This window comes from Pezoporus flaviventris, unplaced genomic scaffold, assembly GCF_033815535.1.
Source record: "Pezoporus flaviventris isolate CSIRO_AGI_PZ_B2104156 unplaced genomic scaffold, CSIRO_AGI_Pfla_v1 ptg000002l, whole genome shotgun sequence".
Lineage (NCBI taxonomy): Eukaryota > Metazoa > Chordata > Aves > Psittaciformes > Psittacidae > Pezoporus > Pezoporus flaviventris.
In genome coordinates, this window is record NW_026892550.1 from 11,555,391 (window position 1) to 11,699,569 (window position 144,179).

At 39.2% G+C, this 144,179-nt stretch overlaps 3 long non-coding RNA genes across 3 annotated transcripts; all 3 read right to left on the reverse strand.

Annotated features, from left to right (window-relative positions):
- Positions 1–17,885: 17,885 nt before the first annotated feature.
- On the reverse strand, positions 17,886–69,017 carry LOC133275123 (uncharacterized). Its single transcript, XR_009745404.1, has 4 exons — positions 68,632–69,017; positions 53,797–53,987; positions 21,144–21,393; positions 17,886–18,786 (listed from the first exon to the last, which is right to left on the reverse strand). It is a non-coding gene; the product is annotated as an uncharacterized LOC133275123 (long non-coding RNA).
- Positions 69,018–71,414: 2,397 nt separating this feature from the next.
- LOC133275127 (uncharacterized) lies at positions 71,415–73,188 on the reverse strand. Its single transcript, XR_009745406.1, has 3 exons — positions 72,520–73,188; positions 72,331–72,419; positions 71,415–71,496 (listed from the first exon to the last, which is right to left on the reverse strand). It is a non-coding gene; the product is annotated as an uncharacterized LOC133275127 (long non-coding RNA).
- A 7,314-nt stretch (positions 73,189–80,502) lies between these two features.
- LOC133275133 (uncharacterized) lies at positions 80,503–116,778 on the reverse strand. Its single transcript, XR_009745407.1, has 3 exons — positions 116,698–116,778; positions 115,189–115,290; positions 80,503–81,104 (listed from the first exon to the last, which is right to left on the reverse strand). It is a non-coding gene; the product is annotated as an uncharacterized LOC133275133 (long non-coding RNA).
- Between the last annotated feature and the right edge of the window lie 27,401 nt (positions 116,779–144,179).

The following is a 144,179-nucleotide window of genomic DNA, read 5'->3' on the forward strand; positions in this document are numbered from 1 at the left end:
GTGCCCACAACATCTCATGGAATACCTTGTACAGGTCTTCAAGGGAGATGTCACACACACACAGAAATTATCCTTACTACTTTTGGACTGAACCAAGCTCAGAAAAGCAAAGGTATAATGTTGCTTTCTTTCAAAAGGTACCTCTCAGCTTCCATGGGATGACATTTAAATTCTCTTGCCATTGTAGCAAAAGTAGCTAAACCAATTTTTACAACCTACTAAATGGCAGCATTAATTCCAGTGACCACTTGCTGCTTTGTATTCCCATGATAGTTTGCTCTAAGGTGGCTGTGCAACACAATGAGGAATGGGTAATGCAGGGTGTCTCAGAGAAGACGTAGACTGGAGACCCTACATTGTCATTTGATCTCAAGGAATGCAGAGTAGTCCAGGAGAGATGCTCATGAACGCTCCATGAAATGGTGCCATTAATGGCCAAAATGCTGGATATCTCTAAAACAGCCTCTTTCATGTCACTGTGTTAGCACTATCTCTTGAAAACAGCCATACGCTGTCAGCAATAAGATCTGTTGTATGTTTCAAATCAAAACATTTAACTGTCGCGGAAAAGCAAGATGCAGACATTTGACTATCAGCTCAGACAAACAAAGCAGCACTTCAGTGGCCTACTGAGCTGTCTTGATTAGTAGTAAATCTTTTTTTCAACTTTTCAAATCATTCTTCCACAAACTACTGTGAGCTTCCTCTCAAATCACACTTTCAATGTCATTCTAATTGCATTCATCCATATGAATAATATTATCTTCTCTGCAGTAACTAGGGATATTAAGGATTAAGAAAAGAGAGAAAAATGCAAGAACTAGACAGATACATATGGGGGAAAAAGCTTTTATCCACAGAGTTTTTCAACAAGGAACGAAGATATTTACTTTGAGTGAAATCTCGCTGAGGACCAGCAAACTCCCACATACACCTACCCCTTGCTACTGCTACTCTGCCAGAAAATGCCTCAGTGCCATGAGACACACAACAGCACAGCCAGTGGTGCTTAGTGTTAAACAGGTTACTGGGACTAAAGTTAAGTACAGGAGACCATATTGTCATTCTGTATGATTAATGTGCTCTAGCCTCAATTTTCAGTGGAAATGCAATGCAGAAAAGGAAATTGAGGCATGACCTGCTGTATTTTAAAACTTGATCTTTCTAGTAACTGACGCTACGCAAAATGTGCCCCAAAAGAACAGAGATCTGGAAAACAATACCTGAATGTGGTCATATCACTAAATGGCAGCTTTCATCCGCCTGCCTGGAATCCATATCAGAAATATAGGGGGCTATAGGGATGCTGGAGAGGGACTCTTCATTAGGGACTGTAGGGATAGGACAAGGGGTAACGGGTTAAAACATAAACAGGGGAAGTTTAGATTGGATACAAGGAGGAAATTCTTTCCTGTTAGGGTGGTGAGGCACTGGAATGGGTTGCCCAGGGAGGTTGTGAATGCTCCATCGCTGACAGTGCTCAAGACCAGGTTGGACGAGGCCTTGGGTGACATGGTTTAGTGTGAGGTGTCCCTGCCCATGGCAGGGGGGTTGGAACTAGATGATCTTAAGGTCCTTTCCAACCCTAACTATTCTAGGATTCTATGATTCTATATGCTGTAGATGACGTTTTTTGCCATGCTTTTAAACATACAGGGTGTTCTGCAAAAATAAAAAACACCATAAGAAGATTCATCCTAAAAGTATGAATCTTTGTTTCCACTGGGGAACCTGACCAACCTCCAAATTCTCCTGTACAGTATCTCAGAACCTTGAATGGATGTGATCCACATTCTTTTAGTGCATATTTTCTTTCTATTTAAGTCTGCAGTTCTGCAAATTATTAAGTATGCAGTTCAAGCATGTTGCTGGCTCTATGCAGGCCAACGGGCTACACAGTTACACTGAATTAGATGTAACTTGTTAACCAGGCTGCTGAATGGGATGAAGACATGATTAATAACCAGTGTTTCAGAGCCATTTTGGTGCAGCAGTTAGCCTGAGCATAAGCCATGGCCCCCAGTTCTACAGCAATATAAGCAGACACAGTGAACAAAATGAGTCCCAGACATCTGGATCGTTAACTAATAGTGAAGTTTCAGATACTCTGACAGGGACTTTCACTTTCATTATTACTGTCATTTTCTGTGATATTATTTTGGTTTCCTAAACAAATAAGGCATATGTGGCATTGCTGCTGCTAGGATCCTAACAACATTTGAATGCAGTAGCCATACAAATTCATCAGAGGGCTTCTTTTCTCTAAGCTTTCCAGTTCCTGAAAGTTTTGTGAAAATAAGCTTCTGTGTAGAAGAAAGAGACCATATTGGTCCCACTCACACAACCCAATGTTATCCTCAGCATTTGCTAGACAACAGTGAATCCGCACGGGATCTCAGCCTTCAGCATTAACTATACAGGAAACCAGGCTTCATTGCCCCTGCCACTCACGCAACTATTTATACTTCAGCTCTTTCATTCACACATAGCGATAAACAGTTTTGCCACGACTCCTTCTTTCACATGGCTGTACTTGACCCTGTTCAGACATGTGCATGCATAAACACACACACAGTTTGTGTGTAGAGTCCAGATCCCTTTATCAGTAAAAAAATAGCTATATACATGGATAGATGAAAACAACAAAAGAATCGGTTATACAGGACTTAAGTTGAAGACTTGCATCATGGATTGGATATCTCAGCACACACCTGGAGTTGAACTGTGTTGAAAACTAACTTCTTGTAAGGTTTTTCCACACAAGCTTCTGAGATTTAAATCCCAGTCTGATATGGGTTACTGTACTTGTGTTTATTTGTGCAATGGGAAGTCTACAGAGGTGGTATAAAGCTTCACAGAATGCTTTAAGTTGCAACCCCCTTAAAAAGCACATTCCTACCTGGACTGCAGCTCAGCAGCCAGCATCCCTGGAGGCCCCTTCTATTGTTGCAGTGTTAGTGTCATCACTCCATTAGGAGCCCGCCAGAGTCTGCGTGCCTAATTCAGAAAGTGCACCTGTACAAGCATAAGAAGAATGATAATTCCTGGCTGTGCTTTGGTGTGAAGTGCTTTTTTTGTAAAACAAAACAAACTATTCATGCCACGATGAAAAATAACTTCTCCTGTACCTGTCAGAGGATAAGCGGGTCTTTTAGAGTGAATGAAAGAGCAGTGGCTGGTCTTTTTTAAGCCACTGAAAAGAAAGAAAACATTTCATGCAAGTAAATATATGTAACACAGGGAAAGATTTTGCTGTCTTTATGCCAGATAAACATCATTTTACAAGAGCCATGATAATTCTATGGGATATTCAGAAAGTACATGCTGAAGGACATCACAAAATTGTGTGTCCACAGAGAGCTGAACACTCTTTTGCACCCTTGCCATCTCCATGGAGCTTAGTGCTTAAGTGTACAGCTGCTCAGTGCTTACAACTTTTGCAGCAGCCTTTCATGGCTTAGCTGACACACACGTGTCATACTGCTGCTGTCTTTTAGAAAAGGCAGCCTGATTGTGACCGTCTGAATTACAGCTTGGTTCCTGATGTCTCATAGAGCACGGCAGCTCCACACTCCCTTGTGGATGCTGAATAGGAAGGCAATGCTACTGAGAGAAGAGTCCAGGCTAGTGAGTCCACTGGGGCTGTCTGTCAATAGGGCTGATAACATTTCCAGTCTTTGTGCTCAGTCAAGTGCACAAGGTGATTCAAGTTATTAGGAAAAGTTATAGGAAAAGAAATAGGAGGTAATGAAGTAAAGCATTTTTTTAAATTTAATCTTATTTACAGAGATGTTAAATCCTTCCTTCTCCAGGCTTTTTGCTCTGTGTACTTTGTGCTGGAAACACACGGTGTTCTCCTTATGCCCTCTTCAGCTTCTTCCATGAGTTTGGCTTACAGATTCACAAAGGAAAAAATCCAAAACAGTAAAATCCCATTCACCTGCATATGTGTTTCATGAGTTTCTATTCTGGGAAGCAGGGTGTTGTGAATAGAAATTGTTAGCTCAACAGTGTTAGAAGTCTTTATTTCAAGAAAGTACAACTTTTTATAGCTATAATCAGTTATGCAGTTACCCATAGTTTCAAGGAGAATTTGCACAACAGGGAACAAACTGTTTAGACCCTTGAATTAACACTGAGCAGATAAAAAATCCGAGTTTCCTTCTTATGGGGATATCTAGAGTGTTATTTCATTTATTGTGACATATTTCTTATGAAAACAAGACATTGTTAGCAAAAGCCCTCCTCTAGTAATTAGGATAACTTGTCTGATACTGTAATTTAGTTGCAGTGCTGTATAATCTCCTTATTTCCATACAGTAGGAAACAAAAGTAAAATGTTGAAATTGTAACTTATGATCGAAGATCTTACAGCAGCTTCTCAAATGATGCAAATATTTGCCTCGATTATTGTATTTACAATTCCAAAAATATTTCTTCTGTTGAAGGGCTGTGTACAAGACACTACTCCAAACCATTTTTGAGGGAGTTTTGACATAAATGAAACTTTATGCTGGCATGGCAAGTGAAGTACTTGATTAATAAAGAGTTTCACTGTTTTCAAACACATATTCCATGCAGGCTCATTTGAAGAAAACCGCAAGTGGAGAATGCTTTACTGCTTCCAGTCACAAGGGGGTTGTGTATTTCAATCCTGCTTACACAGTTAGCTTACTTTGGAGCTCTGGTAGGAAAGAAACATGACCAGGAGAAATAATGCTACATTCAGTGACCCTGCCCTTAGAATCAATTGGCCTGATGGGAGAACTTTTTTCTCTCTCTTTGCTACTGTTTTCTTAGGTTTTAACCTTTTAATACTTAATATTTTTTGAAACACCATCTTTAGAGAAAAGTCTACTGTCCACAGACCTGAACTATTAATTGATATGGCCTTCTGACACTTTGAATGGGAAATTAGAGACTTATATCAACAGTTGACACATAAAGCAATGTACATGTTCATACCCTTTTAAGACATGTTTTAGTGTAAATTAATATTTTCTGATTTAAATATCAGGCTTTGAATACACAGCTGAGAATCTCTTACACTACAAAGAAATTGTGACATAATTCAACCACATTGACAGGTGAAAGAAGGGGACGATTTGGACAAATGCAGTCTTCAGAGAATTCCAAAAAGAAAGCCTTGAAAATCTAGAAGATACAAAAATTTAGCAATTTCTGATAGACTGAGGGGTAGCCACGCACTAGTAGGCTTGGATTTTTGGTTGTAGACCTATCTCTAGAGTATTTTAAAATCTGATTGAGCAAAAAGCACTAGAAAGCATTCCGTGGTTGAAGTGAACTGCAAACTAAAGATCACTACTTATTTTCTCTCTTTCCCATAAACCCTTACAGGCAGGCAAGGAAGGAATAAAACTGCTTCAGTTATGGGTGCTGCTTACTGGTTGGTTGGCAGGCAGACGCGGTGGACTAGCCGGTGGTGATCAGTGACCATTTGTGAGGGTGCCATTACTTATATGCTACATTTAAAACTGGTGTTTGAAAAACCAGCTTCTAACTTTGTACACACACAGTAGCACTCAGAACCGTTTGTCCAAACACAACCATATGAGAGTAGTTTGGCAAGGTAAGCAACCCACTGTCTGCCCAAGCTCCATGTATGAAGCCAGTCTGTCTTTACAAATGCTTCTGCCTCCCAGCCATGCACTGACAGCTGAGCACCTGTGACCTTCACTTACATACGTGCAAACAGGACAGATGAACGCAATCGTGTCTTACCCTCTCATAATGGTACTTTATTCCATATTTTTTTCAGCAACTGCTAAATTTCTTAACCAATAGATATGTCTAAATCACAGAAGGGATACTGAAGCTAACTGGTTACAAACACTGACTGATTTTTCTACTTCCTCTCTTAGTGTTCTTAACTATTTACTGCCTCCTGCAGTGATAACTTGTTTCTTTAGAAATTAATCGTTAGCACTGAATTTGTCTCAAAAGACCATAGTTATAATGTACATTCTTTCTATCTTCAGGTGCTGTTCTGAACCACAGTGCTCCAGAGACAGATCCATAAATAAAAAATAATTAAAAAAAATAAAATAAAATAAAGCAAAAGAAAATAAGATAAGATATAAATATAAATAAATATTTATGAGTTTTGTCCCTAAATATAGAGGTGTATTTTCACTCTTTCTATGACTGTTAACTTCTAAAATAAAATTGTCTGGCTACGTGTAGGCTGAACTTTTCCTATTTCAGTTTTGATGGGTTAATTTACTAGAGCTTTAACTGACTGGCTCTTAGGAATGGATACAGGACTTCTAGGTAAGTTATGTGACAGTAATTAACACCACTTTTGTCTTGTAAAAGTCCTAACCTTCTCCGTGCAGTAATACTCCAGAGAACAAGGTATTAGGAGCATCATTAAAATATACCAGCTAAATAAAAGATTCTGTCTGTACCCAGTATGTCAAATAGCAAAGCAAAACTACAGTGGGATGCTTCTCTAACCTTATTTTGCTTGAACAAATACCATCACTGTGCCTAGTCAGTGGCAGGTGCTTTGTTTCAATGGCAAAGTGTTTTTCTACCTGTCACAGCTACTGGGTTTACCCTGCTAAAACCCTTTTCATTCAGCACTCACTGGGTTGCATCTGAATGCTGCTAACAGTTTTGGGCATCCCAGTGCAAGGCAGATAGCCTAAGAAACATCCAGCAGAAGATAACATGATGGTGAACACTTGCCCTGGGAGGAGAGACAACTGAGCTGGGAAGCTGGGCTTATTCAGGCTGGAGAAGAGGCAGTTTTGGGGGGAGCCAACAGCAGCCCCTACCCACACATGCAGGAAGGGCTTTAAGGTGGTGGAGCCAGGCTCTTTATGGAGGTGTATAGCTGAGGAACAGCAAAAACACATCATAAACTGGAATAGGACAGGTTCAGACTTGATGAAAGGAAAGATTTCCACACAAGGGCAGCTAAACAGTGGAGGAGCAGGTTGCTCAGACAGGCTGCATAGTCCCTGTCTTCAGAGGTTTTCAAGACCCATCTGACAGAGCCCTGAGCAGTCTGCCTGAGTGTGAGCTGACTGCTTTGAGAAGGAGTTGGACTGGAGACCTGGCAAGTAGAGACCTTGCAAGGTCCCTTCCTGTGTTACCCTTTCACTATGTGAGTCTTATTCAGCCCTGCAAATTTAACTCTCTGATTTGAGGCTGGACTCCCAGAGTTATCTGCCAAACTAAACTGAACACATTAGATAGAGAAAGCATGAGAATACAATAAACATCGAACCTCGTAATGCTTTTTTTACTGGGATACTTTTCAGACTGCTATCATTCTTGAAATGTGGACTTTGGAAGATCTGAACAGTTCTGAAATAATATGCATTAAGTCATATGTATTCTTATTTAAGGGACAGCTCTTTCTTGGAAGTTTTCCCATGAAAATAACTCTTCATTCCAGTGTTTTACATCATTGAAATTCCCTCTTTCTAAGAAACAATATTCTTTAGAGACCAGAAAAATGTTTATTTTCCTTTTCTTTTTAGTGTCATCAAAATACTTCACAATCACTCTCTCTTCTGGATATCAAGAAAATTAAAGTAAATCTTCTCCAGAAGATTAGAGATCTTAGGGTCATAATCAGTTTGCATGACTTCGCATGGTCTGAGATAAATCGTTATGTGGCCACTTTGTTTTTCATGAGTACATTAAAACCAGATGTGAGTTGCTGAGTCAGCTTTGATATAGTAGCAGAATTATGCTTTCCAGGAAACAAATGATTACCATCCATAATTATATTTTCTAAAACCTAAGATAAGCAACTGAAACCAGAAGAAGAAAACTGTGGAGTTCTACAGTTTCCGCTAGACGTAGGACATCAGCCTCGTGCCTTATGAAAGAACATAGCTGTCAACTAAGCAAAGCACTGGTCTTACAAAAGCTAAAATATCAGTAAAGATCATATAACAAATACTAACTGTATAATGTGAAATCTTCTGAAAGATCTGGAAGAGATTTTAGGAGGGAATATCAACTCTGCCTGTGTCATTTTCTGACAGATGTTTATCGACCCTTTCAGAAAAAAATTTATTAGTCATAGAATCATAGAATCATAGAATAGTTAGGATTGGAAAGGACCCCAAGATCATCCACCTCCAACCCCTCTGCCGTGGGCAGGGACACCTTACGCTAAATCATATCACCCAAGGCTTCGTCCAACCTGGTCTTGAACACCGCCAGGGATGGAGCATTCACAGCCTCCCTGGGCAGCCTATTCCAGTGCCTCATCACTCTAACAGGAAAGAATTTCCTCCTTATATCCAACCTAAACTTCCCCTGTTTAAGTTTTAACCCATTACCCATTATCCTGTCACTACAGTCTCTAATGAAGAGCCCCTCCCCAGCATCCCTATAGGCCCCCTTCAGATACTGGAAGGCTGCTATGAGGTCTCCATGCAGCCTTCTCTTCTCCAGGCTGAACAGCCCCAACTTCCTCAGCCTGTCTTCATACAGGAGGTGCTCCAGTCCCCTGATCATCCTCCTGGCCCTTCTCTGGACTTGTTCCAACAGTTCCATGTCCTTTTTATGGTGAGGACACCAGAACTGCACACAATACTCCAGGTGAGGTCTCACAAGAGCAGAGTAGAGGGGCAGGATCACCTCCTTCGACCTGCTGGTCACGCTCCTTTTGATGCAGCCCAGGACACAGTTGGCTTTCCGGGCTGCAAGCACACACTGAAGCTGGCTCATGTTCATTTTCTCTTCAACCAACACCCCCAAGTCCTTCTCTGCAGGGCTGCTCTGAATCTCTTCTCTGCCCAACCTGTAGCTGTGCCTGGGATTGCTCCAACCCAGGTGTAGGACCTTGCACTTGGCATGGTTAAACTTCATGAGGTTGGCATCAGCCCACCTCACAAGTGTGTCAAGGTCCCTCTGGATGGCATTCCTTCCCTCCAGTGCATCAGCCGAACCACACAGCTTGGTGTCATCAGCAAACTTGCTGAGGGCGCACTCAATCCCACTGTCCATGTCAGCGACGAAGATGTTGAACAAGAGCGGTCCCAACACCGATCCCTGAGGGACACCACTCATTACTGGTCTCCAGCAGGACATTGAACCATTGACCACAACTCTTTGCGTGCGGCCATCCAGCCAGTTCTTTATCCACCATGTAGTCCATCCATCAAATTGATGTCTCTCCAATTTAGAGACAAGGATGTCGTGTGGGACAGTATCGAACTCTTTACACAAGTCCAGGTAGATGACATCAACTGCTCTACCCCTGTCCATCAGTTCTGTAGCCCCATCATAGAAAGCCACCAAATTGGGCAGGCAGGATTTCCCCTTAGTGAAGCCATGCTGGCTGTCACCAAGCACCTTGTTGTTTTTCATGGGTCATCCATTTTCCCCTTCTTGAAAATGGGGGTTATATTTCCTTTTTTCCAGTCATCGGGAACTTCACCTGACTGCCATGATTTCTCAAATATGATGGCCAGCGGCTTCTCAACTTCATTCGCCAGCTCCTTCAGGACCCGCGGATGGATTTCATCAGGACCCACGGACTTGTGCACATTCAGATTTTTAAGATGGTCTCGAACCAGTTCCTCTTCTACAGTGGGCGCAAGGTCTTCATTCTCACAGTCCCTGCGTCTGCCTTCCAAGACTTGGGTGATGTGGTCAGAGCCTTTGCCAGTAAAGACCGAGGCAAAGAAGTCATTCAGAACCTCAGCCTTCTCCAAATCCCGTGTAGCCAGTTCTCCTGAGAGCTTCCTGAGGGGGCCTACATTCTCCCTAGTCTGTTTTTTATTTGCTATGTACTTGTAGAATCCCTTCCTGTTATCTTTAATACCTCTAGCTAAGTTTAATTCTAACTGGGCCTTAGCTTTCCTAACCTGGTCCATAGCTTCCTCGACAACATCCCTGTACTCTTCCCAGGCCACCTGTCCTTGCTTCCACTTATTATAAGCTTCCTTTTTCATTTGAATTTTCCTCAGGAGCTCCTTATCCATCCAAGGAGGTCTCCTGGCCCTCCTGCTGCACTTCCTTCTAGTTGGGATGCAACACTCCTGAGCTTGTAGCAGGTGATACTTGAATACCAACCAACAGCCTTGGGCCCACCTGCCCTTTAGGTCTGTATCCCATGGAACCTTCCTAAGCAGGTTCCTGAAGAGGCCAAAGTCTGCTCTCTTGAAGCCCAGGGCAGTGACCTTGCTGCACGCTCTTCTCACTGTCCTGAGGATCTCAAATTCAACCATCTCGTGATCACTGCATCCAAGGCTGCCCTGGAGCGTCACATTTCCAACGAGCCCTTCCCTGTTGGTGAGCGCGAGGTCAAGCATGGCACCTCTCCTTGTCGGCTCTTCTGTTACTTGCAGAAGGAAGTTGTCTTCTACACAATTGAGGAACCTCCTGGATTGCTTGTGCCAGGCCGTACCATCCTTCCAACAGATGTCAGGGTGGTTGAAGTCACCCATGAGAAAAAGGGCCTGTGAGCGTGAGGCTTTTCCTATCTGTCTATGGCGTGCTTTATCCGCAGGTTCTCCTTGATCAGGCGGTCTGTAACAGATCCCCACTGTAATGCCTCCCATAGCTATTTTCCCTTTAACCCTGACCCACAAACTCTCTGTGGACTGCTCAGCTGTCCCCAGACAGAGTTCCATACTCTCCAGCCTATCCCTAACATAAAGGGCAACTCCCCCTCCCCACCTGCCAGGCTTGTCTTTTCTAAAGAGCCTGTAACCTTCCCTTCCAACACTCCAGTCATAGAAGCCATCCCGCCATGTTTCTGTGATACTTATTATATCATATCCCCGTAGACGTGCACACATCTCTAATTCCTCTTGTTTGCTCCCCATGCTACGGGCATTTGTATAGAGGCATCTGAGCCGAGCTCCAGCTGAAGCCGGCTCATTGGCTGGAGCGGCTGGGATATCTCTACAGTGCTCCAAGCATTTATTATAGGTTCTGGCAACTGACTGGGTGTGTTGGGATGGAATGATGCCCCCCTCCCCCAACACAGCTAGTTTAAAGCCTCCTTGACCAGTCTGGCAAGCCTCCTACCAAAAATAGGTATTGTTTCATCTCTTCAGACAGCCTCTTTCAGTATTTCAATGCCTTTACTATTCAAAAGTTTCCCTTGATATACCTCTTAAGCTTCCTGTGCTGTAATTTAAGTGTATTGGTTTTTGCCCTACCCACCCCAAATATGCAATAGAGCTTAAACACATCCTCTTGATAGTTGTCGTTTATATTCAAACACCCCTCTTATATCTACCCTCAGCTTTATCTCCCCATTGGTCAAGAAATCCTAATTCTTTCTAACTTTCCTAGTACCAAGTTTCTTCTTGTTGTTATTTGTGTTTTCCTAATGGGTCTGCATCCTTCTTGAATTGTAGTGCTAAAGCCAAACCACCATACTCCAGCTCAGGACACAACAGTTCCAGTAGCACAAGCTCTGTATCACGGATTTTGCATGCAACACTTTTGGTCACCTGTCCCAGTGTGGACTTGTCTTTTCCACAACTGGATGATTCTGCAGACTCATTTTCAGCTTCTTTGAAGTCCTCACCTGTCTTGCATTCTTTCTGTCAACACAGCTGTCTTGTTTTAAACCCAGTCAGCCACGTAGCTCTCTCTTTCATTCCCCCCTCCTCCTTCCTCTCCCCAGATCCCAGAAGGATGAGGAAGAGAATCAAAAGAATGTAACTCACACGGGCTGAGATAAGAACAGTCCAGTAACTAAAGTATAACAAAAAACACTACTGCTACCATCAATAGCAATAATGATAACAGAAATAACAAGGGAAGAGAATACAACCACTCACCACCTGCCAACTGATACCCAGCCTGACCGAGCAGTAATCTCACCCTTCTGGCTAACTGTCCCCAGTTTACATACTGGGCATGACGTGCTGTGGTATGAAATACCTCTTTGGCTAGTTTGGGTCAGGTGTCTTGTCTCTGCTCCCTCCCGGCTTCTCATGGCTCTCCTCATTGGCAGAGTATGATACTGAAAACTCCTTGATTTAGAGTAAGCAACAACTAAAATATTAGCATGTTATCAGCGCTGTTCCCAGGCCAAAAGTCAAAACCACAGAACTGCATCAGCTACTAAGAAGGAGAAAAATGACTGCTACTGCTGAACCCAGGTCAACAGTCCATCCCTATCCTATATTTCTCAAGCTAGTTTTTCCTGTATTTTTTACTGCCCTTAATGAATTTCATCATACATTTCAGACCATTTTTCAAATGTGCCTAGCAGTTTTTTAATTCTAATCCTATGATTATCTGTTTTTTCCTCTAATTCATTAAGGAAAATGATGAACACCATGGACCCTAAATAGGCATGTGCAGAAATCCAATTGATACCTAAATCAGTTTTGACAGGGAATTGAGAATAAGCATATTCCAATAACAGTTTTCTTAGTAGATATGTGTTTTCATAGGTTTTATCAATCTGAAGAACATATGACACTGTCTTAATATTATATTTTGTGATCATTTCTGCTATTTGTTTCAACAAAATAGGGCTTGTGAGGACTTCTAATGAAGGATGATGTTAAAAGAGCTTGAATGAAAAGACATCTTTATTGAAAATTCATTCAAAACTCTAATGGAAAGGATAAAGAGTCACACAACTGCAAAAGAAAAATTACAGAGTTTGTTATTTTGTTTCTTTTCTGATATTACAGGAGTACTTATGTGATTCTGAACTTTCTCTGATTTTAAGGGAAGTGTTTGCTGAGGAATATAATCTGGTAACAAAATTGGTTTTACAGACATATGATGTGACAAAACCTGGTGGAAGACTTACAATGTGCTGTTTTTCTCATGGCAGAGAATTAAGACATAACTCTGGTTTCTTATAGGTGACTCTTAAAGTTGACTCTTGCTAGTCTTAATTTTCATTCAAGAGAAACTTAGGCATGGCAATTATTTTTTTTTATGTTCAGTAACAAATAAAACATATACATATATATAAAAAATGAATAGGGACTGTTGAGGAAGGGCAGAAAAGAAGGCTGAGGAAAACAAAATGGGTGAATTGAAAATGTGAGAGTCTGCGAAGTGGATTCTACCTCTTAGGATTTCATTGTCTCACAGATCAGGTGTCAGCTCAGACCAGAACTTATCCAAAAATAATTTCCAAGCATAAAGCTGCCTCTTCAGAAGCAAAGCTATGCAAATAACTACTACTGGCCATCAACTGCCATTTCAGCTTTTGGAATTACAACTAAAATTTTTACTTAAAAAAAATGAAATACTAAATCAATATCCAAATGACATTTTTTATACCTTCCTCCAGACCACCCAAGTATAGCTGGAATGATGAATAAAGCATGCATGGAAAACAGAAACAACCACCTTCTGCTTTTAAAATATGGCATTTTAAATGAGTGCATAGAGTCTTGCTCTTAAGGCATTCATTCTTTTATGGGTTCCACTCACAGGTCCAAGAAGGCAATAGTTTGCTGACAGACCTGAAGGAATAACTGGAGGCAGAGGTTTCTCAGGCAGGAAAACAACCACCACTCATGAAGATTCATTTTCCACCAGAAACAAAGAGAAATAGAACCACCACCATGTCACTTCCTTGAGCCTGACAGACATTATTAATGAGGGTAAATATGAATGCACAAAATAAATCATTAATTCCTAAATTTATGGCAAGATCTGACCATGAAGCAGTGGGACAATTGCTAGGTTGATCAAAAGATTTTCTTCATCTTGGAAAGCTTTTTACAAGAGCTAATACCTTCTCCAAGCAGACTGTATTTCCTCCTCTCTCCTTCTGATTCTCTGCTTTTAATTGTCAGTAGAAAGATGATAAGTTGAATCAGGTTTTCTGAATGACTACAGTTGTACAGATGGTGAACAAACAGATGTTCTCAAACAGAACATCCTTCTCTAACAACTTGGAAACAACCACTGCTGCTTAAACTATGCCACATACAATAAAAATCTCTTAAACCATACATACCTCAAGTATTCAGTAAATATTAAGTAGAAAAACAAAAACAAGAGAAGGTCTACCATATGTGGACTATCCATCATTTATTGGTAGAGAAACTTGTAGCAGGATTTTAAAGTCATTTATAAAAGCAAGAGCAAAAGTAAAACATTAGGTTGAGAGCAGGGATTTAGGCAGAGGAATACTGAGGTTAGTAACAAAACTTCAGGTAGCCTGTCACCTAATAGACTGGTTCAGACTCCCTTGTACAATACATGCAGAAACAAAGTGTCTCAACAGCCATCAAGCTGAGAGGAGCTACTCCAATATACCTATTAAATTGGGGACCATGGAAGGCAAGGTGAGAGAATGACTATTCATCCTGGCAGAGTACATGCTTAAAATGGACACTGAGCAGCTCTTGGTTCTCCAGTGTGATTGCGCAGAAGTCCTTCAGAAATGCAGGAATGGGGGCTCTTTATTAGCAGGTATTTCAGGTTCTGTAAAGTAAGAGGGCAGCTGCATGGGGGGGGGAGGGCAGGATTCTTTATGGGGATGATACCTGAAAGTTGGATGGTAGTGTTTAAATAAACTGTCTCCTAAACATAGTCTACAAGGTTCACTTGCGGTCTTAGTCCTTAATTTATAAATTCTTTGTTCAAGTGTTAAATTTTCACTTGATTTGAGCTACGAACTGTTATTTTTAGCTGATTGTTTTACACAAGATATTCTTTTTCCATATTCTGTGACTAACATTTTGAATAACATAGTGCAGTTCAGTTCCCTGATTGCACATAGCTGTAATAAACTGGCCTGATATAAATGTGATTAAAATTAAACCCATTCTGTATTCAGTGTGATTTTAAGTGTTGCTTAAAATTTCCTTCCCAATGCACCTAACCCGACTTCTGCTGTTGCCCAAAGTTTGACTGAGTTCAAATAATCTAAATAAAAATCTGGTTGATAATTCAGCAAGTTAATTATGAACAGACTTCTACATGCTCCCACTGGCTCAAATCTTGGTTTGACCCAGGGTTTTAAAAAGTAAGACAACTATAGGAGTATGTAGTGGATAAAGCGAAACAAAAGAAAAAATATGCAACTGGGGAGAAGAAGTCAAAAACTCCAGTAATATCCTGTGCCTAGGAAGTAATCTTGAGTATTACTAAAAAGACAACACCGTAATTTAATTCAACAGGAAAAAAAGAATAAGTGAAAGAAAAAGCTTACTTTATTTCTTATCACAACAAAATTAGTCCCAGCACTGGTTGTCAGATTATTCAGAGTGAGAGTCAAGCACTGTAGCCTAATGTAACTTGAACTAATCTTATACAGTGCTGTGGAATAACCATAAATTACTGAGAGCCTGCGAATGGTCACCTCATGAACTGCAAAGGGGTTTCTTAATTTCATTCTGGTTTTGTGTCTGAACTCCATTCCTTTCACATCCTGTTTTTCTAATCTGTGGAAAACGACATGAGAATTATACCTTGTGTATTTCACAAAGCCTGTTACTCTGTCATACCTGGCCTGCAGAATAATAACCCAGCATCACATGAGGGGGGCTGCCAGATACAGCAACACTTTATTGCCGTTTGAAAAGATAGTTTATGACAGACCTAGAAGATTTAGGTGAATGCTGTATCCTGAAAGTAAGAAGACTTTTCATCTCAGAAGTTAACTTTGTTTATTGTAATACTTGTGCCTGAAAAAGGACACAATCAGTATATCTGAGTCCCACTGAATGTGAGTTTTTGGAAGCTTGTCACATCAAGCCTAATTTCACATAATTTCAGTACATTATGTTGCTTTTGTGGACATGTTTTCTTAAAAAGATCTTTAAAAAATAATTACCTGGTTCCAGCCTCTAAATTGCTGTGGGAGCAGTGTTCTCTGCCTTCTCCCCTTGCTGAATACCAGTGTCGATGAATAGGAGGAGACTGAACATGTCCTTCAACACCACCAGACAGAGGTGGAGGGGAGCAGGCGATGTTCAGAGGACCCAGCAAGGCTGGAGGAACAGGCTGACAGGAACTGCATAAAATTCAACCAGGACATGCCCTTCAGAGGAGCTGGCAACCCTGCACCAGAACAGGCTGAGGATTGTCTGACTGGCTGGAGAGCAGCTCTGCTATAACAGACATGGGGCCTTAGTAGGCAGCAGCAAAGTCTACAAGATACAGGGCTTTATCAACAGGGGTCAGGCAGTAAATTGAATGAAAGGGTTATCTAAGCTCAGGTAGAATACACTTATTAAGTCGCACATTGATGCTGCTTCTAGTTATGGCTGTCCTAATACGAGAAAGGTATTGAAACCTTCTGGTGTTCAGGAGACAACAGACAGAATGGTGGGGGGCTGGAGCACCTGACCTGAGAAGAGAGGCTGGAGACCTGGGTTTGTCCAGCCCTGGGGCCCCAAAAGCAGCACACAGTATGTGAGAGGATGGCAGCAAGGAGCAGGAGTCATGCTCTCTGTGGAGGTGCACATACAAGAAACAGCAGACAGAGGTCATAAGCAGTGGTGGTCTTAGCCTTTCCTTCTATACACTTTCTGTGACTTGCTGGCAGAATCCTCAAGTCTAATCCACTCTCCCTTGATTTACTAAGCCTGCCCAAGCTCCTGACACTTTCCTAGCCTTTGTGTGCCTTTGATCAGTTACTGGCTCTTTCTAACCTTAAGCCTTCAGCAGTCATCCTACCTTTCTCTGGCTCAGTTCCCTTTGGCTAATACCCAAGGTAAATTTCCAAATCACTGTTTGTATCTCATTGGCTCATGCTAATTGCCTGCTAAAGATGTACTTGTGTTCTACAACATGTGGTGATATTGCACACACTACTGTCTTTGAAGGTCTCATTTTCCTTAACGGCCTCCTCTTCAGAGCCATCAAAAGTTTTCCTTGTAGAGGATAATAAAAAGTCAATCAACCTTTAAAGTGAGCCTTCTTTCTTTCTCCCAAAGTAAATTCCACATTCATGTTTTTGCTTCTTACCTGCTTAACTTGCACTCTGAGCTTGTTTAGCACTCTTACAGCTTTTCCTGTTTATCCCTTAAACTCTTAGCATTTAAGAAAAAAATTCCTAGGGATTTCATTTCCCTTCCACTCAGGTTATTTTTTTTTTTTTGTACTGTGTCTTGACAACATTTTGAAACAAGTTGGAGCCAAAAGCATAAACTCAATTTCAAAAATTAAACTGATACTTATACTTTTAGACAAAATCTTGCATGTCATTTTTTTCCCGTTAAGAGTTATGGATCTAGCCCAGGTTAAAAATAAATAGTTCAAGCAGTGATAAAACCAAAGGTGTTATGTGAAACTAGAATGCATTAGTGTGTCCTAATCCATAAAGGTACACTTAATTTTACCTCAGTTTTGAGGAAAGCCACTGAAAGGTTTAAACACAAGTGAAAGCAGTGGCACAACTCATTCAATTTGGATTTAAATCTAAATCTACTGCTTTTAATAGCAGTACTTATAAGGGAGAAGGTTAAGCTATCATAAAATATACATCTGGGGATTAAACTACCCACTAATGTCCCCACATTAATTATACAAATAGCTCTATAGAACTCCTTTTGGTCAGGCACATTCAGTGCTCCGGAGGTAAACCACTATAGGTATTATTACACCAACCATCATAATGTAATGAAGTTTGCTCCCTTCATTAACTTAAGACATGATTTTTTTCTGAATGATTTACAGGCAAGTGGTGATATCTGTGTGACTATCCTACAAGAATATACACTCAAGGAATTAGAGAAAAGGGTCAGCACTGGTCCAGTGCTAATTTTGCAACTTCCTTTCAAGCTGTTGTACTGAAACCTCATAGCAGCATAGTGCTCTTTTTGTCAAGTTCAGCTTTCTGTCTGGGTTGTGAGGTCCTGGCTAGGTAGAAGCAAGGTGGACACTTCTGCATGAAAATGAGTTGGTTTCACTGATCACTGAAATGTCGATTTTGCTCAGGAACATGAGAGTTTACATTTCCTAGGTAATGGGCACCAAAACCCCTGAAAACTGGGATAAAATTATATGCAATTTTTATGGTGCAGGCCTATGGAGCCATTTATAAAAATAAGCTGGGTTTTATATGATTGGTAACAAAAATACATAAAAATGTTGTTTGCCCCATATATTGGGAAATATCCTGTCTTGGCACTCTGCAGCTGGTGAGTCATAATTTTACAGTTTTTACTAAAATAAAAATGAAATTAAAAAGTCCACATTTTCAAAGAAGTACAGAAACATAATATTTATAGAAGATCATAAACAAGTACTCTGTTAATAGCTGCTGAACTTTGTTTAAAGAATAACAGACTAACATTTCCAAAGTACTCTTTGCTGAGATTGAACAGGATTTTATTCAAACTGTTGCGGTAACTAATGAAAAACAAATGAGATTTCCAAACAGTTTTGACTGTTAGGGGTGTGATGGTAATATCATTGCTTTTTGCACTTACAGCTGCTGCTTACACTGAAACTACCAATTTAAAACATAATGTCATTTTATACTTGAACTCTTGATCTGCAATACAGGAAGGGCCAGGCATATTTAACCCAGACTGGAACCAGTCTGATGCAACTGTTTTGCTCTTGTGCATGAAGCTTCTTCAGACTCCAAACTTATTTAGACCTCTGAGCAGGATCACAGACTGCTGCCAGCTTTAGAATTCTTTCTTGCAAAAAAGTAACACCACACTCCTGAGAGGACAATGCTCACAGTAATTATAGTCAGAGTGCTTCTTGTGCTTGTCCTACCCTGCTAGTTTGCTTTCCCCTTCAGCTGCATCTCTAGTTTGGGGCAGAGACTGTGCAGCTCTCCGAGCCTGAAAAGCCATTGATGTCTTCTGGGAGTTGTAGTTCATCAGGAGAGGCCTAATTCATCAGAGAGAAAAAGATGTGAACAGCTGAACTAAACCTTATAAGGCATTGTTAATACACCTAAACAGAAATTGTAATGAAACAGAAATATTTTTATGGTCAAAATTTTCATTTTGCTACTGATGTCAGAATTTTCCCAAAATCCCCACATTATGCCTAATGTTAACTTGTATTCAAACAAATGTCAGCAATTTCCACATATAAATATTTTCTAGGTAACCCAATATTAAAAAAAAATACTTAATACCTTATAGAAGATTAAAGAAAAACGAGTGAAAAAGAACCAGTAGCTCATATAACATCATCTATATTGCAAAAGGTGGACAAAGCAAAATATCCATTTTGATGAACTGAAGAGCCTGATGTCATCTTGCTATCTCTGTATTATTAAATTGCCAGGTAGTTTTATTTTTCCTGCAGATAGCTCTGGCAAGTGTTCAGATTTTTTTTAGCCAAACGGAAATAACTGGGAAATGGCCCTTCTAGATCGTAAACTATTATAATTATTGGTGTCCATTGTACAGCTCAGGTAGCATCAAGAATCCAAACGAGTCTGAATACTGAATTTCAGACACTTCAAATACACTGTTTGAAATGTGAACCAGCCACTGCTTTAGGAGAACTGAATTATTTGTTATTAAAGCCAGTAGGAGTTTATCACTCACATTAATGGGGTCAAATTTCAACTACAACTTTGTTTCCCTTTGAAAACCAAAAAAAAAGAACAACCAATCAAAAAATACTTGGGGGTGGAAGAGACAACAAAATAAACAAAAACCAACCAACCAACCAAACAAAAACCATCAAACTGAGATACTTTGAAGGTTTTAGATAAAGGTTCAGGAGATAAACATCATAGGTTGTTGAAAGAATAACTGATCCCTGAGATTAGCAAGTCTGTTTTGTTTTGGCTGTGTGTGTTAAAGCTGCAGTAGGAAGTTAACAAGATCATACAATATTTTTCATGTATTGTTCTGCAAATCAGGGTACATTTAGATTTCATATGTTGCACTGCAGATGTCACTTGATCTTTCCAGATTCTCAGTACAATCCTTGCATTGATTTATATTTGCCATAAACATTTTTTGAAGGAGGGCAGATGTAAGCACACAGACCTCCACTACTAGTTAGATGCGGGCTGCATCTACTGCTGCAGATGTGCTCCATTGGAAAAAAAACTCAGCCATGTTGCAGTACTAAACTCTGACATAATCCAAAGATTTTAAAAACACCTGTTTTACATACCTCTGAGCAAAGCTATATTTAAAAGAAACACAAATCATATAAAGGAAGGGCTAAAAACCATAGTAACTTTACTCTTTCTTGGACATTAACAGTGAGGAGAGTGTTTAGCAGAACATGAAGTGTATTCATACCTCAAGTTTTTAAGCATGTTTTTCCTCCTCTAGTGTTGCATCTGAATTTCCATGTAACAGTTCAGATGGAAGGAATGATGATAACTTAGAAGAATTAGAGGATGTAATTAGCCTGCCCTGCTTCAGCCACTGAATATTTTGATGATACAGTGTTAATACCAATTGAATGGTGTATTTGTATGTAAGGGAGCTAAACTCGAAGTCTAACCCAAATTATAGCTGGACTTATTACTTGAGTTATACTACTGGGCATGCTGCATACAGAAACGACTCTGTGAAAGACCCAGGGCAAAGAAATCCTGCTTTATAGTGCATATAATCGGAAAAGTAAGGAAAGAAAATTTAAACTGTTATTTAAACAAGCCTTATTCCAATTACTACTTTCCTCTCTGTCAGGGCCAATTATTCTCACTTTAGACATGACTAGCATTTCTAGAACCCATTTTTTATATTTTTTTACAATGTATAGAGTGCCACACAGTCACTTTGAAATGCTGAAAAACAAATTAAAGTACACAGGAAAAGGAGACTTACTAAACTTAAAGATATCCTCTTATTTTGTCATACTGAGACACATTAAAATACATAAGGACTTTACAAGCAGTAAAGTGTTTTGGACATGCATTTACTTTTGCCTCTTAAAGTAACAGTGAGACAAATTTGAAAACCAGAGCATTTCTTCCCTAGAATGTGTGCCAGACAGGAAAGCAAGTACAGGAATGTTTCCTTTCTTGTTCAGAAAAAAAACCCTTAAAATAAAAGTATTGGTTATGAAATGAATATGATGTGCTAATTACAGTGTCAGATCACTGATACTCTAGTTTAGAAGCCTCCATTTCAGGAACAGACAGAATGAAAAGAAATAAGTAGTCAAAACCTGAAAGTTCATTTTTGACTTGGTTAAATGAGAACAAGTTAATTTTTTTCTTAACATGGCATAATACAATCAGTAATTTGTATTGATCCCAGACTTACCAACTAGAAAACAGGGGGGTTGTCTTTTGGATAGCAGATCAGGGACAGCCCACAGCTGCCCACAGCTTTCTTGTTTGCAGCAGACACAGTTGCTTGGCACTGTTATTAACCAATGAGAATAGAAAATTTCCAAAACTATAGGTGCCTGGAGATCTTGCTTTGCTCTGTTTCTCTCACTTATCTGACTTGGGCAGACCAGGCGTGCATAAATGAACCTGTGTTCCAAAGGACTCCTTCATTGCACTCCATCCTGCACGCAAGAAATACAACAGGAAGGAAGATTTACTGTATTTTATTTTCATGAATAAAAAGCACAGATTTGACACTTGTTGCTGCAGGTTTTTACCCCAAAGGCCTCCAAAATAACTTGATCTTATTTTGCCATTCCTTGTTCATTTGCATTAGTAATGGAAGAGCTGTCAATCAAGAACTGAATGTCTCCTTTTACATCTATCTCCCTGGATATAGGAAAGCTGTGCAATTGATAGAATTTCATGCAATACTGATTTTACTTCTTGAATCGTCTTCTCCTCCATACACCCATCTCCTTTACTACTTTTTCCAGTATCTGTGTGAATACCAGTCAAGGTACCAGCACTCTTGATTAGCTCATGCCAACAGAACCTTCCTATAGGTTTCAGAAAAACTTAGGCTGCAGAAAGCCAGCAGCCTGGAGGTGACTAGTTTTTCTTCTGAAATTCATCCTGGACTGAAATTAAAAAAAAAACCAAACCAACCCAGAAACAAATAATATACAAATGTGGGGTGAGCTAAGGGAATGAAAAGTTAATCTTATGCATAGACATGAAAATTGGCTATTTCAAGAACCCCAACTGCCCCATGAGAAAAGCTGTAAGTTTATTTCACAAGCAAAGGAAATGTGCACTAATTCTGCTACCTTTTACATAGGGCTAATGTATTTGACCTCATAGTGACCAAGTTACTTCCTGAGGTGGCTGCTTGTCTGTGCATAATTGACCTGAAGTGGTAACTTCAGAATTTTGTCTTAAATTCCCTTCTTTAGCTGATTTCACCAGCGTACCCAGTTTCATAGAACAGACTCGTGACATGTGATGCTTTTCTTTCTTCACCTGCTTTCACAACTCAGCTCATATACATGTTGTTACATTACACTCTATTCCAGATTTGAACACATTAGCTATTCCCCTCCTCACTTTTCATACCTAAAGAGCTCCAGATAAATTCTAGACTCCATGCATCCTGGGAAGGATTTTTCCCATTCCCAAGGAGTGCTTACAGAATAGGCTCAGCTCCTTTGGCTGGCCTTGGGTGCCACAGAGCTCAGCAAACTCCATGGTTTGGAATTCTTCCCATTTCTTAGTCTGGCAGGTACTGGGATTACAGAGCATCTAAAACTAACCATATGACAGCTTTATCTCTGCAACTGTCTTTGCCCCAGTTATCTAGTTTATTTTCTAGAAAGAATTGCATCAAATTTCAATAAATACAGTTCTGACCATCTCCATTTGAGCATAACACAGAAGACGGCTCTAAGTGCCCTTTGTTAATTTCATAACTGGCAGTGAGGATATATGTGTAGAGAAGAAACACGTCACTCAGGGTCTCCTCACCTGTCCAAAACTCACTGGAAATGCACCACGTGGTTTCTGGCAGTGGCTTCTCACCTGGTAAAATGTAACAAATACATTTTATTCACATTTGGGATACTCGAACAGCATGAAACAGCCTGAAAAGAGCATTCACTGGGCCACTGTAAGATTAACTATCAATTATGATTTTCTCTATGGAGGTAGCTGGATAGTTCTCAGTTTGCTCTCAGCTGGGCCACATAGCTTATAATTGTCACTCCTATCTTTGTATTGACTGTGTGTTTTTACCTCATTAAAAAAAAATAAATCTGAATAAACATGAAACCAGCATGAAACTATATATTCTGGTTTCTTTGTACATTGCCCCAGGATGATTACAAAACTGGGAATGAATAACTGGGAGCCATAAAAGAAAAAATCCATCAGCAACAACAAAAGGTAGAAATAAGGTAAGCTCAAGGACACCTCAGCTTACATTCCTTAGGAGAACCTGGCTGTGGCATGATGGTTTGGTCTTCAGTGTGCACATACACATGCACACACAGCAGTCAAACAGGTGCAATTTAGATTTGTGCAGAACATTGAAGGAAAGAGCTAAAATTAAAAGAGAGCCAGGAGCCTTTCTTTTTCTTTTTTGAAAGAAGAAATATGCACAGATGAAGCACAAGACATTCTATCAGGAGTTCCCTTAAGCAACAAGAATTTTATTGACACTTCAACAAGGAGAAGCATTTCTCTGAATGACAGCTTTATTTAACCATTGCACAGCAGACATAGTGTAAAGTGCGTAAGAGAGTTTCTGTTAGTCTTTATAGTACTATCAAGATCAGAAGTCAATTAGAGTACTTCTTCTACTTGAAGAGACGAAATTATTTCCTTACTGCCTTGCATAGTGTGTCCTGTTTTTAACGACAAATATTTATAGGATAAATCATTCTATTAGGAAAAGACATGATTCATTCCACCCTAGGCAGACGCAAGTGTAATTGTGAATGTGAAATTCATAGTTTCTAGCACTTGTAAATGTTTGCACAGAACTGCTTCCTGTTCCATGGCTACAAAAGTCTATTTTCCTGAAGACCCAGTTAGGTGGCCTTGAAGCCAAAGCTCGCTGACAATAACCATGCTATCACAGCTGCTGAAGTTAGGGTGGTAAATTTGCATAAGTGAGATGAGCAGAGCTTGACTGGTGATCAGAAGAACAAAGCTGTCATACAACATGTCCTCAATATCCTGTGCTTTGGCTTTGCAAACCTGCAAACTCAGGACATTTGGACAACGTCATACCCTCTTTTTAATGGATTAGCACACCTACCACCTTCATGGTTTCTTCTATCTGATTCACTACCTTCAAGAATGTTGTCCCAGCTGCACATTAATGTTGTTGCTAACCCTTTTCCTTCTTTTTTTACCATTTTTTATGGAATTGTGGTAAAATGTCCATATCTATGTTTATCTTTCAGTTAAGCACATTGTCTGCAGGGTTATAGGATTTACAACCAAGGTGAGAATTAGTGAAAAACTCAGAATATTTTTATTTTAAGTACTAAACAATTTGCTCATTCTTGCTTACTTCTTGCTGATGGAACTGACAACAAAGTATTTGTATTGTTATTTCGTCTGCTGATTGCTGAGAGAGCAGACTGACTGTGTCCCGAGCTCTCCCCCAGCTCCTTTTCCATGTCCTTGTTTCCTGGTAGTTTCTCCAGTTTAAGAAAGTGAACGTACTGTGATTTGGGCCCAAAAGTTCTCTTGCATTTTCTGTTGATTTAAGCATTTTTTCTTACTCCTGAGTATAATTGTTTAGGGATAGATTCTCAGTATAAACTGGCAAAGAACCTCTGAGTGCTTCATAGCCATGCCAATTTACACAGACGAAAATTTGATATGATCTCAGCAAAGGCAGCATAATGCTACACACAGAAGAAATTCAAAAGTCAGAGAGAGACAGACTGGAAAAAACACAAAAGAATGAGAGAAAAAAAAAAACCCAACGTATCAGAAAATCTGTTTTAATAACTCTGTAAGGGGACAGCTGAAAGTAGTTGTGGGAAAGACAGTGAAGTGTAGCAGGCTGAGTCAATCTGTCTGTCCCTTCGTGTACATGCAGGTGGAGAGAGTGCACACGATTCAGCTTCCTTGCTAATGCTGTGAGACAATTAAACAAGGTATCAGTCACTGTCTTCTATACTGTGAATATAACAGTATTCCTGCCAAGCCTTTCTGTTATGCCAAATGTGAGTTTGTTTTACAGTATAACTAGGAAAACAGTTTAATGAAAGGCTCACCATGCCATGACTACACATAAATTCAGAGGCACCATGTCCCCCATTCATTAATACTTAGATTAGCTTAGACAGACCATCACCAACCTGGAGACCACTTGAGTCTGGTTTATACCTGTCATGTGTTCACACAGCCTATACTTAAATATTTATAGAGTAAAGCCAGTGTAGCCTTCAGTGTTTTTCTGTATTTCTATAAGCAAAGTTAATAAAAATGTGCCACCAGAAAAAAAAGAATAGGAAACTTCCCCTATGGTAGCAGGTAAAAATCACCCAATTTTTCGTGAAGAAGGGAAAATCCTCATCAACAAGCCATGCATCTCTATCCTCACCCTCAAACTGCAGTCTGAAGCACCACTGTCTAATTCCAGAAGTTCTTTTTTGGAAGTTGTCAAGCAAGCCAAACTGTAACTACAAGACCTGGCAGCCTTCAGTGATCAGAGGAAGAGGGCATGGAAGAGAAATAGCAATTATTTTGCACACCTGGAAAGCGTACAACTACAGAAGCTGGACCAGAAGCAAAAGGAAGACTGTGCAATTCAGGAGAATCTGAGCACTAAGTAATAACTAAACTCCTGGTCATGCTAGCTTGAGGAATGAGTCAGGGTCTGGGGAAAAGATGAGTTATTCAACGTATATTTAAAACACAACTTATTAAATGCCTCAATGCAAAGCAACATTCAGGTCTTCAGTTTTCTCCTGGATTTACTAAACAAAGGACATCTGGTCAGTCAGTAACCACTGGAGATATAGTTAACACATACAGGGACAGACAAAAATGAACCCTTCCCCTGCCCAGTTTCTGCCCTGGCCAGAAATATGACATTTCAAACCATGAAATACCAAATAACCAGTGCCTGTACAAATGCTGGCAGTAACTGCTATTCACTATATTGTGCAGGGTTACAGTAAGTTGCATTGCCCATCCCTGTAATTTCTTCTGTCTGATATTATCTGCATCACAAAAAAAAAAATGCACTTGTTTAGTGCACCAGTCTCACATTCATAAATACCTCAGAAATGCAATACAGGATAAATTATTTAATCAGATAAAAAAGTGGAGAGAAAGCTGTGCTTAACAGATTTACATAGTTTTTTGAGAACCAGTCATACAAAATAATCCTTCAGATACAGATGCAAAGTGTTACAGGAAATGTCATCTACATTATCTGGATAAGAGTCTATATTGCTATGTATATCAATGTACATATAAAGAAACATATATATCTCTGAATGGAGGCTCCATTTTTCCACTTTTGAGGAAAGCATAGTTTCAACAATAATGTTTGATCTCCCTGGTGACAGAGCTATTTACAAAATTAGCAAGATAAAACCACCTGGAGCTTTCTGTATTTACAGAAAATAAGCTTGAGATTCATTGAATTTCTCATGGAAGATAGCATCATTTTAGAGTGAGTTCTCCTCTAGGTCCCATGCTCTCCTAATAATCAATATGGAACTGCAGAACTTCCTGGGCATAATCTGAAGCTTGAGCATGAGGCAAAACCCTTAGGAGTTGTTGGGGTATAAAAGAAAGATGCTCAAAGAAGATAGAAGCTTTCCTTAACTAAAAAAAAAAAAGCAAACCAACCCAACCAACCGACCAAACAGCATATTAATTTTTGTATTTGCATTCCTTTCTTCTTCATTGTTTGTTTAAAATATAAAATATAGCACCTTTTAAAAAATTGTTTGCCTATATAAAAAATGTTTAGTATTCAAAACATTTTATTGAACTTTACCGTATTGGTAGAATTTTGGAAGAAAAAGCTCATTCTGAGAAAACAGTGGGGTTTTAAATTTATAAAATAAGTAATTCTCACACTACTAAAATCTATGCCTTTAAAAAACTTCTATCAAGTGAAAAACAAATGCATTGATCTATCTTCATTTAGCTTGCAAAAACACTACTGTATTTATTTTAGTGTTTCTAGTGTACAATGAAACATTTAAAAATTAACAGTAGCCTTCTTTTTTGAGCAAGACCTGAAATCAACTAAAGGACAGAATTTTTGTATTACTAAGTGTCAATGAAGAGGAGTTACTGCTGTAAAACAAAACAAAATGTAGATATTTTAAATTATCAGCAGTACTGGAGTATCAAACACATTTAAAATGCAGCCTTTATTGCTCTTTAAATTTGCCTAAATAAAAAAACAAATTCCATTGCAGAGATATGCAAGGATTAACAGAGCTTTCCTGCAAGAAATAGTTTCGTGGGTTTATCTGAAATTATGATGGTTAAAATGCAGGACCTTAATGACCTGCTCAATGGCAGGTTTACATTGAAACTGTTATAAATTATTACAGAGGTGAAGCCAATCTAAACAGTCCAACATAAATATATCTGCAGACATACTGGCTACTACATATTCTAAACACTGTCTGTATATGAATAAACAGAGCTTTCTAAATCATTTAAGAAAATGTATTTATTCATAAAATCAATAATATTTATTTTTGTGTTTGACAAAAAAGGTCTATTATATCTAACTTATTGGAGCTTGAAAACATTTTTTATGGATACTTATGTGGTTTTCCTACATCTGATAATGGCTGAGAATTTTATTTTGAATTACATGAATGTTTCTAATAGGTTTTGTATTTGACTAATCCTTATCTGTTTAAATTGTTATTTTATTAAATTTCACACATTAAATATTGAGTAAACATATTGTACAGGGCTACATTTATACAGCATTCTGTCAACTAAAACTTTTATCAGAGTATAAAACAGACATAGGTAATATTGGGAAACAAATCCATATTTGTGTGTTTCTACTTTCTTATTCATTTGGAACAGCAATAAAAATACATATTTCAGTTCATACTATTATAATAAGCAGTATTTGTGGCAGGAAAGGAAATGTGAGATGTTAACACATGGCCAGACCCTGGGTATTCCATTTATATGCATGAAACCATACAGGAAAAGCTGCAGACTCAAATAAAGTTATGTATAATAACACTGTTTGTGTTGCTTCCTAATTTCATACAATATTAAAAATATTAAATCACATTAAAATTCCTCCTGCTGGCTTCCCCCAAAAATTCCCAAAGTGCTTTACAAGAGGCATTAAAGAAAAAAAAAAGAAAAAAATCATAGTTACACATGCAAAATAGTGTCCTAAAAAAAAACAGCTGCAAAACTATAGAAAATGGGAAGTGAGAAATGCAGAGTACTAAGATCTGCTGCACTGGATCTTGCTATTGGGTCAGAGGAAAGTGCCAGAAACACAAATAATAAAAATGCCAAATTCTGCCCCAAATTTATCTTTTAAAAATACAGCTACATCCAAAAGCCTGAAGTTAATATATACTTTAAAACTCCTGGTGCTTTTATTATTGGAATTTTGTGTTGTCTTTCCTTGTTTACTATATAAATACCCTGTAACTCTATCCAATACTCATAGCTGCAGTATTTGCATACCTCTTTGCTACTTATCTCCAGCACTTCCTTTATAAAATTCCCCCTTGCACTATATAAAACAAATAAATAAAAAGAAATTAAAGTACCCTTTTTATTTTGAAAAGTGTACAACTGTAGATTTCAATCCTTCATTTCCCATATACGTTCAAGTTCTCAGTTATGCTCATTTACTTTACCATGTTGAGAATATAATAGACATACAGTTTCAGAGTGCTGACTCCCTGTGCAAATGGGATCTGGTACCTCTATTCTTGCAGCTTTTGTATATTGCCTTTGGTTTTTCCTATTGGGGCACTCCCCACTGATGCTATTGAATATATGTTGAAAAAAGAGCCTGATTCAGCCTCAAAAGCATTAACTAAGAGTTTTTTTTCACTATTTGCTGGATAGCCAGGAAAGGTCTGAAGAAGGTAACAGCTCTTTTGGGTCAAAACTGCAATCCCTGAAGAACTGCTGGATAAAGTATGTTAGGGTCAGATTTCCTTTGATAAAGTAAAGCAGTGACAGGTAAGCTAGACTTAGGAAAAGTCTTAAAAGAAAACTTTGTTAGGAAAGGAGTGTTCGAGTGTTCTAAGCAAGAAAAAGTTACTTTCCTGCAGACCTACGCTGCAGAATCAGGATCCAGAACGAAGCGTTCTCCCTCCAGATGTCTCATGTTTCTGCCCAGGTCCTTCAGCAGGGGTGGTAAGTCTGGGAGAGCCCCACAACATGGACAGCAACAGAGCTGGCACCATCACCTCCAGGATTTCCTGCTCTACCTGGAACTGCCACGAGCAGCCCTTGGATTTGATAAAATGATTAAATAAAGATGTGATTATAGTGGATTTCTGCCAGCCCACAATCTCTGGAAGTATCAGCAAGCCAGGACAGACAGCTATTTCACGCTGTTAATGGAAGGCAGCTAGTGCTGGCTCCAGACAAAACTTCTGCAAGGCAAAGGGGCAGTTTTACCCACCAGCCGGCAGTGGGGAATGGATGGTCCGGCTTTCAGCAGGTATGATAAGTGGGGTGCTGAGCCATGAGTCACCACTGGCTTCCCTTGCTACTGTAAGCACGGCTTCTTCGGGAAGCTGCCTTCTAAGATAACGCTGGCCGTAGGATAAACAACTGACAGCATTCCTGCAGTTCTCACTCACTACTTCATTCCTACTGACTTGAAAAGAAATTGCAACTTGCACTGGTAGGGAAATAAAGATGATTCATTTTAATCCAAGCTAACACAACAAAAGAATAAAGAGGGCAGAAGATGTGAAATAGAAAGATAAAATTAAAAAGGAACCACTTGTACTGAAGACATTACATTTAAATTAAAAAGATATGTTGGTATTTAATTTAAAGAATGAAAAATAATGAAAACAAATTGAAATAAATCTTAAAGCCATTGTAATTCCAAGTAACAATATTCTCTAATTGTTTAATGAGTTCATATTGCAGATGCAAAATGTACAAAGGTCTTCTCAAGGGAAAAAGAAATTATTAAAAAAAAAACAAAATAAAGAACATTCAGAGGGAATAAATAATGCTTTGTAAAGAAAGAAGTAAAAAAACCCGGAGAAACTTTAAGAAAAATTAAACTCTGGCTTTGTCTTACTCTTTACAGTTTAAAAAAAAAAAAAGGTATATTGCAAATATCATTTGTTCTTAAACTATTTGTGATGCTAATTTAACAATCAGCTCCCTGCTCCTGGGCACAGATACCATTTGAGTGTGCTCTCCATCCCGTGGAAAAAGCTGCGGTGTTCCCACAGCCGGACAATTGTAATTCTAATAATCAGATTTTCAAGAACCAACCACATATATAATATACCCAGCCCCTGTCACTGCTGAATTAAGCAAATTATAAGATAGGCAAGAAACCAAATGCATTTTAAGTGATAAAACCACTTTCATTTGTAATTCTGTAACTGCTGTGCTGCTTAGTCCTTTTCCCCTTCTGCTGTCTTTTAATCTCAGCTCAGATATCAACTGTCAACTACAGCACTGTGTAAATGAATTTCAGACCTGTGTCCATAATTCCAGTGACAGGAGTAGGATTTAAAGAAGACACAATTTTAAACAACAAAAAAAGATTTTTTCCTCCAACTGCAGTATTGCATAATTTTAACATGCTCTGATAGAGAAAAAAAAAAAAAAAAAAGATTGTCCAAAAAATAAGTCTGAATGGGAGCCAAGTATAAGCTGGCAGGGAGCCGTCCGACAGTGTAAATGCTCATTTGTCATCTCAGGGGAGTTTTAACTCCAGCACCTGGTTACTGCAATTTAAATGTCACCAAGGTAATTCTGTCATGGCTGATTTAAGCGTAATTAAAATCAATTGTTAATCACTTTAAGTTTCATTTTGCAGTGGAAATTTCCCAAAATATAGATTTTCTGAAAGATATAGTTGCCATGGGATTTTTGGTGGAATGTTTTTGTAAAATAAAGCACTTCCAAGTTTTGGTTGCTATTTTGTTATTTCTGGGTTTTCCTCCCTTTCTTTCCACTTCATCAATTACATTCTCTAGAATGACCAGTGAGGCATTTTTTTAGATCACTACTACAGAGATCGACACTAACACTTCAGGTAACAAAGTGATTTGAGTTTGATTTAACAGGCATGCAAAGAAGAGAAATCCAGAGCACTGTTTCTTCATGGGTTTTTTTCTTAATGTAGTCCAGAGTGGAAATTATGCTTTAATGAAGGGAAATACCAGTGATAAAGTACCAACAACAGTAACCGTTTTTTTCAACAATAACCCTGTTGATACAACAGCAAGATCAGCTGAAGGTGAAAGGAAAAATATTTCTCGGTCCCTGGAATATTAGGAGGCATGATCGATTTAGATAGATCACAACAGTATTTCAGTTACTTACTGGCGCTGAATGCACATCCTTTTCTCCACCACACGTCTGACTCAATTATATTTAATCATTCTACACAAATACAAGTTAGACTACTTATAAATTAAAATTCTGCCAGATCCATCAGTGAGTAGATCTCCTCCCTCCAGCCATTGAATGGGTTATTTCAAAGGTCCTTAAAGTTGCATTTCCAAAGAAAAGGTAAGCACTGACACAGCAAATCATCAGTGTTAGATCCACTCTTCCTTGCACCAAGCCATCTCTGTGTCAAATGATACTTACAGATGATGCTTGGGTGACTTTAGACCAGTTTACCTGACTGCAGTTTAGTTGCATCATGAAGATACTGAAAACAGATTAAAATTCAGACATGCAAGAATTATTGCAACAAGGCTGTCCTTTCTTTTCCTTATTCTTTGTCTGGAGGAGGAACTAAGTAGGTGGCCCCACCAATAAGGGATAGATCTCTGCTTTCCTTGGCTAAAGAATTTGGCAATTTGAAGTCTACAATATCTAATTTTCTTTATGGGAAAACAAAGATTTAGCTCTTCTGGAATGAATGAGATTATACTGGCTCTGGGCTTTTGCATTCTATTTTTTGTTTCTGTATCCAGGAGAAACAGTCAGTGCACCTGCTGTTCACGTGCACATTCCCATCAAGGGCCAATAATATATTATATACCTTACAGTCAATCTGTGGACCTCATTTCCAATTTGAATTTTCCAAATCAGAACTTCAATTTACCTAATTTACTTCCCACAGCCATGCAGCTAAAGGTATAAATGAAAGATGAGACAGACCATCCAGTCTACACTTCTAAAAGTGTTCCTGAGATAATAGTCCTATTACATCCAATGAAGTATGAAAACTTTACCTTCAGCTTTCTGTATATTTCTCTTTGAACTTATAGCCATAGACAGAGCTGATCATGCTGGAAAAAAAAAAAAAAATGCAAACCAAAAAAACCCAGAAACCTTGATTTTGTCTTTCCAGAATGATCTGAAAGTCAGCGGAATTTGCATTCACAAGTTCTTCAGTTATCTTTGATTCTGTCCATAGTCTAGCTAAAGGAGAATTCTAAAAATAATAGAGTTCGAATGGTTGAGAGGTTCATCTAATTGTGCTAACAAAGTAGCATTGGGTCACTGTGTATTCATCTGAACACGTCTAGTTTTACAAAAGTTCTCCCTTAACTGATTTAGTCAAAAGAATTTCAAAAACTCATCTGTAATCAAATCATATGACACTCAGAAAGCAATCTCTAAAGCATAAACGTGACTATTTGCAGACAGCGCCAAGAAGGGAGATGCTGATGTGAAAAATATTACATTTTTCCATAATTGGGCATCTGCAGACTATCATTATCTTCCAAAGGAGTGGTTTGGTTCTGAGAAGTAAATGGTAACCAGCTAGACAACCCTCTCTATCATTTCTGATTAATTAATCCCAAAATATATTCAAAAAGTAAGTCTATTCACATGTGCATGCACAGACACAAAATCAGAGAGGTGGGCACTGAATTCAAGGTGAGAGACTTTTCTAAAGAAAAGTGCGTAAAACTAAATCTAGATGAATATGCAGAAAAATCTGGTTTATTTATGTAAAGAAAAATGTCAGGAAGTAACAGTCACTAGAGAGTATATTAACAACAGTCAGTAATAATCTAGCCTCGAAAACAGTAAAAGAACTTATATTTTCAGTGCGAGATTCAGTCAGGTATTGTGAACACAATTCTTACCACTGGTCTTTTTAAGGCCATCACAGTGACATGAAAAGACCATGAGAGCCCCCTTTGCCAGCTGGGGATTGATTCTTTCAGTGAGAGTATGGCAAAGGATTGCTTAAACCTGTGCAGGAACCTTCTGGGAAAGGAGGATTCCAAGATTTCCTTGACCTGTAGGTCTTGCAGGAGACCAGTCTGCAGGGACATCCCAGCAGGACTGCAAGCAATGCCCAGCCATAGAAATATCTCAGTGGGTTTTATTTCAAACCTTGGAACAGGCAAGAGAAAATAGTAAGTTGTGACTGAGGGCTCTGTGCTCTGCTTCTCTAGTATCTCAAAGCAGAGCATGAGGGCACAGCATCAAGGTTCAAATTTCCAACAGGAGGGTCTGGTCTTCTGCTGTGCCCACGTGCGAAGCAGAGTGTAAAGGAACCACAGTTCAGCTACAGCTATTACTATCTAATTACTGGCACTTCCCTCCTTTTTCCTTATCATGTTGGAGCACAGCATTTTTCCCAGAGTACATCAATGCCATTTGCCCATAGGACCTTCTAAGAGAGTGACAGGGCTCATTTCCCACCAAAGGCAGAGCACTTGTTCTGACAATGCAAGATATGCTCATTCTCAAGCAACTGGAGTCCCGTATACTTCAGATATGATTTTTCTGAAAATATCAGTGTGTACTTAGACAGTTTGCTGACCTGTGAGAAAGAACTAAACCTCATCCTAGAGTGAAATCTGAAAGAAGCAAGTTTTATGGAAGATACTAATACACACAGTCCCAAATGCTCAGTGCTATACAAGAATTCTATCATATGTAGTGCGAGGAATAAAACATAATGGGAACCATGCAGCTAAACAGCTTGCCATTCTTCCAACATACCACTTATTTATTCCAAGACTTCTAAATCTTCCATCACTGCAGCAGCTAAATTGTATTTACCACAGCTCCAGTCATATTTTCATTTTTATTAATCTTAATTCACTTTTAGTAATCCATAAATACCTGAGGAAAAATCAGAAATTAAAAAATATCAGTATTTGTAAACGAATGAAGTTTATTTCTTATGAAGCAAATATTTTCACAATGACTATGTGTAATACACATTCTTGTAAGGATGTATAGGGCGCTAGAGATTGTCCAAGTGTGTCATATTGAATTGGTTTGTTGACAGTCTGTATTAGAGGAAGTTACATTCAATGTCTGAAATCTGTAGGAAGAGTGTAAGCAACTATGGCAATCTTAATTTGGTGTTCTCATTGAAGTGTAGGCTGATGCTTAAGCAATTAGTTCTTGTATTCTCTCTTTGAGGGACTAGATTGCATTTACATGTACATTGTTTTGACTTGTCTGCACACTACAAAATTATATATTTATTTATGTACATTAAAATCTACACTTTTATATATGCTTGTATATTGTATTATATATCATATCTATTTTTATATATTGGATTTATTTATATATTGTTAGTCTTGTTATTTTAGTGCTGCTTTCGTGAACCTGTAATGAAAACCCTATAGATCTGTTGGAGAATTTCTTTCACACCGTCTGGGAAATTTTGAACTTCGCCCTGCAGTGCTCATTGATGATGCTAGCTCTTTAATTTAGTGGAACTATTTAGAAAATGAAATATAAAGCCTATGTAAAATGGCTTATATTGGGTCCTCTAAAAGTTTGTACAGGACCCAGTTTAGACAAAACAGGTTATAAGGAGTTCTGGGATGCATTCTTCTCATTTTCCCCTAATACTGCATTTATACTTTTTTAGCGCTTTACTGTGGAAGGGAAAGAACAGTGAAAGACAGTCTATAACGGCTGAGAGATCATTGAAGACCAGAAATGCATATTCCTTCTATTTCAATAGCGTTATTATGCCGCATTACAATAAAAATAAAAAAAGAAATTACAATAAACATGACTGCTACTGCTGAACCCAGGACAGGGGGGAAATACTTAGAACAAGAAAACTGTCTTCAAACCAGCCATGCATTTCCAGTGTGATGGATATTTTCAGGGAAGATAGAGCTTTACTCAGCATCCAGTCCCACACCAAAATTGCTATTTTACACATCTTCACTAGAGACCAGACCCTAATACCCTTTCACTTCAGAATCGGTTCAACCAGCTTTTAGGCCTCCTCTGGCACATTTTTATCACCATAGCAGTACTCAAATGGCACTTAAATCTGGTCTACTTTAGGCATTTTATTGAGTCTGTGTACAATTACTCCTGAGATGTGTTTGTGTTTCGACATGATCTGCAGCTCCAGACTGCTTCTGCCATTAGAAAAATTGAACTCAGTCTAGTATCACAAAGCATACTGCAAATCTGTTCTGACCTAAGATCAAATTACTGTATTTGCATAGTAATATTTCTACTTTATTCCATAATCAAGGGTATTTAAACACATTAAACAAGTAATTTAAAGTAGTACAATATTTTGCCTTAGCAATGATTTTTTGAGTGCTACATAGATATATCAGTGAACAATGCAGGTTTTGTATACAGAGCTGACAGTTAATGGTGGTTTTCAGATATAATTCTTTTATTTAGGATAATACTGTGTGTTGGGCTACTTTCAAAAATTCGTTTTTTCTACCAAACCTACAAATCTTTGGGGATAGCGAAAATATGTGCGTATTTGGAGCAGGGCAATTGTCAGTTCTGTACAGGTTAAAAGTCTGACCAATATCCCAAAGTGACATTCTGGGAAATATGCAAATGATTTGTCAAGTTATTTCAGAAATAATGGTATTTGACTCAGGAAGTTTATATTAAATACAATTTACAGTGGAGTTACAGTGAGAACTTCACTTTGGCTGATGGATGATAAGAATAAAGTCCTCCACACATGAATTGAGCCTTGTGTATATATCCACAAGCTACTCTCAGACAGCCTATTTCACATGAAATTCCTACATAATGCATGGTTTCATCTAACACTGATCCCAATCCAGTTGGATCCTAGATTATCAGGTTGAGTTCTTCAGCTGAAAAAATACAGCGATAATATTTACAAATATTGACTTCAGTTCAGGCTCATGAAACTTAAACACATGACATGATACTCAGAGATAACTTGGAATGTAAGGCTTCTTTCTGGACAGTTAGAGTTTGGTATTTGTGCAAAATATTTGATATATATACATTTAACTAGCGGATGGCAGAATAGGCAAATGTTTTTCATAAAGTGAACATTAATATTCATGAAATGGAGAACATTTTAAAAGTTATCCTCCAGAGTGGGAAAGGAAAAACCAAATGTGGTGGTGTCAAACTTAAAGTTTGGGTCTCAAAGCACTCCAAAGTGAGAGATGTTTTCACCAAAAAAAGAGGTTTAAAATTACCAAAATTATTCTTATATAAATTTTAAGAATTTCAAGAAAAGTTAATGCTGTTGTAAAGCTATTGGGAAAATCTGACCCAAAAGCGTTTAAAGATAAAACTTATAGAAAGAGTAGTGAAAGAATTTTTAAGTATTTTTGAATTATATGCTTGTTTTGAGCTTTTCCAGGACAAAAATATGACAAGCTCTCCTAAGACTCCCTGCAATATGTGATAAAAATACTAATATACAAAGTTAAACTGCCCTTTTTCCTGCTCTACGAACCTATGTACGCTCTTCCATTCAATTTGGTATGTTCTCCTATTGAAATCTTGTTCACTATTGTATCGAATAAAATGTATGCCTTCATTTTAAAAGGCCTTCACAGCTTTTCCTCTCTCCATGTGATTTTTCATAGATATCTGTTAAATTCAGTATACCACCTTATATGGAGAGTTTTCCATGAATACTACAGCTATTGCAGTATTCTTTCAATCTCTTTTACTATATGAAGCTTGAAACAATCTGATTTTCATGAACTGAAATCGCTGTGAAACTGACCAGCACTGCCTCACTGCTTCTTTGTACATCTTCCTTCCGCCACCAGCCTCTATCTCCGCTCTTCGCTTGAACAGTGTTACCAGAATGTATAGCGATTAATAAATTCCGTCACATTTGAATGACATAGTTCTGACCCATCATTCTTAGGTATTAGTATAAAATAATATACTAATGTTAGAAATAATTTGAAGACTTATAGCTCAAACTATTACAATGCATTTTCTTGGATTTTGACAGAGCATTCTCTTTTGTTCTGACTCATCTATGTTGTTAATTTCACAAACTAGGTTCTTGAAGTACAGTATAAATTAATTGCAATGTTTTCTATAAGAGAAAACTGCTACTCCATAATATTCACAGACGGTAAATTTTTCTCAATGTACATATAAAAATAAAATCATGAGAGAACTTTAGTTCTAAGCTTCTTTTCCATTGCAAGCTTATAATTTAAAAAAAATATACATTAATATTCTACAACTCTAAAGACATTGCCTTGCTTTGCTGTAATTTTTTTATTCCTTACCAACAAAAATAAATGCTCTATTATGAGGAAAAAGTGAATGTAATGCCTGCTTTCATATAACTATTTCTCTGTAGCAGCATTGTGCTGGCAGCAGCAGGTAGACAAAAATATTAGCACAATGGACTGTAAGAGCAACTTCAGACCATTTCTTGTTCTTCTTAAAGCATGACATTTCTAAAATTTATATTGTGGTAACTCAAAAATGGACTTGGATCTCCCAGAATATCCCTCAGCATCATGTGAATACCTGTGGTATTTTGTTGGTTTGTCAGCTTTGTAGTCATCTAGAATAATGGCTGGCAGAGTGAGTGGAAGTGCAAGCAGGGTCGTCCACTTGGGATAAACCTCAAACAAATACTGATTTAAAATTTTAAGCAAACTGAAAGTTAAAAATTTTGCCTCGTTTGAGTCAACACAGTTTTATCTGCATACCCTGTTCAGTTTCTGGAGGAGACTACTGGGGCCTCATGAGCATTTCCCACTCCTGGGGTCTGGGTGCGGGGGTGGCTGTGACCTCCAGCAAGGAAGAGAGTCCTGTCCCTTTCCCTCACTGGGCCACGGGACAAGACTTGCTTGCTCATGGCTTCATCAAAAAGAGCCAGAAAGCATTGTCAATTCTTTCCGTTCAGACGTTAAAAAACCTAGGTTTTTAGCCTCCTATAAGAAATTATTTTCAGCTTTCCTCCAAGCCACTCTGCTGACAGGTTGTTCTCTTTGGCCATGGGCTCACAAAAGTGTTTTTCTCAGGCAACACCTGTTTGAACAAGTCCTTCTCCCCATGCCCCATTTTTGTTTGCTGCTTCGTTTGAAACAGCATAACTTCGCTTGGTGTTGCAGTAAATATAATTGAAACACTGAGCTGGGTAATAAGTCTCCAAAATTAAATTCTCTCAAGCCAATGACTCCATCAGAATGGCCACAAAGACCATCTACTCAAGGATAGGGGTGATGTGGGGACTGAGTACTAACCACTTTCAATAGCAGTGGAACCCATTTTATTCATGGTCAGGTTATTTCTAAACTTTGGGCATTCATTTCTACACAGAAGTAAGGTTTTAGACCTTTTAATTTGAGGCATGCTTCTGGAAACCTTGGCCATAATGCAAATTCAGTGGTATGAATAGAATAATTTAGAGTAATGCCAAACCACAATTTTTATAGAACAATATAATTAAACAATAGACCAAGGAGGGAACTCAAGAGTATTTCTCATAAGACCTTACATTTGAATTAATTTGCGGCTGGGGGAAGGAGATACTGCTTAATATATTCATTTACTATATCTGTTAGCAGCTATGTGTTGCCTTAAAAAACAAACTATGGCGTGGGATTTTGAAAGCACTGGCTGCAGTTGGAATTACTATGTAGTGGTTTTGAGTTGTTGAGTGTAATTTTAAAAAGATTAGTTATACCAAGATATTTTGTTAAAGGGACCATTATGCAAAAAGTTTTACCTAGGAAGACAGCTACCAGGCTTGCTGTGCTGCTCAACGCATCAACTTGGTACCTTGGCCAGGAGAGATGGAAGAGTATGAGTCATCCATGCATGCTGCACATAAGTGGCTGTTTTTTTATAATAGTGGTTGTCTTTCTGACTGAGACGTCCGAGCCTATGGATAACTGATGTTTGTCACTGCTGGAATAGACCTTAAACAGCTGTTTTCTCCCAGCTCAATTTAGGAGGTTGGCTTAGCTGAACCCTAAGATGCAGATTTCCTTTTGCCATGAGTCCTGAGACACGTGATCTAGTGGGGTTTGTTCAATTTATCAGTAGACAGTGGAACTTGTTTATTAAAACAAACCTAAGGAACTCTTCTACGATTTATGAGCACATAATGGAACTTGTGAACGACTCTCTTGCCTCCTAGTAAATGGAATGTGTGGCACAAAGATAGCTTTCATTCCTCCCATCTCTACACTGCTTACTTAGTGTTGGCTGAGAACAGGAAAAATAATTCAGAATTTGTTTTGTATACTTTTTTTTCCTGGATTTCTTAATTCTTTTTTCTTTACAAACAATACTCCTACTTATTACTCAGAAAATGCAATAGCATGCATTTTGTAAGAAAATAGAGAATTTTCTTGAAGAAAAAAGGTTAGCTTGTATCTCTGTGGGTATGTCCACATAGAGTAGCTGTTTGAGTTCCTATAGCAGAGAAAGCAGTTGTTAAACTAAAAGTCTTACAGTGGAGCAGTATAGTGGCCTGGTATGGAGGGATGTTATTCCTTCTACTGCTTCCCTGTATAATTTCATATGGTGTCATCAGGCAATAATGGCATGCATGCAATTATTAAACATCCATGCATATTCACTACCCTTCCTTGCTTTCAGTAACACTTCCTGCATTGCTAAAGTCAGGCATGGTTTGAGTCCGGAAACACGCCCTCAAGCATGCTGGCTGTAAATACAGTGTAAAGGCTCAAGGAAGGTTTAAGAACTGGAAACAAGAAAGTTTCAAAGCTTGGGAACACTTCCATTCCACGAGAAAAAATAGAAATGTGAGGATAAAAAGAAAGAGTCTGACAAAGAACACTGAATGAGGCCCAGAAACTGCATGGGCAAATACTGTTCAGCTTTTTTTCCAAATTAAATGCAGAATAGCAGTTGAAGAAAATGGAATAAACCACATGGAAAAGGGGATTTTTTTTTTTCAAGAAATCCACAATTGTATAATTTGATTGCCAGAAAATAACACTGAGTACATTGGCTTACCAAGATTGAAAATATATGAATAATAAGAATATTAAATTATAGAGTTCAACTGGAAACAGGAACAAATATCCATTGAAACCTCCACAAAAATTTCCTGCAGAAAATAATGCTATCAAATTGTCTCCTTTCCAAAAGTTTTAATTTTTTTCACAAGAAAATTTAACACTTCTAAACTGAAAAAGATAAATAAATATTTTTGGTAACTTTCTTTAAAATTTATTTTAACAGATTTTCTTCAGATTTAATAAATTTTCTTCAAAGAAAACACTTTCCATCTGTGTAATACCAATTTTCTCATTGTAAAGCAGAAGTCAGCCACTGCACAACTGGGTTAAAATAAGCAGGACAGACTTTGCATTCATCTGTTACAAACTTCAGTTTAGCAGCTGAACCCTATCAGAAATAAGACTATGTGGAACACTGAGCTGCTTCAGTACCGTAGTTCCCATGCTCTGTATTTAGAAAATCTATGATTTAAGCACGCTCTGACTTCTATGCAAAACGCACAATATGTTGCACTTACTGTTCTAACATACACATTTTGTTTCACAAGCAAATTTTTACTCTCTACCTATCTTTTGTTATCATTTACAGAAACTGACTTTCACTTCCACCAGTATGTACACCAATAAAGCTGAAAAAAATTATACAACCTTTGTGAAACCTTTTAACTGTTTTCCCCATTGTTCACCCATCACTTTATATCTTTCCAAGACTATGCATAAAAATAGGATTTTTTCTTAGTTTAGGGAACAAAACAGTTCATATATTTAAAGCAATAAATTGTTAGAAAAATTATTTTTTTCTGTAAAAATGTGAATTTATATGGTATTACATCTGAGCTTACTGTGCTCATGAGGGCTAGAATACATTTTTATACAAGAGAAAACTACCTAAGGTTTGGGGAGAGCAACATTTTCCATATTATTAGGTACAGTGGGACTAGCAAAATCAGGAAATTCAAGTTTTATGAGTTTAAACAAAAAATCAAAGTTACATAGTCATGGTAAACATCACTCTGTGTTTAGTAGGGTACTTCTGGTAAAAGGGTCTAAAACGTTTAACAACTATAACTTTGAACTTCTGGTTTCTTCTAAACTGTTATAAACTAAGCACCTGATTCAGGGAGAATAACTGGTTACAGCTTTGCACAAACCTCTTTAAATTACTTTTCCTTGGGACTTTTTATAGTCAAGCACTTTATATACTGGGGAAAAAAAATTGTATGTCCTATGTATTTATTGGTTATTCTGCAAACTATAACCTCAGACTGTCAAAACTATAAACTATATTTTAGTGAAGTAGGGAAACAACTTATTAATTTTCTTTGCTGTACAAAACAAAAATTGATCTTTAAACTATGAAACTTTCAAATAACTGTTTAAATGACTCACACAGCTTTTACTTACGTAAATTCTTGGAGGGTTTCTCAAGTGGATCGTGACTCAAAGCCTCTAAAGCTGTCAAAGTTCTAATATCTTAGACTCCTTAGAACAAAAATCTTCAATCTGTTCTGAAAATCTCTGACCTGACATATGTATTTACTGCAGAAGAAATGTTTTTCGTCCTGAACATACTTTCTTGGATGATTTACAGTTGAGAATGCACAGCAGGTATAATTTGTCATGTTCCTGTGGCAATCAGTTATGTCACTCTTTGAATGACAGTGAAACTTTAATAACTTATGGTGTACCTTAGCAGTGTACGAAAATACTAGCCTCAACTAGTAACAGTTTGAGAGAACATAAGAGAATTTAAGAAATAATTCTCGTATAATTGAAATGTAGTTCTGATCATTTTTACATTGGTACAAATCAGAACTGTTGCTGTGCAGTTGGTATAGTCCTTTCTTACGTATAATACTCATGAAAGATATAGGAAAAAATCCCTGCTTGATCTTTAAGAGTTAGGGTAATTTTCATTTATTTGTTTTTACTCTATTTAATACTTACATTGGATCTTAAGAAACCTCTATTAAGTTAAAAACAAATGCTTTAATAAACAAAATTATTATTCAGAAGCCACAAACAGCACTGGCAGAATTTTAGCAAATATTTTGATGTCATTTAAAATAGTAAAGGTGAAAAATATTTTTATTTTTTTCCCACAAAGAAAAATGAAAGGGATGTATAGCAATAAATGTCTTAAAATATCTTAATACTGCCAAGTTTCTAGGGGCAGAAAATGTATTGCAGGCTGACATACAACTCCACTGAAATTACCAGACATAGGTTTGTCTGGTGATTTTATGCTAAATATATTAAGACACCAGCTTTATTAGAACTTAATAAATATGAAGTATATATGCCCTTGCATTGCTTTAAATCCCTTAGAACAGCTGGTCTCAAGATGAGCTAACCTAAGCGTTTAGAAACAAAATATTGTGACACTTCGACACAAATGGAAAAACAGCACAATCTGTTTGGGGCTGGGGAGCAGACACAGGCTTCACATGAATATCCTCATTCAAATAGGCCCAATGTGGCTATCAACTTTAGCTCCAGAGCAAAACCGGAAAGAAGGATACACATTCTCCCCCTTCTATTGATCAATTATTACATACACAGAAATGAAGCAACATGAAAAACCATTAATGTAAAAGTTTTAAATTTTTCTAACTATATTTCTCTAGCTGTTTGACATGAATTCTGTTATTACGACATCCCACATGCTAGAGGGCACAAGAGACCGTTTTGATTGTATGGTTAAAGGAACCTATTAGAAATATGAAATCATTATTTCTGGAGGATACAGGACATTTTTTTATTTTCCTGTGGACAGCTGCTGGCTATAGAACTGAGGCAAATTTAATTCAGGAAAATATCCTAAGTAATGGAACCAGAGAGGCTAAATCAGAGTGGTAAGTATTGCTAAGCCATCATTACTTGCTGAATAGCTATTAGTCATCTCTATTTTTTTACTGCATGCTTAAAGTTCTAAAGATCCATTGCTTGCAATACATTCTTAAACAAAACAGAAAAATCTATCCTCTAAAACCACAGAAGTCTGCCAAGATAGCCTTGAGGCTCTAGTTTAAACCCCTGAAGTAAAGAATTCCACATTTTAAGGATTTAAATGGAAATAAAATAAAATAAAATCCAGGCTCAGATTTTCCTCCAAGACAACAGTGGTGAAGAAACAGAAAAATACAAAGAGAGAAGGACGGGCTCACTGTAGAAGAGATAGCACAAGAAAAAGCATTATAAACAGTGTGTAAGAAAAGAAAATACATAAAATCCAAACGTCCAGTCATAAATGCTTCATGATTGAGAACTTTTGTAGGCCTTGTAGAGTTTACATCTATATAGGATTTACTCCAGGACATGGCTGTCTGTCTCTACATGTCTTCCTGCAGGTGGGGTATTGTAATAAGTTACATCGGTCTTTTCTCTCAGGAAGAAAGAGCATAGTCATGTTCGAAATACTTGCCTTTAGAGAACTGCAATCTGATTAACATGACACAGGAATTGATAGAAGAATCCTTGTAAATAAACTTGTAGAGGCAATACAAGCTAAAAGCATGATTAAAGAAAAGCTAATTGGTGTTCCATATATTTGTTTGTGTCTTTTGTATTTATAGTCTGAGAGAGGAACCCAACACACCCAGAAGCAATGAGTGTTATTTAGAAAGAAGGCACGGTGGCAAGTATGAGCCTCAAATGCAAAGTAGCTTCAACTGCAAATCAGCCAGAAATATTAACTGGACAGATCAGATTTTTGGTCATCCCAAGTCCATCTCAAATGGGAATAAGACACTGCTAATTAGGAGGCCAACCTGAAGATGCAGTAGAGGGATTCCAAAAATCTGACTAAACACCAGTTATTCAAACTGAGGAGTAAGAAATTGAACCTGTCTCTTAAAGAGTTTATTTAGGTAGAACAAAAGGCAGACAAAGCACAATTCTCACTGATTTTGACAAGTAATAATCAGAGACTTGTCTGCCTTGAGTTCTGAAAAATTACAGATGATATATAGAACATACTGCAGACCACAAAATGACCTTTCAAAGGAAATCAAGAGCAAAAGTTATTTAAGTGTATGCGCTAAAGTATGAGTTAAAGTACAATGAACATGTTGGAAAGGTGTTAAAAGCATTTTTTTTTTCTTTCACGCATGTGCATAGAAATAATAACTGAAGCTAAAATTTGATGGATTTTCTTATAAGCACTGATGAGTTTCAATACTGTTTAATATTTCAGGTCCAGTTCAAAACTCATATATATATTAAAGAAATACTTGTTAGCTGAACATTGGTATGGTTTTCTCTATGTGAAACTGAATGGTGGTAAGAAGTCTACAAATCTTTAAATACTGTAGTTCTGAAGATTTACCCTGTGTACTTTTTTTGGTGTACAAGTTTTTTTCATCTTAAGGAAAGCACACATCTAAATGCACGCTGACACATGAATTATCGTACATGGTCAGGAAGTGATCAGGAAAAAAGAAGGACACTGGGTGGCCCTGATGGCTCAGACATGGACGTATCCACTGTCTGAAGTTAGGAGAGGTGAATCTAGAACTTCTGAGCAGGAGAGTTTTTAAGATAAAGTTAACTCACTTAGATGAGAATCCAGGCTGGAAGCTCATAACCAATCCAACATATTGTGGAAATCCAGTAACACAGAAACAATGTGTTATAATGACCTATTTACTTGGAGTTCATTATTCAGCTGCCAGACCTCCCTGCACTGCCTTGATAGAGCTCCAGATGGAATGTGTATCCCAGCCACAAGGCAAATTGAGCTGTGACTTCAGCTGTTAACGTGATGTTTTTGTTTGCAGAGGAATTGTTTTTCCTCTGTCATTAAAAAGCACCTAAACAAGAGGCGCTTACAGTGATTCCGTAAGCGATGATGTAATGTGGTGTGATAAATACTTCTGTGACATAGTGACTGTTCTGAGTATAATGACATGCTTAACTGATACTTCACCATCTTTTGTCTTCAACCAACCCACAGCTGCACTGCAAAGAATTAAACATGTCCAAAAAAAGAAAGGTGCTATCATAAAAATCCCTTGTATTATGCCAGGGGCAAAGAGGATTAAGAATTCATGTTAGTAACCAATCATAGGAGACTATACAAAAGAAATTAGCTTAGTGTGTTCTGCTTTGATATATTTTAGAAGGGCTACTTATAGCCCCTGTGGCCTGAAATCAGTACACTGAATAACATATCAGGCAAGTTCAAGCTCTGTCATTCTAGGAAGAGTATAAAAGAGCACCCTGAAGCTACAATTGCTATAGGCATCTTTACGTGCAGAATGTACATTTCAAATCACATCTGATCATACAGCAGACAGCTGGGGTTACTCAACAGTCAAAGGCAATTAAAACCCAAGTCAACAATTAAGAATGCAACAACATTTGTGAGAATCATTAAAATATTACAACCCATGAAAGAAAGAATCACAACAAACCAACAGAGACACCAGAACAAAGTAACAGGTGTTCATCCATGTATGAATGTCTCACTACAAATGCAAACATTTGACAATAACCTAGCCAAACACAGGTGGATGGTATATTTTTGTGCAGCTAAGAAGAATAAAAACCCCTTTTTCTACAGTGTGCCCATTCCCTAACTGCATTTGCAAACACATCTTCTTCCCAATTCTAAACAGGTCCCTCTTCTGCCTAGGTCCTTAAAGCAGACAATCTATAACACAGCATGGTGTTGAACTGATATTTCCTAGTCATGCAATATAAACATCAAAGCAGCTGAAGAACTATTTAAACTAAATACCAGCCCAGAAAAAGAGTTATTAACAAGCTCATTTAAGCTGGGAATTAAAAAGACAGACCCTATGTGTCAGAGAAGGATCTGGACCAGTCTTGCAACACAGACAGCACTTGTAATAAAAACTTCTCTTTTTAAAAGATGTTTAGCCAATTCAGGAGTGGGATTTTTATGGTTACTTAGTATATAGAGCACTGGATGTTTGATGTCCATGCCAGCTTTCTGTTATGTAGGTCTATGTTCCTACGCTGTACTTAACATTTTTTTCTCAGCCTTGGAATTGTTTTACTCTTAAAGATGGGAATATCCAGCAGAACTCTCACAACATTTACAATGAGCTGCCTTGTATCAAAAGGTTTGGAAATCCTAAACAGACCTAACTGGAAATCTAACTCAAAATAAAATACAGCTCAAATTTATTACTAAAGATGTTAATTTACTCATTGGACACAATGTGTGATTTTCAACCTAGCAAGTTGAGCATCTCTCTTTTAAAGGTCATAAGAAGATTACATGGTCTCTTCAAAGCTCCCTTATTAACATGAATGGATTGACATTGAGGAAAACCATGTACTCTATGTATTTGTATTCTTTATTTATGTGTTTAGACTTTTTTCCCTGCTGGTGCCTTTCAGACTCTCTAGGCATATTAAACCCATTAAAAGTACACATTTTAAACAAAACGCATCAAAAGGAACATTAAAAATATAGGCCTCTTTAAAAGCCTCCTAAAATACATGAGACATTGTAAAAAGTGTGCAAGAAAATCATATGAGGCCAGGAAAAATATTTTATTTCCCTGGGAAAGGAAAATCTTTGATTACCTATTGCTTATGTTGCTGAAGCACTGAACATTAGTCTGAATTTTAAATTATGATAAATGGTGTTATTATGCATTCACATTGATCTTGCCTTCCTTACCAAGCGTCTAATACTCTGATTATACTTACAGCAAATTTCCAGGTGACCTCAGAGGGACCAGGCTATAACCTCATGGTCATTGCCACTTCCTTGGTTTATATATGAACATCTGGAAGACTGTAATTTTCTGATGTGAGCCTGATACGAAGGTTGACAAAACTACATCTAATAACCAAATTCAGTAGTTTGGTACCATGTGTTGGAATTTGTGTGTGTGCAAGTGTGTATTTGCAGAGGATGGGGAAGCACTTAACTAAGATAATGCCCAATGATAATTGAACAAATCACATTTAAACCCAGGTATGTCAGACAGGTCCTTTGTGTCTAACAATACTTTTTTTACAGGTTCATATTTGGGGACATTCAGGGAAGAATTAGTTGCAACAATCTCAAAACTGAGTAAGAAACACACAAGAAGAGTTTGTTAAGTAAAGCCCAAGTGGAAAATTAGTCTGGACTTCATAGTCACAAATGGGAAGACATACCAAATGTAATTTGAAAATCATATTTAAATATTATGTTTAAAAATCCCAGACTTTCAGTTACCATCCCCGTGGGGAAATATACAGTTACATTTCATTACAATGCTAGTCAGTAGGGCTATGTCTCAAAAAAGAATTAAGTCGCCTCTCCTTCTCACACACAAATTCATGGATGATCAACACAGAAATTGAGCCATTACAAGCTCTTATTCTGTGAAACATACTACAGTGACCTGGCTGCCTCAAAACCTTCCCAGTTTTGCTCATGGTAATCGGAGGAATTCTTAACCCAATAAAGAGTACGGAATTTTTTCTTCACTGAGACCATGTTTCACCCACAGATACTTGCAATGTTTTCACAGCTCTGACCATCCTATTCCTTTCCCTAAGGCAAAACATGTCCAGACTTTGCCAACTTGAAAGTGAAATGTAAAACATTCCTCTTTACAAAAACTCTTCTCATCTAGGGAATATCCCTAGGAGAAAAAAAAAAATAGGAACTTTTGAAAACTTTGGTGTGGAAACCACCATAAAAAGGGAACTGGAAATGTGAAAACTGCAGTCATACTGGTGTTTACGCTTGGGAGAAATCCAGTGCAGTGAGGGAAAAAGTCACTCAGAATACTACGTACTTGATCAAACATATCTATATCATAAGCAGGAGTTACAGGTCTTGTGATTAACATTCAATTAAGGCAAGGGCTCCAGACTATGGTTTAAAAATAGTTTGAATTCAATTTCTTAGAGCTGAAACAGGGCTTGACGGACTACAAAAATAAGAGCTTGGTTTGGTGTAGCCAAAATAGAAAAAAAATGCTTGTTCCTCACAGTTCTTGTCTTTTTTCACTGCATATTACAGCATCTAAAATCTTTAGGACTGAGCTAAAGAAAAGTCCTTCCATGGGATGCAACAAATGTGAGGCTACTGTATAATTAAATCTTTCTCCTTCCACCTTTGATGCTCTGATTTCCTTGTAAATGATAGTTTGCTCTTCTTACTTAAGCAATAAAGGAGTTCTGCATACTTAATGCTTTCTGTGAAACCTCCCATGTGGATCTGGTTTTGTGGGTGTACAATGAAAAGGTAGCCTGGAACATATTATGACATATCAAAAATGCAGAGGAGTAATATAAAAACAAAAGGGTGGAATCCAAATCAGGTACAAGTGCAATGAACACTGGTTTGCTTTTGAAATCATTACTTATTCTCTGTTTAAAATTACAGAAGTTGGAAAGGATTCAAACAAAATCGGAAGATATATCAAGGAAAGTTGAAATTAGTCTTTATTCAGTTCGCTTTTTAATCATCAGCAAGAAAGTGGTGAAGGAAACAAAACCTTCTCCTTACCTTGCTTTCATTTGTAATGATCTTCTCTTACAATCAAACCCAATGTTTCTCCAAAACGTACTCTACCCTTTATAGAACCATGAACAATTAGAATGTTTCCATTAAGAAAATTAGGATTGAACAGGACTACTGGCAATAAGGACTCAGCAGAAAGAGATAATAAACACTTTTAGACCATCATAGAATAGTTTGGGTTACAAAGGACCTTAAGATCATTCAGTTCCAACCCCTCCTGCCATGGACAGGGACCCCTTACCCTAGACCATGTCACCCAAGGCTCTGACCAACCTGGCCTTGTGGTTCTGGCTGTGATCAGGACAAATGCTGCATTTCTAGCAGTGCAGAATGATGTAGGAGAATTTAGTTGTCAGTAAATCAGCTTTGAATCCATCCTCATCTTCGTGCCTGAACAGAACAAACCCATTGCATAGGATAAACCTGCTTATTGCCCAATCACCAAACAGCCATTTCACTTAAAGGTCCTTCTGTTCATTCACTCACAGTCCTTCCGTCTGCTACTGGCCATGCCTGCTCTTTCTCAGGCACACTACTAAAGAGGAGAATAAATAGAAGGTATACTGTTTTGAAATTCCCTCTCTTATCAGGAGTTCTGACATTTATGTCAGAAGAGCCTGAACAATAGTATACAGACAGAAAGTGAAACCATTAACAGGACGTTTGCTCTCACTGTAGAATTGTACATGTGTATGGGTTTGTTAGGTAAGACCCAAATCCAGTTTGTATCATACAAACTAACTTGTATCATTGTTTTCTGCCTAGACCATGGTGATAAATTCTACAGTTAAATTACACCAAAAAAAAAAAACTAATTAAAATTATTCCTCCTCTATTTGCTTGGAACCTGACATATGAGACTACCACATGATAATGTCTATTTCTTGTACTGTGAGAGTGCTGTGGTAGTATTCTCAGTTGGCATTGCCTTTAGTTTTCATTAAAACATTCCTTAGTTTTCATCATCCATGTTGTCATTCCCCCTATCTTTAGCATTTCTTTTATACACTCGTTAAGCCAAGGAGACCAGGGATGCACATGTACAAAAGAAGCATTCCTCTTTGTTTCTCTACCTTTTCCTTACTAATTCCTAGTATTTTATTTGCTCTATTACAACTGAATATGCAGCTGACATTCATACTCTTAGAATTCCATAATCTTTTTCTTCAACACTTAGTTCAAATCCCTCCACTATGAATGTAGAATGGAGGCTGTTTCCTCACATGCAACTCTTCACATTCGTCAGTGCTAAATTTCCTTTCTGACTTTATTACAATAATACTAAGTATCAAGAGAGCTTCTCTCACCCCAAGGTCAACTTTTAGTTTTATTTCTTATATTTAGCTCCACTGACAAACTTTGCCATATACCTACTCAACCTCTGTTCACTAGCTCTTTAACTTACCTTTACATCTGAAGACAAAGGTGGAATCTCAGTTTCAGCCATAAATCCTCAAAATATATCACTGAAAAGGAAGACTCTGAGAACCATCACGGGTAAGTGTGAAAGAATTTAATATATCAAGACTGGGAAAGGAAGGAGATGGGAGTCAGCCAAAGCATTTGGGAATGAGTAACACCTGGTCACTGACAGTAACTAGGAATTAAAGAGCTGCTAAATGCAACAACATTTTAACTTTAGGATTTGTTGTATAAAAAGACTAAATTATTTATAAATTGAATTACACATCCTCATAAGAATTCTCCTTCCAGCTCTCAAATAATGACAATTGCTTTTAAGTTTAAAATTGCCTTAAAATTCTTCTCTTACAACACAGATTTTGTCACTATTAAAAATGTAGCAGTGAAGTTTAATTGCTTTTCTTATGCAAACAGCTTTTGAAATAGAGGCAGAGATGTAAAACTTAAATGCTTTCTTATAAAAGTGTTGAAATGTATTTTAAATTCGCCTTCTGATACTACATTAGTGTAAGCGCTATGAAGAAAAAAAACAGAGTGTTACTTTGGAAACCGACACAGACTTATCACTGGGTGTTCAATTCAATACCTATTAATGCTTATACATATGGTATTAATTCTGCATTAATTCTGTCAAAAATGATATCATACTCTGAATGTCCAAATTATGACATCACTAAAACAACTTTGCTCTTCGTGGGTTTGGATCATGACTGTGCCAGAGTTGGCTAGAATTTATTCATGCAGCTGATTCTGACAAGTTTGGTTTAATTAGTTCATGCCCTCATAATGAACAAGAGACTGTGTTTTTGAAGATTTGCCAGAATAGTTTCTATTCTCTTCAACTTAAGTGCCAAATGCATGCACTTCTTTATACTATTTATACCTTTGCCTATAATTACTGTTCCCTAAGGTGTGATTGTCCTATTTCATAAGAGTTTGTGCAGCTGCCAACATGAAGATGTAAATAAATTGTAATACCGTTGCTATGAGGTGTAAAAATCCCACAGCTCATATCCAGACCCTTGTATAATAAACTCAAGTAAACATTCCATTTCCTGTAAGCGATTGTGGTTTGTGACTAGATTTAAAAAAGCAGTGCAGTAAGTCATCACTTTTTTAATGATTTGCTGAAAACAAAGCCATGTAAGCATGAAACAAAAAACAGCTATGTACAAACATTTACTTTTTTGAAGGAGAAATATCTACATTCAAAGTTGCATAGTTCAGTGTTATTTGATAGTGTTTGGAAGCTGGTCTCATTTCCATTCACTGTGGAAAATCTTGAGATGCAGCTGATAACGACAAAAGCAGAGTCTAAAGACTTCTACATAAAGGTGGCTTGAAGGTCACCTCTCCACTATTTTGAGCTTACTGTGACCTTTGCAGAGATGTTGTCAACTCCCTGCATTTCTTAAGATGCTGTGGTTTTATATATTAGATGTTGAACACCATGGCCAGAGGTGAAGACAGGAAAGATTTGATCAGATCTATCCCTCCGAAGAAGTGAAAGGGTGGAGAGCAGGAGGCCTGCCTTTCAGCACTATTTGCACCTATCTTATATAGAGGATCCCTTTATAGGCCAGGCAAACTGTTTTCTCCCTTGCTTTTATGAGGAAAACACCCATGCTTTACTGAAGAATATGGTTTGTTAGTTTTCCCTCAACTGACAGTGGTTAAACAATCACTTTACTCCTATTTTCTTGTCATGGGAGATGTTCTGCCTTCTGTCCTCTTAACGAATTTGCACCCACAGTGTAGACATATCATTTGGTATAAGAATTATTTAAACAAAAGGCAGGCACATTTCAGCAGGAAGCACGAGTTCAATGCTGGTGACAGGCACACTGTGAAAAAGTATAAAAACATATCAGTGCTCACATCTTTTCAATAGAGAGGTTCTGCATATGTTAGCAGAGCAGATAAATGGACACCTATGGGAATAAGATGAGCACACGAGTCATGTACATCTAACTTCATGTGTTAAGCTGACCAGGGAGTAGCAATAAAACCTTCAGGACACTCTACATCAGCAGGTGGTTTACATCATGATACAAATAAGCTAGTTTACATATGCTGCAGGATTTTTAAGTCAGTGCCTGTAAAGCTGCATTGCCTAAAGACCACAAATTTCCATGACCCAGTTTCAACTGAAAAATTGGAAGTTAAAACTAATACTTTTATTTTGGAAGTTGGTGCTTTCACGAGGCTGGGACAGTAGGTCAGGAGCTCAGCACTAACTTCTTGCAGGACCATAGTTAACTCATTTCACCAACTCATCCACCCTTCTCCTCTTTCCCTCTTTTGAATGTAAAGTGCCCATGGTAAGGATTGTCTGTGACCCTGCATTTCTGCAACAGCTTTTCAGTGGGGCCTCAGTTGCAGCTGCAGGCAGCAGCCCAATATGAAATATTTTGAAACATTAACAATCACTTACATAGCTTCGACTTTTAAACTCTGGTATTTTATATTATATCAAGCCTAGTAGAAGGAAAAAAGGCCATATCGTGTTGGGAAAGGGGGAATCCCACCTCTACCATGGTATAATCTATTTCTGGTCCTAACAAACTGTAGGTTATTGAAATATTAACCAGTCATTAGCCCAGGACTGAACATTACATGGCCTGGGAATCAGTCCAAGGTAATCTGGGGGTGGGAGGGTGGCTCAGAATTCCAGGTTTGTGAGGAAAGCAAGAAACATTTTCCTGGCAGGTTTGTTTAAAAAAAAAAAAAATGGCATCTGTTTTTAATTGCTGGGAGGGTCAGATTGTTAAAAACAGTCCCAGTGGAAATGGATTAGTGCATGGGAGGATGTCAAGGTGCAAGAGAAATGGAATTTTGTGTCTAGTTCCGCAGTTTATTATCCGGACAGGAGCTCCACGTACTGCATGTATGTACACGCAAAACACCCAACATTATGGATTGGTGTAAAAGCATTGTTGTTGACATGGCTTTGGAGTGACAGCATTATACATGTAAAGCAGAGCTATAATCCAGTGAGTTATGCAAGTTACACAAACTGAGTGTGAGTAAGCCCTTTCTATCAACACCACAAACTGCATGTTTTATTTAGAACACATTTTTTAAGAAAATTATTCTAGAAATGTGTAAGGAAATTTAAATGGCCATGTGCTTTCTGTCTTTTGTTCCTGTCTCTGTAATGTTAAATTGGGTCTCAAAGTGTATCTTGAATCGGCATCTCTTCAAAAGAGAGAATGAAATAAGACTTATTCTTGTAGATAAGGTATCTCAAAAGTCAGTATGTCAAATATAGGGCTTGGTGTTTGTTCATACTGGAACATCATCATATCCTTCCAGGTGACACTCTTCAATTTATGTTCTTTTTATTATAAGACTTGTTTGAGGAGGCCTTGGTGCAAGTCACATCCAAGTCTATAACTCAGATCCCAATCTCAGTTCTGTTGAAATAGGTCAGGCTACTGCAATGCAGAAGTCTGGCTGAGGAGTAGGACAATATTTGTTTGGAAACAGGAACAGCCTTTGCATAATATAACTGAGGTCTTGAAGTAAAATAAAGTCAGAAAAGACCATGAAGCCACCCAGATTTTGTTTCAGCTTATGCAAAAGGATCATCAAGTATAATTAGAAGAGGTGCCTCTGTCAGAGGTAGTCCTGTTTAAATGGTGAATGTTATCAGGTTAACAAATATGACCACTGTAATACCTGGGTTTGGATTCAAAACCAGAGCCTGCAGATAAGATCCTGCTATATTCAAGTCAATGCTAAGTCACTCACTGACATGGCTGGGATGAAGGGAAAGGGCAGATGTTCATCCTGATGCTGTTAGACCCATTATTCATCTAGCACCAAGCTTCAGTTCCTGCCTCTGACACTTTCTGCTCCATTTGTACTCTATGCCATGTCAGTCTTTAGCCAGGGGCATCCTCATTTTTTCAGCAAGTTCAGGTAAGGGTTTTTTCAACTTCAAGAAAAGGAAAAAAATTAGGAAAAAATTAGGAAAGCAGCTTTCTTTTACCTTTTTTCCTACTGATTATTCTAATGAATTATTCTACTTACAGTCACTTGTAATTCTCTGAGTGACACACTTCTTAAACATTTGTTTCTCTTCCATATTTCAGCTTAGAATCGTAGTTCACATGAAATTGTAACTCCCTGCTAACAGTTCAGCTACTCCTTTTTTCTGCCTGAGCTCTTGGAAAACTTTGTAAACTGGTGCTTTCCAGTTTCTCAGTTTATTGCATCAACGGTGAATTCCTCTGATTAAATTCTTTTTACAGATACTTCAGCTTTATTAAAAAGAGTATTGATACAAACATCATTTATTTTTTCTCTAGTATCTATGTTATCTATAACTTCTGAAGGCTGCAAAAATGAATCAAGTTTTCTCACAGTTCCCAACCAAGACACATACAAACATATTGTTAATATTTTGGGTTGTTATTATGATCACTCTTAATTTTATACTTATTACCTCCATAATTCTAATATTCCATAAATTTGCTCCTTTCCTTAAATACGAGTAGATTATTATTTTCTAAAGGCTACTATTTTGTCTTAAATAACATCTTGAACCTTGCAATCCAGCCATACTAGCTTTTAATAGGCTTTCTATTTTCTTTTTTGTTAAGGTGCATTCATTCCTCTGTGACTCCTGGGATGCCTAAGAAGCCTCCATGCTGAGTGTAAGGATTTTAATTTCCTCACTTTTGACTTTAGGGTTTTTTAACTAACTTTCCCCCTGAAAAAAAAAAATTCATTATCAAAAGTTTAGTGTCACAGTCCCACATTTGGTTCAATCACTCCCTTGAGAATGCTGAACTTAATTATGCTGTGGTCACCATTAATTAGTGGCTCAGCGATAGTTACTTCTTGAACCAACACTTGTACATTACATAGGACAGAGTATCTTTCCCTCATGTGTGCTGTAGAATCAACTGCTATAAAAAAATATAGTCTGTGAGGTCAAGAAGTTTTCTCTCTAAATCACCCATTGGAAAGGATGAATTTCTATGCAGATAGCTGAAATGCTCCATTACAACCATTTATTAGTCTTGGTTGCCCTATTTGTGCCTACTGACACTTCACACTTCAATATTAATAGTAAGTTTTTGTACAATAGGAAATTCTGTCATAGGTTATTAAAATTGTAGTATATGCTTTCATGCTAAATTGACTTCCAATATCAAGTCTTTCCAGGACAAAAGGATTGAAAATGTTGGAAAAAAATGTAATGTTGGTATAAAGTTCTCAAACAGCATTGTTCAATATAATTTTACTGATTTGATGGTTAGTAACAGATGACCTACACTAGTATTCTTATAAACTTCTTGTAAATTTTTTTGCTGCATCTGTTCTATTAATTCTGAGTTGACTATTCACTGAATTCTTCTGTATGATTATGATATATTGTTACTTCTTCATCATTATAAGACACTGTGCGCCCTACTGTTGACAGATGTCTTAGTACTCTGTAAGTATTTGTAATATGAAAAAGGAAGTCCTTTATAGATGTTCAAAATACAGATATCTTATACTAAACTTTCCAAATGGTCTTCTTAATTTCATATTTTATTTGTTGAAAATGTTTACTTTTTTTTATCTCACATTAATGGTTAGTGAGCAAAACCATTCTTAGTTTTTTACTCTACACTTGGAACATAATTGCAATTTACATTTTTAATTTCTTAGGCTTAAAGAGGTTAAGTTGTTTACAATTATTCCTGTACTGAAGAATTTCTGTATTGAAGTCTGCTTTCCATGAGTTCACGCAATCTTTGAGAATCTGGTCCTTGTTGCACCAGATGCTCACAAACAACAGCAAAGATACCATTTTCAAAAGAGAAGGCTGGAAGATAAAATCCTTAGAGGAGCTAGGCTTCAACCACATCCAGTGTGCCTGTATGCCATCGCTCCTAATTTACAGCGTTCTATCCTGGCAGACAGTGTCTTTCCTGCAGAATTCCACTCTGTGACTTTACATAGCCCAGAAGATGTGCTAAATCTGGATGTTTCATCCCTCAGATGTAATTGACATATTCTACAATCTGGCATAATCTGTTTAAATAGAAGAAATGAGGGCAATGGTGTCAGTGATGCCAGAAGAACCAAGCTGACTTACATGGTTATATATAATGGTCTATAAAGCTCTGTGTACTCCATTTTCCTCCTTTCTCTAAAAATCTCCACATATGACAAGTCATATATGTCAAATAACTAGTCTAAAACCTTATAGTGAGATTAAAACATAGGATTTGTCTCTTTACAGCTGCAGATAAATGCCTAGTCAGTGAGAAAGTACAGCACTGTATTCTAGGTTCTGATAACAAATGCCTTGATTTGAGAATGTTTATATCCAAAAACACTCATTCAGCCTAGGATATAGATAGCTATGATTTAAACTTCAGACTGTGAAATTCCTCTCCAGACTAAACTATACGTACACCCCAAAAAGAAAAAGAAAGCAAAAACGAAGAAGGAAAAAAGAGAGGGCTGTGTATTAACTTTTTATTTTTATAAGATATCTTTCAAAGACAGAAAAGAGAAATAAGCCCAGTGATGGTGGAAATTCCAATGTCTCAGGTGAAAAAATGTTAATAGAGCTTTTGGATATGGTTTTATGCTTTGCCAAGAAGGAAATGGAAAATTAAGAGGTTCTTGGAAAACGAAGAGGTTTTGACTGAAGATCAAGACACTGACTCAAGAGAGGCTGAAATTCTACAAAGGCTATTGCCAGCTTGCGTCAGTGAGAACAAGTGGAAACAAACCAAAGATATTTATCAAGTTACATTGCCAGATGAACCTAAAAGAGAAAGAAAAATGTGTTTATTCTTAAATTTTGTAATTGCAACTCCTCAGCAGCAATTCTTCCTCACTGTGGCCCTGCTTCTTAGCTCCCCTAAAATATTTTTATTCTGTTTTTATTTTCTTTCCCAGAGTTTTTGCATTATCTAAGGGATCCACAAATCGCTTTGTTTTAATTTATGTAACAAAGGGGTTAATATTCCTGATGTTTTCTCTGCTGGGATGCCAAACAGGGTCACCAGATGTGATTCATAAGTTGTTCTTGCATGCAGCTTAGCAAAAGCACAGCTGTGGTTACACACTGGGGGTGGAGGAAAAGGGGAAGAGATCCTGACCCCGTTGGAGTCAATGGGAGTTTTACTATTTACTCCCATGAGGCCAGAATTTCACTCTAAGTATCTACGTGGGTCTCATTATTTGTTTTCCTTTGTTCAAAAGGATCCTTACTGTCACCATTGCCAGATTTCATTGAGATTAGATGTGAACCAATAATGTATTTAATTATTATTATAATCACCAATCTGCAATATTGGATGACAAGTAAAACATGACTGAAAGTTTTAACTCGTAATGAAACCTGATTTTGTTAGAGAAAATGGTGCATGTATCCTTTTTTTCTCAAAGTATTTGTCTTCTTCAAAAAATACTGACATCTAAATGTTAGCATTTGAACAAAAATATTTTATTCTGGTTTAAGTGTGCACGCACACACACACACACACACACACACACACACCCCTCCCCCGTGCACACACCCCCAATCACCCTGTTTTCTTTTACACAATTTACAATGTTTTTAAACAATAATCCAGGCAGGAACAAAGGTTTAGTTGCCTCTAGCACCATCTGCAGAACCATCACTGAACTTGGTTTTCTGTACCGTGTTTGTTTCTGAAATATGAAAAACTACATTTAACTCAATCGCAGATTTAACAGAATCTTCTGTTTTATCAGTGCATTATCTCTTAGTTGATTCTAAGTACATTCTTATCAGCTCAACAAGCAAAAAATTATTTTTGCTATAACTGTGGTTAAAGTAGCTTGAGAAAATATTACAACTACATGGGGGTAAGAGGAACATAGATGAAAAATTAAGAGCTAAGATTATGTTAAGAAGGATCTTAGATTTTGGTCAGATAAGGATCTTTCTTAAGCCACTTTCCACCACTTTCCGCTTATGTGAAAGCTAATCTATGATGATGATTTTCTGTGGCCTTAGCTCCTCTCATTCTTCTGTCTACTAAAGATAGGGCTTTGATACCAGATCATCTAATTTCTCCATGGAAATGGGTGCTCCATGATCTCTATAAGTTCTGGACAGACACACATGTGAGACTGGAAATGTAATTGCATAGATCATACTCAGTGTACTTGAGTGTACTTCTTGTACTTGAATTCAGCTGTGAGATGGTTGACTGTAAAGCAGATAGACATGTAAATCTTCCTGTATAAATCCCACTGACATTTTTTCTGCTTGTGCTGTCTTGGCTTTAACAGGATCAAATAAGATTCATTAACAACAAAGAAAGACAATTATGTGTTGGCAATCAAAATTTCCTATTAAAAAATGGTGGTAGCTACAGTGTGATTGGAAAAATAGAGTCCCTCTTGTAAGACTTTCATAAAACAAATCAGTATATGTCAATATCTTTTATATATCTACTAGTTTGCTCACTGTACATGTAACCGTCGGCACAATGCTTTCACCTCAGAAATTGAGAGAGTGTTTTTTTCAAACCCACACAGAAACACCATCAACTGTCATTAGATAAATACTTAAGAAAGGACAGACATATTCTGTTTCTTAACCATATCCCAGGTAACTGCAATGACCTAAAAGCAGCTGCTGGTTGGCTCATCGAAGAACATGAAAATTGTAGCATTTTCTTCCAAGGTTTAATATAGAAACAGCACCGAAGAAATATCCATGTTTTAATAAGTATTATGTCTACACCAGCACATTAAACATGCATGTAGCTGTTCTGAGTCCATACTACAAAACCTTCTGGGCTTTCAAAAAGAAGTGACCAAATGCAAACTCCCTGCTCTTCCTAGACCTTTGCTAAATTCCAGGTTGAATCCAGGAACTGTTTGTGAAAGTGCTTGCTGAACAGGGCCAAAACTATGCAGGGACTAGATAAATTCTAGCAATTTAACAGTGTGGATGTCTGCGATCCAGTATCCAGGAAGCTCCTTGGCTGTTTGATTTATCGTAGAGATGTAACTGGCATTTACTTACATACACTCACCTTTCAATATTTCAGTAGTATTCTTCAGCATAGTGAACACCAGAATCAATCCAAACTTCCCTTTTTCCCAAACTACATAAAAATTACTTCACAATGACCAAAAATCAAGCCACTGCTTAACCATGCAGGACATTTTCCTTGCTCTGAAGTTCAGTGAATAAAATAATCTTTGGCTCTTACATAGGACCATTCATCCAAGCATTTCAAGGAACCTCAGAGGCACTAAATAAAGAAAAAGATTCCTCTGGGAGCAGCTGGAAGACTGTAAAAAGAAAGCAGTTCAAATCATCATAAAAGTTCTTAAAAACAACACAAAACTTGCTTCCAAAACAACTGTTAGTCTCTCATGTTCTCTATTCTTGTTACTACACCACTTTTGTTTGCTTGGAAATAACAATTCACACTTCCTTCCTTATAATATGCATTTTGTCATTATGCAGGTAAATGTAAAACCTTAGTTATTACTTTATACTCTGAAAATTTATTGAACAATTAGGAGGGGAGAGTGTATAAGACTTTGAGACACTGTCTATCAGTCTGGTATCTGAGCTCACCATGGAGACTTGGAGGGCAGAAGGAGGAAATACTTCACCATCCACTGGTCTGGGGGAGATGAATCTGTTACAGTACCCAGAGGAAGCATTCTGAATAGTACTTATATATGTTCTAATGGAAGATTTTATTGCTAAAATGTTTTATTCTAGCTCTGGACACTGTCAGCCTCCAGTTCAGTCTGATCTTTTGTGGCAGGAAAGACCATGCTTAGATCCTGTTCGGGAACGCTGAGTTTCCAGTGCCTGGTCATTGACATCAGGGACTGCCTAGATACGTCATTCCTGCAGGAGTTATTGCCTGGGGTTGGGTGGAGGAGCAGGTAATCTCTGAGGGCAGGAGGGAAGGCAGCAAGTAAGCAGCGGTGGCTCATAACATCGGCCTAGGAAGATTTTCACCTCCGCTCCCAGTGAGGTCATGCCAGCATGTAAGTGGAAGGAGCCTCAGCCCAGACAGCAGAAGCCAGATTTTATTTTCCGTTGAAGCTTTTACCTCACAAATCCATAGCAAGTCATCTCCTCATCAGGAGCTTTTCCAAGGAGAGGACCAGAGGGCTGGTTCTCAGTTTAATGAATGCATCTGGAGAGCTCCAAACACATTTATTCCTGTTTGAGTGGCTTATTTTCTTCCTTTTCCCTCCTTCTCTTCTATAGCAATGTCACTGCTACTGTCCTTCTGTGTGCACATGCACATATTATGTATAGAACCTCTCTTTTGTAGGTCATGTCTCTCTCTTCAACACTTATCCAAAGACAGGAGCATGCAGGCACACACTGTTCATGCAGGGCTATCTACTCAGCACAAGAAGATGCTCCAATCCAGTCTTGAACAAGGCAGCTCAGGCGCCAGGGGCAGCGTATGTGTTCTGGACGATAGTCAGGCAGAATGCCTAAATTCCAAACATTTAATCACATACCACTTAACCTAGTTATTTCATTTCAAGGAATTATGTTTTACTGGCTTCTGACAGCATTTTCTCTTTCCATCTTGAATGGCTACATAATGCTGTTTAACGTTATTAAAAAAGTAACTTGTTTCTACCTTTCAAATGGCAGAGTTCAATAAGGTGAAGCAAATTCTATCAGTGCAGGCTATAACCAACTCAATAATTTTACTAGTTTGGACAATTTCTTAACAAGCAAAAAGAATCTGTAAAAGGTTATTTATAACTAACAGTACATTATTAATGAGAAATTAAAAAGGAAAAAAAAAATCTATGATTTCAAGTTTCATTTAGCTAGCACCAGAAAGTATATTTCCTGTTCTGATCCTCCTTTTGCCATGATTTTGTCAGCTATTACTCCTTCAAATGTATGATGCTCTTAATAATTGTTAAAGATTCCTCAGGTTTGTTTTTGTGCCTGAATTTTACAATAATTTTAACAGCAACTGTGCAGTAATTCTTTGTAAGATAGATAAGAACAAAATAGATGAACATTACTATGAGTATTGCAACACACAAAGTAATGCACCATCAGCAACTCACTAGGTATCACCTTTCACATAGCAAAGAACTAGAGAGTGGGAGTTTTGAACACAGGGCACTGTGAAAGACAAAGATTAAAAAGGAGATAAAGGACTGAGGCAATCTCCCAGAGGATAACTTCTTTGGGTAATCACCAGCTAAGAGGATCTTTACTGGATCTGTTCCTCCCTCATGGATTTGTTAGTGTCTACAGTCAACATCAGTATACTTCTGATTTGAAAGATTCTTTGGGGACCGAAATGTCAAATTTAGCATAAAAATAGACATCATTTGGTAACATGACTTCATAAGATAACTTATGCAGCTAAAAATTGATGCTCTTGAGAGAGAAACTATGAAACTTGATGAATAAAGGCAGAGTAATAGATGATATAAATTCTAGAAGTAGACTTCAAATGTCGTAAGTGAAGGATAAGAAGATTTAACAGGATAAAGTTTTATAGCAACCAGCAAGCCTTTAAATGGCCTAAATACTTATGAATCATTTAAAGCAGCTGTGGGCAACCATGAGGGTTCATTTTTTAGGTTCTGAAACATCTCTGCCAGTAACTTAGCATGAAATTTCCTAATCTATAATTGTACTTGCTGAGTCCAACAGGTATGCGCTCAAAACAGTGTTTTTTCCAAAATGCATGTCAGGGAGCCCTGTCTATAACAATCCAGATGGCTCACAGACTAACCAGGCACACACAGATTAAAAAGAGAATACTGACTGAGGCCTATAAAGGTTATTAGTTATTGTTAGGTGGTGTGACAACCCACATCCCTGTCCTAGAATGACCAAAGGTTCCCCTTTGATTCCCTGTGATACTGTGTGCGGTTTGTCCCATAGTACTCTCTCATGATGGCAGAAGACATTAATGTGCCCTGGGCAAAACGAGTGCACTAACTGAGGAAAATCTAGGACTTAATTTAGAAGATAAAAAGAAAAATATCTGCCAGTAGCTTGCAACAGAAAACACAAATATTTCATGTGATGTTTTACTGTTTGTGGTGTTGGAAGTTGCATACTCATTCTGGTTCAGAGCTCAAGCATAAGGTTAGGTGTGATAAATCTATTCCAAATGGGTGATCACACAGCACGTACCCAAAATAGTCCCAGTTATCACTGACAGCAATTACATTCTGTTACCTTTGGGTGAGAAGGAGGAAGAGGAAGTTATGCAAAAAAGAGCAGTAGAGAGTAGGGGTAAAAATGTTAATTTTCCTTCACTCAGAGTTAAGTGACCAATATATAAAATCTATCGTATTCAATACACATAGGAGCTGGTCACAGTATCAATATACAATTTGAACCTGAGTGGAAAAAGTTCCTTGAGCCCAGAAACCTTCAAAGAATTAAAAAATGTTCCCATACTGTCTTAAAAATATTGTTTACAAATGCAACTAGCAATATTTTTTTTTTTCTGTGAAAGCATAAAAAGGCCTATCCAATCATATAGCAAAATCATTTAACTTCAGATAGGTACGTGATCATAGAATTCTTGAATGTAAAAGTCTTGCATTCAAGTCATTACTTTTACTAGTTTGTGGTGGGCTGCTCTCAGTGACTCTTGCTGGAGCTAATTCCACTTAAAAGAAAACTAAATAACCCCTGCATCGGAGAACTGAACCTTGCTTTGTACCTTCCCATGTGAGTACAAGTTAGTTATTTTTCCACAGCTGGTAAGTCTCTGTCAGATCATGACACAAACATAATCAAAACTCAAAACATTTCAAAGTTTGTTTGTTTTCTCTCTCTCTTCTTTTTTTCTTAGAGAGAGAAAAATTTCTTTAAAAAGTATTTTTAAAATAGTCCCAACAACTTTTAACCAACATGGCTCTCAAAATGAAAGGATGCATTTTAGTGGAGTTGAACCACAGTCACTGATGGAAAAGGCAGTGTCACTAAATTAACTGGCCTTGCAAATAATGCAATTGTTAAAAGAAATAATCTTCCAAAAATCCTGGGTAAGATGGAAAAAAATACCAATAACTAAGAAACAGTAGGGAGGGGGAGGAGGAGAGAATGGTGACTTACATGAAACTGAGGAAACATTTGCCATGTATGAAATAAGGTGAGGAAAAAAAAAGTAGGGAGTTTCCTACTTACGCCTGCAGTGAATGCAATAATACAGTATTGCAGTGCTGAGGCTGAGAACTTCATTTTCACTTCAGGTATAGAAAAGAGTTACTTTGGAGTGTTATTATTCCCAAATCTCTCAGGAGGACTGTGGCAGACATGACTGGGCCCACAATCTTGAATGCCATTATTTGAATCTGTCTTTTCTGTGTCACACTAGTTTGAGTGTATATAGTGTATTACCTTTAATTAATTGAGTGTTTATGTGTTAAAAAGTTATTCACTTGTGCACAGAGTGATTTGCCAGGATTTATGATGGGAACATTTTATAACAGCGGCGTGTGTTTCCCTACAATTTGTATAGGTTCATTCATTATAATTTTTCCTGATGTTTTGCCTACCATATTATTAACTTCCCCAAAGCAATGAAATAGCAGCTTGTCTTCTCACAGCAGAGAAACGAGAGGAATAATTATGAATGTGGAAATCCCAGTGAAAACATGCTTCTATTGAAAGGGCCTAGTGGTCCAAATAGAAGCCTGCTGGATTTATGAAGTCTATAAAAAAAGCAAATATACAGAAAAACAGATGCTTTTTTTTCTTCAAAAAATCTTGGAAGTCTTGCACTCAGGAAAAAAAAAGGGGGGGAAGGGAGGAGGAGGAGAGAATGTTACATTTATCATAGAATCACAGAATCATTTAGGTTGGAAAAGACCTTTAAGATCATCAAATTCAACCGTTAACCCAGCACTGCCAAGTCCACCACTAAACCATGTCCTTAACATGGTTTAAGCCACTATTAACAAAAATTTATATTTTACTATAGGCTATGGAGTCTGAATAAATCATCACAGTTTCAGGTCCTTGCCATGTATAACTATTTAATCATTTGGAAGTGCTCTTTTCAAAATGTAAGAGTTTGTGAGCATAGTCTTTGATTTGTTACCCCTTCAGTAGCAAAATCACCTTTGCTTCAAAGGGATAGCTCTTTAGGGTTCTTTGCATGTAAGAATTTACAATAATGGGAAAATGAATAGCATTCACTGATGGTGGTAGGGGAATTATTTTTTTTCCAGGCTGTCAGTAAGGAGGTAGGGGGAAAGCCTGTGAAATCAATTCCAGAAAGTGTTGTGGATCACTGGTTATTTTACAAAGATCCAAAGTTGACAGGACCACCACAGTCATTTGTGTTTATTGTTCAAGAGGGTGCTTTTTTGGACCATCCCTAGCAAAAACCAACCTCATTTAAGAAAAAAGAAAAGGGGGGTCACGGGGACCAAAAAAGAAGTGGGAGGCAGTGTAAGCAATGAGCCTGCTCTGAGCCTTGCTCTAGGATAGCCTTCTCCAGCACTGCCCCGGCCCTACTCCTCTCTTAGGTACTTTGTATTATTACATGTGCACTCTTCATTGTTATTTCTCACAACAACCCGGTCTGCTTCTGCACTCTGTCGTCCGGGTGGCCACTCATAAAAAATGTGATTTACATTCTTGTTTCACTCTCGCCACCTTTTAACTTCCTGTTGCTTCTGCAGCTCATGCTTTGCTTGTCTTTTCTGTTCTTTTAATTTGAAAACTGAATTTATGTACATTTCATGTTGTTTATTTTTTCATGTTTACACATTCAGCAGAGGAAAAAAAATAGATTGCTGTCATCAGAATTGTGCTAGATTTCTTTTAAAATGAATTCATGTATAATAAATGCTTCAAAATAATGAAAAAAAAAAGAATTTGCTAAAAGGGCAAAATGATTCCAAGATTAAAAAAAAATTATCTCAAAGCTTCCCATCACATTCCAAAATTTTTCACACATAAAAATAATTACATCAAAAGCATTACTACACTTCAGCAGCATCCATTCCAGTGGGTTGAAACTGTTCTGAGTAAAACAATACAAGAAAGCTAAAGACTGAAGGAGCCGCATGGTGACAGTGGCATTCATAGATGAAGTCGTGGAGCTTGAAAGCATGTGCTCACCTTTTGCCAGGATCAAACCTCGAATGGCTGAACACAAGTCCTTTGAAAAAGTTAAGAAAATTTACCCCTACTGAGGAGCTGCCCCTGTGAATAAAAGGGTCATTTTGTGCTAATTCAGTTCCACTCAGCAGCAAATGCTGAGCAGGAAGATCTGTCATCAAGTAGAAGCCCTCTGACTGCCTATACATTTTTTGCTTTAAATCTCACAGATTCTCATAAAAGGAGGCCCATCCTGAGTTCTCACTGGAGACTACTAGAAGTAGCCCTTAGCTTCGGTAGAAACAGCCAGCAGCTATGGCTGTTTGTTCTTTATTCCCCTGTCTGCCTTAAATTCAGATCATGTTTTCTCTATTAAGGGTAAGGAAAGAAAAGTGATTAACTGGAAGAACATATGAACAAGTGAATAGTTCAGAGTTCAAGTATGCACCCAAGATTAGGCTGCTCCCCTGAAATTTATCTAAATTTATCTGATTTTCCAGAGCTAAAGAATAATACATCATGCCCCCTGTCTTCCAAATGTCAGAGTGATCCTCTTCTTTCCCCACTCCCCAGAGTCAGTCTATTGTCTTACCTTAACATTTCATTCTAAGGGGTAAAGAAGTGCAATGCCATCAGTCTTCCAGGCACACATCTTTTAACTGTACTGTACTTTTCATCTAACCTCAGTACTAGCAGAACAAGAGCACAGGGCCTGCAGAATGCAGGTATCTGACAAGATTCAGGAAGGTGATGATGCCAGATCTGCTCCACACGTACCGTACAAATGTTTCGGTATTCTCACCTCACTATTACTTCTCTGTAAGATGGTGAAAAAGAAGTTGCCTATTTCAGAACACAACATCAACTAACTTTGCCATAAGGGCCATGCCATGAGCTCAGGGCTGGCAGACAGCAACTTCTGGCTTCTCATCCAAGTACTGTCACTGAGGTACAGGACACTGGAGTAGTAAATTAAACCCCTCTGCCTCACCCATGTCCAGGTGTAAGATAGAGTTGCCTACATATCACAACTGTTTGAAAATTAGTTACTTTTGGGAGTGGAGGGAGAGAGAGTTATACAGGTGATAACAGTTATTCCTTTCTAATAGGAAGACATGGAGAAAAGTGCTACAAATCCAGGAAGAGAAAACTTGAAATATTTTTAGCATATCAATAACAATAATATCATTTGCATAACTTAAAATACATCTAGGCAATTAAAATTAAATTAACCTAGTCTTATGTTTACTTTGTAAAATAATGACTGTAAAGATTCTTGCATAAAACTATATCATAAATTATTAAAATTAAGTAATAATATTCATTCCCATGCAGTGTGGCTAATATAACAGTTATGTTCATTTGCATTATATCAAATGACTTGTTGGACATTAGCTTCTACTTTGAGATGCAGAGAGACCATAAAGAAATATTGGGGAGGGAGAATAAGAATCAGCATTCTAACAGTCTGTCTGTGAAAATTAAGGCAAGAGGAGACAAAGAGATTTAAATGTAACCAGACATAATATATAAAGGAGTTTTAAAGCAAGCTCAGGTTTGCCTACCTCCTGCCCAACCTTCTTAGCTCTAGAACAACCTCAGTACAAAATGTTAGTGCTGCTAAACTACTAAATTTGAACCTTAGCTAGTATATTTGTGTTATGTTGCAGTTCTGCAAAAGAGTGAGTGTCATTTAAAGGACTTTGTGTAAGTCAAAGCACAGCAAGTATATACACTTACATCCATAAGCCAGGGAACAAGGGCTCTCACTTACAAAATAGTCATTGGGCTTCAAGACAGAGAAAAATAAGTGAAGTCTTCACAAGGATACTAAAAGATTTATAAAATCATGTAGGAGAGAAAGGAAAAACATTCAGAATCTCTCCATGGAGAAAAAGAAAAAAGAAAAATAAGCAGAAGCAGCAAGTTCAGTGGTTATCACGACTAAAATGAACTTTTTCTTCTCTGCTTTGAAAAACCTTCAAATACAACAAATATTCCTCAAACTGAAACCTCTTTGATTTTAAATGTTTCCCAGTGTCTTTCTTAAGTGTTTTGTTTTAAATGATGAAGTTTTAATAAATAGTGGACACATAATAAGCTTTTGTGGGATTTGGACTTTATCCCACAAGTGAGAGGAAGACCTCATAACTCAAAGAGTGATGAAGCCGCAAGAGAGTTATGAAGGTTTTTCCGCACTAGTGGGATTAATTCCATATTCCACAGATGCCCATTATATAGAGGTTCTCTGTTTATACTGCAAGGAGGTAAAAAGCTTTTTTTTTTTTTATTAGATTAAAATGTCAGGGTTGAATATAAATGTCTCAGTCAGAAGAGTAAAGAACAGCTGCTTTGTGGTGTCACAAAACATCCTGAACACAGTGGCTGAGTTAGCCGAGAGACATGCATTGAAATTATTTTGTGTAGCAAGCAAGCATCACCGCAGATCACTTGCTACATGTTACAGTGTTCTCACTTTCTGCAATGGGGAAAGGAACCCCTCTCTTTTGAAGAGATTTTGTGAATTAGTTTTCTTCCTCAATCCCAGCATTCAAGACATACAATGGCCCTGTTTCTACTGCTCTTGGGCTTTGCTTCTTCATGAATTTGAAGGAGGTCTTCCCAATACACCAAGATCACTGACAAGGGAAAAGGTGAACTTATGCAAAAATAAACAGTTGCACTTAGAAACAAAAAGGAGCTAAAGCCCAGCCCTCTGCAACCCTAGACAACCACTGAAACTCAGCTAAACATGTCCCAGCAGCAACCAGGAGTGTATTCTATATGAAGCAGGGGTGCATTTGCTCAGCATCATGCCTGAAGCGCTGCCTGATCTTATGTTAAGACTACTGTTTTGCTCTTATATGCCATTATTTATATCTGGCAATTCTCCTTTCTGTACCAGTGCCTTTGAGGACTAGATATAACCCTCAGCATAAGACAAAATCAAGCTCATGTCCTGATATAATCTGTATTCATGGTGATATTTGCCTTTTAATGAAACATTACATGTCTTAAGAACAGAAAGGGTCCAAAATACCAATTTTAAGAATAGATTTGGGCTTTGATCTTAAGATCATAAACTTCCTTAAGAGACCAGGTTCTTTGCAATACTAAGTTGTAAATTAAAACACAAATCATTCACTGTTATTGAAAATCTTCTGTATTTATAACATTCGACAAGACAATTTGGTTTATGTGGGCATTCAAAGTATTTTCTGACTGTATGTATATTTACAGATGTACATTGAAATGTGTAAACCCCCACAGCAACAGATCACTGGGTTTCATTCAACATGGGGGAAGCTATCTGCAAACACTGCATCATTCTGCCCAGCTTTTAAATAGCTGGGAAAATCTTTCCTCATTTCTTAAAACCAGTTGCTGCTTATGGGTTCAGCTGAAATTTGCAGCTTGAAATACCCAAATAAATGGGCCATAGCTGAATGTCAAAAACCAAGCAGCTATTTCAGGATGAAGTTTTGCCATAACCACAAAGCACACTGCAATGAAGACTGGCATATCAAAATGCTGCCATCTGGCACAGGGCAGCAGAAATACAGATCATCCTCTGGTTAGTGTTGATAGTGCTGGGCAGCTGTGAGAACACACTCTTCTTTAATGCTCCATCTGATGCTCCTTTCAGAGGAGCAGAGACCTCTGCCTGCTGAGGTACCCAAGCTGTGGTCCAGTTCCTGTCACTCCACAAAAAGCTGGTGAACCACAAAAAGCTGGCTCCTTCCCTGCTGTGACATCAAAACAAAACAAAACACCCAAACCAAAAACAAAACCAGAACAGCTGTAAGGGAGTAAATAAAGTCAAGAGAATAAGCTGATGGCAGGATTAGTGCTTTTCAAAAGGGGAACATGCTTCTGTGTGGGTAAAATCTCAGATTTGTACAAAAACACAGTTCCCGCCATGGCCACAACAACTCTGTAAGAGGCAGTGTTCACAGCAAACATCTCTTCCTCATGGGCTATGACCTGTAAGAGAGCCTTTGTGAACTGTACTACCTCATTAAGAAAATATTGGAAACCCCCATGCTGTGCTGAGACTTGCAACACGTATGCCAAGAGGACAAGACACCTGAAAAATGGTGCCAACTGAGGTGGCAACTCAGTCTAGATCTGCCTTAACCACAAGTCTGTAAATCTGAGGTTCTGCTCTGGGTAGGATACAAGGAAAAGATCCCTTTAAAGGTCCTTTTACACTTCTGCTTCTGATGGATCGGTATTTTGAGGTCAAGTATTTTTAAATATTTATTTTTAGTGTTTTAGCATATCTGCTTGCCTGCTTAAAATAGTTTAAGAAGTATTTTGGGCACAAGAACAGAAACACTCATCATTTTCATGAAGCTCCAGAGTTACCTCCTCATCAATCACAGCAGTGTGGAGAGGTGCTACACGTACAGTTCAGTGGTAGGTTTTTTATACTGCTCTGATACTCTCCATGTCAGAAAGAAGAAAGAAAAAACTAGCAGAATTAGAAGTTGAGACAAAGAAAAAAAGACAACACTTATGATGGCTCATGGACTGGAGCATCAGCAAAGTCCTTCCATTTCTCTCTAAACATTTTATCTCTACTTTTAAGACTAAGTTTTACTATTCTGTCTCAAGAAAGCTAATATTGAGGTTAGTTTGAGAAGGCATTCTTCCATGATACAACAGATCAGCCATCAGATGGAGAAAACAGATTAGGAACCAAATCAGAAATTAGAAACTGGATTGTGTTCTATCAGCTGTATTTTATAAGTCACCACCTACACTCAGGACCCAGGCTCTTCTGGCATGCATTTTTACATGCGAGTAATTCCACAAACTTATGGAGTTGTTCCATTTTTATAGTAACTCTTTGGAAGTCTCTGCTTCATTTTTTCCTACTGGGAGGAGACAAGAGGTGGAAAGTTAGGTGCAAAGAAGTCCACCACAATGAAATCATACCTTCTCAGTATGGAAAGATTTCTACACCTAATTTATGCTTATCCCATCCGTTTTATCCCACACAATCACACTACTTGCTGTATACCTTAGGAGTACTGGGCCGTTGATATCTGAATGTCTGGCTCATCAGGTTAGTCATGCTGGGCACAAAGACTTGGGGAGAGCAAACAGTGATCAGCGTATCCTACGGCAAGAAGGAACAGAGATTAAGAAGACATGTCACCTTTTCTTAAATAGTTCAGGAAGTATCTCCTGCTTCCTAACAAGATTATTCAGAGCTGTAACTTGGAGAGGGAGCAACGTGTTTCTTTTGCCATATAAAACACCCCTGTCAGTACTGAGGGACAAAAACCCAGCATATACCTTTTCTAAAAGCTCCTTAATGCTACTATGGTGCTTTGCCTCCCCAGGGAAGCAGGGAGGAGGGTGCAGGAAGATGACATCCCATAGACTGCAATGTCCTCCCCTTGATTGATGTATGTTCTCCCCTGGGGGTATGACTTCAATTCTTTCCTTGAAACATGAATCAAATGAGACCACAAGCAAATATATTTCCCTGTCAAACATTTCACTTCCTGGAGACAGTTAAGAGCTAATGTGGCATACTGTGAATGGTTTATTTTTGCTTTTGAGCCAGCAAATTGCTGTATTGTTTTCCAGGCCCTTAAACTTGGTTTGCGTTTGCTGAAAGAAGCGTTGCAGACACACTGGCTGAGTCCAGTAGGATTTCTAGCACACAGACTGATCCTAAGCATTCAGATGAGGAACTGAAAGATCAGTAAACCAAATTCAGGCCGAAGGCGCATGTGTTCTTCTTTACACAAGACCTCAAAAGAGCAGGCTGTGGAGTTTCTTTCATGTCATCAGATTTTCTGCATCATCCAGCCTGCCTTTTAACAAAACTTAAAACTGATGCAATTGGCTGGCTTTTGCATACAGAAAATAGACACTCAGGGAGAATTCTTGCTCTGCTTTTTTGTTGTTCCCTGTCAAAAAAGAAAAAACCAACACTAAAATCAAAACCTACGCAGGCCTCGCATCCCTTGATGTCTTTACAATGTAGGTGAGAAAACTGGGGCACCAAGCAGTATGTCTGGCTCACAATGACAAAGGTAATAAATGGCAGAGCCAGGAGTAGACCATGCACTACAGATAATTGATGGAACCTTAACTGTTAATTCACTGAAGTAAATGAAATCCAAGTCTCCCTTTGGTATAGAAGGGGAGAAACAGATACTGCAGATCCACCAATGATTTTGCTCCTTTGGGACAGCTTACAGATCATCACCCACCTTATAACGGTTTAAAGCAGCTTTTCTTCTACCAGCAGGATATAGCTATCCATAGACCCAATGCAGCAGAGCAGCCTGACCAAATAACCATGACAAAGTTTTCAAGTGATTCCTGGATACTCTGTCAGGGTTACCTGAACATTGCAATGAACAAAAGCAGGTTCTCAGTCCATAAGAAAGAAGCAGGGCTTGTCAGTAGTTGGAGGCAATTAGCCCTGGAAAACATCCACCCAGAACTGCATTTTGACCATTGTTTAGCTCTTGCAGGGTTGAAGAAGGTTGTTATGTGAGATTGCTATGAAGCTTTGGGGAACACCTCTGATACCGTGTTAATAATAAGATAATGCTTCGCATTTCTGTAACACTGCTCATTTTACAAGCCTTGATCAGTTAAGCATCATTAGGCTGCAGTATTTGAAGTGTTTCAGAAACCAGGAAAGCAGCCCATAAGCCCTCTCCTCATTGCCTTACCCACACTCCTAAAAACAGCACTTCACACAGTTTCTAAACATTGTATGAAGCAGTCTGCTGTCTGAAGAAGGCTGCGATCATTGTAGGGCAATACTGCTCACATAACAGCATCAGAAAAATGCTGAGATGTTAAAATTAATTATTGGCACTAATTATTCTGATTCTGTGGTACTAATGCATATTGAAATTAGCAGAATATGCAAGTTTTTAGCATAGAGGTACCACAGCACTACAATGGAGGACATTATATACAAATATAGAGTTCAGGGATAAAGTAAAATTTGGCTATTCCACTTTTCTGTGTGACATTCAAGTGTGACAGCAAAGACATAAAAAATCCTAGAGCCTTTTGGGCTGGTCTTAGTTTTTGGGCGGCATCTCCAGCTTGGCAACACTTTAGCTATTTTTAGTAAAAAAGTCATATGTACATCATTCAAAACAAACAGACATAAAGAACAAAACTCTATAGAAGGCAGTGAAAATATTACTACTTATACCAGTGCTGAGGCAGTTCAGTGCCACTGAAGATCTTGGAAAACTCTTCAGACAACTTCTCTCTCCTGCAGTCAACAGTTCAAATGCATATCTAGTTCAGACACAATATAGCAAGGGAAGCCTCTTCTTGGTATTGGTAATGCCAATACAAATTTTCCAACACACATATGCCAACACGCTTCAGACTTTACCTGGGGAAGAGAAGAGGTAATTTGGTCTCTACCATGGTGTAGCCCCTGGGATCTTTGCACCAGGTACCTGCAGCGCTAGCTGTGGTATCAGTGGTATTTGCAATGTGGAATACTGCTTGCCACAAAAACCATTGCACTGCTGGCATTTCCCCCACTCTGTCTTCCTGAAGTGCAGACAAGGAGAAATGTCAGAGGCATTTTGGGATACAAAACTGCCTTTTTGGCTACCTTGCTTCTTTGTGTTTGGCTATTCCCCCTCCCCTCCCCCCTTCTACTTAGTGTTTCTTTCCACTTGCAAGTGTTGTTTTAACACAGATGGCTCTAGGTGTTCAGCTGCCTTCAGCTGGTAGCTGTCTATTTGGAGAAAAAAAAATTAGCATACGCTTTTCTGAATCAGTGTTGTAACTGTCATACTGCTAATGTTGAATTCCTTGGTGTTTTTGATGGCAGTACCAGAGATTGCTTTAGAATCTCTTCATTTCCTGAAAATACAAAGAGCTTCTTAAAGGTTATCCTGACTTAAAGTTTCTCACTTTAGTTCTGTATCTTTGACTATTTCCCTCTCTTCCAGGGACCATGAATATTATCACATTTCACATCATTTAAGATCTAGTACTGCCAAAGAATGTCACCCACCAGTATATCCACATTTTGGTAAGTCTGTAAAACATAGAAAGGTGCTGTCCTTGTCTTGAAGAACATTGCAATCTAAAGCGTCATGAGAGGCTTTGTAGACATCTCTGCGTGAACCACAAACTTTCATTATTGAATGAGGCCTCCTCAAAAGGTACAACTCAAAAGCTGAAGGAAACAGTGGTACAATCACAGAAACAGACATTTTTCATGTTTATGTATGTTCTAATACAGTCACATAAACTGTTGGAACAAATGGGAGAGAGAAATAGTTTATTTTGTGTGATGTGTCCAAATAAATTATAGCTAAAATTATTTTTAATCTTTCCCTGGTTCCTAGATGTCTGAAAATATTTCCTTGAAGTGATGCAGATATCAGATTCTATATGTTAAAATTCTTAGCCAGCCAGATCAATATCATCACTTGCCCAGCAAAAGTACATGTATCTTCAGGTCTAACACACAAATAAAATATTTATATGGTTGCTATTAATATAGTAAACTGACAGACACAGATATACACATTTGATGTCTTCACACAAGAGCATTCAATAACAGCTTAATCTTTTAATCCTGAACTCCAATGTCCAGGTGAGTCAGGTGAGTGTTTCTTTTGTCATTCCTAAATTATGATTCAGTAACTACTGATGTAAGAGTAGCAATGGGAAGTTCAGAAATCCTATAATGTATAAACTGTGCCAGTAACAGAACAGTGCTCCTGACATCTCTACAATATAATGGGAAGTACACATAACACCAAATTAACCTCTTAGTATTTTCGTGAGCAGAAAAGGATTTAATTAAGGAAGTCAAGATTCCCTTCCAGTTCCTTCTTCCAATAAATACGTTCAGACTTCGATCTTTGACCTTTATTCGTAAAATTAATTCTACATCATATTTCTGCATACAGCTCTCTAAGGAGAATCAAGTTTACACTTCCCTCCCAATCCAAACCATAACAGCGCTTAATTAGGTGATAATTTATGTAGTACTTAGCATGAACTTTTGACACTCGCTGAAGTAGGCAGCATGAGTGTACATATGTTATCACCTGACTACATCAAGCAACAGAGCCTATGCACTGGTCAGGTATCTTGGGCTTTATAAGGTATCAAGTAACATTTATAACCCTGTTGTACCTAAATTTCTAATAGGTTGAATCTGTCTCCAGTGTACATTAATATATATGCCTGTGTGTACTTAAAGCATTGATAGTAAGAACTTCAAAACAACTAGCAAATATGGGAAACAGATGTCAAGACAATCAGCAGCAAGGCTGCCCAAAATTTTGTACCTCCACTCAGTTTTAGCGAAAGTACACAGCTGGCAAATATTTCATTTTTGCCTACCTAATAAAGAAGGACTACAGAGCCCTGGGGGAGGTGGTTAGGGGCTCTGGAGCTCAGACAGTCTTTTCTTCAATTCTCCAGGATACAGGGGAGTAACTAAAAAAAGCTAGGAGGATTGGACAGGTTAATAACTGGTTAAAAGGGTGGTGTCATAGCAAGGGGCTTGCATGTCTTGAACACGGGACCCAAGTTTGTAGGCCAGGTCTAGTGGGGGCTGGTGGAGCTGGTCTGATAAAGAAGGGAAAGAGCAGTTTTGGTAGGAGGCTTGCCAGACTGGTCAAGGAGGCTTTAAACTAGATGTGTTGGGGGAGGGGGGCATCATTCCATCCCAACACACCCAGTCAGTTGCCAGAACCTATAATAAATGCTTGGAGCAATGTAGAGATATCCCAGCCGCTCCAGCCAATGAGCCGGCTTCAGCTGGAGCTCGGCTCAGATGCCTCTATACAAATGCCCGTAGCATGGGGAACAAACGAGAGGAATTAGAGATGTGTGCACGTCTACGGGGGTATGATATAATAGGCATCACAGAAACATGGTGGGATGGCTCCTATGACTGGAGTGTTGGAATGGAAGGTTACAGGCTCTTTAGAAAAGACAGGCCTGGCAGGCGGGGAGGGGGAGTTGCCCTTTATGTTAGGGATAGGCTGGAGAGTATGGAACTCTGTCTGGGGACAGCTGAGCAGTCCACAGAGAGTTTGTGGGTCAGGGTTAAAGGGAATATAGCTATGGGAGATATTACTGTGGGGATCTGTTACAGACCACCTGATCAAGGAGAACCTGCAGATGAAGCACTCCATAGACAGATAGGAAAAGCCTCACGCTCACAGGCCCTTTTTCTCATGGGTGACTTCAACCAACCTGACATTTGTTGAAGGACGGTATAGCCCGGCACAAGCAATCCAGGAGGTTCCTCGACTGTGTAGAAGACAACTTCCTTCTGCAAGTAATAGAGGAGCCGACAAGGAGAGGTGCCATGCTTGACCTCGTGCTCACCAACAGGGGAAGGGCTCGTTGGAAATGTGAAGCTTCAGGGCAGCCTTGGATGCAGCGATCATGAGATGCTCGAATTTGAGATCCTCAGGACAGTGAGAAGAGCGTGCAGCAAGCTCACTGCCCTGGACTTCAAAAGAGCAGACTTTGGCCTCCTCAGGAACCTGCTTAGGAAGGTTCCATGGGATACAGCCCTAGAGGGCAGAGGGGCCCAAGACTGTTGGTTGGTATTCAAGGGTCACCTGCGACAAGCTAAGGAGTGTTGCATCCCAACTAGAAGGAAGTGCAGCAGGAGAGCCAGAGACCTCCTTGGATGGATAAGGAGCTGCTGAGGAAAATTCAAATGACAAAAGAGGCTTATAAAAGGTGGAAGCAAGGACAGGTGGCCTGGGAAGAGTACAGGGATGTTGTCCGGGAAGCTAGGGACCATGTTAGGAAAGCTAAGGCTCACTTAGAATTAAACTTGGCTAGGGATGGAGGAGCTGGTGAATGAAGCTGCTAAGTCACTGGCCATCATATTTGAAAAACCATGGCAGTCAGGTGACATTTCCAATGACTGGAAAAAAGGAAATATAACCCTGTTTTTCAAGAAAAGGAAAATGGATGACCCGGGGAATTACAGACCAGTCAGTCTCACCTCTGTGCCTCGCAAAATCTTGGAGCAGATTCTCCTGGAATGCATGCTAAGGCACATGAAAAACAACAAGGTGCTTGGTGACAGCCAGCATGGCTTCACTAAGGGGAAATCCTGCCTGCCCAATTTGGTGGCCTTCTATGATGGGGCTACAGAACTGATGGACAGGGGTAGAGCAGTTGATATCATCTACCTGGACTTGTGTAAAGCGTTCGACGCTGTCCCACACGACATCCTTGTCTCTACATTGGAGAGACATCAATTTGATGGATGGACCACTTGGGTGATAAAGACTTGTCTGGATGGCTGCACACGAAGTGTTGTGGTCAATGGCTCTATGTCCTGCTGGAGACCAGTAACGAGTGGTGTCCCTCAGGGGTCGGTGTTGGGACTGGTCTTCTTTAACATCTTCATTGCTGACATGGACAGTGGGATTGAGTGCGCCCTCAGCAAGTTTGCCGATGACACCAAGCTGTGTGGTTCGGTTGATACCCTGGAGGGAAGGAATGCCATCCAGAGGGACCTTGTCACACTTGTGAGGTGGGCTGATGCCAACCTCATGAAGTTTAACCATGCCAAGTGCAAGGTCCTACACCTGGGTCGGAGCAATCCCAGGCACAGCTACAGGTTGGGCAGAGAAGAGATTCAGAGCAGCCCTGTGGAGAAGGACTTGGGGGTGTTGGTTGATGAGAAAATGAACATGGGCTGGCAGTGTGTGCTTGTAGCCCAGAAAGCCAACAGTATCCTGGGCTGCGTCAAAAGGAGCGTGACCAGCAGGTCGAAGGAGGTGATCCTGCCCCTTTACTCTGCTCTTGTGAGAACTCACCTGGAGTATTGTGTGCGGTCCTGGTGCCCTCAACATAAAAAGGACATGGAACTGTTGGAATAAGTCCAGAGAAGGGCCACAAGGATGATCAGGGGAATGGAGCACCTCCCGTAGGAAGACAGGCTGAGGAAGTTGGGGCTGTTCAGTCTGGAGAAGAGAAGGCTGCATGGGGACCTCATAGCAGCCTTCCAGTATCTGAAGGGGGCCTATAGGGATGCTGGGGAGGGACTCTTCATTAGAGACTGTAGTGAAAGGACAAGGAGTAATGGGTTAAAACTTAAACAGGGGAAGTTTAGTTTGGATATAAGGAGGAAATTCTTTCCTGTTAGAGTGATGAGGCACTGGAATAGGTTGCCCAGGAGGTTGTGAATGCTCCATCCCTGGCGGTGTTCAAGACCAGGTTGGACGAGGCCTTGTGTGATATGATGTAGCTTGAGGTGTCCCTGCCCATGGCAGGGGGGTTGGAACTAGATGATCTTAAGGTCCTTTCCAACCCTAACTATTCTATGATTCTATGATTCTAAACGTGGAATTGAGTTCTTTTCCTTCCAAAGTTAAACTATGAGTAATTATATTAATCTGACCTGTTACTGTAAGTGTAGAGACTATTTTTTGTGCAAGGTTTTTTTCCTTACCCACAGAGTCTTGCTATTCTATTAGCCTGAATAGCAACATTTTGATGGAGCTGCTATCTTTTCTAAATGTTCAGATGACTGAGCACAGTTAGTTAATTTTGCTTTGGTCAGTCTAAGCCTGGTAAGAAAATAGACATTAATTTACAGGTTGTCTTTGTTGAGCAGCTCTAATAAACATGTGATATTACATCCCTGGTTTTTAAAGAAAGATGCTGAGTTACTTGGAGCATGTCTAAATAGAGAAGATTTGTTCATCCATTGTACTACGTGTTTATCAATCTTTCTCACTGTGACAAGTTGGAAACAGTACTGTCATAAATGGATTTTCAATCACATGGACTACTCTGAACATTGTAATTTTTTGGAGTCATGCAAGTTTATAATAGAAGTCAGGCCTTCTGACTGCCAGGTAGAAAAGTCTCTAGACCACCAGAAAACGAAGAAAGATGAGCATGCAAACTGTCTCAAAAGAAGAATTTACCTCTATAACCCTCTTTTCTATTTATATTCTTTACTTCTCTCTACCTTGCAGCAATTAGTGATATCTCACCCAGTCTGTGAAAATAAAATCAGATCTTACAGAACCTGTTGAGAATGTTATGCAATCATGTTTCAGAAATATTTAAAATTAAATGAACAAATGCTAAATAAATATATTCTACTTTGCTTTAAATTTATTTCTTAGGTTTCTTACATCAATTATTATATTCTTATTTACATTTACTTATAGCCCAATGTTGTTTATGAGAAAAGTAGAGACATTGTAGTCCTTTGCCCTGTTTATTGTGAATTCCAGAAATTTCTTTACAATACCAAGGAAATAAAATATCCACTCTACTTCTGTGTTCTGCTCAATTATACCAGCATGGCCATCTCCGATTACCATTTTGTCACTATTGCTTGTTTCAAGACACTTAGGTCATCTTCTATAAAGCTATTGCCATCTTGAAAAAGTCTGAAATATAGTAAGACAAAAATGTAACTGAGGTGTTAAGAAAGTTCACATAATATGAAGGCATCTTTTCTAAAATGGTTTTAAGTGTGGTTAAAACATCAGCACTCCTGTAGTAGAATTTAAACGTACAGAAGGCCTACGCACTGCTTATAAGTAATAAATAATAAATAATTCCATTTTATAGTAAAAAATATTAATTTAAATGTACTCTAAAATTTTTAACAGTCTTCACTAGACATCTATTTACAGCTAAGCTGCTACTTCTCCCCTGTAGTTTTTTTAAGCACATGATACTTAAGCACCTGTATTTTTGGTAGCTAAACCAAAATTGAGTCCAAATGCAAATTAAATTAGGTTAACACAAATTGTAATGCTGCACAAGTTTTTGCATTAGCAAACAGAGCTGTTGGTTATGAAATAACTGAGGTTATCTGTCATTTTATCAACAGCAAGAAACACTGAGTTTGTAGACTTTTGCCACAAGTGAAGCGTTTCACAGTAAGTAATCGGTTTTTGAAGGAAAACTATAAAGTACAAAAGTGAAACCTCTCTTTCCATGTATGGACTTCACTGAATTACTTTCACCAATAAAAGCAGCAGAATGAATGGGAGATAACCTTGGGAAAGGGCTTGACTAACAGACACCTGATACTGATTCTGAAGTTCCTGCAAATCCATTCCTGCTCCAGACTACCTCTAACAGGGTCTGTCCCTCCAAAACCTTGCAGTCAGCACAGTCTTTCGCAGCTGTACAGAATGATGCCATACTGTTTTGAAGCCAAAATATATCCTTGTTCCAGAAGGCTGAGTAATTTTAAAAGATGTAGGGCATTAATTAATCCCAGCATGTGTATTTGGGAAAGTCACTAATATCTCTTACTGTATCCTCTTCTTTGCAACTCACAAATTATTCAAAGGACTAATAATCTGAAGCTGTCACACACCACAAGTCACTGTCAAGTTGTCTCCCAGCCTGATTTGGTTTGCTCTGTTTGGTTACTAACCAAATGCAAAAGGGGAATGTAGCTCCTAAACAAATGCATGGCAGAGCAGACATTCCTAGGTTATTTTAGAGAGTTATTCTTGAAGCTGATTCTAATTTTGTACAGAATCTATGAACGGGAGGACAGAGGCTTAACTTTTTTCACCAGCTATCAGTTGTCAGCATCTCTTCCTCATACAGCCCAGTTGAGTTTATTCCTGGGTCTAGACACACAGTCTGAACCTTCAACTGGATCCCACCGTAAAAAAAAACAAAAACAAAAAAAAGACCAGCTACTGTGAAGAGCATTGAGAAGCAACAGCTAGTTTATATTCTGTCTACAGTTTAGCATATGACCACAAAGCATGTCATTCCAGGGGGCTCAAGTCAAAGCAAAACGTTTAAGCTTCTTCACTGCAGAACTTCATGCACGGCCAGGGAAAACAGAGAACAACAACTTTCCACAGTGTTTAGCTGCTTTGCTTGTGCTTCTATGATACAGAGGCCAAATGTACAGTAATTTTAACTGAATCAAGTCCAAGACTTGTCTAAGTGTATCCACTGAAAATGAAACCCACCTTGGGGAGAAAGAAGAAATGGCAGGGTAGTGAAAACATCTTATGCCTTAAGGAAAAGCATAGAGAAGTAGTAGCAACTCATGCTTGCTTTCAAAATAATAACGAGGGCCATTATTTACCAGACAGAAGAGACCTTTCTCCTTTCACTGTAACTCTGGTGCCAGCAAAGACAGACAGGGTAAGTATTCTGAGGGAAAAACAGGAGAGAGTATTCAAGAGGATGCTGGTAGGACAGGAAGCAAGAGCGAGAGATTCTCTTTCTCCTCCTGGAATGGAAAGGATGATTTATCATAGGCAACTAAAGGAGAAAAACTGTGTATGCCAGCAAAGAGCAAACTGCAGAACTTCTGGCAATAGAAGGAATATTTAATCCATAATACTAATGGCTTTATTTTAGCTTCTAAACTTACCCTTGTTGTTCTACAAATTTATATAAAAATCATATAAATGATATTATGGATCTGTGGTCAAAATTCCCCTTGAGCCTACTTGTCCATTCCCAAACTTGAAAAAAATAGCTATGAAGCAACATGTAAAGCACACTTATTTTCCAACATTTGTCTAACAAGTGGACAGAGTATATTACTCACTCAAAGCATCACCTCCCATGAGTTATGTCTTCTTCCATTTAACTTTTTTTTCTTTTTTATTTTTAGTGAGGAAGGTTTAAAGATGCCAGACATGTTCTTCTTTACCTCTCCTTTGCCAAACCCTCTTGCTCTTTGCCACTTTCTCTTGCAGGAGACTCACATTGTTTTCAGTTCATCTCTTCTGTCCCTTCCAGGGAGGGGAAAGGTGGAAGGGGAAGAAAAAGCTTCCTTTATTACCTCTTTTCCTAGATCAGTTGGCTTGGCTGATAATGGCATAGAAGCATATGCCATGAATCACTGCAGCGTTCACACATTCCAATGCCTGTAAGGATGGAAGTGTCCAGTTCCACCACTGTGCACAGTGGTAGAGCTCAGTTGTTGATAAAGGCTCTGATCTGAATTCTGAATACCTGAACAAATGCAAAAAATTTGCACAGGTTCTGTTTTAGTGATAGTGTTAAGTTTTCCCTATGCATTTTCCCCTAATTATATTATTCTAAAAAACACCAAATAGTAATTCTACATGACATTCTTACCCCCTGCATAGCATTTCTAATGAAACGTTATTTAAACACTTACCACATAGTCTTCAGTCCTACAATTTTCAATGTGTTCCGGCTATATTAAACAAATATTGAAGAAAAAGTTGGGCTATGTGCGGGTTTTTTTTCCATTTTTAAGTGTTTAATTTGTAATAAACATGTAGTATGCTGCAAATATGTTCAATATATATATATGGCCCTTTATGCGTTAAGTGTTAAGAATATATTTTTGCATTGCCATAGTTGAGTTTGTCACATTTTCCATTACCAACTTAATTTCAGGGTTTATAACTTCTCCATAAAATGTGCCCTTCAGGAGGAAACTTGACATTTAATTCCCCAGCTGAAGAGGTGGGGTTTTTTTTCCTTTTAAAAATCAGATTAACAAAATAATTGTTTAGCAAACATTTCTAACATCCAGAAATGAAGTGACAAAAAAGCCTTTGAAGCCTGGATTCCCCCTCATAGACTGCATTTAACTGAGCATTTTAATTCTAAACAGAAATAAACACTTTCAGATACCAGCTACTACTGATTAGAGTTTAAAGCCATTTTTTACTCCACCACAAAGCAAGTGAAATAATTCCTGATTCAGATCTTAATCTGTTATAGTACAGTATATGTTCATTGTCTGTCTAGATCAGTACTAATTTAAGCAGTCAAACCTCCTAGCCCAGAACAATAAAAGCTCTTTAATCTTACTAAATTAGAGCTAACAGAATGATGGCAGTTCATCACTGACTGTATGATTGAAATTCTGCTTCATATACCTGTTAGATACTCTGCATCTCATGACAAAAATGTATTCACCACTTTTTCCTCACCTCTAGAAATGTTATAGCAAAAGCATACCACTTACATCTATTTCTGTTCCTAAACAGGATGGAAAATATAGCATGAGACAAACCATACAGAACAAAAGAATAGATGAAATGAAATTAAAAGCTCATTTGGTTTCTTGAGAATATATAAGTAAATAAAAAATATTTATGAATAAAAATATACTTTCTATAAAACAGGAATAATTTGTGAATGAGTCAAATATCAGAAGTCTAAGCTTATTGCAGCTTTTAGTTTCAGCCAGCGCATGATTACTGCTATTTTTATTAAAATTAAATGGCTTTATTTTCAAATTCTCACACACTGACTGCCAGCAGTTTTCCTCAGTTACAGTTCTTTCCAGATTAATCCATCTCTATATTGCCAAATTTTATGACCTTTATTGCAAGTCACCCAACAAGTGTTTTCTCAAAGTTCATTTTTTCCTGAGCAAAGACTCTCAGCTTTCATTCTTTCCAAACATAATATTATGGCTCACAACTTGGTTTAAAAAAAAAAAAAAAGTGATTCAAAAATGTGCTGTCTTTTGAAAGACAAAACAAGTCCTATATTTATTATATCAAAAAATTCCCCAAACTCATGACTTTCCAGACTTGACTAATGATTTGTGAATGCTTTCAGGTTAGCAATACTGCATTATGTGTTCCTTGGATTCCTGTCTGACCACTACACCCAGTAGCTACTTGGTCTTTGATGTTCTTTCCACAAATTTCACCTAAGATTTTCAGGTTTATAACTCAAATTAAATAGCTTTAATTTGACTTGTGTCTTTGTTGTACCTATTTTCTAACTAAACTTTAAAATGGCTTCCAAGCTGTATGGTTGTTCACATGGATTAGTAGGCAGGAACCGTGGATTTTGTCTGTGTTGTCCTTTATCCTCTGGCACTAGGTACAGTTTTAAATAGAAAGAAACCATGTTCTCATAGCAGACATGCTAATTACTTTGTGTCATTCTTTCTGTCTCTGGTAGGCTGTTAACAAGTTGCAGAAAGATAGTTTTAAAAATATCCACTCTTTATCTTTCTTCCATACCCCATAGCTTTTACATCCTAGCAGAACTGTGATATTCCATTGATCCTGTTTTCATTTTCACATTACAAAGAAATGTTACATATGTGAGCAGAGCTAGGTCTGTGTTTTGCTCATGTGGATAAGGCTATTTTTTCTGGTTTGTCTGGATTACCTTTTAGAATCATAGTATCATAGAATCATAGAATGGTTAGGGTTGGAAAGGACCTTAAGATCATCTAGTTCCAACCCCCCTGCCATGGGCAGGGACACTTCACGTTACATCATATCACCCAAGGCCTTGTCCAGCCTGGTCTTGAACACTGCCAGGGATGGAGCATTCACAACCTCCCTGGGCAACCCATTCCAGTGCCTCACCACCCTAACAGGAAAGAATTTCCTTCTTATATCCAATCTAAACTTCCCCTGTTTAAGTTTTAACCCGTTAAAGAGTTTTAACCCTTGTCCTTTCACTACAGTCTCTAATGAAGAGTCCCTCCCCAGCATCCCTATAGGCCCCCTTCAGATACTGGAAGGCTGCTATGAGGTCTCCACGCAGCCTTCTCCTCTCCAGGCTGAACAGCCTCAACTTCCTCAGCCTGTCTTCCTACGGGAGGTGCTCCGGTCCCCTGATCATCCTCGTGGCCTCCTCTGGACTTATTCCAACAGTTCCATGTCCTTTTTATGTTGAGGACACCAGAACTGCACACAATACTCCGAGTGAGTTCTCACAAGAGCAGAGTAAAGGGGCAGGATCACCTCCTTCGACCTGCTGGTCATGGTCCTTTTGATGCAACTTCATTTGCCAGCTCCTTCAGGACCCGCGGATGGATTTCATCAGGACCCATGGACTTGTGCACATTCAGATTTTTAAGATGGTCTCAAACCAGATCCTCTCCTACAGTGGGCCCAAGGTCTTCATTCTCACAGTCCTTGTGTCTGCCTTCCAAGACTTGGGTGGTGTGGTCAGAGCCTTTGCCGGTGAAGACCGAGGCAAAGAAGTCATTCAGAACCTCAGCCTTCTCCAAATCCCATGTAGCCAGTTCTCCTGAGAGCTTCCTGAGGGGCCTACATTCTCCCTAGTCTTTTTTTTTTATTTGCTATGTACTTGTAGAATCCCTTCCCGTTATCTTAACATCCCTAGCCAAGTTTAATTCTAACTGGGCCTTAGCTTTCCTAACCTGGTCCCTAGCTTCCCAGACAACATCCCTGTACTCTTCCCAGGCCGCCTGTCCTTGCTTCCACCTTTTATAAGCCTCTTTTGTCATTTGAATTTTCCTCAGCAGCTCCTTATCGATTCAAGGAGGTCTCCTGGCCCTCCTGCTGCACTTCCTTCTAGTTGGGATGCAACACTCCTGAGCTTGTAGCAGGTGATCCTTGAATATCGACCAACAGTCTTGGGCCCCTCTGCCCTCTAGGGCTGTATCCCATGGAACCTTCCTAAGCAGGTTCCTGAAGAGGCCAAAGTCTGCTCTTTTGAAGTCCAGGGCAGTGAGCTTGCTGCACGCTCTTCTCACTGTCCTGAGGATCTCAAATTTGACCATCTCATGATCGCTGCATCCAAGGCTGCCCTGAAGCATCACATTTCCAACGAGCCCTTCCCTGTTAGTGAGCACGAGGTCAAGCATGGCACCTCTCCTTGTCGGCTCCTCTGTTACTTGCAGAACTTCCTTTAGTTTCTTCCTGTGTGACGTAGCTTCAAACTCATACATTTTGTTTTCATTCGTTTTTGCTTTCTTCTGAATGTCCTTTTAGCCTCTAATGTCACGCAATTATTTACCAATTTATCAACAAAAGTACAGGCTTTAAGATTTGTCCGTAACTGTTGCAGATAATCCTCATATGGGATATTGAATTCATAACAAGACCTGACAGACGACAGACATGAAAGGCAACATCAGAATAGCTCCAGCCTACCGATTACAGATCAGACCACCTTAATTTCCAGATTTTCTATTATATACGTTATGATAGGACATGCTTTCATATTTAACCAACCATAGCAAGTGCATATCACTCTTTATTTAAAGCATAATTTCTGAGAGCTGTCAAAGTCGCAGTTCAAACTAGCTGTGTGGTCAATAAACAGCGCCTTATTTTAGTATTCTGAAAATTACCGAAATAATTGTGTGGTCATAAAAGCAACAGCATATACTGGAAAAGCCTGAAGGAACGTTTCTGAACCGTGGTCACAGGCACCAAAACAAAATTCACACTACTAGGTTTAGACAGTCTTTGTCTTTAACAAATTCAGACCAATATCAGAATTAATGCTTCTTACATTGGACATCAAATTTAGACACGCAAGCAGCTGTATATTAGGCTTTCTTTCATGGGAGAGTAATTCAGACTACTTCAAGTTACATGACCAAGTTCCCTCTGTTGTGAATGATAGATACTTCTAGGAAGTGGGCTCAAGTCACCACCCAGCTCACACTTCTTGGTCTATACCTTAAATATACTCTCATTTAAAAAGTCATAGAATCATAGAATAATTTGGGTTGGAAGGGACCTTCAAAGGTCATCTAGTCCAAACCCCCTGCAATGAGCAGGAGCATCCTGGAACTAGACAAATTGTAGAGAACCACATCCAGCCTGACCTTGAATGTCTCCAGGGATAGCGCATCTACAACCTTTCTGGGCAACCTGTTCCAGTAGTTTACCACCCTCATTGTAAAGATTGTTTTACTCACATCCAGCCTGAATCTCCCCTCTTTTAGTTTAAAACAATTACCCCTTGTCCTATATAGCAATATAGGAAAACATTTCAAATGGCAGCAACATTTTTTTCCAGACACCCTAAACACTTGAAAGACATACTTATGTCTAAACAGCATTAGAGATCTACCCCTTAAATCTACCCATCTAAGCCATAACAGTCCTGATCACGTGTGTCAGTCTCTGCAGAGGCTACTTTTAGGTGGTTTTGAGAGTAACAGGTCCACTCTGCTTTCTTTGGTTACATCTCTGCTGATTAAAACATTGACGGCAGAGCACAGGCTCAGTCCTAGCATACTGCCATCCATTCTGACAGACTGTCCCTGACATGGTGTCAGCATCTCCCAGACTGTGCTCAGGAACAATTCAGGGGATAGCATTGACCAGAGTCTTTTGCCAGTGAGGCAATGTCCTGGGTTCAGCAGTAGCAGTCATGTTTTTTCCTTTGTGTTAACTGGTGCAGTGCTGTGTTTTGACTTCTAGTTTTGAGAACAGCGTTGGTGAAGCCGATGTTTTCGGTTGTTGCTAAGTGATGTTTACCCTGACCAAGGACTTTGTGAGGCTCATGCTCTGCCAGGGAGGAGGGGAAGCTGTGAGGAAGCAGAGACGGGGCGCCTGACCCGGGCTAGCCGGGGAGGTATTCCATACCACAGCACGTCATGCCCGGGGTGGGGGGTAACTGGGAGTTGCCCGGAAGGACAGGGGCTTCCGGGTGGAACTCGTTTTTCTTGGCCGGTGGTATCGTATTCTCTTCCCTTGTTATTTTCCCTTATCATTGTTTTAGCTGATAGTAGCGGTGGTGATTTGTTGCTGGACTGTTCTTGTCTCAACCCGTAGGAGTTGCACTCTCTCGATCCTCCTCCCCGTTCCTCCGGGAGCGGGGAAGGGGAGAGCCCCGGTGCAGGGAGGGGGGGGGAGACGAACACGGACCTTGATTGTTGTCAGCTTGGCACCACTCACTGGGAGTGAGTGAACAAGTTACCTGACTGGGTTTAAACCACGACAGTTCTTTTTGGCGCCCAACGTGGGGCTCGAGGGGTTGAGATAAGAACAGATCTGACTGGATTGATAGTCACTCGTCACAATGCTGATTTATTGGCTCTCAAGGTTTTTCCTCTTGATCTCACAGTTTCAGTATACCATATCTTACGTCCATCCGGTATTGGCTGTATTAGTGTTTTTCAAGTGTGGGGCTTGGGCTAAGGTTTTTATCCCATTGTACTTTATGGTAATGACTTGTAATACAATAGAATCATTGATCATGAAACTGATCTGGTTTATGTTCCCAGTGTGGTCACCACCTTTATACTTTGGGAGGTATATGATGGAGGTGCTTAGCAATTACACATCTTTTTTCTCCTTCTCAGGTGCTCAACCTGTGAAGGAGACATCCTTTTACCCTCCTAGTCGTCCCCCCAGACCATTTACATTTGAGAGTTTTGAATTTTTTAAATGGCCTTTTAATGCTCTTGAGACTTGTTTGCTGATGGTGATGGGAATCACCATGCTAACACGCATACAGAGTGTGTTTTGCCCACTACTGATTTCAAGAGTTAAGCAGATTCAGGTTTGGGTCTTGTCTGGGGTCAAACGACGATGTAGGAGGACCGAGAGATTTTCCCAGAGGCTGGACAGCCATGAGTGGCAGGGTGTGTGGGATAGTATGGGCAAGTATCTAGGTCAGTGGGCCCCTCCAGTATTTTGGAATTTCACTACCGAACAACTGCAAAATCCAGAAGAATTAGTAAAACACTTAAATGAGGTGTGTGGTCATTCTGGCCATACCAGAGATGGACAAATCACGGCAACGTGCTGGGGCTTGGCCTATGCTTACAGGGCCTTGTTCAACACTATTCAGCACCTTCAAAAGGAAAAGAATGTCGGCGGATTTGAGGGCAAAGTGACAGTCGCTACTCAAACTTTGGCTGCAATGAACTGCGCAGCTACCCCAGTGGCAAGTACAGCAGCTGCTCAAACTTCAACTGCAACAGACAGCGCGGTTACCCCAGCTCCAAGCACGGTAGCTACACCACCCCCAGCAACAAGTACAGTCGCTACTCAAACCACAGTGATAATCACTGCAGCCAAACCAGAGGACCAATTCGTACCAATATCAGTTGCCCCTGTACGCAAGAGAACAAGCAAAAAGGAGGCAAAAAGGGTGAAGCGAGATGAAGAACCAATGAATTCACCACCCGGTCCAGAATCTGATCAGGAGTCATCCTCACATGACGAAGAAGAAGAAGAAGTAACTTCTCGACCTCGGACCTCAACCGAGCTGCGGAATATGCGAAAAGATTTTACCCGTCAACCAGGGGAGCACATCATCACCTGGTTACTCCGATGCTGGGACAATGGGGCCGATGGTCACGAACTAGAAGGTACAGAAGCCAAGCAGCTGGGATCACTTGCTAGAGAAGGGGGAATTGACAAAGCAATTGCAAGAGAGAAAAAGTCCCTCAGCCTTTGGAGGAGGCTCTTGGCAGCTGTGAAAGAAAGGTTTCCGTACAAGGACGATGTTACGAGTCGTTCGGCCAAGTGGACTACTATAGACAAAGGCATCCAGTCTCTGAGGGAATCGGCCATCGTAGAGATGATCTATCACATCAAGCCGAATAACGGGGATACACCTATAGATCCAGATGAAGTTGAATGTACACGACCCATGTGGCGAAAACTTACACGGAATGCACCGTCATCATATGCCCATTCATTGGCAACAGTGACCTGGAATGACATAGTACCACTAACAGTGGATGAAATGGTTCATAAACTCCGAGAGTTCGAAGACAATCTCACTCCTTCCATCATCTCAGCTGTGAAAAAACTGTCCCAGGACCTCGACAAATTGAGGGACGATGTATCTGATTTATCCAGCTCCTCACGTGTACCAACACGCGTCTCAGCTATTAACAAAAGACGTCCTATTGTTCAAGAGAGGAGATACAGAAGGTATACGCCACGGGGTACCCTATGGTTTTACCTGCTGGATCACGGAGAAGACATGACAAAGTGGGATGGAAAACCTACTTCAGCTTTGGAGGAACGGGTGAGTGAACTGAAGAGGGGAGCAAGGGCCAAGACTGATCGTCCCATGAGAGCTACGGCTTCAGTCTCTGGTGAGCAGTTTCCCAGATGGAGTGGAAGAGCTGATTTTACTCCAGCTCCTGTGATAACGAAGAATAATCCCTTTCAACACGACTTAAGTGTCCAATGCTGTGACGACCATTAGAGGGGCCCTGCCTCCAGCCAGGTGGAGGTAGGGGACAATCGGATTTACTGGACTGTGTGGATCAGATGGCCTGGCACATCAGTCCCACAGAAGTATAAGGCTCTAGTAGATACCGGTGCACAGTGTACCCTGATGCCATCAAGCTGTCAAGGGGTGGAACCCATCTATATTTCTGGAGTAACAGGAGGATCCCAAGAGTTGACTGTGCTGGAGGCTGAAATCAGCCTGACTGGGAGGGAGTGGCAAAAGCACCCTATTGTGACTGGTCCAGAGGCTCCATGCATCCTCGGCGTAGACTACCTCAAGAGAGGGTACTTCAAAGACCCAAAAGGGTACCGGTGGGCTTTTGGTATTGCTGCTTTGGAGACTGAGGAAATTGAGCAGCTGTCCACCTTGCCTGGTCTCTCAGAAGATCCCTCTGCTGTGGGGTTGCTGAAAGTTGAAGAACAACAAGTGCCAATTGCGACCACAACAGTGCACCGGCGGCAATATCGCACCAACCGAGACTCCCTGATTCCCATCCATCAGCTGATCCGTAGACTGGAGAGTCAGGGGGTGATCAGCAGGACCCGCTCACCCTTCAATAGCCCCATATGGCCAGTGCGAAAGTCTAATGGAGAATGGAGACTAACAGTAGACTATCGTGGCCTGAATGAAGTCACACCACCATTGAGTGCTGCCGTACCGGACATGCTAGAACTTCAGTATGAACTAGAGTCAAAAGCAGCCAAGTGGTATGCCACGATTGATATTGCCAATGCATTTTTCTCCATTCCTTTGGCAGCAGAGTGCAGGCCCCAGTTTGCTTTTACTTGGAGGGGTGTCCAGTTCACTTGGAACCGACTGCCCCAGGGGTGGAAACACAGCCCTACCATTTGCCATGGACTGATCCAGACTGCACTGGAACAGGGGCAAGCTCCAGAACACCTGCAATACATTGATGACATTATTGTGTGGGGCGATACAGCGGAAGAAGTCTTTGAGAAAGGGAGGAAAATAATCCAAATCCTGCTGAAAGCCGGTTTTGCCATAAAACGGAGTAAGGTCAAGGGACCTGCACAGGAGATTCAATTTTTGGGAATAAAATGGCAAGATGGACGTAGACAGATCCCCACAGATGTGATCAACAAGATAACAGCAATGTCTCCACCAACTAATAAGAAAGAAACGCAAGCTTTCTTGGGTGCAGTGGGGTTCTGGAGAATGCACATCCCAAATTACAGTTCGATTGTAAGCCCTCTCTATCATGTGACCCGGAAGAAGAATGATTTTAAATGGGGCCCTGAGCAGCAACAAGCCTTTGAGCAAATTAAACGCGAGATAGTTCATGCAGTAGCCCTTGGACCAGTCCGAACCGGACCAGATGTAAAAAATGTGCTGTACACTGCAGCTGGGGAGAACGGTCCTACCTGGAGCCTCTGGCAGAAAGCTCCAGGGGAGACTCGAGGTCGACCCCTCGGCTTTTGGAGTCGGGGATACAAAGGATCTGAGGCCAGCTATACCCCAACTGAGAAAGAGATACTGGCAGCCTATGAAGGGGTTCGAGCTGCTTCGGAAGTGATTGGCACTGAAGTACAGCTCCTCCTGGCACCCCGGCTGCCCGTGCTGGGCTGGATGTTCAAAGGCAGGGTCTCCTCTACACATCATGCAACTGATGCTACATGGAGTAAATGGGCTGCACTAATTACACAACGAACTCGAATAGGAAATCCCAGTCATCCAGGCATTCTAGAAGTCATCATGGACTGGCCAGAGGGCAAAGATTTCGGAATGTCACCAGAGGAGGAGGTGGTGCGTGCTGAAGAGGCCCCACCATATAATAAACTGTCAGAAAGTGAAAAGCAGTATGCCTTGTTTACTGATGGCTCTTGCCGTATTGTGGGAAAGCATCGGAGATGGAAGGCAGCTGTATGGAGTCCTGGACGACAAGTTGCAGAAACTGCTGAAGGAGAGGGTGAATCGAGTCAATTTGCCGAGGTGAAAGCCATCCAGCTGGCCCTGGACATTGCTGAACGAGAAAAGTGGCCAGTACTTTATCTCTATACTGACTCATGGATGGTGGCAAATGCCCTGTGGGGGTGGTTGAAGCAATGGAAGCAGAGCAACTGGCAACGCAGAGGTAAACCCATCTGGGCTGCTGCACTGTGGAAAGATATTGCTGCCCGGGTGCAGAATCTGGTGGTGAAGGTACGTCATGTAGATGCCCATGTACCCAAGAGTCGGGCCACTGAGGAACACCAGAATAACCAACAAGTGGATAAAGCGGCTAAGATTGAAGTGGCTCAGATGGACTTAGATTGGCAACATAAAGGTGAATTATTTTTGGCCTGGTGGGCCCATGACACTTCAGGCCATCAGGGCAGAGATGCAACATATAGATGGGCCCGTGACCGAGGGGTGGACTTAACAATGGACACTATTGCCCAGGTTATTCATGAGTGTGAAACATGTGCTGCAATTAAACAAGCCAAGCGGTTAAAGCCTCTTTGGTATGGAGGACGATGGTTGAAGTATAAATATGGGGAGGCCTGGCAGATTGACTATATCACACTGCCACCAACCCGCCAAGGCAAGCGCCATGTGCTTACCATGGTGGAAGCAACCACCGGGTGGCTGGAAACATACGCTGTGCCCCATGCCACTGCCCGGAACACCATCCTGGGCCTTGAGAAACAGATTTTGTGGCGACACGGCACCCCAGAGAGAATTGAGTCAGACAATGGGACTCATTTCCGGAATAACCTTATAGATATTTGGGCCAAAGAGCATGGCATTGAGTGGGTATATCACATCCCCTACCATGCACCAGCCTCTGGGAAAATCGAACGGTACAATGGGCTGTTAAAAACTACACTGAGAGCGATGGGTGGGGGAACTTTCAAGCATTGGGATACACATTTACCAAAGGCCACCTGGTTGGTCAACACCAGAGGATCTGCCAACAGGGCTGGCCCAGCCCAGTCAGAACTTTTACATATTGTAGAGGGGGACAGAGTTCCCGTGGTGCATATGAAGAATTTGCTGGGGAAGACAGTCTGGGTTATTCCTGCTTCAGGTAAAGGCAAACCCACTCGTGGGATTGCTTTTGCTCAGGGACCTGGATATACTTGGTGGGTAATGCGGGAAGATGGGGAAGTCCGATGTAAACCTCAAGGGGATTTGATATTAGGGGAAAACAGCCAGTGAACTCAATTGTATGCTGTTGCCTGCTGTGTAATGCTTTTATAGCCCATCAACTAGATGTCTCCAGGTCACCAGCGACTGGCCCTGACTTCCCTCCAGCCATCATCCCAACAGAGAATGAACTTGGAACATCATGGACCGAATGGACTCGGCAGCATTATAGGGATTGATCCATGCACTAAGAAAATGATTTTTTTTTTTTCTCTTGGTCTGTATGTATATGGATGTATATATGTGGGAGAGCGATGGTGTATTGAAAATGTGGGATCTGAGCACGACGTGAATGGTATGGAATAAGGGGTGGATAATGTCCTGGGTTCAGCAGTAGCAGTCATGTTTTTTCCTTTGTGTTAACTGGTGCAGTGCTGTGTTTTGACTTCTAGTTTTGAGAACAGCGTTGGTGAAGCCGATGTTTTCGGTTGTTGCTAAGTGATGTTTACCCTGACCAAGGACTTTGTGAGGCTCATGCTCTGCCAGGGAGGAGGGGAAGCTGTGAGGAAGCAGAGACGGGGCGCCTGACCCGGGCTAGCCGGGGAGGTATTCCATACCACAGCACGTCATGCCCGGGGTGGGGGGTAACTGGGAGTTGCCCGGAAGGACAGGGGCTTCCGGGTGGAACTCGTTTTTCTTGGCCGGTGGTATCGTATTCTCTTCCCTTGTTATTTTCCCTTATCATTGTTTTAGCTGATAGTAGCGGTGGTGATTTGTTGCTGGACTGTTCTTGTCTCAACCCGTAGGAGTTGCACTCTCTCGATCCTCCTCCCCGTTCCTCCGGGAGCGGGGAAGGGGAGAGCCCCGGTGCAGGGAGGGGGGGGGAGACGAACACGGACCTTGATTGTTGTCAGCTTGGCACCACTCACTGGGAGTGAGTGAACAAGTTACCTGACTGGGTTTAAACCACGACAGTTAATCTCCTTTTCAAGGGAAAAAGGAGGATGTTTAGCCTAACCAATTTTTAAACTCCCTCTCTCCCACACGCACACAAGTTTTGAAACCAGGGGTGTGACACCAATTGAGAATTTGGCTTTTTTGCTTTGAAACACCACATCCCAAATAAACACCTTGTGAAAAAACAGAAAAGAAATAATTAAAATAAAAAATCAACAACAATGGAACCACGTTGTTTTCCACGAAGTAAACGATCTGTGACATGATCTTACACAACCATGATAAGAAAATTTATTATTATTAAATTCCTTACTGTATTATATACTTACAAGAGACATGGATTATTTAAAACATAGCATGACTGCACTTTTATGTCTTCAAGTGATTCCTTTAACACAATCCAAACAGCTAAGTGTTAAGGTTGATCTATCACTAATTCTTTAGAAATCAAATTTAGCTTTGGATATGAGAAGAAAATTAAGTCACACTCCCTACACATAAACAATTATTTGGCTTTTAAAAATTGATGTATGGAAATATTTCTTCCCTCCTTGTTTCTTTCTTTCCAGGACTGTTATTTATTGCAACTATGATGAATATAATTAAGGAAAGACTAAATGAAATTAATGAAAAGACTAAATGAGAGGAAATGTAGAATTTATTGAAATAAAATTCATTTTAAATTCACTGGGAAAAGAGTGAATCCAGGTTTTGTTTCCTCTGAAAACCATTAAAAGAACTTGTGGACATAAAGTAAGATGTGAGCCGTAATAAATCATGTTCTTAACTGCTATTTTTCTTCTTTAATTTTCCATTTAGTGAAAAACAAAAATCATGTTTCTCTTCAGAGAGCTACAACCTACAGAATTTATAATTATTTTTAAAAATAATATTAGAAAAGAAATACCAGAGTTGCTCCACCTTCTCAGATAAAAATTTTATCCAAATCTCCTCATTATTTTCAAGACAAAAAATAAAACAACCTTAACTGAAGTACTTTTGGGTGCCTCTGTCGTTTTTAGTCATGTAAATGCCCAGTGACTCAAGTGGAAGTTTGCCTGCATGAGGACTGAAGGGAAACAGGGAGGACCTCTCAATTTGACTTCAGAAATGTTGGTCTTGCACATTCTTCTCCAAAAATGCAATGTGCAATGCATTTATTTATATTAGTAACCAAGAAACAATATTTATTTTGGAAGACACCAGGTTTCATTACTGTGGGCAGAAATGCAGTATTCACCAACAGCCCTGGGCTGAGCGCACAGAGAAGATAGTTTCAGGGCATTCTGAACTGGCACTTCCCCACAGGGCACAGCTGTGTGCCACAGTGTGGAGGGGGCACAGCAACCCCTCTGCATATCCATAATCACACTGTCAAGCATGTTTTGTCCCATGACATGAGATTAGAATTCTAGGAGCTCCTTCAGGTTATAGTTCCTTAGGGAAAATAGTATTGAAGGGTCTTGGTTTTGGAAGGCACCCTCATTATTTCCCCTCTTTCCATACCTTGTAGCCTCTTGACCTACAAATTTCTAGACAGTAAAATTTATGTTTTTCTGAAGTTGAATTTTGACACAAAAAATATCAGTACTATACTGCCAATCCCAAGAATTTAAAAAAACATGAGTCGGACACCAAAAGTTATGAGACTGGCTTGCACTTCAGATTTAAGAAGAAAGTTTCTTTTGTTATGTTATTCTTAGTCTACAGTATGGTCACATTTTTAAGCTTCTGTCTGCAACCATGAAAGCAGACACTCAATCAATAACTAATGCACTGTTTTATTTTTTTTGAATGAAATTACATTTTTATGTAATACTTGATTTTAGAAGCTCAGGCATGAAGTATACTTAATGTCACAAGACTAGCCATAAAAATCACCCGATTGGTAATGTTATCTGTTGTTAGTTGTGTGGTTGTAGTCTGAATATCTTGGCACCAGTGAATAGACACTGATTTCAAAATGCATGCTGATATTATATAAATTATAAAGATATCACACTATGCTTCTGTTTCTTTTTGATATGAAAAGAGTTAATAGCATTATGTATCCCAGTAATGACAGCCAAGCACACCTTTTACTCTTTGAAATGATCCAAACCCACATATCAAGCCAATATTCTTGCATATTTCTGAGTGGTTTCAACTGCAAGCCTTATGCCAAGAATACCCTTGTGATTTGGATTCTAGATTGATTGAAAAATGCTTCATTCAGATCCAAATAAAATTTCAGAAAAACGTTCCCTTCAGACTTGTAATCTTGTGATTTGTGCAAGAATGCTGGGGTTTTGGGTCAGAAACCCAGAAAAGACAATTTTATAGATTTCTGTCCTACAGTCAAAATCCTAAACTGAAGTTCTTGACTAGATTTAGCCACAAATCTGCAATATATAATTTTTATATTACATACATAAATTACTACTCTTCTGGTGAAGCAATCACTACAGAGGAATTTTTGGTGATTCAGATACAATCTTGAGAATCAGGATAACTGGATTCACTCCTTTCCTATGTCTGAGAAGGCTCACGTTTCCAGTCCCAGGACATTCCTGTAAGAGAGTGGGAGACTTCCCAGATGTGAGCAAACTTATTTTCAAAGCCAGGTAAATGTTTGAGAATGCCAGCTGCACAGTGATTTTTCTGTCCTGGTTGATAGGAGCAACATGGACTGTAGGACTTCATCATCACGAGTGATGGGATTCAAACCAGCTTTACTGTTGTGTTCACCCAAGGTCCACTAGAGCTCACATCTGGTTGGTTGCAAAACCGGGCTCCATTCTACATTGCCATTAAAAAAATACTGATGTATTTAGTTGTGAAAGTGGGAAGTTATCATGCAAAGTAACCATCTGACATCTCTAACATTACCCATGGGGTAGCTAGGGTCTAACTCACAGATCTGTGAGAAACACCCCACAGAGCTGAAGAAGCAGGTCTGGTGATGGCCAAATCTCATATGCACTCAATGGACTGTAAATTTGATTTAACCATCTGGCTATCAGCTTATAAACACTGAAGTTGAGAGTTAATCAGGCATTAAGCAAGAAAGACCATGGTTAGGACTCTGTAGCTGTTCTTTGGCCTCAAATCAGTCAATATCTCTCATCTGTCTTCACTCCTCATATATAAGTATATACACACACCTTCCCCAGTCTGCCACTACACAGCTTCTTTCCCCAGTTCATAAACTTAAAGACCTATGTACTCAAAAAGTGTTTTGCTGTGCATTCACATTTTTGTAAAGAAAACTAAAATCAAGAAATGTTATCCTATGTGAGCGGATCAGTTTCCACATCGTAAGTGACCAAAGCTGAACTTCACCCCTCCAGTCTCTGACACTTGAAAGGAATAAGCAGCAATAGGTTTTCCCTGTACATCTCAGCCTAAGAGGGAAAATAGATTTCATGGATTATAATCATATATGAATATATATTATTATATATATCCATATGATTATATATTATGTAATCATAATGGATATATAATCCATTAGATTTCATGGACAATAATCAGGTCCATCACAGGTTCTGAAATGTGCAAAGAAATGTTCTCTGGTATGCACAATTTTTGACAATTTCTATTCTCTCCCATTTATGATGTCCCTATCTATTCCTCTTTTTGTCCATCATCATTATTCACTGGTTCCAACCATCATTTTGTCTCCTCCTTCCAGCCTCACTTCAGATTTACAGACCTAGTCATGAGCTCTCCCATTTCAGTCCAGTGCTCTCCCTCCTCCTGCTGCACAGCTTTCTAATCTTTCCATTTATTAAACAACTCTTATTAAGTGGACATCATCCTTTAGTCAGGCAGGTATGACAAATGGGTAAGATACCTGCTTTATCTGTGAGTCTTGAGCCTGTGTGAGGCATGAGGCTCACAGGGGTTCTGACAGGCAGTGTGTTCTGTCCTCTCCCTACCTCAAATCTCATCCTTCACATCACTGACCATGCTCTTCCTCACTCCCACACATGCTCTTTTTCCCAGCACAGTTCTACTAGTTCCTTCAACTTAGACCTTCTTAACTCTTCTCTGGCCACTGCCGTACTAGTCTCTTCCACTGACCTCTGATTTCATGCCCTGCCATGCCTATTTCCTTCTGTTCCTTCCCCAGTCTCCATTTATGGCTCAAGTGTTTCTTCATCCCACGATTCTCTCCTCCAATCCCTTTAATTAGGTCTCCCCTTACCACACATACCCAAACGTAGCCTGGCATCACCCTGTGAGCTGTCCAGATACCCTCTTCATGATGGATGCTAGAGAGGGAAGAACTGAAAGAGCAAGAGAGTTCTCAGATAACAATTCCTCAATGTGTACCTTACCGCAATCCACTCTCAGCAGCAGCAGCCCCTGCTCTGCCTTCTCTCTCCCCTAGAAAGAAGACGGATCCACCAGGAGCCTGTTGGACCAAATTAGGCCTCAGACTTCTCCATTTCAGTGCACTTTAAGTTACTATACTTAAAAGCCAATATGATTATTTAACATTCTATTTTAAATTGGATTTTGATATTTTGATCTGACTACAGGTTCCTCAGGGCCTTTCCAGTCATGTAATTAGCAGGAGAACATTCGCCACTTAAAGTCTTTGTAGCTGTAGTCTTATTCCTTGCTATGAAAAATTACTTTTGGATTGGAATCTCGACAATCTTTTTTGATTATTTATCTAAAACTAAAAGCAGGAAATGATTCATTTGATTTCTGCCAATACTGGAGTGTTGCCACTTTTAGCTCAGGAAGAGTAGGCTTCCTTTGGCAGCCTTTGCTTGCACGATGATGAATGAAGTTCTATGTTTAGTGCTAGCTAAAATTTTATAGAGTCTAAAAAAGCAATCTAAACATGTTATAGGGAACGGATAAGTTTTTTTGGATAAATATACCATAAGTTTTCATGCTGTGTCACAGCAATACCTTCAAAATATACATAGGGGAAGGACTCTTTCCAAAAAAAGATCTTTACATACTTTAAAATGCACTATTCGTCATAATAAGCACATAATTCCCCCAAAGTGAATGCACACTCACAGTTACATTACATAGAGGAAAACATAAATGCCCCTCCTTGTCTTAATGATATAGCACCCAAATTACATGCAGTCATTTGTCATTGGAAAGCATAGACCACCATGGAATGAGCAGTTAAACAGCACAATAAAACCTACTGTAGACCAAATCAGCAACTGCTGCCTTCTGATGAACAGAAAAGTCTTAGAAATCTTGACAATATAAATATTTGTCTGTGCTAAGAATTATACTGATTCAATCATGATACCATAACTGTGGGGAGGGAATTGTGCAGAAATGATGCATTTATATCCGATTGAAGTATTTAAGTATACTTTCAAAAATATCCATTAATTTTGCTTAAATTAGTCTCATTGGATGGCATTTGTCATTCAGAGAAACACTTTCAAGGTTGGAAAGTAAACAGAGAAGTTTGAGTAATTCAGGATATTTTACAAGCTCAGCTCAGTGTCCTACACTCTGTTCTCACCCACATTTGCAGACTGACTCTCTTTGTGATTTGCTGGAGCATTTCTCCCCAGTGTTTCCTTTGATAACTCCCTGACAGTTTTCTGAAGTGGCATGGTCTGGTGGGCCAGCTCTTATGTTAAGAACATCCCCCCCTGTCATGGTTTAAACTCTGTCAGCCACTCAGTCTCGTTCGCTCACTCCCTCTTCCTTCTCCCCACCTCCCGCTCCCAGAGGGATGGGGAGGAGAATCAAAAGAATGTAACTCCCATGGGTTGAGATAAGAACAGTCCAGTAACTAAGGTATAACGCAAATCACTACTGCTACCACCAATAATAATAATGATAAGGGAAATAACAAGGGAAGAGAATACAATACCACCCGCCGATACCAAGCCCAATGAAGCAGTGATCTGAGCCTTCCAGGTAACTACCCCCAGTTTATATACTGGGCATAACGTGCTGTGGTATGGAATACCTCTGGCTAATTTGGGTCAAGTGTCCTGTCTCTGCTTCCTCCTGGCTTCCCCTCCTCCCTGGCAGAGCATGAGACTCACAAAGTCCTTGGTCAGACTAAACATTTGAGCAGTAACTAAAAACATCAGTGTTATCAACGCTGTTCCCAGGCCGAAAGTTAAAAACACAGCACTGCACCAGCTACTAAGAAGGAGAAAAATGACTGCTGCTGCTGAATGCAGGACATCCCATTCATGCACCTTCTCTACCTCCAAGAGTCTGCTCAGGTCTGGACAGGTTCTCTCAGAAGCTTTCCATGTGAAAAATAGCAGATGATGCAAATTCAACCATATATTACAGATAACAAGACCTGATTTCCACAGTTGTATTTACAGGCTGAGTAAATAAGGAAATAAGGGCCTAAAAAGTGATTAGAATAATAAAAATTATAGAGGCCTATGTTTTCAATGTGGGGACAGATAGCCTAACAGGACACTTTAGTGTTCAAACATCATTATTTTTTTGATGGTTTAATTTACATTTTAGATTTAGAGATTAAAATAGAATCTTTGAAAATGTATGAGAGCTTTGCATGTGACAGAAAGTAAGCTGCAAAGGGGTAAAAATTTAATTTTATGAAAGCTGTCAGGGTTCACCTTCATGACCCTTACTCTATCAGCTATGTCCCCAGTGGAGAAGGGGACTTCTGTCAATGCATACATAAGACATTTATAAGTGAACTGGATCCAAAAAGCTTTGTCCCATTTCCCACCATTTACACTCTCAGACACTGTGTGGGCTACATTGAATTTCCATTCGTTGTGTTGCTGAAAATCAGAAATGCTCACCTCTGTGTTATGCAGACTGAAAAATCATGCAATCAACCAAAACTGTAGGTTGATTTATGGTTCCAGTGATGGAAAAACACAAACAATGCAAGGAAATCAATTGCTCCCCAAAGACTCTGCTTTCCTTTCACCTCTTAACCCTTTTCTCCTCTTTGGGTACCAGTTACTTTGAGTTTTCTCCTTCTTAACTTTTACTGCTACAGAAGAAGGTCTTAATGATCTAGTGCACATTTCTTTCTCATATCCAAGTGCCCAAAATAGGATCTTCCTCAAGCTGTGTGCTATGCATCTTCTGATAAATGTGCTCTCAAAAATAAAAAACCTTTGTAACCCTGTTTCCATCAGAAGCCACCTTAAGGTCCAACACTCAGGTATGATCCCATTTACAGAGTTACCTCAGACTGGCTTCACCTGAACCCAAATAAATGAGGAGTGATCATGAATTCTACATTCAAACCCTTCATCTTCTATTCCAAACTCTCACTGGGCACAACACCGCATCTTACTTCCTTACAATTTCAGATTTGCTCACTCAAGGAATTCCTCCACCCTCTCTCACTTCTTTCTCCCAGCTGCCTGGCTTCACTGGCAGTCAGTGATTGACCCATTTGTTTCTCAAAACATGTTGGAAGGAGATATTTTCTTTGTTGTCTTCCTCTTATATCACCCTCTGAGTAAATAAGAGACTAAATATATTAAAGCAGCAATAGGCAAGCCCTGAGAAAAACCTTTACTGCTTTCCTCAAAACCAGCTCTTCAAGCTAATACTTAATGATAAATAAAAATAATTATGCCAAAAGCCTAAATAGAACGTTCTGTAGCACTCTGCAAAACAAAGAAATGAAGGAAAAACTTGACCTGAAGCACCTCAGTTGCTCATATCAATCAGTGTTGTCAATCACATAACATAGTCACTTTTACTGACAGCAAAGTGCAAACTAAGTTCTTTAAAAACAGTGGAATAAACACTGGAAATGTTATGTGAAGAGGTACTTTAGATATTGTATATATGTATGTATATATGTATAAATATATGTATTTGAAGAATAATCTGTAGATTATCAGCTAATTTTTCATGGGTATACACTAGTATGAATGACTAAACATGCTGGGATTGCATAAGAAAACAGATTACTTGTGCTCTGTGGATCCAGCAGATAAAGGTGAATACTGAGGAACTCAAATCACTTTTGGTTCCTTCAGGAAGACTTTGACAGTTTATAAAATATGTTCCTTAACAGATGCTGAGACAGAGACCAGAGAAAAACAGCAAGTCTCAGAGAGCATATCAGAAACCTCATTCAGATGTGTAGCATTCTGAGAAGCAACCTTCTTCTATGATCAGCAGCTATAAAAATATCTTTAAAATAAATAGAGCATTTTTACACTGATGACCCTGTCTGAGATTACATCATGTCTCAGTTCCTGTGAATGCTGGCTACAGCTTTGGTTTCTGTCGTGTCTACCTGGAGATACATTACTGTTCTGTATCAATAACATGCCATGTGTTCTTGGGCGGATAAAGATTTGCTTCTTACTTCCATATTTATTGTCAAGCCACTGAAGCAGAAAACAGTTTCAGAGAAACTGTTTCCTTTGCTGATGGATCCAGCACACCAAAACAACAGTCTTCTTAGCTATAACAAAAGTACAAGGTAAGAGTTAATTCTGTATTGTAGTAGGCTACTTAAACATGCATAACAAATCTATCCATGAATAAATTATACTAGATGTAGGTGCAAACTGTGTCTACCATGTACACTGAAGTTACCTCTATCAAAGCAAATTTAGACCCAGTATTCAGCTGATTTCAGGTATAATATAAAATAGTTGGAATAATGACCGAAGAAGCAATGATTACTGTTGTTTTTTGTCGTATATACATGTAATCTATCATCCCAGCTTCACTAAGATCTAGGAAGGCATGCAAGGCATACTGCAGAATTCTGGATTTCTTATGTTTCCTATTAGCTTACTAATGTCTACTTTTCCATCAGTGGGATGAAAGTAGCATATTGGGAAAAAGAAGCAGATGTTAGCATTGTGCAACACAGTTGAATTTTCGGAAGAGACTGGTTATGACATCATATTCTTCTGCAATCAGCAGATGTTTCAGTAGTGTGAAAAATATTTACTCTAATGGAGATCAGAGGGTATCCATTTATTGCCCTCATTAAAACTTGACTTCTTATGGACCTCTTTACATGCAAAATAAGTTTGGCAATGGATGAGACTACAACCTGCTCTGTGAGCTTAACGCCTTTAATATCACATTCTGGTATATATATGTTGCAGCTTCACTGATGAGCTAAGACTGGGAAAATGCAGAACCAACTCAAAAGACCAAGGAAAACATATCTGGGAAGAAATAAACACTACCTCCATAACTGCACTTCACTGGAGGTGAACAGCCGTCTTGTGGTTTGGGAAAATGTTAGAGGACTGATCAATCAATACAGTGGTGGCCTGAGCCTGTTGTTTAGCTCAGAGGTTTCTCAAAGCCTGAAAACCCCTTTATTATTTACTTTTGAAGTAGTTTCTGAAATTTTCTTCTTTTTTGTTTTAACCACAGAATCACTCATACCAATGAGGACAGGAAGGTGATGAAGGGTCAAACAGCTCTTTTCTGTATTAATCTTACTGTGTATAATTCTCTCTAAAATTGATTAAGGTATTCCATATTTATTCAAAGCTATTCCTCTATCTGAAGCCCTAAAATGGAGAATATGCTTTCCCAGTAAGAATGCCAGTTGCAGCAGAGAGTTTCTCTCTTTCCTCTGCAGTAGAAAAAGGAATCTCACCCTTCTCTGCTAAATCTGTGCAGCATCCCTTATTATGAATGATTTGTTTTTTACTTTTCTCATACACAAACCGAAATGTTTTTTTATTAATGGGATTTTTACAGATTTATTTTCATATTCTTCCTCCAGAAAAATTACCACAGACTATTGGTATTACAGTAGGCTTTACCATGATTCAGCGCCCCATTGTGCTAGGGTTTGTTCCAGCATAGAACAAAAAAGACCATCCCATCACAAAATAAACTTATTTTCTTCAAAAAATAGAAAAAAAGAGGGAAATTATATCTGCATTTACATTTATATGTGACATAAAGAAAGCTTAGTTCTTTGGCTGCAATATTTAGCTGTGTTCACTGAGCTATAATTTTCAATGGAGGACAAATAGTTTCCCTCTGAGAAATCCTGCTTGCAACGCAGAGACTCTTATTCAGATTTAGATGGGTTTGTTTATGTAGCCAGCATTAAAAGTAGCACAGTTTCTTTTCTTAGTTTCTTTCCAAGACAGTTTTTCTCCCAGTTCAAAACTACATTCCTACTGAGGAGCCTGTTAATGCCAACTCAGAACAGGTTAAAAAGAGGCAAAACTTTGGCAAAAACTCCCATGTTTAGCATGCAGTCTATAGATAGAGAAGCATTTCTCCAAGAAGCACCAGCAGGAAGGCTACTTAAGCATCAAAGTAGGCCTAAATAAGAGAATAGGTTTTGGTTTGGCTGCTTGCACAGGTATGAATTTCATATATTGCTATAGAAAAGCAAAATTGGACAGAAATTCTTTAACAAGTTCCAGCTTGTTCTTTTAATGTGAATTCTGAAGAGTGGAAACATATGGAACTGCTTTGTGGACTCTTCTGGGCTAGACATCTGTTTGCTGGCTGTGACTGCAGTGGACTGGGTGTTCACTTCAAGCTTTAGATAAGTTAAATAAAATACAAGGATAAAGAACATTTATTCAGTCAATATTGACTGTTACAATACCACAATCTTTAGGACTGCAGCCTGCAACACTCCTCCATCCTCGGCTAAGTCGTTACCTTTTCAGAAGTTTGACTTCTCTTTCCAACAAAAATGTGAAACTCCTCATGCATGTGAAAATAACCTTCCCCACCTGGGAATTTCAGGGGCTAGCATGGTATCATAGAGGCAATTCATGATTATGGGATTTACTGTCTTCAGTGTTTTCAAACATTTCCTTGTTAGGTAGCTCACTTGTTGTAATTAGAAGTCTATATATATACAGAAAGAGACCAGCACTAAGCGGAAACACCTGAGACTTTTGTAGGAAAAGCTCATCCTATGAAAAACTGCTATTTAATAGTGGAATAAGAATTCACATAAATGTACTTTGACTTCAATATTGGCCTTATCCTCCTGGTGCTGCTGGCACATGATTATGCTTCCTCTACCTCCTTCATCAAGTGTAATCACCGTTAAAGTTACTCTGGAGATATGCTTGGCAGCTCTAGGATCCTGATGTGAAGCTGCATTATATATTTTCCAGCAGTAACACCTAGACTTGTGGGTTGGCACCTAAAATGAATGTAGTGGTGGTAGTTGGTTACTTCTGTTGGTAGGTGCCTCTGAGGCAGCCCTGCTGTTCAATTGCACCCCATACAAGATTGATTTTTGAGTCATTTGGGGTTTTTAAATTTTCCTTCTCACTAAAATGTGAAACTACTTAATATGCACGTTAAAATGGCCCTTCTTGTCTGGGAATTTTGAGACTAGTATGCCATCTTAGAGGCATTTGCTCATAATTTGGTTTAGGCAGATAATGTTCCCCAATGAGTCTCAGAAAGATTATCAGTTGTATTGGAAGCTGACACATTCCACTGTCCAAATAAATGAGGAATAAACAAATTCACAAGTAGTATAAAATGTTGGAATTATTCCCTAATAGTCTTCCTGCTGAAAAGAACACTAGTTGTCTTTCTAGCATGATATTGAGAAGCATTAAAATTTCTCTTATAACACTAAAACTGCATTATTGAATCTTATTTCTTTTGATAAGTAAATTTATGTCTGCGTGGTTATCACCTGGTATGGAAACAATTTCCATTCTAAAACCACTCGTTTCATCCAAGCCTATCACAATATTTTATCAATGTAATTTATATTAAGCTACTCGATGTCCTTGTAAAAATAAGTATTACACAAACAAAAGACTTGAAATGAAAAAGCTGCAAGAGTGACATCCTGAAGTAAAAAAAAAAAGCAGCATTAAGTTAATTATATAGATATTTTATTGCCCACTACTTATTTAATTGAATACTCCTTTTTCAGAAAGCCTGAACTCATTAGATACAAATTTGGATGACACAGATTGAATGACCAACTACTCCGAATTGTTTTTAATATTTCTCTTATTTGCTACTCACTTTGCAACCGTAGCTCAAAGAATAGAATACTAGATTCCTCAAGGGAATATCTAAGGAGATTTTTATTTTTCTATCTTCACAGTGTCTTCAGTATTCCCTGGGTATTCAGCAGTAATAGATAACTGACCAATCTGACATACACACCTCAGCTGGTGTCTGAATTCCATGTGACCTGTACTGAGCCCAAACTGAGGAAGTGGGGTAGGCCAGACTGTAATGTCATGCTCAGCAATAAAACTGGGATAGCTGGAGGATTTTGTCTTCCAAGGCAGCAATCATTCAGAGAGTGCTTGGGCACTGGTCTGTTTATGGGAGGAGGTGAGTGACTGCTTTTGTGTCATTGACATAAAGCTTTGTTACGTTAGGTTAGGTTATATATATTATTTCTCTTTCTTTCACTTATTAACCTGCCTTTATCTTGACTCACAGTTTTTCCCTCTTTTTCTTTACCTATTGTCCCACTAATCCTGCTGGCAGGTAGGGAGTAAGTGAATGTCTGTATGGGTATTTGGCTGCTGACCATGGCCAACCCACCACACAAACATGTTGGATGACATGAGAGCAAACATAGGACTACTTTTCTACACCAGGTTACAAGCAATATCCAGCCTTTATTTCTCCCTCAGCATATCTCACTTTCTTATTCCCTATTTGACCACATCAGGAACCCTTGGAAACATCAGTGACTACTGTCGGCCGTCCTACTTGACTTTCCTTTCCATGAAGCTAAGAACTCAATTCCTCTAACTCATGAACAAACAGGACAGAATTAATTCCACCAAGAGGGAGAGGCAATCCAAGCTTCACAGTATAGATGTCAGCCAGTCAAATTGTCTCAAACAGTCTGAGTTTCCCTCTACAAACTGAAAACAAGATACTGTCATTTTGACAGTTGAGCTGCCTCTTTCACTTTAATCAAATATTCTTTAATTTCATGGAAACAAAATATCATTATCCTGAATTTGAGGAATGAATTCTATGAGCTAACTCCCTTAATAGTTATTAGTACTTAAGTACTTAATTTAACTAAGTACTCATTACTCTAAATCCAGGTACAGCTGTGTCATTCTATTAAATACTGGATTCTAGGTCCATAACAACCACCAAGTCTGGAAATGATGACTACTCTGCAGCACAAACACTGAGACCATTAGAGATGTACAGCAAGGTATTCTATAAAACTAATTTGCATCAAAACTTTTCTTTTTTTTTTTTTTAAACTAAGTATGAAATGCTTCTTGAGAAAATACGAATATTTTGCTACTCTCCAGATCTGACTGCAATATTTGTCAGTTACCATTTCCCTGTTTTTAATTTTTTTTGGAAAGTCACAACAGGTTTTTAAGATACACTCACAATTCCAATAGTCTGGTATGTAGCCATAAGATCTGACCCATATCTTAACAGACATGACAGATCCCTACTGTTTTCATTGTTGACCTATTTTAAAATCTAGACATCAGTTGCTCCAGTCCACATCCCAGCGTTTTGCAGTATATTAGCTTTTATAAACCTGGGTAAAAAACAATTTCATAATAACGATCCCTTATTCTTATATACTTTAATATGTAAATTAACGTATAGATTTCTTAAAAATTTCTTTCCCTGTATAAAGATTAAGCTATAAAACTGAAAGATGCCTAATTTAACATGACTAATGTGCCTCCTAAACTACTCAAATGAGTGAACAAATTTATAAAAGCTATGAACTGCTGAAATAAAAAGTTAGCAGAAAGCAAGACCAAAACATTTAAGTACTTTTTCACTTTTTCATGCCAGCTAACTTACCTGGGTTAATGTTGAGTGAGAGACCGCAGTATAAAGATAATACCGTCTATATTCCAGATAATGCTTATTATTATTATTACTATTACTTAGAATCATAGAATCATAGAATAGATAGGGTTGGGTTATTATAGTTATTATATATTGCAAGTGGAACTGGAATCAAAAACACATAAAAGTGATCTAATGTAAATTTTTGTCGTTGTCAAATTATATAATAAAGAAGCAAAGCTTGCAGGAGAAGAGAACAACTTCTATAATGTCAATATTTCCTCTTTCTATGTGACATGCTTCTCTAACATCCTTAACTACCATGGCTACAACAGTGTTTATACAACAGAGGAAAAGTTTTGCTTATTGCACTGATACCTAAGATATATTAACATTATTATTAGGGCAAAGGAACAGATTAAGTATATGTAGAAATATAATTAATACTTTAATACAAAATTCCCTGTTCAATTCTGCATGCATGTTGCCACTAGCACATTTGCAAAAATGGTGGCAGAAAAATATTAACACATCACTAGAAGCAAAGTATAGTGGAGTGTTAAAAATTCCCCCAATTCAAACGCTTTCTTCTTTGAAGGCTTTGAGATGCCACACAGGTGGAAACATGTACAGTTTTGGCATTTTCACGGTGTATTAATTAATCTTATAACGGAGGTGGGGCACAGAAAGGCCTCCAGATCATCAGCTCATTTAAAAAAAAATAGTTGAAATTCCATAGTGCTGGCTGGGAGCACTTGGGAATTGCTGTACTGCAACAGACCTGGTTTTGGTAAGTAAACCAGTTATGAAGGAGGAAAAAAGAGAACTGAGAACTCAAGCTGATGCTGAACAGCATGAGTGTGAAAGTTCGGTTAGTGCATACAGTGCTGTTACTTCACATAGAAAAGAAACCAGCACATGGGGGAACTCTTCTCTTTGCCCATCAAAGCACTCCATATATTCACAGTGTGAATTTACACAAATATTTATGTAATGAAGTACAGCAGAGCAGTAGCAGTTAATATTTGTTACATTCCAACAGCAAAAAGAAAAGGTAGCATGGACTGAAATCAGTCTCTTGCGTTCTAACCATCCCCCTATTTTATACCTATTTATTTTATTGTGATGTTTTTCATAATGTTCCAGGAATCTTTCACTTTTGCTCCTCCAGAACAATTAAGAAAAACATATGCAAAAAAATTGTCAATCCATGACCAACAGGTAGCTTTGGGGTTGTATTGGCTCTTTGGTGTTTGTTCATCTGCTTAAAGCAATAAGAAAAAGAATTATAAATGGAAAGTGAATGTCAGTGATGCAAACAACTTTCAAGAATCATGTTAGCTAATATATTTCTTTAAAAGAGGTGCTGGACTTTTTGTATCTGTTAAGAAGTTCATCTTCCATCAGGGATGTGTGTTTCCTTTTTCATTATCAAGGGATAATATAATTGATTTTGTATGAACCTTTAAGAATTACTATTTCCTGCTCAGTGGTTTTATTTCCAATTTGATAATGAAACACCCATAATATTTAAAGGTTTATCGGGGAGAGGTGGTTTAGTGCTAGCACCTGGCAACTACATGGAATGCATACTCAGCTAAGGATTAAAAATCAGCATTCCTGCGATTCTTTTTTCGCTCTGACATTTGTACATGGGGTCAGGGAGATCAGCCTGTGTGAAAGTGGTGGAGGTGAGGGAGAGCAGAGAAATGCTCCAGAGCAGCTGCTCAGGAAACCATCTTAGAGATTGAAGAAGTTGCAACCAAGACTTCCTACAAAATTCAGTAGCTTTGAGGTGAGAGCACTCGGGTTTGTACCTACTGAATCCTCTGAAGAAAAGCAAAATTCATAAGAAAAAAAGAATAATCATAAACATATATTCTAATGGATAAGGTCCGCTAAGACTTTAGTTAATTAATCATCCAAACCCATATATTCAAAAGCAACGAGCGCTTTTTCTTACTATCAGCTCAGTATGCTCTATCCATGGCACTTTGATAGGGAACAGCTTTTCAAAGCACTGGGACTAGAGTTCTGAAGTTGTGGCTCCAGAAGAAACCTTGAAAAATCTTGGCTTTGGGTCTTGGAAAATGCTGAGCGATATCATTAACAAGGGATGTCATTACAGAGACAGTGAAATGCCAGACAGCTTAAACATAAACATAGTTGTCAGACCATCTTTAAAATAGGCTTTGAAGCCACTATGTCATGGATGTCGTGAAGTTTGGATAGTACTTATTTGTAAAGCTCCAACTACTTGGAATAAAACTGTGGTTTATTAGAATGCGTTATTAATATAATTGAAAAAAGCAGCAATTACAGACCTGTTCTTGTACAAGTTCAGAGAGCATTTCGAAACTAGGTGTAATGATCTTTGCTCTCCATCACCCCTACTAAGTAGGGCTCAATAGAACTATAAAAAACTTTCACAAGTTAGAAGACTAAACATCACAAAAAATTGAGATGTCTTCAGCTAACCTGCCCTAAGTATTCAATACACAAATAAATAGATTGTCCAACACTTTGTGTGAGAAAACCTAAATTAAAAATAATAAGAAAGAAAACCAGGAATGGACAAATTTTAAACTTTCTGATAACTTTCATTAAAAAAAAATATAATTCCAGAGACACTGTGCAACTCAGCTATTTTCCAAGTCCTCAATAATTCAACTTTATCTTTATCACAAATAGAAAACTGAGTTGTTTTCAAAAAATTAAGGTGTACACTGACTCTTTCATGCTATATGCCTTTCTACTCCTGTGGTCAAGTACCTTGCAGTTATTATCACTTATTTGTTCAAGTGGTGAGGAAATATTAAATATCACAAGTTCTCAGCAGAGACTGGACAATAATTATCAACAGATGTCTGGCAGTATTTTTTTGAGAGAGAAAGAAATTGCCCTTCCGTCCAAAATGAGAAGCCTTAAACAACTCATCGATGACAGCTTTAGTTAAAATCAGATTTATGTTAACTACCTGTTTACTCACCCTGCATTTTGTTTTACTTTAAGTCTTGCTTATTTAGCTGTGATGAGCAAGCACGAATGCTGTCTGTCCTGCCTTTCTCATCACGATGATATTTACATTTGAAAAACCCAAGAACTTCTTGTAATTTACTCTCCTGTTAGAAGTAATACCGCTCTTGGGTAATTAGGCATGTACAGGTTTGCAACACTGTCTGAAGCTTCCATACGCCTGCATCTTAAATGATTCCCCAGAAGATATGGAAACACTCAGTGAGACATACCCTCCACTGAAGTTACTGATGGAGTTAATGTAATCTATTCCAGGCTCCCTTTATATGTGATATGCTTTGTTTTCAGAAGAAACATGTGGCTAATCAAACCACTAGACCTTGAGCTATTTGCTTCACAAATCAGCCCTTTCCTAAATATTTTTAAAGCATGTCTGGCTTGCAAATACTGGGAAAAAGGAAAGACAGTAAAAATTGCCTTATTACCCATCACACTCCATTCTCCTCTGCCTTACATACCTGAAGGACTCCATCTGGGTTTTGCTCCCCTGGTGCCTCAGTTAGAAACTCCGTAGAAAGCCCAGCAAACTAATTCATAAGGCTAAATCCCAGGGATCACCACTGGGTTTCTGAAATGCAAAAAAACCCAACCCAGATGTATTTTCTTTTATTAAATCTGGTCTTTATTTGTGGGCTGCTACATAGAAAAGTGCTTTAGAGACCATTATAGGAAGATGGCTTCTACACTCCTTATACTTCTATATTTTGTATGGAGAGCCCACACAAGAACTCCTCAATTAAGTTGCAGGGTTTTTAATTACTGAAATAAGCTGCTGAAGTGCATTCCTACTGGTTCTCAACTGCTTTGCCACACAGTATCACACAAAGTGTCCTGGAAGATAGCTGGAATATGAAGGAATTTGTCTTCACCAGCTGCAGGCGCTCAGCACTGTGCTTTACTCCCACCATCAAGACCCTGTGCTGTCAGGGACCCCATTGCCATTGCTTGCCACATGTGAAGCCTGACTGGATGTCGCGGTTGAAGCCCAGCCAGTAACTCAGAACCACACAGCCGCTCACTCACTCCCCCTGTTCTTTGTCCCACAGGGATGGGGAAGAGAATCGAAGGAATGTAACTCCCATGGGTTGAGATAAGAACAGTCCAGTAACTAAGGTATAACACAAAACCACTGCTGCTGCCACCAATAATAATAATGATAAGGGAAATAACAAGGGAAGAGGATACAACTGCTCACCACCCGCTGACAGATACCCAGCCCTGACCTGGGCAGTGATCTGAGCCTTCCGGGTAACTGCCCCCAGTTTATATACTGGGCATGACGTGCTGTGGTATGGAACACTCTTTGGTTAGTTTGGGTCAGGTGTCCTGTCTCTGCTTCCTCCCAGCTTCCTCTGCTTCCTGGCAGAGCATGAGACTAAGTCCTAGATCAGAGTAAGCAGTACCTAGCAACAACTAAAAACATTGGTGTTATTAACATTGTTCCCAGGCAGAAAGTCAAAAACACAGCACTGCACCAGCTAAGGAGAAAAATGATTCCTACAGCTGAACCCAGGACACTGGAGCATCTGGTACTTGGTAAGACAAGGATACAGGGCTTTCATGCTACAAACTATGGCCAAACCAGAGCTTCCAATTCACCCTGAGGTCAGCTTCATCCTCACCCATCTCTCCCACTTGGGGTGGATCTGAAGAGCACTTCATCCAAAGCTTAAAGCCTGCATAGCTGGATAAAACCTTCTCCAGTTGTTTCTTGCTTCTAAACAATGACTAACAAAAGGAGATTCCCTTCTCTCACTCACTTTATGAGAAGCCACAGAAAACATAAAATCTACCTGTTCTTGTAAAAGCATTTCATGCCCTTCTGCAAAGCAAGATAAATGGTATATTAATATGTTTGCTGCCAGGAAACTTTAAGTACTTCTGAAGTTCTGTGATGGGACCAATAAGTTGTTCAGCAATCAATAAGCAAGCAACAAGCAGCAAATTAAAAAATGCAATCAATTTATGTATAGAATCACGTTTTTTTTTTTCTCAGTAATTAATATGCTTACACACAACGGTTATCAAAGCACAGTTTGGATAGATTTCTGAAAATGTCTCTCAATAATATTTTCTGTTGAATCCAGTTAATGTGTCACAGTAACATTTCTTCTTTCTTTTTTTCTAAGCATCATAAACCCAAATGAAATGTTAACAAATTTTCTAAAAATCAGCACTTTTACCCTAGCTGATGTAATAAAAAATGTTTTCATATTTTTATATAGAAAACTCAGTTTTAAAATGTCCTTTAATCACTTAGTTTGGTATTTTCACACGTGTTTCAATAAAAAAAGGTCTATCCAATGAATTCTCTTCTAAAAACATTAGAAAGTTTGAAAGTCGAATGTCATATGACTAAATAAGAGGCTCATTGCACCAACAGGAGAGGGGCGGAAGAGGTAAGTATGAGCAGTAGCAGATAAAAAGCTGCACATTCTGGACCTCATGTAAGCACCCTCCACATATATGCTCACACATACACTTAAACATGGATTTGTACTAGAACTTGCTGAAATCCCTGCCCAAGGCAAACCAGCCAGACCTGGAAGGCTGTTCCCTGTCACATAAAAAAAGTAATAATGAATAAAAATATTTGGAAGTTCTCCAGTGCCTCATACAGCATAATTTCTGTTTCTCTTCCCCATGTATAGCCACAGGCTTGCTCCAGCTCTATGGTCCCTGTTCTCCCTGGTTTCTCACCAAGGTAGTATATTTGCACCACTATGAATGAAAAGCCACATTCTGAATTATAAGTGTGAAGGAAATCTGTGTTCTTAACATCGTCTTACCTTTTCTTGGGGTACTACATTTCATCACGTAAAGAAAGATCCCGTGAAGGATAGCAACGTCATCCCACGCATTGGACATGAGACTTGGAGTTAGGTCACTTTTCTCCCCTCCTGTGTTTCCCCCATTGCCTTATGTGACCTCAGGCAATTAATTCAGCATCCAGTGACTCAGTTTCTCCTTCTGCTAAACCCAGGAAGAAAGATTTCCATGACAGTGACCTTTGAGATCACAGAGTAATTTACACAAAGCAGAAATCAGTACCTAAATCCTTAATTGCAACTGAATATGTTCCGCCTTCTTCTAATCTTGGAGGCATCTAAATATTCCAGTTGCACTTCTGCATGATCTCAACATTTCCAAAGTGAGTGGAGGTCTGTCTTACACACCCTCTAAACTGAAGAGCTGCATGGCTGTTTCCTGCCTCAGCTTGACCAGGATTCAGATCCCATCCACATATGCTTCTTGACCAGGACACACTCCTGGATGGATTAGAAAACTTGAACTGGTACCCTCTAAGGCAGAAGAGAGCACTGGCCAAATTCTAGGCAAATGTCCTAGCAGCCACTGCCATCCACATTTGTACTTCAAAAGAAAGAAAGCCACATCTGCTTATTTCCTTTTCTTTTTTCTAAAGACACACTAAGAGGAGGACCACATGCCTATCTGTAACCCTGAGTAAGACACCTTTGTATTACAGTAAAACAGGATTTCAGGCTACCCTTCCCCTCCATGTTTCTTGTTGCATATCTTCTGTGTTTGCTGATGAGATGGGAGATTTCATTCTCAAGTATTCTATGGAATCATAGAATTATTTAGGTTGGAAAAGACCTTTAAGGTCAAGTCCCACCATTACCCTAGCACTGTCAAGTCCACCACTAAACTATGTCGCTAAGCACCACATCGGCATGTCTTTTAAATACTTCCAGGGATGGTGACTCCATCACTTCCCTGAGCAGTTTGTTCCAGTCCTTGATAACCCTTTTGGTGAAGAATTTTTTCCTATTATCCAACATAACCAGCCTCTGGCACAACATGAGGACATTTCTTCTTGTCCTAACACTTGTTACTTGGGAGAAGAGGCCAATCCCCACCACACCTTTCAGGTAGTTGTAGAGAGCGATAATGTCTCCCCCTCAGCCTCCTTTTCCCCAGACTAAACAATCCTAATTCTGTCAGCCATTCCTCATAGGCTTGTGCACCAGACCCTTTACCAGCTTCGTTGCTCTTTGGACACACTCCAGCACCTCAATGTCTTTCTTGTCATGAAGGGCCCAAACTGAGCTCTGTATTCAAGGTGTGGACTCATTGGTGCCAAATGTGTGGTTGTTTCCTCTAGCATCTAGCCCCAGTGTCAACAAGATTCTGTTGCTTCAATTTCATCTGTACAACTACAACTTAGTCACAATCATTAGTACAATCATGAGTCCTAACTAAGGAGCTAGTACTTTGGCTTGTGGTGTTGCCACATTTGTTCATCTAAGGTCTTAAAATATGATCATTTCCTCAACTGCATATTGAATACGAGACAGTACCTGGATACCAAAAGTCTGGTCAACCATTTTAAAGGACCTGACAAAACTAAACTAAAGCTAAATTAGAAATCCTTATAAAAGCATTTTCAAGTTTTACTTAGGCCATCTCCAAATCTAGAAGGTAGTTTTCAATATTCTTCCATGACTCCAGTCCTATGCCTGCAATTAACTCTTAAAATCAAATTAGTATGTGTATTCATGTCTTATGCTACTAAGAATCTCTGTTTCGTCTTATTTCCAGATGTTCAGGTAATAACTAGATTATCCTATATAGCTGAAATGGGCAACAAAGCTAGCAGCATTCTTTGCCTTTAGGTAACAGAGAGCTCCATGGAAAAACATGACAACTTAAGTGACTATAAATAAGTTATAGCTTGCAGGGCTCTGGAATAAATTTTCATGTTTAAAATAGAATTAGCCATTCTTCAAACAACATGCATTGAAATATCATTCTCATCTAAGCAGATACAAATGAACTACTAGTAAGGTTTCTGTAAGAAAAACAAAAAGAACAGTGTGAGAATAAGCTTACTGCCACAAAGCACATATGTTGCTCTGACTGAAATTTTCCTGTGAACATGTGACATACTCTCTTTAGATGCTTACATAAGAAATATTGAGTGCTGTCCATGATTCTGTTTAACTACCATTAAGAAGACATTATTGAATAACACAAACAGCTTAGTTTCACCTCCTCTAAGGTTGGCGTTGTTCTTGGTGGGTTGTTTTTCTTTTTTAAGTCTGAAAAGAGGACAAGACACAGTTATACTGTGTGGCTGCAGGACAGGAGGTGCCATTGTGGCTACCAGAGTTTTATTTATCCTTAACCCTAAGAAGCAGCCCTTTAACCAATAGCCTTCTCTACTGCCTTTCCACTGGAAATTTAGCACTATACTTTTCTATATTCCCAAGACAGTTTTTAATGGCTGTTTCTGGTTACAGAGAAAAAGCTTCTTCTGAGTTGGTCATGTTCCAGCGTAACAAGTAATGGCACTTACCAGGAACTTACACTGCAATCTTTTGATGCTCAGAGAAGATCCACTACTACTGGCAAGTCTTTATGGCAGCTCACTGGTGTTGCTTAGATGAATGACTCATTTCTGAAAGAGTCAAGTGGGAAAAGAAGCTTAAAAAAAGCAGCTGCACATTGGGAAAGAAAAGAGTTTTTGTCATTGGCTGTAGTTGTCTAATCTAATTTTCAATATAGGTATACAGTAATAGGTCTAACGTGATTAGCAAAGTGTCATAAAGACACAATTCCTGAGCAGTTTTAAACACACACACACACAGAGTGCTGGCAGTCACAATCTGTTGTTTTCAGAGTGAATAGCATTAATCATTTTTAATGGTCAGTCTGTAAAAAGAAGTTCTAACTGATTACTGGTGTAAAAGAAAATAAACATCATACATACAAATCTGATTTCCAAAAAACTGAATCACTTTTGTCAGGTATTTAACTTAAACCAGCAAAACAGACCATCAAGAAGGCGGCATTTAAATGGATGCCTGCAGCGATGGCCAGTCAATGGCCTCTTTATTTGTTAAAGATGGATTATTTTAAATAAATTACAGAGCACTTTCACTGAATAAACAGAGTCTCAGTGGCTGTGGCATGCTATACATGCTTAATTGAGCCACAGAAATCCTAAATGACTACTGAGCTGTGTAATCGCCTTTGATTTTGCTGATAGGACTTGATTCTTTAGGCAAAAACCAAGCCATTGAGGGCTGAAAAGCAACACTACCTTGAGGAAAATAGAAAGCTTAATCTGGAATATATACTTATAATATTTCGGAAACCACAGGGATGGAGTGTTCCAATAACTGAACACAAGGCATCTTCAGAAGTGAACGATCTGCGTGTCATTTTTATTTGAGCTTGATATGTTAAATGTCCCAAATGTTTATGTTGTATAAGCCCACTTAAACATTGCAAAGTGCAACAGATTCATTGGCAAAATAAAAAGTATAGCTTTCCTTGTCTTGCTTGCTGTCTTTTTGCATTGATAGAGTGTATAATGCACATACAGATATCCAGGGGTTTTCTTAAGTAATCACATTATTTGACTGTATTTGGGGAACCTGTTAATATGATCTATTTATAGTGTTACCTATGTTTTCTATAGAATGAAGTAAAACACTAGGTCAGAAACCAGGAAAAAATGCTTTAACCCTTACTGATCATAATGTTCTTTTTGAGATTGTGTATTACTGACTCTATGTCCCAGCCTTCACATCACTTGGCCACAAAAGTCACATCTGAAATAAGTCTATAATTGGTACAAAAACCTTGCAGGATCAGACCCCTTCTTGACATGAATGAATCCTGAGTTAATGACATATGGAATTCATTTTGACAGAAGTTATGACCTTAAATAATATTGCTTCCATTTGTCAATATCTCTAAAAAATGGTTTGGCATTGAGAGGCAGTTTGAAAACTACCTTGAATAACAGCAATTAAAAGAGAGATTGATACTGTTAGGCACTTTAATAACCATTGTGTACCTGGATTTTCTCTAAAGAATTTCAGCACCTAAAGCTTTCTTCACTAGGCAAGTGCAAAAAAGCTTAGCTGTGAAATTCTCTCTGTAATGGAGCACAATGAGCTGCATATGCGGTTTCCACATTTACACTGCACATTTGAAAAAAATTATCTACTAGTTTAACCATGCTGGTAAGGCAAGTGCCTGCCAACATCAATTATAACTGATAAGCATTAAAAAATAAATTTTATCCATACACAATGATCACAGGAAATTAAAACATGTAATATTAGATACAAACTTTATGCAGTTTTTGATAATAAGACCAGGCTGCTTCATAGTGTCATAAACTGGCCAACCAAGGATGCTCATCAAGCTGAGAAAGCTTTGGCCAAAGCAGCTGAACTGTTCCAGTATGATTTCAGAAACCCAGAGGAAGAGGCAGTAGAAGAATTTGAAGGTGTTCTTGGTGCAGTTTAGGTTATTCACTTGGTACTGTTCCTAATACATGAGAGAAGATCCCACAGTCATGAATGCCAGCCCTTCCTGGGAGAAAACTACCTGGAGTTCTGCCTGCCTCCTGGGCCAGAGCAGCACAGCAGGCATGACATAGGGAGCAAACACAGCTGCCACAGCTCTGCTTAGGATCCTAGCACCATTTTCACAGGGAAAGGAGAAAATGTTTAATGCTCCTCCGCAGTGATTTCTTTTAGCAGAATTAATGAGAAAAGAAATCTGGAACTTATAGCTCTGTGGACTTGTGAACATAACAATAGAGAAAATCCCCCAAATATGTGAGAGAAATCTGCAAGGGCAGAAGGCTCTGCACGTCTCAGGCTATTCATACCAGCTCACAGCATAATTATACTTATTTTCCTTGGCAGTACATTTTTCTCCTTTAGCCACAGAGACACATTCTCTGGAGGCCACCAATCATGCAGAAACCATGTGGTAAAGACGGGTGTAAAATTCAAATAGCCTGGTGCCACGCAGTCATTCCCTGCTCTGCCTCAGGGATTACACAGCAATGTGGCAGCAGGTGTGACCGAGTGTGCACTTTTTATACTATCAGCCCTATGGGAATAATATTTGTGCCCATGAATCCCAGAGCTGAACTACCCACACTCCTGTTTCCTTGGTGGCCTAAAAGTAGAACCTTATGTAAGTAATTTGGACTGGTTTCCCACAGGTCCTTTTAAACCTTTTTTTTCTTTTCTTTCTGTTAAATATGGCTACATGCTAGCCAGTAACCCTTCTGACTGTGCATGCTGCTAGCTCACACAGACGTTGGGCTGGATTCAAATATTCAAGTGCTTTTTACAGTTCCCTGTAGCCAGTGAGCACAGCATCCTATAGGGACATTCATTGAGAAGGTCCCCCTGCTCTCTCCACAGTCCAGAAGAGTTCAGATAGTGAAGAGACTGCTAAAAAAACTGGTCATGAGAAATTTTCAGAAACAAGAAGGAAGTGATCATATCTTGCATAAGTGAAGTCTAGGCAGACCTAAAGGCAATACAAACCAGAGACCTGAAATTGCACCACGTGTGTGTCAGGAGAAATATGATATAATTGGTTAACTGAGACTTACTAAACCAGGAAACAGGCTTGAACATTAAAATTCTAAGACACAGTTAATAGAAAAAACTCAATAGGACACTAGGGAAACAGCTATATGGGTGCGGAAACATGCTAACTCCAAGAAAAGAAATGCTATAGCCAGTTTGACAGCTGCAGAAAAAGCAGCTGATGCAGTGAAACAATCACAAGAAACTTACAGCCCTGCAGGGACGGTTGACAGAGGTGACAGAGATCGCAGAATGATTCTGCAGAGAATGGCCTGTAGCAAGCTGAAATAAGCCAAAATAAGAGATCAAAAGGCTACTTTTAAGTACTTTTAAGTGAAGCAATGTTCAAGGAGTTGCTGCAGACCATGGGGTGTCCTAGATCCTGGAGATAGCCCACATACTGTCTCTGTTTAAAAAGTGGAAGAGTCACGAACCAAAACTTAAATAAAGAGGCCATCACCACAAATACTGTTCATAAAGGCAAGTGGGACAAATCCATCTCTTCCTGCTGCAGCAAAGGTTCTATTAAATGGATTTTTCTCCTAAGTACATAGCATTTCCAGTAAATCCTTATCCATGTTCAGATATTGGTGCTACAGGCTAAAGAATTCAACCCTATGAGAGAATGTACTGCACCTTCCACAAATCAAATCCTAGAAAAAATATTGTGAGACATATGAAGAAGTATATGATACATTAATTTATATAGTGTTTTTCAGACCAAAACATTTCAAAGTGCTTAACTATTGATCAGCACAGATACCATCATGAATGTATTCACTGAGCAAAAGGTCCCAGATATCCTTAGGTGAGAAACAGCTACAAATAATTCCCAGGTGGAGGAGGAACATATAAATTGTCTGCAGCAGAGGAGCAATTGGGAAACATTACACTCCTCCCATGTGCTTTCTCTGCAGTGTCAGGCTCCACAGTGGTTGCATTTTTGTTTTAAAAGTCAGTCAGAGAGTTAAGTGGCATAAAAATAAACTATTTGTGGAGGATGTGCTGGGAGCTGTACAGGAACAAAGTCTTAAACAAACCACCAGGCACTGAAGAAAAACGTCACTTATGCAAATCTTATGGTCACTGTAGAAACCTTCCAGTAGCAATTACAATAGGGAGGTCAAGCTCTTCACTTTGCCTTGGCAGAAGACAAGCATTCAAATTTTAAAAAGTAATCAACAGTATTTTCATTGTTTCCAATTCTAGCATCTGTCTTCTCACATTGCCTACCAAACTCCTGCATACTGAGGCATAGTGCTCTGTGCATGCTTTTCTGAGACAATCTTGCAAGAGTTTTGCTTTGATCTCAAGAGGAAAGCAAAGAAACCAGAACTGTATCCAAACAACAAAGTTAAAGTGAGCCTTCTAGACACCAGTTTCAGTTTCCTGCTAAGGCTATCTTGTGAGAAATAACTACAGCTATTTTTAATCTTTCTTACATTTTAATGGATCATAAACCTAATTTATGCTTTACTGTCATCTGTTGTCATATATATATTTTGTCTCCTTTATTTATCTCAGTTTTCCACTACCAATGATAGTCAGAGCATCACTGCAGCCTGCAGGTATAAATGGATTAATAATTAGTGTAGATCCCTTTCCCGCCATGTAGGCTGCAGGTAGCATCCCATTTCAACCTTCAGCAATGCAAATAAGCTGATGTTGGCAATATATCATGAACTGCTCACCAGTCATTTCCTTAATGACTTGCTAATTTTCCTCTCCATATCCTCCACATGACACACTGGAACCTCATATGCTTGTGCAGACCAGTGCAACTGAGAATGCAGACCGTGTAGATAGCCCTATGATTTTGTTTTTATGCCAGCTCTTTTTTCTCTGTCTTTCCCTTATGGAATCTGCTTCCAGTTTTTAATTTAATCTCTGATGTTGGCATAAATATAATTCTTTAGATATTTAACTTCTCTATCTACTGTTTCTCCTGCTAATCTGCAGCTGCCTGAACTTTGTGGTTTGTGCCATATAAGAGAGACCAATGTTTTTGTTTTCTGTTCAGCATTTCATTCCTGTTCATTTGATTTACTCAAGTAAATATTATACAGCTCTGAACCTAATCCTTTTTATTTATTTATTTATTTTTTAATTAAGAATTAAAGAACTCGTATTCCTGAATTTACCCCCAGAACATTGTTTAATGCATGCAGAATACAATGCAATCTTTCTTGGATTTGAAATCTACTTTCAATGAGTTTCGAAAGCATTAATAGCTAAAAGATACTATTGTATCCCAGGGTATGGTAATCTCCTTAAACCTCCAGAAATAACAAGAACGTTGTTTTTCTTTTGTATCATAACACAGGGATTTACCAGGCTAATACAGTAAGACTCTCATTCAGAAAATCATATTTTCCTATCTATTGACTGAAACAACTATGCTGTGCAACCACAGACCTAGAAATTCAAGTATATTTTGACACAGTAATACCATATGCTCTAGATAGAAAGTACTTAAGGCTGTCCTCATGGGGTGTGTACCTGTGAAGGAATTGCCTAAAAGTCATTGCTTTGTTGACAGCATACTTGCTAATGGCACCACCTCAGGTTTCAGAAAATGGAACCAGTCTGCGGTCCTACCAGCTCCAGGCTGTGCAACAGCTCAGTGCACTTTCCTTTTGCAGAGCCTGAAGTACTGCTGCCAACTCCACAGGGACTCTGGAAAAGGAGCAATTCAGATTCAAACCTCCTTTCTTTAAAGACTCAGAAGATGTCTAGCCAGTTGAACTACTCGTTATCCCACGTTTACAACTGCCTAGTGTGGACTTTCCTTTTCAATTTTCATTGACACTTTTTAGCCTGGGGTCAGCAATGCATTAACATCTCATACTATGTTGTACCTGAGCTAGCTCTCGTTGCGCTAGCTTGATTCCGGGGTTAGTTAGCAAGAGCAGGCTCTCTGGGAGAATGCTGGCAATTTTTTTCATTTAATCTGACTCACAGCAGTACCATCAGAGAAGGACATACATTCTCACTGTAAGTCAGGTAGCAAAGCAGCAGTAAATTTACTAACAAAGCATGGGGCCTCGCATCATAGGGGTCACAGGAATCATCCATGTGGAGTTCTATCAGTAATGGGGACTCAGAGGTAGAAAGCAACAAGTTTCCTTGGACAGAATTAGAAGTAGAAACCATACTCTGTAAAAACTGAAGAGGCAAATCATTACAGCTGCAATACCAACAGCTCTTGCTCGGAGCAAGAAAATAAGTCCAAAATACAAATTGCAAAAAGGAGAAGGAAGGGTTTTTTCTGTTGTGTTTGATTTTTTTTTTTCTTAATTCTGAGTTTTAAAAGCAAAACCATGTAATGTATGAAATATGTTACTGAATACCCCTGTGCTACTTGGATCACCCCACAGTCTCTTACAAGCCAGTGTTTACTGCTTGGTGTTTTTTTAAAGAAAACCCATCAGTGAAGCAAACCACATTCTCGTACATGTTTGACTGCTTTTGTAGTTCAGCACATGAGCCACTTCTCTTTTTTTTTTTTGGAGGTAACATAAGGAGATGGAGCGTAGCCAGGGAAACAGCTAAGAGAATGGACAAGAAACATAAGAGAAACAGAAAGAGCTGGCAAAGACAAAACTCAGAGGAAAAGAGTTGGTGAACAATACATGAGAGCCAGAAATACCACAAAGATTTGGAAAAAATGTTTATTTTATTTCAAATTAATAGCAAGAAAGAACCTACAACTGTGATACAAATTGCTCAATGCCCCATGCAGTGCCAATATTATGCCATTCATTATACTTGCAGGTGTATTATTTCTAGTTCCCTAGATTAAAAAAAAAATGCTCACCATGTATTCTTTTGTATTTTAAAATGTATTTTTTCATTGCTATAGTGCCAAAGGCTCTTATTCTTCCAAACTCAATAATAACTAATCTTTTTCCTGGCTACAGACTGGGAGTATGGTTACCATTTTGTGCAGGTAATTCTTCCATCTTTATTAGACCACTCTGAAATTTTGATCTGTCTGTATTTCACGTTCTTTCCTAAACGCTTATTTTACCCTGTGAGAAAGGTTTTTTTATTAAACCTTGTTCTTGTTCCTAATTTCAAACCTGGTTCCCACCATTGGGATGAAAAGTTTCTTATGCTCAATATTACACACTTTCTTCTCAAAGAAGATTAGAGAAAATAAATCAGCACATAAAAGTGAAATCTAACTTATCAACATCTTTCCCCACCCACCTGCAACCTCTGCAAGCATATTATTATTGCCTGACTTCTCCAGTTACTGATCAGCAGCAGCTGTTGAGAGGGTTTAGACAGAGATAACAGTGTCCAAACTCCAGCAGCAGAGTAAATGATGCTAGAAGAAATAGTGCCAAGCTCTCTGGTACTTCTCATACCGACACCTTTCCTCCTCACATCCGCTGATTGAGAATCCAAATCAGCATGACTTGATTCTGGTTCAAGATTCATGCAGTGGCTTAGCAAAGTTTCTCAACAAAGAAAAAGATCTAGCTCCAAATCTAGTCTGAGGACAATTGTCCTGTCTCTCTGGCCACCCTCATGCAAAAAGGGGAAGCCCTGTCAGTCAACCTTGGGACACAACAAGATCCTGCCTCACACCCAGAGGTCCTGTGTATTGTGCACCCATCATGTGCTCAGTTTGAACCTCTGCATGAGGATTCCACTTGCAAGTGTGTGCACTGAACCTCATCCAGTTTTGCCTTTCCTCAATTCTGTGCTGTTATGAAAACAATTATCTCCAAAACCAAATAAGACTCTTATTTCTTTGAGCTTCCAGAAGTGTTCATTCTGTCTAACAGAGCAATAAAGAGTGGAAGTATTGTCTTCCTTACACAAAGTTGTTTCCTAGAAGGAAATTTTTGATTTCAAGATCCTTCAGCAGAGACACTCATTTCCCTATTTAAATCATGAGAAGAGAACGTTTAAGTTTAGCAAACCAATGCTACAACTTCAAGTCTCTCAGTGGTAATCTTCCTGTTTCCCAGAGGAGGATTAATTTGCTTCTTTTTATTCTTTGTTCTTTATTATTTCAATTGCAGGATATAAAAGTACTATTGAGGGTTTTGAAGGATAAACACTTCATGTGGTAACTGCTTAAAATAAGAATAAAATTTATGGAGAGTGTAGACATTTTAATCACATTAATGTGACCTATTAATGATAAAGGAAATTTCCTTCATCTAATGAGCCCTATGTTTATTAAAGTAACAAGAGAGGATGTTTTAATTCTTACCATAAATCTAAGGAAGTTAAAATCTTAACCCCAAGGTACTTAATATAGTTGATTCTGTATTTAAAGGGAATTTTGTTAACATTTATATTGTTTTTGTTACCTACAACATGGAGATCAGCTATCTCAATATACATTTCATTTTATAGATAAGTTTTTAACAGACATTTCAAAAGAAACTTGCATGCAGTCAAAATGAGATAAAATCATACATGCTGAAAAAGGAAGGGCTGAAAATACCTCGATTAATGAAATAAGTAATACACAGAATTGCATGACCAGAAAATCACAGTCTTATAAACTAAATATATCTAAAAAGTCAGATATAATTAATTTGACTGTGTTAATTTAGTAGAGGCATAAGAAGACAAGGCTCAGACACTTTTCTGCCAATGCATTTCAAGACATTTTTTAGTACAGCATTCAGTATGGAATTTTATTAAAGCTAAAACATTCCCCAGTGCTGAAAGAGTGCCCACAGTGAATATGGAAACAGTACTGTTTGATGACTGGTGCATGGAGTTTCAGTGCTGTCACTAGGGGCTGCATTTCATACATTATACTATTCAAGAAGAACTTCTATTGGATATATCTCAAAGTTTCCTTAAAATACTAATTATTAACAAATTTACTACAGTAAGGAAGTGTTATGGGGCTTTGGTCATCTCTCGGTCATCTGTGAATATCAGGTGATAAAAACGTGTACAGCTCTTCTCAAAGGTCTTGACACGTTTTCCTATGCCTGCAAGGCCCTAAGGATGCACCCATACATTTAGGGGATTTGGTTGGGCTGAGAAGTGCAGTATGAGGTGATGAACAGATTTCCCAGCTTAAGCAAGGACAAACTCATTAAAATAGGAGACTGTGGCAGGAGAGACATCTGGGATATGATCCATTTCCACAGGTAGCCATTTTCCATTTCTAAGGTCTCAAGCCATTAAATTATGTCCTCTTAATTCTGTGAATATATGAAAAATATACCTTTGGCAAGTGCTGAGCTGCATGCTCTTAGAATGACTCTATTAGTTACCTCAACAAGAGTTTAAAACCAGCTCCAGCATTGTTAGATGAGTTAAACTTATATCTAAGCCTATAATGCCATCATGTCTTCCAGGACACCCTCAGCAATTGCCAAAAAAAGAACAAATTCATAGCCAGGAATCATGCTAGGTCGTTGATGTTCACTGTCATTGATAAATTGCACTAGTGAACACATAAAACAAAGAAGATAGAACTTTTAAAAACTTAATGTTGTATTCCTCATCCAAAATCTCTTCTTCACTAGAGAACACAGGCCATAAGATTCTCCACACTTTATGATAATGATAAGATTTCACACTTTACCCTATGCCACTCTTGACACCACAACACGTTTTTCTCCAAAGCCTGTCAGACTAAATGAATGATACATTTAATCGTCCTCACCAACTGAAGTGCATGGCCTCAAACCAAAAGTTTCTGTGCTTCAGATGCAAATATTTGTATAATTCAAAAGAAAAAAAATTATGCAGGGTCAAAGTTTTATAAACAACTGGAAAAAATTATTGAAGAGAGTGTTTTATTTTTAATTCAAAGTCCAAATAAAGAATAAATATACTTTACCTTTCTCTATATGTGTATCTCAGGCATCTGTTAAAAAAAATCAAGTCCAATAGTAATTGGCAGTATAAGAATCACATTCCTTCTGCCCTTTGCTCAGGCACGATGCCACATAAGTTCAATGCCATAAAATTTAATTTTTTCATTTTGAATGATTTACAGTGGAGCAGAACCTATAAATCAGAACAGTAACAGGGGTTATGAATAGGGATGTATGTTTTTCCAAAATGTCTAAATGAAATATTTTGAAACACAGTAAAAGAACTGCACAGTTCTCCACCTGGCAGCCATAATTGAAGTTAATAACACTTGTTTAGACATAAGGAAACTCTTTGACACCTAGACTTTTCTTTTTTCTTTTTTAATAAAATGATCAAACAATCATCATCTAGTCTTAAGAAATCAAAGCAGTTAGTTCTGGCAATATGTTATATGAAGGCAGTCTTGCTTTCAGCTATGTTTCCAACTGTGTCTAATAATTTTGAAAATACACACCAATTCCTTAGCACAATCCTCTATTTTAATCACACACCATATTGCAAATCTTATTGCAGCACTTAGAAGCTATTACCATAATGCCAGTGACGGATGATATGAAACACATTGTATGAGGGGGCTTTGATAGCCTCAATAAGTACTACTGATTTTGAAGCATTTCAGATGCATGTTTAGACTTTCCAGTACCTCTCTTGTAACGTCACAGGTGGCAGATGATGGGATACAAGTTCTTATTTCCCCACAGCCAGTAGCACCAAGCATTGGAATATTACTGTTCTTGTCCATAATGGCATTCAGAATATATAACGCCATAACAGAATACAGTTCCTTTGTTCAAGGAACAACCTTTCCTAAAAAGAATGAAAACAAACTGGCAGAAGTTTGTAAACCCCTTAAAAATGACTGAACAGTGATGTAAAAGCACTGAATCACTCTTTCACTCACTAATTCATTACAGCCTGGGTTTCCAGTGTTTTTGATGAACCTAAGGACAAGAGTGCAGAAAGATTGCATAACTCTTGAATTCTGGTCTTGAATCTTCAACCCACCAGACTTGCTCACTCCTGAAAGCTGTGTAATTCTTTGTCTTTACTCCTGCAGCCTTCTATGACCTCTCATTTAATTCTGGAGAGAATATGTAGTTCTTTGAGCTGCTGCCGTTCAATCTCTTGTTTCCCAAAGAAACAGCAAAGTAGCATATTTGCTGCTTGCTGTGGCAATCTGTGGTGGAAAGCTGTTTACTTCCAAACCCCTCTATTGCCACAGTGGGAGGCAGAAATTTTCCAGATCACCAAAGCACTGCTGAATAAAATCTTGAGGAACAGACACTTCACAAATAAGGTTAGTGCAGTTAAGAGAAGGAATTATCTTCATATTTAAACTCCAGGCTCTCGTATCACACTATTGCAACGGTGCACCTCTACAGGACTCACAGTTATTTTGGGGCCACATCAACCTTCTTTTAAATGTCCCATCTTTATATCATGCAAGGTTAAAATTTTCACTGTGAAGAATAATACTGTTTTTCCTAGATCTGTTAAATATCCATCACTTTAATGCTTTACACACTGCACCAACTAAACATAAGGTGAAACTTTAAGCAGGTTAATTTAGAATAAACAGCTTGCTTTGATTAAAATCTAGCTTATTTCTAGAAACTTTGAGTCAATTGGGAACAAAGTAAGCTAACAAGTCAATCTGAAATGTGTATTCTCACTTTGGAATTTGCATTGAACATAGGTAGTTAAATTGCTGCAAGTTCACATGTCTTGAAGTGCATTTATACAGATGTCCATGTGAATGTAACTTATAATCATCACCACAGATGGCCTAGGACCATCATAAGCATGGTAAAGGATCTGACCCTGCATGGATTGTTCAGATAATATTCCTGTGGTTTTTAAAGGGAAAGCAGGATCCACAGCATCCTGGCAGCTCAAGTAAGCACACGGCAACTTGAAAAGCCAGTGGATGATGACGTCATGCTCCAGGGTCTGCCCTTATAAGCCCAGGAAATACCAATCAATTTATATTTCATCATCTGAACCCTGAACTTCTAGGTAATGGTTTTACCCCGTATTCCCTCCTTTTCCAAAATGTTGTCCTGTTCCCTCTTACTTGATTTACTCTACTTATTTCAGCTGCTGACTTTGGCACTTTATTCCCAGCTCTAACCAACCACAGCATAAAGACATATCCCTGAGCTGCTCTGGTGCAGAGTGGCAGGGAACTCACTCACATCAGTTCCCGCTCAGGTGAATAGCCTGGTCCTTGTAAACTGGGTTAGAGAGATTTAACAAGTAGCCTCAGACATCACAGACACAGATGCCTACATCTCCTAAACCCAAGGTAGAAAACAAGGTTAAAATGCTATCACTACTTGATTTAGTATTAGGTTTAGCTGTTTAATGGGGAAGCAAAACAAAAGGGAAATTCAGATTTTGTGCACTTGCATGTGGCTGAGAGATCCCTTGCATTTCAAAGCTTTCCTAAAATTTTACACATTTTTCATTCAAAAATCAAACACCCAGGGCATGTGCACAAAAGTCACAGTCAGATTCTTCATCTGGGCATATGAAGCCTTTTTTTTGTTTGTTTTTCCAATTTCAGCTACAGAAAACTCCTCCTGGTATAATTCACTTCAAAGTCTAAAATTTATTCCAGTGATAATTGCTGAATTTATGTGTATTTAGAACCCAGCACTTAAATAAAACAGCTACATTGTGTGATTATATATAAAGACTGTGCCAATTTCTTTGAATAGGAATGTAGTAAATTACTACTGATTACACAAATACTGATTAAAATTTGAAGGCAAATAAATAACGAAGAGGGATATTATTTATTTGTCCAAATGCTCTTAAGAGTGCAGTCATGCCAAGCACAGCTTCCAATAAAAGCAGAGGATGGAAGTACAGCGTTACGCTGGTGGATGGCCTGGACTGAATCATGAAGACAGCAGCGATCACTGGTTTCAGGTTTCTTCTGTCTCTCTGTCTTTCCTTGTTACCTTTGTAACACTATCTGAGCTCATACCAGGAAAAATCTGACATTAACTTTGTGCTTACAGTTCCTCTTCAGCTTATTTGGGGTTTTGCTTTGTGCATGATAGAAAAGCAAAGATGCAACCTGTCAAGTCAAGGGAAATCTTCCCAAATCTTATGTATTGCTCCTTCATGCAACACCTGCAAGTACCTTCTAAAAACCTTTGAATCCAAAGGCAAATAATTCTCTCTCTGGAAGACTAATAGATTGCCTAAACACTGCCTTCGATCTGTTTTACAAGGAAAGATGTTGACACTTGGGTAAGTTCTGCTTAGGAAAAGACAGAAAATTGATTGAGATGTTCAAGAATATAGAATCATAGAATCATAGAATAGTTAGGGTTGGAAAGGACCCCAAGATCATCCAGCTCAAACCCCCCTGACATGGGCAGGGACACCTCACACTAAACCATGTCACTCAAGGCTCTGTCCAACCTGGCCTTGAACACTGCCAGGGATGGAGCATTCACAACTTCCCCGGGCAACCAATTCCAGTGCCTCACCACCCTTACAGCAAAGAACTTCTTCCTTATATCCAATCTAAACTTCCTCTCTTTAAGTTTGAACCCATTACCCCTTGTTCTGTCACTACAGTCCCTAATGAAGAGTCCTTCTCCAGCATCTCTATAGGCCCCCTTCAGATACTGGAAGGCTGCTATGAGGTCTCCACGCAGCCTTCTCTTCTCCAGGCTGAACAGCCCCCAACTTTCTCAGCCTGTCTTCATACAGGAGGTGCTCCAGTCCCCTGATCATCCTCGTGGCCCTTCTCTGGACTTGTTCCAACAGTTCCATGTCTTTTTTATGTTGAGGACACCAGAACTGCACACAATACTCCAAGTGAGGTCTCATGAGAGCAGAGTAGAGGGTCAGGATCACCTCCTTCGACCCTAGCTTCCCGGACAACATCCCTGTACTCTTCCCAGACCGCCTGTCCTTGCTTCCACCTTTTATAAGCCTCTTTTTTCCTTCAGATTTTCCTCAGCAGCTCTTTATCCATCCAAGGAGGTCTCCTGGCCCTCCTGCTGCACTTCCTTCTAGTTGGGATGCAACACTCCTGAGCTTGTAGCAGGTGACCCTTGAATACCAACCAACAGTCTTGGGCCCCCCTGCCCTCTAGGGCTGTATCCCATGGAAGCTTACTAAGCAGGTTCCTGAAGAAGCCATATTCTGCTCTCTTGAAGTCCAGGGCAGTGAGCTTGCTGCACCTCTTCTAACTGTCCTGAGGATCTCGAATTCAACCATCTCGTGATCACTGCAACCAAGGCTGTCCTGGAGTGTCAAGTTTCCTACCAGTCCTTTCCTGTTGGTGAGCGCGAGGTCAAGCATGGCACCTCTCCTTGTCAGCTCCTCCATTACTTGCAGAAGGAAGTTGTCTTCCACACAATCAAGGAACCTCCTGGATTGCTTGTGCTGGGCTGTACTGCCCCTCCAACAGATATCAGGGTGGTTGAAGTCCCCCATATAAATATAAATTTCTTTTAATGTAACCTGATCCACTGGAGAATGTAGCAATAATAGTTAACATACACAGATAAAGAAATTGCGGCAGTTCCATGCAGTTCATAGTCTACAGTCTTAGAATCATAGAATAGTTTGGGTTGGAAGAGACCTTCAAAAGTCATCTAGTCCAAGCTGCCACCCCCTTCAATGAGCAGGGACATCTTCTATTAGATCAGGTTGCCAGAACCACGTCCAGCCTGGCTTTGAATTTTTTCAAGCATGAAGCATCTACAACCTCTCTGGGCAACCTGTGCCAGTAGTTTACCACACTCATTGTAAAGTTTTTTTCCTTCACATCTAGCCTGAATCTCCCCTCTTTTAGTTTAAAACCATCACCTCTTGTCTTACCAAAACAAGCCTTGCTAAAAAATCTCTCCTTGTCTTTCTTACAGGCCCCTTTTAAGGACTGAAAAGCCGCAATAAGGTCTCTCTGGAGTCTTCTTTTCTCCAGGCTGAACAACCCCAGCTCTGTCAGCCTTAACCAGCACAGGTCAGTATAAATGCATTGAAAACAAGGACATTAGGCTGATTTACATGAGCTGATGTTATCTGAGTTGAAGCAGTTGAAAATAAAGTGTTGCAAACAACACTGGGATCATGGGCTGTTACACAGCTGGACATGGATGTTTCATTCAATGTATCTGCATCAGCTATGAAATTTAGCCTTGTGAACATGTTATAAACAATGTTGGCCCATATAGGGCTGTGGGGTTCTAGACAGCATGTCTGTACACCTCTCTATACCAATACCTTCTTGTATAACCTCAAAGCAAGGTTCCATTGTGCTCCACACCATAGGTACCTGTCTTCTTAGGTATATGTAGTCCCATTATGTCAATCCTGTGCCCTTCTAAAAGCAACTTAAAAAGGAAGTCAGTGCTCCAAGCAAGAAGAAATAGGTACATTCATTGTTATGATCAGCTTTTTAATGGTTATTTTTCTTTTTTTTTTAATTAAATTTTTCAATTGAATAATCCAGAACACTCTAATTTCTTTTGGCAACTGAAAAAGAAAAGCTAAACCAGATGAGAACCTGTGGTTTAAAGATTGATACCAACTTTCATTCACAGATTTTCATGCAGATTTTTATTAGAAACAGCAAACATATGAAAGGAACTGTTTCTGCCTATCAGCAATCGAACATAGAAACATAGGTTTACCTTGTACTAGAGAAACCTTTCACCTTCCCGTATGCTTCGCATGGATATAGATATAATAAAACCGTAGATATTGTAGAAGCAAAATTTTCACTGATCACAAAGGAAATTTATAAACACATATAACACACATATATATAAAGACATAAATTCTAATAATCAGATGTGACCCCTAAACCTGGAATTACTTATTTGCAACTTCACACGAAATATACTGCATGCAATTTCTTTATTCTTGTCTACTATCTCATTCCACCAAGCATACTGGATTAACAGAAACAAATCTCATGTCCCAACAACAAAATTAAAAATAAAACTAAAGACTTAAATGAGAACTAAAAGATTAATCTCTATTTGCTACTTTCCCTTAAATACTTCAGCAAGCAGTAATATGGATCTCTTCTTTATAACCTATAGGGGAAAGAAAGTCCAATTTCTGCACTATTTTACATGCTTTTCAGCCCTGGAAGTACTCACCATCCCTGCTTTTTACTACATCATTACTTAATCAAAATATTTTAAAAGTAGTAGTAGGAATAAACAGAACTCAACTGAAATGTTATGGTCTCTAACTTTTCTGTAGCTCTCTTTGTCTCTTATTTGAAAAAAATTACTATGGTACAATGCAGATAACAAAAATATGATGTCATTGGGGAAACATATGCTTATTTTTAAAGATTCTGCTGGGAGTCCTCTGTATATGTAGAATCGCTCAAACTGAAACTCGGGTTTTGTCCAGTTGATTTCTTGTGAACCATAAAACAGATTTCACTTGTCTCTGGTGTTATTTGTAGAAATACATATCAGTGAGATCAGAAAACTATTTTACATTCTCTTTTTTAAACATGTCCCAATAAGCAGTCTGTTATATTTCTAGTAGTGCAGCATATTAAGTTACCTTTTAAGTTCCTGCCAGTTGGGAACTCCTTCATTCAAAGTAGAACCCCAGTTTAGCTTCAGGCTAGAACTTAGCAATAATCATGTTGTTTTAAGGATCTAATTTAGACTTTCTATAAATTCAAAGTGTTGAGTTAACCATGTTCTGTTTATTTGTGGAATATTTTCTGACACCTTGTTACACAATTAAACTACAACCTCAGTTTTGACCCTGGTCCTAAGAATAGGGACCTGACATACATAGCCCATGCCACCTGTAGTATAATGTATTCTTTCACTCTTGTCCCACTCACAGATACCAGTTTCCTGAAACAAAAACGGTCAGACTGAAAATCAGCTATTCAACACTGCCAGTAGAAACAAAAATGTACTGAAGTGTAAGCAAGAGAAAAGAATGGATGAAAGAAATCATTAACAGCCACCCACATCTAAAGTCTCCAACACCATTTAAGTGGGTTAGGGTTTTGTTCTAGGATTCAAGTGGGACAGAATTCATCAACATACAAAGGCAAATTAGTATCTGTGTCTCACCCTACCTAAATGACCTTGCCAGTCACTCCAGTTAGGCCTCCTGTCATGAGCACAACCCTCAGCCCTTTCCTTGTCTCAAATAAGGGAAAAAAACAAACTAAAATCCAGTTCACCATCTCCATAAATTAACAGACCCTTATTTAAATACAGATAATGCGTACATGTAAAAAACAAAGTGAAGAATAATGATAACGATTTCAAAATGAATAAAAATATTGAAGATATCGTCTCCCTACATTATTGTCATCATCCATAAAGTTTGCACCTTTATTTTTTCGAAATAGTGTATCCCAGGGTTAATGGTTCTATGTTTACAGTGAGATCCATGTTCAGCTGGTGTTGTTGCAGTAAGCAATACTAACAGGTACAGACACAGCATCTAGAGTCTGCCCTCCATTGACAGTTTCTTTTCATCAGACATTTTGGCAAAACCACCTAGTACACAACATCTTGATTGCTCTTTGAGATGCTATCAAAGAGGTGCAACTAAGTTTCAGTAAAGAATTTTATATGTTTTTTAATTGCAAATACCAATTGAAAGTTAATGCTTACAACGTACTTGTGATTGTCGTACAATGGATTAATAAACAAATGAGATAATAATTCTGGGATGTTTTAAGATCATCCAAAACAATCAAATAAATTCTCTAATCAGTAGTGAATATTAATTTCTTCATCCCCTCTAGCTATTTCACTAAACCCCATTCCCTTTTACTCTAATATTTCATTTTCATTTCAGTTAGAGCCACTGAGACATCTATATGAATAAGAAAACTGTTTAAACTAAGTAGCAGCTCAATATTTGCCCATCAGGAAAAGGAACTAATCAAAGCCATCCCCACCTAGGCTGCTCTAGTGCAGTACAGCATGGGCATAATAATGTATAGCAGCTTTTGTACATACATGACAAATGAAGCAAGACCTGATGAATTGTCCAGCAGTTCTAAAATGGTCTGTAATTTCCCACACATGCCACTTCATTACTTGTTAGCTCTTGAACTTGCCACTTAGAAAAATTACTTGTAATTTACTGAGTAATAAATATGCATTTCTATTCAACAGAAAAATTTCCATCTCCCAAATCTTGAAAAGTGCAGAGCCTTGAATCCCATTATTGCTGCTAGATTGGGATTTTATATGCGTATCTCAACAACAGAAATTTTAGCAGAAATTCAGAAATGCAGAAAGAAAGCTCAGAGAAATCCCCCTGGAAGACCAGTGAAGTAAAATTTGATCGTGTAAAGATTCCTAGCTTCGAGTTCAGAGGATGCCAAACAAGGGGTACTGATCTGAGATTAAAGTTCTGAAATGTTTTATTCATACCCAGGAGCTTTCTGGGATCCTTTCTGGGATCAGGCAAAGGATCCTTTGCTTCATTCACAAGCCATAAAACAGAATTCGGGATATATTTCACCTCATCTGAAGACTGTTACAGGGGATTTCCCCAAGGTTTGCACCATCTCTGATGGCCACAGAAGCGCCAATCTGCATGGTACTGACTGTGGAGACTTCAACAACAGAAATATACAACAACAAAACATTTCCCTAGTATTTCAGGTACAAAAGTCAGCCTCGATTGTCTCCACAATGAACTGAAAAATTGCGGGTGGCCAGCTCCTAACTTAGGCAACTTACTTAGTTGTACTGAGCTGCAGTAGAGAAACATGCACTTTGGATATCAAATGAGTTGCCCGGGGTGTTACAGGCTGTTTGGACAAGACCAGAAATGGAAACAAACTGTTAAACATTGGCTGTCCCGTAGAAACTGACACAAAGTCAGGATTTTGCCCTAATTCTCTACCTTAGAAACATGACCAGTTTCACTTTTCTAGATACTGCGGACTGCAGATGCAGTCCTGAAGCCTCAGCACCAAACACCGAACAGAAGTTTTCAGAGTGCTCTGTGTGACACTGCACTTGAAATACAAACTGTCCGAGTGTCATAGACCATCAAAAATCTGCTGAACGGTTAGGCTTTGCTTCTAACGTGCACCAGATAGAAGACACTTGCATGTCAGTATCTTTGTCTGATACAACAGCTCTCCTAAGAGCGCAATGAATAAAATCTACAGTAAATAAAAAAACAAGTGACAATAAAAGCACAACTTCAACACAAATGGTTTTTCTTCAAACAAGGCAGCAAAACCTCCATGAAGTTCTTATTTTACATGAAAGATACTCAAGTATCATGGTCAGTAGCAACGTCGATAACATGCAGTGGCTGTAAGCTGTGCCCGAGCAGGGCAGTCATACTCAGGCTCTACTCTAGAATGCTGGAGCCCAAGCAAGGACCTTTATTTGTGAAATGGTTTACATGACCTGATCAATCTGACATTTTAATGATCTCACAGGTAGATTTTTGCTCAAGTTATGAAAATAGGCTTTTTGGTGAGTGGTTATAACAGCCCGGGAACAGCTGCTCCTCAGGGTTATAGGAAAGCTTTTATTCTGCAGTGAGGCCTCCTTGCTGCGAGGCCCTCTCTTTAACCTGCAGGGATCATGCAGGAAACATAAAAGTTACTGAAGCCTTGCTGACCTTGTCAAGGCCACGTGTGGGAATTTTTAAAGTTTGAGTTGCTTCAAAATTATAGCAATTACTAGAAATATTCCAGGAAAAAAGAACTTTTCTTTTCTTTTTCTTCTGCCAATTCAGATTTACCAACTAAAATTGTCATTTTCATCTGCTAGTCCTTTAAAGAGACGCTTTTAGTCACTGGATAACAGATGTTATAAAACTTTGTGGCACTCAGTCATAATTAAGTCAGGCCTAATATGCATCTGTCAGAAACCATTGACCTTCGCTGATGATGGTAGAGAAAAAGCTTTGATACCCTACCACATATTTAAGGATTTTTGAAGGAAAAATGTCAAAGGTTTGGGTGTTCTGGCAGGAAATTACTGCTTGCGTTCCTAATGACAAATGTTTTTAGCTTAATCTAAGTAAATAATGAAATGGTGTTACTTCTGTTGGGATTTCTAATCCAAAATATCATCTTTCCTATGCTTCCCCAGCAAAGAATCAAGGAATTGTAGAACTTGCATTGTGAATCTGTCAGAGTAAAGGGGTAAAAGCGCCTAATGCAGTTGACAGCTTTCACTTACAGAATGCAGAGATAGAGGAAAATTTGTAAAGAAAAATTAAAAAAATATTTTTAAACAGATAAAAAAATGCTTTTTAAACAGACTTTACCCACATAACTTATATATTGTGGGCAGCACAAGGGCTGGGCATTCACAAAACTGGAAAAGGATCAATAGCTCAGCAGTAGTCAATATTTTGACACTTGTAACATGCTTATGCTGTCCATTACTTAGTCTACTGTAACTTTTGGCACAAACTGGATGTCAAGTACCTGCTAGCATCATTTTTGCAAAGTCAAGACACTGAGCTAGAGCTACCTTGAATGTACAGCAAACTAAAAGATCTTATCCTATTTATATAACCTCATCATGTAGGCATCGCATGAGCCTATCTGAACTTGTGAGGACTGGGAAATAGGAAGCTAAAAAGGAGAAAGCAGCTGCAAGAAACACTACCAAATGGCTACAGCACTAACCTAACATCCCTGTGCAATCTCAGCTTCAAATTCTTGCCTGACCAAAGCTCGTGGGGTTTTCTTGGCCAAAAAAAAATTCAGTGCAGATCATAGAGGTCCCCAGGCATACAGGCATCCAAGTCCCACTGATATCAGCATAACTGGAGGATTTATACCATGAAATTCCCTTATGAGCCCAGGCCTTAATACCTCTCTGCCTTAGCTCTCTACATATAAAATGTAAGTAATATTCCCCTTCCTCAGGGAAGCGTAGAGAGGATTAATGAATTAAAGATGATAAAGATATAAGGGAGAGTATCAAATACTGTCAACAGAGAAAGTATTCAATCCCTATGGCTTTTGGAAAGCCATAGATGTGTGTGCATGCATTAACGCATTTATTTAACAAAGTTTCTAAATCAAGTATTGAGGAGTTGCAAACAATGTTTTAAAGGTCTTATTTCAGTATTTTACATTCATTTAACTTTTTACCAATTTATTTATATTATCTTTCAAAGGTGTGTCCACCATGCTCCTAAATATCTTGTAGATTAACTGCGGCACAAGAAAAAGGTGGTGTTTTTATAGCTTGAATTCTTTAAGCTAGTGACTGTATTGTTTAGCTTCAAGAAGAACAGAAATTTACCTAAGGCCACACAGACATTCAGGCTTGAAAGCTGTACAAAAGCCATGACAAACAAACAAAAAGCTTATTTGGGAGATGAAGGAACATAACCTTTTCTCAGTGCATCTGCAGTGTAGACTGCAAGACAAATGGCAGTGAGGAAAAGATCAAATGACACCCCTCATTGCCTAAAATAAATAAATAATCTAATACCAAGGATTAAAGATCAGACTGTTTAATACATATCCCTCCTTAGACATTGGAAGAATTGTACATGGTAGTATTTTATGTTTAGCCTCATAAAAATTTGCCCCAAATGTCAGGTGCTCTCAATAATTAGATTTCAGCTTAGTAATAGCTTTTGCTTTCCTGTTGCAGAAAAGAAGACAGTGCTTCCCAGTACTGCCCTGGGAATGCCATTACTGCACCTACCTAAACAACAAAAACCAGAATGGAAAATAAACTCACTGGAGAAGCAGCAGCCCCAAGATAGAAAAATAAAACCACCCCAAGCATTTGGTAATGGCAGGTCTTGAGTTAAAGAGATAGTGTCAGGTGATTCAATCATCATTTACATTCTGTGGTTTGACAGTACATAATATTACTTGTTCTTTTGAATTAAGAGGGCTCTAATGGTATTTAAACCTCCTGCTGTCACACTGGCAACTTAAAATTTTGAAGCTCATTCCTAGATTTTTTGGAAAGACAGCGAAAATCACTCCAAATAAGGAAGTGGTGTTCAGAAGGAAACCCATGACTCTGGTCTTGATTTGGCTTTTAAAGAATGACATATAGATGTTTCCATTAATCTTTTTCTTTCTTTGGCTGTTAAGAACTACTGTAAAATTTACACCACCTTTATTATGAAACACTAAACCTTTCTTCTTAAAGATATTTTCCAATCAAATTAATGTATAGTAATAGGAATATATAAGAGTATAGTAATTTCATCTGATGGCAATTTTCTGCAATGAGATTAAAAAGGGTAACAGAGATAATACTTTCTTCACGTAAACTTTACTATGCTGCATTTTTTGCTAATTCTTCACTTTCCAATCCTAATCATGACAATGTTCATTACCAATGTGTTATGTTTATATAAATCAGCCCCATCACCCAAATATAATGTTCTTCACATCAGGCATACTCTGATTTTCTCCAGCCAGACACACAAAGTGCTCAAACTGAGATCTTCAGGTGTCCAAAAAAAGAGATTTGGGGTGCTCACACTGTCTTGGTACATGACCAGGGTCTCAGAGCTGTCACACTCCCATTTTCTGTCTCCAGCACCTGCAGCCACAAATTGCCAAAGATGACATTAATCTTAACTTTTAACTCCAGTGAGTAATAAATCAAGGCTTGGTCACCTTCACTACACAACTGAAAACTGGCTTAATTTTACCTGGGTTTTAGTATTCCATTGGCCCTGTCTGTCATTTTTCTCTGTTTAGTACTACTCCCTTTCTACTTTATGACACCCAAGAACATGCATGGAGATGCTTTGAGTTCATTCCCTATTTTTCCTATTCATTTAACTTCTTTATTAAATGTTACTTTCTTTTCCCTCTACTTTTATGGCAGGCTCAAAACTCCACACTGATCTCCAAACACAGCAGCTGGTGTGGAAATTTGGATCCAAGCCTTGTGAACAGCTTCTATTTCTTTTATGGTCCAAACTACATGCCCTGATCTGGCAGGAATTCAGAAACCCAAACAAGAGTGCTGATCCCACAAGGCTCCAGCACGTATCATGCTGCAAGGAGGCAAACGGGCCATTTTGCTTCCACAGGCCTGCTCCCACATTCAAAGTTAAGTGTGGACCTAAGCTGCCAAAGGGGAATTATGGTCAGAGCTCTCTTTCACTCATGCTAATCCTGTAGTGCTGGTACAGCATCTTATTTGCTGCCCAAGGACTGGGTCCACATACAGATGTCAACAACCCTTGCCTGTCCCCTGCTCAGGTTGTACCTGGAGCCATTCAGCTGCAGAGAATGATGCACAGTCAGCCCAGAGCTGCCACAGCTGAAGCATTGGATGGAGTTGACCTTACCTCCAAAGGTTATTTTGATTTTTTTCTCCAGCTGGAGGGCAATGCTATGGTCTAATATTTATCCGAACATTCGGGTGAACACTCAACGCTTTGTCAGGACTCGGTATGAATACTGAATTCTGAAGAACTTCAAGTGTACTATGAAACTGGAAAAATTCAGCTGCATGCTGAGAAGAGTGGCTGGGATGGAGGGTAAGGTCATAACCAGGAGTGATAGAAACTATAAATCTTGAGAAATTGTTGTTTGACCAACAAATATTCTTCCCTTGATGTCCATTAAATTTTACAGTGAAGGCAGTGCTTGGAAACTCAGGAGTAAATGTGTTTCATGCAAACCAGCCTTGATGGTAAGTGCTTAAGGGTGAAAAAAACCTTTGAGAAAGATGATGAAAGGCTTAAATCTAAACTGAGATGTTTCTTACTTAAAACCATGCAGTTTCAGAAAGAACTGACCACTGTTGAAGGGAAGAATATTTCTCCAGGGGACAAATGCCAAAGCTTCTTTCTCTGAGCCTGGCCAACTCTGGGAGCCCAAAACTGTCTGGAAGTCTTCACTGGCCGAGCTGTGGTTATACCCCACTCTGACAGGTGAAGGAGGAGAGGAGGTAGGCTGGTAAATCTTTTAAATGGCTCATTGAGGGAAGGCAGGCTGTCAGTTTCCCATAAAGGCACTATGCTTAAGAGACCATCACATCTTTCAGATAATCCAAATTTCCACTGTCCAAAAAAGCAGCTGTGATGAGACATCCCTCACAAGGCCCTATTCTCCATGTGCAATTGACCTGAATAGGTAGGAGATATAGTCTGTTGGCACCATCCTCATAGCTGTTGGTGAAAACCTAATGCTACAGCTGGGAGCTGCAGTGCTGTTAGCCACAGCAAAATTGTAGAGGTCTGTTCCTTTTCCAAAGCCAGTCCTGGGCCACTGTTGTATTTCTGGTAGAGGGTTTCATGTGAGATCTGCTTTGTTCTGGGCTCCTTGGTCTCCTTGGTCCTCTGAAAGGGCCAGGGAGTAGCTCTGCTTTCATTGAATGTCTTCAGAAAGCAGATGGTACCACCCAATTCCTCCACATCGTGTGAGTCTGCATTAGCTGTTGATTAGCTGTGTTAGAGACACAGGTAGGTACTAACAATTAAGGCTCAGTGTTGATAAATCTGAGGCAATTTTGGCTGGAGAATAACATAGCTAGAAGTCAATTTGATTTAGTCATCTTTGACTGACTACTTCTACCTTCTGCGACAACGGTTTGCAACCTGTGGGAGCTTATATCTCCACCTGCTGCTCAAAGTCTACATAGCAAGAGCCACCTTTTCCCTTACTGCGACTCAGCTGCGGCCCTTGCTTTCATAAATAAATGTAGACCTCTGACCAATTTATAGCCTACAACCATAATTGAGGGAAAGCAGGTGTGAAAATCACACTGGAGAGGTAAAGACGAACCCCAGTCCTAGAAAAGGAAATCATTAATCAGCTAAAGAACGTAAATTAGCATGTAGCTTGCCAAAAGCATTTGAGATTTCCATTTGGCTCTAAATAAGAAAAGGTTTTACACAGTTCCCAATGCCATCACAACTATCTATCTGAATTTCTACAACACTTTCGATGTTGTTATAAAGCCACCTATTCAGTTATATCAGCAAACGTACCTCTCAGCAGATATAGGAAGCCCACCACATTTGGAACTCTAAAGATACATGGGGATATAGCTACCACTTAGATCTACCCAGAAACTCAGCTGGGCTGCATTAGCTCTTAGGGATGGTATTTAAACAGTAGTCTAGGAATTGTGCTGGCTGCTGATCAGTTTCCAGAGAGAGTTAAGGTGCTGATGTTGACAGGTAAAGCCCCAGTGAGAGTCTCATCTCTCCCTTTGTCATGTTACTGGCACTGCTGGCAGCAGAGCTAACTCAAAATGAAGTCCTACTTCATACAAAGAGAAGGGTTATCTAGCCAGAGGGAGCTCCTTAATCTGTTCCTTGCCCTTGGGCCAACAGATCCAGTCCCTTCTCTTGTGAGAGACTGTCATATTACACCGACTTTGTAACTGTAAATGACAAAGGTGCAGAAAAACTAGGACTCGGGTCTCTTTCCCAACTTGCTGTTACAGTTTTCCAAGGAGGACTCAGATTTCTCTGAGGTTTCTCCTGGTTTGCATGTGCCTGAAAAATCCCAAAAGCAAGAACAAGCAGAGAACTGGCTGAAGACTGAGAAGTAAAAAAGAGGAACTTTTATAGCCCTCTTCAGCTGAGGTGCAGACAGCAGTTAACCCTAAGTTTCCCTCCCCTTGCACACAAGGGGTCACGGGTAATCACTTATGACTAATTGCACACTTGTGTCAGGGAGATGGCTTTTCACATCTGGTTCAGATAATCCCACAGTCCTGAAATGTTCCACCAAATGTTGCAAAAAAATACAACCTGTGCAGTATAACAGCTGGTGGATGACCCGAGCCTGCAGACTGACACCTAATAACACATTCACACCATGCAAGAATATCTTATTACAGCGTGGTCATTTTACATGATGAAGGATTATCATCTTCAGGATGAGAATTCCACCTTTAAAGTGGAGCTATAAACGTTTGAGGAAATACTGACTGAAGAACTGACCAATGTGCTATAAAGCCAAATGCCAGACTTCAGGAGAGAGGTCAGGACAGGGAAAAAGATCCTCATTATGAAGTTTGAGTAGCAGCTTCCCCGTGAGGGGTGTGAACTTTCTGACACATCCACAGCTTCAACCTGCCCCATGATTCTTTTCATGAAGCACACCCTACCCACCTCGAATGTCTTCTTTCTAATCTCTCACAAAAGAATTTTGTCAGAAAGATTAAGAAGAGTGAGCTGTGACGTTCCAGATATATGGAAATGGTAAAAAATAATTATTCACTCCCAGGAAAGCAATGTTGCAGATTGTCAAATGCTTTGCCAATATATCCTGTACTTCATTCACAAGCACTGACAACAGTTTTCCAGTCCACTCTCACAGTAGTTTTATTTATTCAGTAATAGTGAATTAATTAACTCTCACTAAACTTTATACAATTTGTGTTTAAAAAGTTTGATCCATGTATGACTTTTGTAGGTATAATACAAGCAATATAAGACATGGTATGCTGCCCTGTCACAGACGGCTGAGTTTCAGTTCAGCACAACTTCATTACACACATCACTTTCAGGAAAGTGGGTGTGTGACTCTTCCCAGAGACTAAATCATAGAATCATAGAATCGTTAGGGTTGGAAAGGACCTTAAGATCATCTAGTTCCAGCCCCCTGCCGTGGTGGCAATTACAGAGACGTGGTGGGACAGCTCACATGACTGGAATATAGTCATGGAAGGCTATGTCCTTTTCAGAAAAGACAGGCCAGCCAGGCGGGGTGGTGGGGTTGCTCTTTATGTGTGGGAGGAACTACAGTGCACCGAGTTCTGTCCAGGGACAGATGATGAGCGAGTTGAGAGTCTGTGGGTGAGAATTAAGGGGCAGGCTGGCAGGGGGGATACTGTTGTGGGTGTCTGTTACAGACCACCAGATCAGGGTGAGGAAGTTGACGAGGCCTTCTACAGGCAGCTGAGAGCGGCCTCACAGTCACAGGCCGTGGTCGTCGTGGGGGATTTTAACTTCCCTGATGTTTGCTGGAAGGACCACTTGGCAACCCAACCACAGTCCAGGAGGTTCCTCCAGTGTATGGATGATAACTTCCTCCTGCAAATGGTGGATGAGCCGACCAGGAGAGGAGCGCTGCTGGATCTCATCCTCACTAACAAGGAGGATCTGGTCGAAGCAGTAAGGGTTGAGGGCTGCCTTGGTTGCAGCGACCACGAAATGGTGGAGTTCAGGATCTTGTGTGGCAGGACTAGTAGAATACCAAGTAGAATTGCAACCCTGGACTTTAGCAGGGCAAACTTTGGCCTTTTCAAGCAATTGCTAGGGGAAATCCCATGGGCAGGGCTGCTTGAAGGTAAAGGGGCCCAAGATAGTTGGTTGACATTCAAGGACTGCTTTTTCCGTGCTCAAGATCGGAGCATCCCGACACGTAGGAAGTCAAGGAAGAGGGCCAAGAGACCTGCGTGGCTAAATAGGGAATTGCTGGGTATGCTCAAGTGGAAGAGGAGAGTTTACAGGTCATGGAAGGAGGGGCTGGCCACTTGGGAGGAATATAAGGCTGCTGCTAGAGGATGTAGGAAGGCAGTTAGGAGGACTAAGGCATCCTTAGAATTAAACCTGGCGAGAAGGGTCAAGGACAGCAAAAAGAGCTTTTTTAAGTACATGGCAGACAAAACTAACACCAGAGGCAATGTAGGCCCACTGATGAACGGGATGGGTGCCCTGGTGACAGAAGATAAAGAGATGGCAGAGTTACTGAATGCCTTCTTTGTCTCTGTCTACTCTGCTGCAGGCAGTCCTGAAGAGCCCTGTACCCCTGAGACCTTAGATGAAGTCAGGTCGACGGAGCGGTTTGCCTTAGTCGATGAGGAATGGGTTAGAGACCAGTTGAGCAATCTGGACATCCATAAATCCATGGGTCCAGATGGGATGCACCCGCGGGTGCTGAGGGAACTGGCGGAAGTCATTGCTAGACCACTCTCCATCATCTTTATCAAGTCTTGGGAAACGGGAGAGGTGCCTGAGGACTGGAGGAAAGCAAATGTCACTCCAGTCTTCAAAAAGGGCAAGAAGGAGGACCCGGGTAACTACAGACCGGTCAGCCTCACCTCCATCCCTGGGAAAGTGATGGAACACCTTATCCTTGGTACCATCTTAAGGCATATCAAGGATAAGAAGGTTATGAGGGGCAGTCAACATGGCTTCACCAGGGGGAAATCATGTTTGACCAATCTCTTAGCCTTTTATGAGGAAATAACACGGTGGATGGATGATGGCAGAGCAGTGGATGTGGTCTACCTTGACCTCAGCAAAGCATTTGACACAGTCTCCCACAGCATCCTCACGGCTAAAATGAGGAAGTGTGGACTGGATGATCAGGTAGTGAGGTGGACTGCGAACTGGCTGAAGGAGAGAAGCCAGAGAGTTGTAGTCTATGGGGCTGAGTCTAGTTGGAGGCCTGTAACTAGTGGAGTGCCTCAAGGGTCAGTACTGGGACCGGTATTATTTAATATATTCATCAATGATTTAGATGAGGGAATTGAGTGTACTATCAGCAAGTTTGCTGATGACACTAAGCTGGGAGGAGTGGCTGATACGCCAGAAGGCTGTGCTGCCATCCAGCGAGACCTGGACAGGCTGGAGAGTTGGGCAGGGGGTAACTTGATGAAATATAACAAGGGAAAGTGTAGAGTCCTGCATCTGGGCAGGAACAACCCCAGGTTCCAGTATAGGTTGGGGAACGACCTGTTAGAGAGCAGTGTAGGGGAGAGGGACCTGGGGGTCCTAGTGGACAACAGGATGACCATGAGCCAACACTGTGCCCTTGTGGCTAAGAAGGCCAATGGCATCCTGGGGTGTATTAGAAGGGCGGTGGTTAGTAGGTCGAGAGAGGTCCTCCTTCCCCTCTACTCTGCCCTGGTGAGACCGCATCTGGAGTATTGTGTCCAGTTCTGGGCCCCTCAGTTCAAGAAGGACAGGGAGCTGCTGGAGAGAGTCCAGCGCAGGGCAACAAAGATGATTAAGGGAGTGGAACATCTCCCTTATGAGGAAAGACTGAGGGAGCTGGGTCTCTATAGTTTGGAGAAGAGGAGACTGAGGGGTGACCTTATTAGTGTATATAAATATATAAAGGGGGAGTGTCACGAGGACGGAGCCAGGCTCTACTCAG